The sequence below is a fragment of the Miniopterus natalensis genome, chromosome 1 (assembly GCF_054644295.1).
Source record: "Miniopterus natalensis isolate mMinNat1 chromosome 1, mMinNat1.hap1, whole genome shotgun sequence".
Classification (NCBI taxonomy): Eukaryota; Metazoa; Chordata; class Mammalia; order Chiroptera; family Miniopteridae; genus Miniopterus; species Miniopterus natalensis.
This window is the reverse complement of record NC_142081.1, coordinates 130,583,763-130,716,787: the sequence shown is the minus strand read 5'-3', so window position 1 is coordinate 130,716,787 and position 133,025 is coordinate 130,583,763. Positions and strand designations below refer to the sequence as shown.

General features: G+C 38.6%; 3 protein-coding genes and 1 non-coding gene across 6 annotated transcripts; 3 read left to right on the top strand and 1 right to left on the bottom strand.

Moving 5' to 3' along the window:
• Positions 1–40,018: 40,018 nt before the first annotated feature.
• LOC107542427 (uncharacterized) lies at positions 40,019–51,264 on the top strand. Of its 2 annotated transcripts, none has more exons than XM_087825856.1 (2): positions 40,019–40,116; positions 47,922–51,264. In XM_087825856.1, the coding sequence occupies exon 2, from the start codon at positions 47,944–47,946 to the stop codon at positions 49,006–49,008; it is 1,065 nt and encodes a 354-aa protein (XP_087681982.1). In that variant the 5' UTR covers positions 40,019–40,116; positions 47,922–47,943; the 3' UTR covers positions 49,009–51,264. The 2 variants fall into 2 exon arrangements, with proteins under 2 accessions (XP_087681982.1, XP_087681989.1); XM_087825863.1 differs by lacking the exon at positions 40,019–40,116 and adding an exon at positions 40,614–40,698.
• Positions 51,265–54,112: 2,848 nt separating this feature from the next.
• Positions 54,113–54,243, top strand: LOC148094397 (U11 spliceosomal RNA). Its single transcript, XR_015716536.1, has one exon. It is a non-coding gene; the product is annotated as a U11 spliceosomal RNA (small nuclear RNA).
• Positions 54,244–58,885: 4,642 nt separating this feature from the next.
• LOC107542443 (pre-mRNA-splicing factor 18) lies at positions 58,886–87,703 on the bottom strand. Its single transcript, XM_016219755.2, has 10 exons — positions 87,511–87,703; positions 83,926–84,003; positions 81,207–81,311; positions 78,410–78,523; positions 73,482–73,628; positions 72,012–72,080; positions 70,501–70,641; positions 70,301–70,372; positions 67,707–67,862; positions 58,886–62,228 (listed from the first exon to the last, which is right to left on the bottom strand). Exons 1-10 carry the CDS (start codon positions 87,574–87,576, stop codon positions 62,148–62,150), a joined length of 1,029 nt encoding a protein of 342 aa, XP_016075241.1. The 5' UTR covers positions 87,577–87,703; the 3' UTR covers positions 58,886–62,147.
• RBM17 (RNA binding motif protein 17) lies at positions 87,184–130,939 on the top strand. 2 transcript variants are annotated; one of them, XM_087825850.1, is made up of 12 exons: positions 87,184–87,230; positions 102,151–102,288; positions 106,252–106,368; positions 110,853–111,019; positions 113,684–113,781; positions 116,951–117,007; positions 118,216–118,357; positions 121,441–121,592; positions 122,362–122,435; positions 122,915–123,013; positions 124,056–124,128; positions 124,254–130,939. In XM_087825850.1, the coding sequence occupies exons 2-12, from the start codon at positions 102,166–102,168 to the stop codon at positions 124,355–124,357; spliced, it is 1,206 nt and encodes a 401-aa protein (XP_087681976.1). In that variant the 5' UTR covers positions 87,184–87,230; positions 102,151–102,165; the 3' UTR covers positions 124,358–130,939. The 2 variants fall into 2 exon arrangements, with proteins under 2 accessions (XP_087681976.1, XP_016075240.1); XM_016219754.2 differs by lacking the exon at positions 87,184–87,230 and adding an exon at positions 94,384–94,500.
• The last annotated feature ends 2,086 nt before the right edge of the window (positions 130,940–133,025 follow it).

The window sequence follows — 133,025 nt, the reverse complement described above, 5'->3', positions numbered from 1 at the left end:
TGGTAGGGGGTGGGGGGAGAAGATGGAGGCCAAATAGGTGGGCACCTTTCTTGTACTTCCTCCCAGGGCCAGACTGGAAATACAACTAAATTGGGGAACATTCACCTGGAATTACCAACTGAGGTCCAGCTGAGGAGGCAACTGATATCAAGGAAGGACAGAAAATACCTGGAGACTAATTAGTAGGAAGGGCAAGAGGGGCTGACCCAGCTCCCGGGGTGGCAGGCTGAGTGAGGAGGGATCCCTGAGCTCTGGGAGGGTTATTCCCCTGAGAGGATGGAGGCCCAGGACCCAGCCTGGCTCCAGGGTCCAGAGCCAGACCAGCGGCCCATGGAGCACCCAGCCCTGAAAGGCTGCAGGGCAGCTGGCCACTGGAGAGTCCGGAGCTGATAGGAGAAAAAGACAGGTTTTTTTTAAACCTAGAGCCCACAGGAGTTTCCTCTGCAGCTACTCACCTGAGGCTTTGGAGGAGGGAGGGGGGTGAGGTCTTGAGGTGCCTAAGGAGAGGCTGGGGTGGGAAGCACTGGGGGGGAAAATGTAGAAAAACAGAAGCCCTGTGTCCAGCATTTGGTTGTACCCCCCCAAACGGAAGCGACCATTTTTCCTGAGACACACTAGCTCCTCCCAGAGGCCACAGTTCAGGAAAAGGAAAGACCCCTGCCCTAGGTGATATAGCCCACCACACACTCAGGAGCCCTGCCTGCCACACCCTGCATCTTGACCTTGGCAGAGGAGACAGCAGCAGAGGCCAAGCCCAGGGCCTTGAACAGTCCCAGGAAGCCTCAGTCACTGGCGTGGGGATGGGGCGGTCCATCCCACTACCCCGGGAACCTGACTGGTGCTTCCTTTGCAAGGGAGAGTGATAGAAACTCCCGCTATCCAGCTGATCCCACTGGACTGCATTACGAGGATCTCTGTCTGCTGAGGGCAGAGTAATATTCTGGGACACTGTCAGAGGAATATCTCTGGGACAAGAAAACACACCCACAACTTTCCCTGAAATCTGAACAGCACCTCCCTCTATGGGAGACCCAAAGGTCTGTACTCTCCGTTCTACCTAACGCCCTTTCAGAAACAGACTTTTGAGTGATTAAGATTGACAGCTGGCTGGTAGGCGAAGGTGAGTGGAGGCAGACTTCAGGGAACCTGAGGAAGTTTGCTGACCCAGCCTGGGTCCCAGTGCTGCTAACAAACTAGTCTTAGAGTGCAGCTGGGCCAAGGCTTAGCCAAGTCCAGTGGACATAGGAACAAACTGGGGATCACTTGGAGCTCCAAGCAGGTTGCTGAAAGCCAAAGGAGGATAGGTTCTCACAGTGCTTAGCATCTAAGTACTTCCTGGGAAGCCCAGAGTTGGCAGACAGAACAGTCAGCTGCAGTCATCAGAAGAGCAGGATCCAAAGGGAGCTCCCAGGAGGCACCAAACTCTGCTGAGATGAATGACACTTCATTTTTAAAAATTTTTCTCTTTTTCTTTCCTTTTTTCTTTATTTTTTTTTATTTAATATATCTTTATTGATTTCAGAGAGAGGAAAGGAGAGAGATAGAAACATCAATGATGAGAGAGTCATTGATCAAGCCCACAACCCGGGCATGTGCCCTGACCGGGAATCGAACCCCGATCGCCTGGCTCCCAGGTTGACGCTCAACCGCTGAGCCACACCCAGCCGGGCCTTTTTTTATCTTCTTTATCTATCTGCTTTACTGATTTGTAATTATTTTAATCTCTATTGCTTCTTTCATATTTTGAATTTTTCTCTTTCCTTTTCCTACTCAATTTTTTTTCCTATTTTTTTTTTTTTCTCCTGCTTTCTCATCTTTTGTCCTTTCCTTATTTTGGGTCTATCTGCTCTCTCCTCTATTTTCCTTTCTATTTTTTTTTCTTCCTCTTTTATACCATTTTCCTTCCCCTATTTTTTATTCTTATTTTCTTTATTTCATCTCTGCCCCTTCATATTCCTTTTTCTTCCCCTTTTTTTCCTCCTCATATTTTCTTTCTTTTCTCCTATCATTCTGGCTCTCTTTTCTCTTTCTTAATTCTCTCTTCTTTTGTGGTTGCTGTTGTTGTCGTTGTGGGGGTCTTGTGTATGTTTTTGTTTTGTTTCTTTTGTTTCTTGATTTTTGCTGTATCAGCACCTCCACAATAGTTGCACGACATGATCGGGGTTGCACGACATGATTGGGGGTGAGCCTCACAGTCAGCCAGCCTAAGAGGAGATTCCATCCACAAATGGGACAACAACATGCAAGACCCAATTGCAATAGGAAAACCAAAATAACTCAAACAAGGGGCATTCCTAGAGCACCCAGCTTGGAAGATCTAAGAGACGGCACCACTGGGTCCCATAAAACATCTACTACATAAGACCAGCCCAAGAAGACTGGGAGGCATAGCAATTTGATCTAATACACAGAAACATACAAAAGGACAGCAAAAATGGGGATACAGAGAAACAATCCCCAAATGAAAGAAAAGGAGGAATCACCAGAAAAGGAACTAAGTGAAATGGAGATAAGCAATTTGTCAGATAAAGAGTTCAAAGTAATGGTTACAAGGATGCTCAGACAACTTAGTGAGAACTAAAAGCAACTTAATGAGAACTATACCAGCATAAAAAAAAGGTAGAATCATGAATAAAAATCAAGTGGAATTGAAGAATGACATAGCTGAAATTTAAAAATTCCTTGAAAGGAATAAACAGGAATCAATCATAAAAATGTCCATACTACCCATAGCAATCTATAGATTCAATGCAATCCCTATTAAATTACCAACAGCATATTTCACAGATCTAGAACAAATACTTCCAAAATTTATATGGAACTGAAAATGACCCCAAATAGCTGCAGAACCTTGAGAAAGAAAAACAAAGTTGGAAGGATCACAATACCAGATATCAAGTTACACTACACAGTCACTGTAATCAAAAGAGTGTGGTACTGGCACAAAAACAGGCATGTAGATCAATGGAAGAGAACAGAGAACCCAGAAATTGACCCAAGCCATTATGCTCAATTAAAATTTGACAAACAAGTTAAGAGCATACATAATGGAGTAAAGACAGTCTCTTCAATAAATGGTGTTGGGAAAATTAGACAGATACATGCAAAAAACTGAAACTAAACCAACTTAGACCATGCACAAGATTAAACTCAAAATCAATAAAAGACTTAAACATAAGTCATGGAACTATCAAAACCCTAGAAGAAGACATAGGCAGCAAAATATCAGACATCTCATGGAGCAGAATTTTCACTGATACTTTGCCTAGGGCAAGAGAAACAAAGGGAAAAATAAACAAATGGGACTACATCAAAATTAAAAGCTACTGCACAGTGAAAGAAACGAGCATCAAAATGAAAAGAGAACCCAATGTATGGGAGAACATATTTGCCAATGATACATCTGATAAGGGACTAATTTCCAAAATATATAAAGTACACATACAACTCAACAAAAGGAAGACAAACAATTCAATCAATTAAAAAGTGGGCAGAAGACTTGACTAAACACTTCTCCAAAGAGGACATACAAATGGCTAAGAGACATACAAAATGTTCAACGTTGCTAATCATCAGAGAGATGCAAATTGAAACCACAATGGGGTATCACCTCACATATGCCAGAATGGCTATCATCAATAAATCAACAAACAAAAAGTGCTGGCAAGGATGTGGAGAAAAGGGAACCATAGTATACTGTTGGTGGTAGAAATGCAGACTGGTCCAGCCACTATGGAAAACTGTATGGAGTTTGCTCAAAAAATTAAAAATTGAACTGCCATTTGACCCAGTGATTCCACTTCTAGAAATATATCCTAAGAAGTCAGAAACACCAATCAGAAAGAATATATGCCCCCTATGTTCATAGCAGTGTTATTTACAATAGCTAAGATCTGGAAACAGCCCAAAGTGCCCATCAGTAGATGAATAGATTAAAAAACTGTGGTACATTTACACAATGGAATACTATGCAGCTGTAAAAAAGAAGGATCCCTTACCCTTTGAGATAGCATGGTGGGACCTGGAGAGTATTATGCTAAATGAAATAAGCCAGTCAGAGAAAGACAAGTATCACATGATCTCACTCATATGTGGAAACTAATGAACAAAATAAGCTGACAAAAAAGATCCAGAGACATTGAAGCATGCAGTAGACTGACACATTTCAGAGGGAAGGGTGGGGGAGCAGAAAGAGATTAGCCAATGAACTTATATGCATACATGCATAGCCCACGGAGAGACAATAGTGTGGGGAAGGCCTAAGGAGGTGGTGGGAGTGGGGTGGAGGGGGTCAATGGGAGAGGGGAGAAAGGGGGACACCTGTAATACTTTCAACAATAAAGATAAATTTTTTTAAATCACGCTAAAAATAAATAAATAAATAAATAAATAAATAAATAAATAAATAAATAAATAAATCTAGTGGGCCTTAAGACTGATCACCAATAGTTAGGTATTTGAAGAAGAAGCAGCAGACTGACCCATACTCAGAATACATTAATAATTTCCCAAGATTTATAATTGGTACTAACCACAGTCATTTTATCAGGATATCCTGGATTCCCGAATGTGAGTTGTTGTTTTATAATTATCCCCAGATTAATCTTTTTCTTAAAGGATAACACTAAAAGTGGCCTTTGGTTTTAAACTTTGGACTTTTTTGCAAAATTAAATCTTGTTCCTTGTTTAATTATCAGAGAGCTATCTCCTCATTTTCATGAAATGGTTGACTGTTTTGCTATCTGGAAATTTATGTCCATTAGCAATCATCTTGTTATAGTAAAATAAAAATTTTAAAACATTAGATAGAAAGCAAAGATATTGACAAAAGAAAGACCATTTGGGCAAGCCAAGCAGATCATGGCCCCAGTTTGTGTTTCTTCTACCCCTGACCTCTCAGAAAGACAGCTACCTCTGAAGAGAGGGATCCTGCAATGTAGTGAGAGTGGTTTCCAGGCTAAGCACAAGAGTTTGTAGAGAAAAATAGTAAACTGATCTCTTTCTCAGAGTGGGATACTTACCAAAATGTGAGAAGATTATCTTTTAAGATTCTATAGCAGGCTTAACCTCATTGCTAGAAACCTTTTCAATGGTATGGAGCATGAAGTAATCCCTGTTATTAAGCTGGAGATTTTTGCTAGCTATAGTTATCATCATATAATTCTGAAACAAACTTACAGAAAAATTGGAATTATATTACAAATAACATTCCCCCACAAACCATTTACAAGTGTTGCCAATGTGGTGTTTAATCACTCTTGAATTCTTTAGTGTGTATTTCCTATGAACCAGGACACTCTCCAAAATCACTACAGCCATTAAAATCAAGAAATGCAATTGATGCATTCCTGACATTGAATCCTCAGACCCAGGTTTCTCTAATTGTCTCAATAATGTCCTTTACAGCAAAAGGATCCTGTTCAGAAACACTTGCTGTGTTTAGTTGTCATGTGTCTTTAGTAGGTCCTCTGTCTTTTCTGATTTCATGACCTGACACTTTTGAGGAATACAGGCAAGTTATTTTGTAGGTTATCCCTCAATTTGGATCCCTTATTGTTTCCTCATGAGTAGATTCAGGTTTTGCATTTTTGGCAAGAATAACACAGTGGGGCGCTGTGTCCTTAAGGCACCCTTTTATCCCATTACTGCCGATGTTCACTTTGATCACTTGATTAAAGTGGTGTCTTCCAGGTGCCCCCACTATAAAGTCACTGTTGTCCTCTGTAATGAATATATTTTGATAAGATGTTAAAATCCCATTACACAACAAATTTTCAATTTATTCATTTACTTATATCTATGTGGACTCATGATTTTCTATTTTATTCATTGGGTTATACTCTATTACTGTCATTTATTTCAATGCCTAAATTGTCTCCTGTTTGTCCATTGGAAGTCCATTCAAGCTGGCTTTTGTGTCCTTTTGACATGTTCCCATCATTCTTTGACTACTTCCTTGCTTTGGGGCATAAAAAGATTTTCCAGACTCATCTTGTGCTTTCTCTCTTCAATCCCTGGAATCACTATTTATCCAAAGTTCCCTAATTCCTTTAGAGAAAAATAATCTTTAAAAGCCAAGATATGGACAATTCCAAGATGGCGGAGGATTGAGTGGAAGCTACACTGACACTCTCCCAGGATCAAACTGGAATTACAACTAAAATATAGAAAAACCATCCTGAACAATCAGCTGCAACTGAAGACCAGCTGGAGAGCACCCTCATAACCAAGGATGAAAAGTAGAGACCCCATAGAGACTGGTAGGAAGTGCAGAGACACAAGAGAGCTGGCTGGGCTCCCACAGGCAGCAGCTGAAGGTCCAGATGGATAGTGCAGCTGTGGGGGATTCCCACTAAGAAATCTAGGGTCTAAACCCCAAGCTGGGTTTCCCAGTCCAGAGCTGAGAAAGGTGCCCACATAACATCTGGCTGTGCAAAGCAGCTGGGCTTCTCTCTGCCAGGGAGCGACAGCTGGAACTGCAGGCACCCTCTTAAAGGGCCAACACACAAAGTTTCATGTGCAACCACTCACCTTGGGCTCTGGTGGAGGGAGGGCAGAGTGGACTAGAGCTGTGTCAGGAGAATCCAGGGGTGCTGGCTGGGAAAATAGAAATCAGAAGGCAGCCATCTGGATTCCTGTGCTAAGTCATTCCCCCATACTGCAGAGGATTTCTTTCTTAGGCAGACATTTACCTTCCAAACAGCTTTTGCCTTGGGGGGATGGGAGAGGGAGGAAGCAATTGTCCCACCCTGCTGGAAAACCTCTTGTCCCACCCTGTGCAGTTTCTACTGCCTGAGGCTCATTAAGAGACTGAATAATAGCCTCTGGGTGCTTTGAGTCTCTGCCTCACTTGCTTCTGGACCCAGGGCTTGGAAAAACAGACCTTGGTGTGCATCTCAGTCCTATCCAAACACACCCAGCCCCAGCAGAGGGAACCACAAGCTGTGGAGTGCATAAAACTTCCAACAGGGTACTCAAGGCCATTCACAAACAGCTTCTGACATTGGCCTGCACCAGAGACCATCCAAAAGACTGGGAGTCCTAGCAGATCTACCTAATACATAGAAATAAATCCAAACAGGCAGCCAAAGTGGGGAGACAAAAAAACAAGCCCCAAATGAAAAAACAAAAGAATTCTCCAGAAGAAGAGCTAAATGAAATGGAGATAAGCAATCTATCAGATATAGAGTTCAGAATGCTGATCATAAGGATGCTCAACAGCATGAGAAAAGAAATGGAAACTATGAAGGAAATTAAGAATGACATAACAGAAATTTACAAAAACAAAATATTGGGAGGAATAAACAGCAGATTAGGGGAAGCTGAGGATCAGACCAGCCAATTAGAAGACAGGTAGAAAATAATCAGTCAGGAAACCAAAACGCAAAAACAATTAAAAAACAGGACAGCTTAAGGGAGCTGTGGAACAACATGAAATGTAACAATAACCGCATTATAGGAGTGCCAGAAGATGTAGAAAGTAAGCAAGGGTTAGAGAACCTGTTTGAAGAAATAATGGCAGAAAACTTCCCTAACCTGGTCAAGGAAAAAGTCACACAAGTTTGGGATGCACAGAGAGTCCCAAGCAAAAAGAATACAAAGAGGAGCACACCCAGACACATCGTAATTAAAATGCCAAAAATTCAAGACAAAGAATCTTAAAGACAACAAGAGAAAAGCAATCTGTTACCTACAAAGGAGTTCCATTAATGCTGTCAGCTGATTTCTCATCAGAAATGCTACAGGCCAGAAGGGAATGAATGGCACGAAATATTCAAGGTAATGCAAAACAAGGATCTGAAACCAAGACTACTCTATCCAGCAAGGCGATCATTCAAGATAGATGGTGAAATAAAGTAAAGAGCTTCCCAGACAAAAAAAAAAAGGCTAAAGGACTTTATTACCACCAAACCAGCATTGCAAGAAATGTTAAAGAGATTGTGATAAGAAGGTGAAATAGAGAGAATGAATAGGCACAAAGAAATAAAATGGCAATAGATAAGTACCTATCAATAGTAACCTTAAATATAAATGGATTAAACGCTCCAATCAAAGGACTTAGGGTAGCTGAATGAATAAGAAAACAAGATCTAAATATATGTTGTCTACAAGAGTCCCACAGAACAAAAGACTTGTACAGGCTGAAAAAACATAAAACTTCTGGAAGACTTCAAAGGAGAGATCGACAGCAATACAGTCATAGTAGGGGAACTTTAACACCCCACTGACTTTACTAGATAGATCCTCCAGACAAAAAAATCAACAAGGAAACAGTGACTCTAAATGACACACTAGATTAGATGGATTTAATTGACAGTTACAGAACATTTCACCACAAAGCTGCAGAATATGCATTCACAAGTGCACATGGGACATTCTCAAAGATAGACCACATGCTAGGACACAAAACAAGTCTCTACAAGTACAAGAAGATTGAAATCATATCAAGCATATTCTTGGACATTTACATCATGGAATACTATGCAGCTATAAAAAAGAAAGATACCCTACCCTTTGAGACAGCATGGTGGGACCTGGAGAGTATTATGCTAAGTGAAATAAGCCAGTCAGAGAAAGACAAGTATCACATGATCTTACTCATGTGTGGAATCTAATGAACAAAATAAACCGATGAACAAAATAGATCCAGAGACACAGAAGCATGGAACAGACTGACGAATCTCAGAGGGAAGGCAGGGGTGGGTAGTGGCGAGGGTGGGTGGGGAGAGATTAACCTAAGAACCTATATGCATATATGCACAACCCATGGACACAGACAATAGCGTGGTGGAGGCCTGGGGGGGGGGGTAGGGGGAGGGGATCAGTGGGGGAAGAAGGAAGACATTTGTAATACTTTCAACAATAAAGATAAATTTTAAAAATGAATATAAGCCAAGATATGCTCATTGCTACTGGGGTGGCACTACTCCTAGGCTCTTCCCATGTACAGACCTAGGGATTATATGCATGTACACACACACTCACCTTTATATCTATATTTATGTCTATATCCATCTATACATATTGAAAACCATGAGTTTGCACTAATACATCCCAACATCCCAGTTCCAATCTAATACCACAGGGTTGAATTCTAGTTTTGTCCTTTCTTGTATTTTTAACTCCCTTCCCTGACTGTGGGAAATTTGGCTTCCATTATCTCTAGTCTACTTACTTTTTAATCAGTTCTCATGTATGTAATCAGTCTCTCATCTCTACCACCGCCCCCTTCCCCACCTGGGTACCCTTTTCTCCCTGGGCAGGTTGTGAACCCCTGCCAACACCCAGACTCTGAGAGAATGGCCTCCTCACCCTGATCGGGCTCTGACATCCCTTCCCTGGCTACCTCCCGTGTTCTCATGGACATCCTTCTGACACTGTTTGGGTGCTGCAAGCTTATGCTGGGCCATTCCTCTTAAGGATGACCTCCTCCACTGGCTTGGTTCTGACACCCCTTGCCATCAGCTCCATGTGTGAACCTCCTCCCCACCCCACTTGGGCTCAGATAGCCCTTGAGTATCTGCCTGTCTTTTTGGAACTCCTCTCACCCTGATCAGGTTCAGATTTCCCCCATTGGCCTGCTCCCTGTGGGGATCCTTGCTTCACTCTGCTTGGACACTAACTCCCCATTCTAGTCAGGCTCCCCATGGAGAACACCCTTTTCACCTCCTTGGACTGTGACACTTCCCACTCTGGGCTACTATGTCACCTCCCACTGCACACCACAGTTGCCTTTCTTGCTTTGCTCCACCTGAAAGCTTTAGGACCGAATTGTTCAGAAAGGGAAGAAGAGGGAAGCTTGTGGCCACTATTCTAGAGTAAGGCAGTAAAAGGAAAATAAGGCCAAAATGTGAAATCCAGACAACCTTAGAGAGCAAGGTCATACGTGATGAGGAAGCAGACAAAACCATAATGACCTCCAAGCTTTTAATGTGCTTCATATTTTTTTTTAAAACTCTAGAGCATCTTAGGAATTAATATTTCTTATTAGAAAGTAATAATTATCTAAAGTTTACTAATATCTTCAGTTTTACATAGTTTCTTTTTTCTTTATAAAGTTAAAGTAAAAATAAGTTTAATGATATTTATTTATAAATATTTTGAAGATCAAAGAAATATTTACCAGGACCCATAGGTATACTTGGATTAAAGTAGACAGCAAAAATTAATCTCACTGATTAATTCCTTACTATATAAAATAATCAGAGGAGTTAGCGACAGGGAGGGCCAAGGGCTTGGGCCTAGTTGTGCAGAGGAAGTGGTCAGTCTAGGGCCTTTGGGGCTGGATGAGGGCAATGGCAGAGTTAGATGAGGCTGCAGAGGTGGGGTACAAGGAGAAGGAAGTTTAAGGAGGAGACTAGATCTTGGGGAAACTATCCTGGGGAAAGCTGCATTGAAAGGACCTGCAGTAACCAAGGAGGTGGGCGACGACACCCCAAGCTGTCACTGCTGCCTATTGGAGAAGGGGAACTTGATCTTGTAAGGGTGCCACTCCTACATGGGCTCAAAGAGCCCCCAGTGCCCTGGTTTGTGTGGAAACAGTAAGGCAGAGAGAGGAGGAGGTGGAGGAGACTGAGGGTCTCGCCAGCCCAGCTGGAGACCAGGGGGAATTGGGCAGTTGATACCCTGAAAATGATCTGGAAGGAAGGCAGTGGGCGCAGGGCCGCAGGTGGGCTGGAGGGCAGACCTTGAACTTATCAATACCAGCAGCCCCCATTTCTCCAGACAAAGGGTTGTAAACTTGCCTGGGGATGAGGCCTGGCCTTATGGAAACTGAACTTAGCTTCACCGGGCTGATGTTTCTGGCCCAGGTTGGTATGTAATTTTGGCTCAGTCTGGGAAGGGGTCCAGGCCAGGCCCAGTCTGGTGGAAGCCAGGTCTGGGTGTGAGGCCAGACTGGTTAGTGGTGAGGGTGGTCTAAGTAGTGATTCAGGAGGTAAGGTGCCATCCTTTGCGGTTACTGGTGTGGCACCTAATGTGTCCAACAGGCGGGGCTGCTGAGGCACATGTTTATGTCTGGACAAAATCTACCCGCTCTTTATTTTCCAAGTAGCAGTGCTCCCCTTTGGACTTTTCCTCTAGGTTTAGTGTTAATCTCTCCTGTGAACGCACTCTGACCCTCCTCCTCCCTTTAACTCTCTCGAGGTTATCCACTCAAAACATTGCTTCTGGTAATCTGGGAAGCCTGGGAAAGTTGCTGAAGTCTCCGTTAGAGTGGGTATTGTTGGTAATCGTGAAGGAAGAAAGGCTCCCCTGCTGAGACTCTGGGTTGGAGTTGCTTGCCGGAGAGGGTGGAGAGGGTGGGGATTGAATGTGCACTCTTGGGTGGGCCCACAGCAGTGGTACCAGCTGAAAGTTACAAAAGTGCCTCATGGACCATGGTTTGTTACTATAGTGCTCATCGTGGTGGTCAGATGGCACCAGGAAAAATGGAGCACCTGGCCAGTGTGAGTGAGAGCAGTGCAAGTGGGGGAGACCCTGAAGGAGAGAGCCCACCTAAATTAATGCCTGCAGATTGAATTTCCAGAGCCTTAGGTGGAGGTTCTCCAATGCCATGTGTCCAGGCCTTGCTCAGGAAGCCCTGTATTCAGGAAGCCAACATTTAATGTTCTCAGATGACCTTCTAAGGGGGCAATCTTAAAGTACAAATCAGGTGCATCTGAGCGACCAGCAGATGTGTTTATTTGAATTTTGATCTTGGAGCACCAACCTCCACGCACATGAATGCAAGCAGGCACCCCTCCTTTTTGGGTGATTTTCAGATGCTGCATCTTTTATATGGAGACTCCTGTCATGCTAGTTCTCTGCTACGAACCTTGCTTCCAGAAGATTCTTAAGCTGTAGAGCATTTTAACATTGATGCCGCACCACAGAGTGATATGATGGCTTTTAGATGGAGCTTGCAGATGGAGCTCAGTGACCCTCTCACCTACCCACCTACCTACCTGCCTGCCTCTGCATTAGTCCGGGAATTGTTAGTGTGATGATATAACTGTGGGGAAATGTTCAAGTTTGAACTGTCTTAGGCTAGTGTTTAAATGAAACAATTAGGTGGGTGGGAGTTGTACTGCAGTCTGGGAAGGTACAAGTTGGTCATGCCCAAATTCTGTTAGAAATGGCAGATCTTGTTTGGGCACTTTGGTTGCGTTGCAGATTACTAAGAGAAGGTAATGGTCAGGATACTGATAGTGATCTTTGATTCATCTTTGTGTTTTTAACTTGAATTTTACTTGATTAGATTCCAAAGCAACCTTGGCATTCAAATGGGAGGACCCTGGGATGAGGGTTGTAGGAGGGGGCAGGACAGCTTGACACTGGTACTGGGAGGGGTGGGGTGAAGAAAGGGAGAGGGGTGATTAGTTATATTGCAGAGGGTGAGATGGTAGGAAATGTGAATGGAAGGGAATTCTCTGGAGAAAATATCAGTGGGCAGAGCCCTGGAGAATTTAATACAGCTTGTGGGCAGAAAAAATACTAGATAATATTAGTAACTTTTTTTTTTAATTTATTGTTGAAAGTATTACAAATGAAAAACAATGATTTCTGAAGGAATTTTGTATGTTACTTCGTGCCTTATAAACACATCTTTTCTTTTTGATCAGTATTAACAACAACAAAAGTTTTTGCTTAATCTTTTCATAGTCATTGTAACAAAGAACCTTTTGTGGTCACTGTAAAATTACTGCAATATTTGGTAGCAAACAACCCATGTCTCCAGGTTAGAGTTTAAAATCCATCATATCTTTCATTTGAAAGTTTGTGCTTTTTAAATGATCCAGTACTAGGAGGAAACTGTCAGCCAACATCAGTTTGGGGAGTAAGAGCAAAATGGTGTGGGGCCTTTGCAAGATGTGGTCTAATTGTAAAAATTTAGGGAAGGATCTGTAAACCCTTTATGGCATCACTTGTTTGAGATGCATCTATTCAACTGGTTAAGTAATACCAGTGGCTTTTTGTTATCATGTCCCTCTGACTCTTAAATTTCACTTTAAATTTTTTAAGTGGAGAGGGGTTTCTGTAATACTCTCAGCAATAAAGATATATATATATATATATCTATACACACATATATATACATATATGTATATATATCTATCTATATTGGCATGCTGGATGATGGTCTTAACCAGTAACTTGGCCATGACACAATTACTGTCCTTGGAATTAAAAGACTGTTATGCATGTATGGGGAAATAAGTTGGGTAAGAACTAGTACTCTTGCCTCATGTACATGACTAATCATTTGTCTTCCCCATTACAGCACACATAAAGGTTTGAGTTCTAAAATAAAATTTAAAAAATCAAAATTTGGAGAGAAACAAAATGGCGGCATAGGTAACAGCTGCACCCGCCGCCTCCCGCGAACACATCAAAATTACAACTAAAATACAGAACCACCGTCACTCTGAGCCTCCTGAGATCTGGCTGAACAGAAGCCCCACAACCAGGGAGCTGAAGAAGCACCAAAACGGGTAGGAGGGGCGCAGACGCGGGCGGATCAGGGCTGAATAGGGGCTGAATTGGAGACGTGCCGCAGGCCCACACCCGGTGCCACGGTTGAAACCCGGGAGGGAATCTCGGTGGTGGGGGTTTCCTGGAGGAGGGAGGGGTCCCAGCCCCACAGCAGGCCCCCAGCCCAGGGCTCCAGGCCGGAAAGAGACGTCCCCACAACTCCGGGCTGTGAAACCAGCGGGGACTGTCCCTGAGGGTCACGGAGGCTGCGGGAGCCCCAGCAGCTCCTCTAAAGGGCCCGGCACGGACTCACTCGGACGCTCCCTCTGAGCCCAGCACCGGGCAGCAGCCTGAAAGGACCCGGGACACTCGGGGAGGAACTAACCTGCCTGAGATCCGGGCGAGAGGTGGAGGGGCGGCTTCCTCCCAGGCAGAAGGGCTGGCAGAGGCCATGGCTCCTTTGGTGAGTCCTCCCCGCACACAGCCAGCAGGCAGGCGCCATATTTGAATCGCCAGCACCTGACTCACACCTTTGGCCCCGCCCCGTGATTCCCGGAGGCCCCGCCCCTCCCCACCTGCAGGATCATCCAGGCCATTTCCAGGGGCTTTTCTGTGCAAGTTTCTGTGAAGCTCTCTAGCCTCATTCTTAGGACTTTCCTAAAATCTCTCAAACAAGCAGCAGCACGCCCCATACAGTTTGATAAGCGGCCCCAGGCCTGGCACTAGTGGCAGCCTGCATTGGTTCATAGCTTGGCCTCTCCTGGGCACCTCCAAGCCCAGCACAAGTAGCAGCCAACTACGGTTTGCTGTGTAGCTCATGCTGGGTGGCCCTGGGCAAGGCACTGGCACAGGCTGACTTTGCACCTCCCGGGAGGCGCCAGAGACAGTGCACCCGGTGGTCAGACTCGACCACGCTGGATTACAGCCCTACCACTCCATGAGTGACACACTCAAGGGGCACACTTGGTGAACCAAAGCTCCACTGAAGTAAATCCTGCTCCATAAGGGTGTCTCCAGCACAGCAGCTCTTTGGCTGTAGTTGCAGCTGGTCCTCACAGCTGATGGGTCTGGAGGTCAGTTCCTCCAAGGGGCTCCAACAGCAACCAAGGCTCAACTACAACAGGACAGTGCACACAGCACACAGAGAGGAGCACCTAGAAGGCCCAGCTCAGGTGACTGGGGAGGCTGAGCCACTGGACCCTACAGGACACCTACTACATAAAGCCACTCTACAAATTCCAGGAGGCATAGAAGCTCTGCCTAATACACAGAAACAAACACCTGGAAGCAGCCAAAATGTGGAGGCAAAGAAACTTGTCACAAAGGAAAGAACAGAAGAAATCTCTAGAAGAGGAACTCAATGAAATAGATCCAAGGAAGCTAACAGATAGAGAGTTCAGAGTTAAGGATGTTTAAGCAGACTATTAGGGAAATAACTGAGAAAATCGATAACATAATAAAGTACCAATTTGAAATGAAGGCTATAGGAACTGAAATGAAGAATAATTTGCAGGGAATCAACAGCAGAGTAGAGAACTCTGAGAAATCAGCAATTTGGAACATGAGAAAACAAAAAACACCCAACCAGAAAAGCAAAAAGAAAAATGAATCCAGAAATATGAAAATAGTATAAGGAGCCTCTGGGACAACTTCAAGAGGCCCAACATTTGTATTATTGGGGTGCCAGATGAGGCAGAAAGAGATCAAGGAATTGAAAACCTGTTTGAAAAAATAATGACAGAAAACTTCCCCTACGGGGGAAAGAAATCGACTTTCAAGTCCAGGAAGCACAGAGGGTCCCAAACAAGAAGAACCCAAAGAGGCCCACAGCAAGACACATCATCATTAAAATGCCAAAGGTTAAAGACAAAGAGAGAATCTTAAAAGCAGCAAGAGAAAATCAATTAGTTACCTAGAAGGGAGCACCCATACGACTGTCAGCTGATTTCTCAACAGAAACTTTGCAGGCCAAAAGGGAGTGGCAAGAAATATTCAAAGTGATGAAAAACATGGAACTACAACCAAGGTTGCTCTACCCAGCAAAGCTATCACTTAGAATTGAAAGTCAAATAAAGAGCTTCACAGATAAGAAAAAGCTAAAGGAGTTCAGCACCACCAGACCAGCACTACAGGAAAAGTTGAAGGGTCTTCTTTAAGAAGAAGCTAATGAACAAAAGAATCTGATGAACTAAATAGATCCAGAGACATTGACGCATGCAACAGACAATCATAGTTCAGAGGAAAGAGGGAAGTGGGGTGGAGGGTGGGAAGAGATTAACCAAAGAAGTTATATGCATATATGCATAACCCATGGACACAGTCAATAATGGGGTGAAGGCCTGGGAAGGGGATGGGAGAGAAGTGGAGGGGATCAATTTGGGGGGGGGGGAATGGGATACCTGTAATACTCTCAACAATAAAGATAAATTTTTTTTAAAAAATCAAAATTTGAATCATGATTTTTTGTTTCTTTACAACACAACTTTCCTCAACCCTTCCTCACAGTAATTAGAAGAGCCAAATCCATTTTATTTTATTAGTAGCAAAGTAACAAAATATTTAAAACATAGATTAAATATTTTACATTTTTATTACTTAAAATGATACATAAATCATTAAAATGAAAATAGTGATTTGAGAGCCTTTTAAATCAAATAACTGATTTTTATGAGTTGTGTTGCTAAGTTAGAGCCCCCATATCAGAGACCATATTTGACAATTTTTACATCCTATCCTGCACTAATATGTTGGGGGAAAGGGACAGAAATTGCTCACTGTTCCGAAAAATTGCCAGTTGATTTATCTTAGGAAACTCACTTTTCCATTTTTAAGAAATTTCATGTTAGAGTTTTTCATTTTTACATTGAAATGTTATGACTTGTCGCTTATTTAAGTCAGTCCCAGTTGGAGAACCATGTAAAAGTCTTTTAGTCATAGAGCCAAGTCAACATGATTGTGTGATATAAATGTTGGGTATTCATTAAACTAATGTCACAAACACATGACGAAATTAAAACTCAGGTTATGTGACAAAGTCCAGAGAGCAATAAATCAACAATGTGACAGTCAGCATGATGGAGACTGCCAGCTGTTCACCAAAACATTCTTTCCTTCTTCTTGGGCAACTGAATAGAATACATTCCTCAGCCTCCCCTAGCCAAGTGTGGTTATGTAATGAAGTTCTTGCCAATAAACATCAGTAGCAGTGATGTTTAGCACTTCTGCCTCTTTTGTTTAACTGTAAACCCGGGCACTTCTTCTTTCCTGCTGGCTGGAATACTGCGACCAGCTGGAAGCTGGGTGTTGAAAATGGCTGTACTGTGCTCCACCTGGGCTCCTAAGTGCCTGAAGCACAGCCACCTATGACCAGGAACACATACCTCAAGTTGCTATGTAATAAAGCAGTAAACTTTTTTTGTACTTTCAACTAAATTATTGTTAGGTCATTTGTTACAGCAGCTTAGCTTACCCTAACTAATATAACTGGTCTCAATGGACAGATCACACACCTCGTGTTCCTGTATAAGTGATTTCCCATGGGATGGCAGGCTTGTTTAGGAATGGTTTGACAATTCTCAAATCACTTAATAGTATAATAGTTTTAATGTGACTCATCATAAATGGAAAAAACATAGCATTTTGTGAACTTCTAATAAAAAAATGTTTTCAAAATATGGGGACTCTGCCATTTTGCTTTAAACAATAAATCTGACTAAATGATTAAATTGTTTGACATGTTGTAGTTATTAGTAGCAAAGTAATAAAATATTTATTTGTAAGTTTCACATAAACATTACCTTGATATTTGAACCAACATATTGCCTGGAGCTCAAGTAACTAAACAACCGTTAAGGCCACTAGTAAAGCAGCAGAACAAATATCTTCAAGTATTTAACTGATTGCAATTATAAAATATTTAAATTCATATTATTGAAAAAAATTTAAAATACCATATCACAAAGCCCCCACAGTTTTTCTGAAAAAATAAGAGGACCAACTCTTGGTGCTAAGATGGACTAATGTAAAACAAATAACCCAGGTGACTTTTACTGTTTACACTGAACTGAACTTTCAGTCTTAGTGCTCAGTCATTGATGACCTTGAGCTTTCTAGGTGGTATCTCACTGCACTATGCAGAGACAAGATGGAGAGAGAAGAGAAGAAAGTAGACCCGTTTTTTCATGAATTGTGTATAATGTTAGAGGCTGTATATATCAAAGCTGGTGTCCTGAATGAATTTACAATTGAGATGGAAAGACACTTGAGGATCACTTCCACCAGGAGGCCTTTTCTAATCCTTTATACTCATTTTACCTTAGAGCGTGCCACGCTGCATTGTAATCCACTGTTTACACACCTTTTCTTCCTCTAGTCTGGTGGTTAATCTTTTAGCAGGTTAAGAACCCTCTTGAGAATCTGGTGGAATCTATGGTTTCTTCCCTTGGAAAAAAATGTCCATCAGCACCCTAGCTGGTTTGGCTCAGTGATTAGGGCATTGGTCCGTGGAATGAAGGGTCCTGGGTTCAACTCCAGCCAAAGGCAGGTACCTTGGTTGTAGGCTTGATTCCTGGCCCCTGTTGGGGAGTCTGCAGGAGGCAACCAATGGATGTGTCTCTCTTATGTTGATGTTTCTCTCTCTCTGTCTCTTTCTCTCTCTCTCTCTCTCTCAAAAAACAATCCTCAAGTGAAGATTAAAAAAAAAAAAAAAATCCATCAGCATATACTCAGTAAGTTGGCAGACTGTTTCAGAAAAGTCATGGGCACTTTGAACTTCAAGGGTCTGAAAATCACAGATTAAAGATCTCCATGCTAAACTGTGGGCCTCTAGAAGATGGACCTTATACCCAATTTGTCTTTGAACTCATGTCACCTAACATAATGGGTAACACATGTGGGTGTCCAACTGCTATTTGTTAAGGCATATCTGCATAAAAATATCACTAACATATAGTAAAGCAATTTCAGACAAATTCTTTGTTAGCACATGTCAAAGTTTTTTTCAAGCTGACTGCAAGGTGGTACTTTCCAGTAAGTCCAGTTCATAGGTTTCTTTCCTGATTGATATATATATGTTTCTGAGGAAGTAAAGGTAGTTAGATAACATTGATAGATTAGATTCAAGAAAGGAACATTTGGCTAAGGTAACTAAGTTCCTCACAGGACAGATGGTCAAATGTGCAAGTTGAATCTAAGTTTATCAGGAAATTGCTCAGCTCTATTTTCAGAAATACTTGGTAATTCCTAGAATAAACTGTTCTTCACATCAGACAACAAATTTCTGACCCAGGCTGCCTTATCTTTGGCTTGAGACAATTTTCTAACAGTATAAATTGACAAACACTTATGTTCATTATAAAAAGAGCAATAGAAATTCAGGAAGGGAAAATTTACTGGGCTGATATGATCAGGAAAAGGCCTTGAAGGATGGGTTTGTCCTTGATAGGTAGGTATTGAGGTGCAAGGCATGATCTGTGGTTCACCAGAAGTGGAGTTGCGTAGACAGGTGGTAGAAGCTAAGGGTAGAAATAAACATTAGTCGGACTTAGAGTGGGGTGGAACTTGAAGGACAGAATAAGATGTTTGGACTTTAGCTACTGAAGATGTCTAAATAGGGGCATGACCTAGTCCGAGTGACATCATAATTAGCCTGCGCTGGTGCAGTGTGCAGGAGAGAGTAAAGGTACAGGGGAGATTGGATACATACAGATGCTAAAATACTCTCCAGGCATGAAATAAGAATCTGAATGAGGTGATGTAAATTGAAATGGCTAGGAGGAATGATGTCAGAATATCTTGCAAAGGAAAAATGCAGTCTTTAATACCTGCTATATAGAGTATTGAATTTGTGAGCTTTGGCAGAGGTGGAATTCACTGATTAGAGTTTCATCTTTTCCTTTCCTTGAACACTCCCCTGTGAAGTTGTAAGCAAGCACCAAATTAAGAGAACAGCAGGAGACATGGAAGAAGACAACAGAGGGTTAAATCCAGATGCATGAGACTGAGGTGAGGTGAGTGGCAGAAAAGTGGTACTATTAATGGATAGGAGTGAGCCATTCACTTTTGGTTGTTCTCTCATTCCCACTCTTTCGGATGGTCCTTGAAGACACAAACTTTGTTTTTGGCATTTATCATCCAGACTATCTTAAGCCTTGGTTTCCCAATCTCTCCCCACAATCCACTAATGAATAGTGTCACAGATTCTCCTATGAAAGGAAAATTAAATGGATTATGATGATTGAGTGCAGAAAGAAAAAGTAAGAAGAAAGGCTGGCACAAGGAAAAATGAGATAAGAAAAAAGTGAACACAGTGAGAGATGGGGAGTCCCACTTGATGATGGGCTACCACCATAGCTTGCTAACTCCTGATCATTGAGGATGGAGTCATGCTGGAGACTAAATGTTGCTAAGATGAGCTCTCTATTGAATCCACTTATTACTTATTAAAACACTATTTCTCCAAGGCTTGGTTGGTAGGGTGGGCACGAGTTTGCACACTAGAGATGCCAGGAGCAAGAAAAATTATAAATGGTGGACAGACAATGGAGAAGTAGAGTTGAAAGAGAGTGCCAGAGCCCGGCTGGGCGTGGCTCAGCGGTTGAGCTTCGACCTAGGATCCAGGCTATCGGGGTTCGATTCCTGGCCAGGGCACATGCCCGGGTTGTGGGCTAGCCAATCAATGACTCTCTCATCATTGATGTTTCTATCTCTCTCCCTCTCTGAAATCAATAAAGATATATTAAAAAAGAAAAAAAAAAAGAGAGTGCCAGAGAAGAGATTAGGATAGAGCAGAAAATTAAGGGGAACTTGGAGAAATAATAGAGACCTTAAAAGAGATTTTTAAAAATCATTGGCAGATAATAGTTTGCAATTTGCTTTGCAATGTTAAAACTTTTCTCTAACATTCCACAAAAATCTTAAATAAATTTCCCATTTTTTTGTTTATCACTTCTGGAGTTGAATTAGCTTTGAGGATGAGTTAAAATGCTGATTTCAGCTTTTTCTGTGAGATAGGGTTAAGAGGGAGGTCTATTTAGCTCAGAAATCACGTGGCTTCTCTCTTTTCTTTCCTGTTGATGTCCTCTTTACCATTTCATTGTTTGCTAGCACCTTTACCAGGGAAGCCTAAGGAAGGCAAAGGAAACTCAGACAAAAGAATTTCACTGCCATCAAGTAATACATCAACAGACGTTGATTGAACACCTACAATTATGCTAGGATATAGGGGAGATCTAAGAAATTAAGCTCTGGGGTTGCTCACAATGTACTCAAAGAGGAGACGAGTTGGGCCCTTGACAAGGGAAATGACTGATGGGTTCTGCAGGGATCCTTTAAACACTCAGTCCTGCCCTGCCTTACCCAGCGGCACCACATAAAAGCAGTCTTGCTCTCTCATCTCACACCCTCTCTAGCAGAGTGATGGGCTGAGCTGTGGTTTCAGAGTCACAATCCAAAAAGAAAAGAATTCTGCTTTCTTGGATAGTGGCAGCATAATGACCACAGGTGGTGAAAAGAGCTTATTGTTGACATAATTGATGTTCTCGTTCAGTTTAGTAAGAGGACACCACAGGCCTTTCTGATCTTTATCTTTTAGATATGGACTTGAAATCTCCATTTCAGGTCACACAATTCACTTTTTTTATAGTTCTTGCACTCTTGGTTGCATCCTTTAGTATAATTCAATGAGCATGGATTTAGGGTCCAGGAACAAGACACTCCACTCAGGGTCTGGGAGATGTAAAGACAAATAAAAATAGGGTTCCTGCTCTCAAAGAGTTCACAATCTAATTATGGGGGTTGGAGAGAAGAAAAGCCCCCAACTACCTGCAAACCATCTGTCAAATTGATAATACTCCCAATAGCAAATCAACCAAAGAAAAGAAGCTGGTACATGGAGGTCTTCAGTACATGTTTGTTGAATGGATGGTGGAGGGATGAACAGTACCTGCCATGACTGATAACTTCCATCACTGAGAGATGTGTAATACTACTTCAGATTTGGTACAGTTGGTGATATGCAAACAGTCTTATTTCTCTCAAACTGGTGTTGAGAGAATGCTGCTGCTAATTCTACGAAATCTACAGGTGCATCCTGTTATTGTTACAGTGAGTTGAATTTCTACAGTTTGTAATTTCCACCAGATTTTACTAAATGGGGCACAGAGGTTACTGTTGAAAACCAAAATCCACTATGAATCAAACAACTCTCCCCCACTCACATGTCAGGTTCCCAAGGAGCTATTTGACCGTTGTGAATTGCTCTGCCTATAAAATACTGGAAGAGAATGGTTGGTTTATATGAATCAAAAACAGAGTCCTCCGTCTGTGATAACTGAAAATTGACTTTGCTATCATTTTGTAGCTTGTGATGACCATTCTTGTTGGACCTCACAGATTGTCTAAAAGTCAGATTCCTTTTCCCCTTTCCATTTGAGGGCAGGACGTGTTTGCTGGATGAATATTAGCAAAAGCTCCCTGCCTCTTCCATCGTGATTCTAGTTTATGTATGGATAATAATACATTTTGTCTTTCAAGCCAGCACTGATTAATATTTACCACTGGCTTCCTGGAGCAGGTTCTAGAGCTCCAGCTAAGCTCAGTGGTCTGTAGGTATTAGGATAAGACCTGCAGGCATGCCTGAGTCATTTTTTGTCTAGGCGGCTACCTAGCTTCCCAAGGAGCTTTCCAATATATCTCTTCACACCTCCATCATTCTTACCCATTGCTTCCAGCTTAATCTTCCTGAAGAACACTGTTATTTTTTCCCTTCCCATATCCAAAACCTATAGTCTTAAGAATGTCCATAGTGTTTGTGAAATTAAGCCCAGATTCCTTAGCCTGGCATTCAAGATCCTTCATAACCTACCCTAGAATTCTCTTCAACAAGATTTCTCCACTACTCTCCTTCATGCTGTCTTTGCTACAGAAAAGCAACAGCAACAAAAAATCAACTGCTCACTAATCCCCCAACATGACCTCCTCTTCTCTTGGTTGTCTGTCTAAATCTAACTCACTCTTTAAGATCCAGCCCAAATGCCATCTTCTAAAGGAAACCTCTCTTTATCCCTACACTGGGAAGTGCCCTCTCTCCTCTGTGTCTCAGTAATATCAATAATAATCACTGGCATTGATTAAACACATGCTACATTGCAGGCACTGTGCTAAGCATTTCATATTATCTATCTCATTGACTTCTCACAGGAATTGAATGAGATCACAATTTCCATTTTATAAATGAAGACATTGATTCTCATTGTGGTTGTGAAATGCCTACACTCATACAGTTACTTAGGGTTGGTATCATGTCTAGATCCCCAGGTATTATGTCTAGACGTACCTCTTAAATAATGCTATTATTGCATCACTCTGCATTTTCAAATTTATAACTGTGTTATCGATTTCTGGAGACATGGCTGATCATTCCAACATGTATTTAGAGGCAGGAAATGCCTCTAAGTCACCTTTTTATTTAGATGTTCAGTAAGTATCTGTTGAATGAATGATTGCATGGAGAACTCTTTTGAAGCTCTGGTTTGGGAAGACCAGATTAATATGGTATCAGCCTCAACTGGTTTTTCATCAGGCTTTTACTTCATGGAATTGGGTTTGAGGGAAAATATTCAGATGCCATATATCTGAGCCCACAATTAGGCAATGTGTTACACAGGGTTAACTGTACTCATATCTTTAGTTTCAGTAGTCAGGATGGTCAGTATCCTCAAAATGAATACAGAGAATTGGTTGCAATTAGCCAGCTGATGTAAGTTCCTTTCTTTTAGGAGAAAAGTATGTTGTTCTCTTTGGCTCTGGACTGACTCTTCTTAAGAGCAGATGGGCTGGGTAGCCTTGTCTTCTGAGTGTGTGGGCCTAAGGAAGGTAAGGATAGAGGAAGATAACATTTTGCTTATTTAGGTTTTGAGTAACTTTGCCCATCCATAAAAACTGACAGCTTTTCCCACAATTTTTTTCCAGCAACTTCTGCTTTCAGGGGTTGAACAAACAAAATAAAAATTAAAAACAGAAATGAAATAGAGAACATTGTGGTAATTTCATAATAGGTCAACTTTTTTTTTTATATGGCATCTGGAGGATTAAAATGGAACAAAGGAGCCTGGCTGAAGAACCTAGAAGTGACATAAGCAAGTGGTTAAATTCATGGAATCCATTTATCTGCTTCATCAGTCATGGTAAGATGGGGTACTAACAATACCTTGAATTGGTGAAATGTACTTTTTCTGAGAATTTCAGAACTTTCTGTATAAGTTACCTCCTTCTTTTCCTCCCCAAACTACTGTGAAATATTCTATTTCTTATTTGATAAATGAAGGGATTGAGATCTGTTGAGATTAGGTTAATTTTATCCATGGTGAAGACAAGACTAATTCTCCTTTTCTCACCTGTCTGCCTTTTTTTTTTAAACCCGTATCTCTCATATTATTACCCATATTTCCCCATGTTGGTGACTTGTTTGTCTATTTTATAAAAGAAGATAATTATTCATTTTCTACTGAGCTCATTTTTTGGTGCTCTGTTACTGCTATTACTTATTGAGTACCTACTATGTGCCAGGCACATTGCATGGGCATTAAGTGAGAATAAAACAGACAAAATTCTCGTCATTGTTATGATGTTTAAGTTCTGATGTGGCAGACAGACAATAAGCAAATAAACAAATGAATACACAGTACGATGTTTCGTGGTGATAAGTATTATAAAGAAAAATAATGCAGGTAAATAAAGCATGCCCGGGATGGAGTGGAAATGATGCTTTTATTGGTGAAGATGTCAAGAAAGCCCCTTTGAGAAGGTGATACTTGGCCAGAGACCTCAGTGAAATGAGGGAACAAGACATGTAGCTGTCAGGGGGAAGAGCTTCCCTGTGGTGTGAATGAGCTTGACGTCCTAGGGCCAGCAAGCAGGCTGGTGTGAGTAGGTGAGGAAGAGACAGAAGTGAGAGGTGCAGAGGAGTAAAGCAATCAGGTTATTGCATTTGTCCAAGTGAGATGATGGTGGTTTGGTCTGAGTCGATAGCAGTGGAGATGATGAGAAATGCCCACTTTGGGCATCTATTTTAAAAGTAAAGCCCACAGAATTTGCTTGATTGGTTGGATGAAGGATGTAAGAAAAATAGAAGAACCAAAGATGACTGAGCTCTTTGACTTGAGTCCTCAGTGAGAAATGTTGCCCTTAACCAAGATAGTGAAGGTGAATAGAAAGTGGTTTAGGGATATGAGGGAGAGTGGAATCAAGAGTTCTTGTTTTGGCCATGGGTGATTGGCATCTAAGTGGATATTGTGTAGGTGTTGTGTAAACAACTAATTTGAGGAGTCATGCTCTAAAGAGGAGCAGAGAATATAAGGCAGTATCTGGAGGAGCTGTGGGCCTAGTGAGTTTTTTTTTTAATAGACTTTATTTTTTAGAGTGGTTTTAAATTCACAGGAAACTTGATTGGTACCTACAGACATTTCCCATATACCCATCACCCCCTCATCCACTATCAACATCTACCACCAGAGTGGTACATTTGTGACAATTTATAAACCTGCACTGACACATCATCATCACCCATAGTTGACATTAGGGCTCACTCTTAGTGGTGTATATTATATGGGTTAGAGTACCATACAGAGTAGTGTCACTGCCCTAAAAATCCTTTGTGCTCCGCCTACTCATCCCTTCCTCGAATCCCTAGCAATTATTGAAGTGTTTTTTTGTTTGTTTGTTTTTAATATGATTTTATTGATTTCTGAGAGAGGAAGGGAGAGGGAGAGATAGAAACATCAATGATGAGAATCATTGATTGGCTGCCTCCTGCATGCTCCCTACTGTGGAGATCGAGCCCGCCACTCGGGCATCAAACCTCGATTGAAAATCAAACCTTGATTTCCTGGATCATAGGTCAACAATCAACCTCTGAGCCACACCAGGCAGGCAATTAGTGAGGTTTTTTTTTAAAAAATAATTTTGTTTGTTTTTTTAAGAAGGAAGCTATGGTATAATGTCATGCTAATGAAAATGCTGGAGATAGATAATTATTATTATCGAAAACACAAAGTTTTGAATATGAGAAAGGCCAGAGGATTTGGTGCATAGATGCAAGAACCAGCCTGAGATACCAGCATAGATAGTCCTTCTACTGTAACTGGTGGAAGATAGTGAATAATGGGTCAGAGGTAGGTCTGTTGGTGAATGTGATGGTGGGAAGTGAGATGAATCTCTTCTCATTGCTTAATTTTCTCAGTGAAATTAGAAGCAAAGTCATCACCTGAGAGACAGGGGGAAGACAGAGTATTAGAAGAGAGGCCTCATTCATATATTAAGTCACTGTTATATGCCAGTCACCTTTTTTGGACCTAAGGAAACAGCAGTGAATAAAATCATGCCCCTACTGTCATGGAATTTACATTCCAGTAGATTGGATAAGTTGTGAGAGATGAAAGTGACTATTAGGTAGTGTTGTTGCAGTAATGAATGACTCCAAAGTTTCATGGCTTACAACACAAAAAGTTTCACCCATGCTGCATGTCAGCTGAAGGTGATCTACAACTCTGCCATGAGGGTATATTAAAACTCAGCTTGGTCTTGGTCTTCATTCTCAGATGTCAGCTTTCATTTCAAACATTTTTAAAGCATGAAAACTTCCTTCTTTTAAAAAAAGTTATATTAAATTTGGAAACCAATAGTTAAATCAGCAAAAGCAGAATTACTTTAGTTGAAGTACGGGTGGTGCTTTCTAAACATGCCACTCTCCATGAATCTCCACAAGTTCACCAACCCAGAAGCTCTCTGAACCTCATCGTTTTGGGGTTTTATGGAGGCTTTATTACATAGGCTTCACTGATTGAATCATTGGCCATTGGCAATTGAACTCAATCTCCAGCTCTTTCCCCAAGGTCAGGGGGTTGGACTGAAAGTCCCAATCCTCAGATCAAACGGTTGGTTCCCCTGGTTACTAGTCTCCATCCTTGGGTGCTTTCCAAAAGTCATTTCATTAACATAACAAAAGACACCTATATCAGTCTCATCTCTGAGGAAATTCCAAGGGGTTTAGGAGCTCTGTGCCAGAACCACTGTCAAAGGCCAAATATATATTTATTATAAATTACAACATCATACTCTTTTTATGTTACAACAGGTTCAGAACTCAGAGGGGAGAGAGATAAAATTAATTAGCACCCTGAAATCCCAACATTGTGGGTGTAATAGAAAAGATTTAAGTATTAAAGAAGGTTTCTTTCAACCCTAAGATCATATGACTCTACAATGACTGCTCAATTCCATTCCCTTCTCTCACTCAAGAATGCATAGAGGCATGCAGGAGAGTCACTCTATAGCCTTTAACAGGAGGATGGTCAGAATCAGGCTTGAAGAAGATGTTTCAGATTTTTTTTTCTTTACTGGAATGAAGTTCAGACAAACAAAATGTTTCTTCTTAGAGCAGGGGAAACAAACCACCATAGAAAAGGGAAACAAATGGATGAAAACAAATTTAATCCTATTTTCTCTTTTGTAATAGAAAGAAACTATGTTTTTGCTTAAGGAAGAAGTCTTGCATAAAGGAAATGAAGGCAAGGAAGGAAGGAGGGATACCTGTGAGAAAACAAAAAATTCACTAGCACTTCTTGTTCTGTTTCTTTGAAGGTCACTCTTATAGATATTTTGAAAAAGACATCTTCTTTAACGCTTGTGGTCCTTTCACATGGTGAGGTAGATACAGTTGGTATTGTTTAGTCACAGCTGCCACCTTACCGTGACATGTAGTGAATGGTAGGAGGTGAGAAAAACAGAAGAAAGGTTTTTATTTTCTCCGAGGTCATCTTTATCATTTTCCTAACCATACATATATGTGTATTACACACTTTTCATCTTGATTCTCATGCTCCCTGTTAGGAAACAATCCTCTGGCTTAAAAATGTGTATTTTGGAATATGAAAGTGGACTGTGGGCAATCATTATTTGGAGTTACTAGACTAGAAAAAGAACTTTAAGTAGGATCATAAATAAATCATTAAATAAATCAATAATCCATCACTGAGTTTGTAATTAAATATATAAGAAATGATAGAGTTACTGTCATAATTAGTTAGCTAATATTAATACTAGGAAAAAAGCAAAGAGGAGACCGGACATTGTAAACATAGTCATCTGGGCAGCTGCATCAGGAAGCTGCAATTTTACACTCCCCAACAACCACCACCCATTCCCTGTAAATCACTGGGAGGGAGAGGGATGGGCACATGCATAGTGAAGTTGGGGTGATGTAGGGAAGATGCTTGCCTGTCAATCTAACCTAAAAAAAAAAAAAATGGGCTAGAGGGATGAAGCCACTGCAAATGTGAAAAATCTTAGAAGGTTAAAATCCCCAGACAAAGAATTCTTGCTCTCTTGTTCCCCTTGCTTCCCTCCTGCTTTTTTGCACTAGCTTGCTCTGTGACCCATGGTAGCCTGCCATGTGGCCCTAGGAGCCACATGGCCCCATGTGCAATGGACTGCAGCTGGGAACACAAGCTAACTTAGCCAGATGCTGGACTACATTGGACCTTAATATGGAGCAGAAACTGTGGGCAGTGGCTTTAATTCTAACTTTGCTAAAGACAAAATGGGACTTTTTCCATGGCAGAATGGAAGGAAATGGGACCATGAAGGGGAACTCCCTTAATGCTACCTCATCTATAAAGCTTTCCATGATACCTCTTCCTCCTCCCAAGGGTGCCTCAGAAAATTCTTGTTCCTGTGGCACCCCAAGAGCTCCACCTCCACAAATAACAGGTGGGGACACAGAGAGCACCCCACTGATAACAACAGGAGATAATTTCCTGAAATCTTTATTACAAAAGACATTTTTATAAAGGATACTAAATAGTATAGATGTGGCCAGTACACAAAACCCTAGAGCCTAGAAATAAATTACTTTCTGAAACAAAAATTAACAGGAGAATGTAAGCTCCCATAGAAGTCAAACAGAAATTATTGCCATGAATGTCTGGGACCACATGTCCAACGAAGATATTGTGTGTGTAAGAAGTAGGGAGAGCTAGAATATGAATGTAAGTTTTAAAAACTTAAATATGATCATTTTTAGTTGCCTGTTGAAAGAATGTACCAACAGAAGGAAGATATGACTAGAGAGTTTTTGAAAGGGAGCCCAAAGAGCAAGACTTTGTTGTCCAAGGAGAGAGTGCTCTACTCATCCAATGGGAGTGCTTCCTTTATGGAGGGGGATGACACAGGCAATACTGTAAGAATAAGCTTGAGATAACTTGTCATTGCTTGGCCTTACCTTATCTTCCTAGGTTCCAAAGTTTCTGTTCTAGACTCTCCTCTCGTTACCAGTCCCTTAAAAAGAAAAATCAAAAGTAGAGCCTTAAAGTAAAAGGGATATTAAGGTCATCAAGTCCATGACTTGAAATGGTGGTGTCCTGACACATTGGTGGGTCTTTACCTGTAGCGAGGACTGTGGCAAGTAATCAGTTACAAAGATAGCAGAATTCCCCAGCTTCATAAGACTACAGTTATCCTTAGAACTTCATTCCAACTGACCTGCGTATAGCTATTCTTTTGAGAGAAAAGTGAGTGAAACAGCAGCTGGTACCCATTCCTGGAAGTCTGCTTGGGGTATATTTTGGTGCGTTTCATGTGTGTCATGATATAGCCATTCAGTGACCCATATGATGCATTTGGGGTTCCTCTACCCCATTGTCCCCTTTGTGTACCTTATACCCATTTGCAAATTTCCTCTCTGTATTCAGCCCAGAGCTGAGTCATCTACACAGTGCAAATAAGTTACTATTGATGATGATAAAATCCTGGAAAGTTGGAATGTGTGCATACTGTCTCAAAATGGTAACAGCACCAGAAGCAATTTAAAGACCTGCTGCCTGCCCACCAGGAGAGCTCAAAGGTGAGAGTCCTCAGCTTTCTTCTATTAGTTCCTAAAATTTACACCTTCACCTTTGAAAATTTTAACATTCGATCAGAAGTCTTCCAACTCTGTGTTGTTTATAAGATACCCACTTTAAATATAAAGACACATACAGATTCAAAGTAAATGGATGAAGGAAAATACACCATTTTAACACTAGTCAAAAGTAAACAGGAGTAACTGTACTAATTTCAAACAGAGCAGACTTCAAAGCAGGAAAAGTTAGCAGGGATGAAGTAGGACATTACATAATAATAAAGAGGTCAATTCTCCAAGAAGACATAACAGTTCTTAATGTGTACTTGCCTAACAACAGCATCAAACTACGTAATGCAAAAACTGATAGAACTGCAAGGAAAAATAGATGAATCCACTGTCATAGTTGGAGATAACACACCTCTCTCAGAAATAGACAGATTCAGCAGGCAGAAAATCAGTAAGGAGGTAGCTGAACTTAACACCTTCAATCAACTGTGTATAATGGATTCGTAGACTGTTTCATTCAACAACAGCAGAATACACATTTTTCTCAAGCTCACATGAAACATTCACCAAAATAGACCACATTCTGGGCCATAAAACACCCCTTAACAAATGTGAAAGAATAGAAATTGTACAATGCCTGCCCTCAGACAACAATGGAATTATATTAGAAATCCAGTAATAGAAAGGCAACTGGAAGTTCCCCCGAATATGTGGAGGTTAGTACATGGGTCAAAGATGAAATCTCAAGAGAGATTTAAAAATACTTTTAACTAAATGAAGATGAAAACACAACTTATCAAAATTTGTGGATGCAGAAAAAGCAGTGCTTAAAAATTAATTTGTAGCACTGAAAGAACATATTAGAAAAGAGGAAAGATCTAAAATCAGTCATACAAGTTTCCATCTTAGGGGCCTAGAGAAAAAAAAAGCAGCTTAAGACTAAAGTAAGTAAAAGAAAAGAAATAATAAGAATTAGAGTAGAAATCAGTAAAATTGAAAACCGGAAATCAGTAGAGAAAAATCAATAAAACCATAGATGGTTCTTGGAAAAGGGCAATAAAGTCAATAATCCCAGCCAGACTAAGAAAAAAAAAGGGAAAAGACAAAAAATATTATTATTGGAAATGAAAGAGGGAACATCACTACAGGTCCCATGGACATTAAAAGGATAATAAAGGAATACTATGAACAGCTCTTTGCCCACAAATTTTATAGCCTAGGTAAAATGGACCATTTCCTTGAAAGATACAATCTGCCAAAATTAACATTTACAAGACTAAACATACTCTTATTATACAATATTGAGCTCCTTGGTATTTACCCAAAGGAACTGAAAGGCTATGTCCACACAGAAACCTCTACAGAGATGTTTAGAGCAACTTTATTCATAATTGCCAAAACTTAGAAGCTACCAAGATGTCCTCCAGTAGGTGAATGGATAAATGAACTGTGGTCAATCCAGACAATGGAATAATATTTGGCACTAAAAAGAAATGAGCTACTGAGCCATGAAAAGAAATGGAAGAGCTTTAAATGCATATTACTAAATGAAAGAAGCCAATCATAAAAGGCTATGCACTGTATAATTCTACCTATATGACATTCTAGAAGAAGCAAAACTATAGACAATAAAAAGACAGTGGTTGCCAGAGCTTGGGGGTGGGAAGGAGATGAGTAGGCAGAACACAGAGGATATTTAGGGCACTGAAACTACTCTGTATGATACTGTAATGATGTATATATGTCATTATACATTTGTCCAAACCCATAGACTGCTCCAGAATATTTTTAAGGTTTACCTCCCACTCTTTGCAGCCCAAGTGTCTTATGAAATCTTGCAGCAGGCTAGCCATTTCTTACTCATCTGGCCCAATTAGCAAAATATCAGTGTGATGTTCTGCAGGATGTCTGGACCATCCAGATCTCTTCAAATATTATGATAGAGGGTAGGAGAATTAACATGGCCCTGGGGCAAAACTGTAAATGTAGATTATTGTCTCTTGCAACTAGTTCTGATTGAAATAAAAAAGAATTCATTGACTAAATCATAATGCCACATGGTATGTACCTGAGGCAGTGTTAATCTGCTCTGGCAAACGTACCATATTTGCTATGGTAGCTGCAACTGGGGCTTCTACTTGGCTGATTTTACAGTAGTCTACTGTTCTATTTCAGGATCTAGCTGATGTTTTCTGAGGTCAAACTAGTGAATTTAATGGAATATGATGGGAACCACCACCCTTCACCATTTAGGTCAAGGGTTCACAAACTATTACCCACAGGACAAATTCAATCCACTGCCTATTTTTATACAGCCTGTGAGCTAAAAATGGTTTCTACATTTTAAAATGGTTTAAATCAAAAGAAGAAGAGTATTTTGTGATACATGAAAATTGTATGAAACTCAAATTTCAGTGTCCATATGAAAAGTTTTATTCAGATTCAGAAATGTTATTTACATATTGCCTATAGCTGCATTTGTGCTAACGTAGCAAAGCCAAATAGTTGCCCTAGAGACTGTATGGTCTGCAAAGTCTAAAATATTTACCAACTCCTGCTTTATATCCTTAAGTGTGGTATTAAATTTTGCCATACTCCCCATTCCCTGGGGAATAGTATTTGTTTTTATTTTCTATATTGATTTGGGAAAAGGGATATTCAGAAGCTTTCATTTGACCTTTTCCACTGTAATATCCGTCACCCACAGACCACCCACCCACAGGCCAAAGAACCAAGGTAGGGAGTGTGGCAATTCCCAAGTATATCAATCTCCATTACACACTCAGAAACTGTGAAAATGGCTAGTCTATTTAAACTGGACCTCGGCCAGGACTCCATTTATTATCTGTCCTCTTATATCCCAACTTGAATAAGGGGGCCATATAATCCTTCAGATCTCCAGGTATAAATGTCAACAAGAATCCTCAAAATGTTTCTTTTTTTATTTCTCTTTCCCAAGTACAGTTGCCTGATTAAAGTGCCAAAAGTCCCTTGGGTGAAGGACTGGGGGAATTATTATTACATATACTTGCAGAGTGGTATTTCAGAGTACTTCCTCCTGGGGAACCATCTTCCTCTTCTGTCAATGAATTCTGTGCCTAATAACTGGCTCAGAACTGGAAATTGGGCAAGGGATCATGACTTTTTGTTGGATGTCTTCCATCAGCCTCCTGGTAAACCAGCCTTTATTTCTTTTGACAGTACAAGCTGAGTATTACCCTTGTTGGCTGTCCAGCTAGGCTCACTGATAGCAATGGGGATGATACCTCTGTAAGAGAGGCCAGTGCCAGCTCTTAATCACCAGAAGATGGGGCGGGGGGCAAGAATGAAGGGAGTACAATTATCATAATGAGTAGCAGAGTTGTTGGAACGGCAGCCATGCAGGCCTGACCTGCAGAATTATGGAGATAATTGTTGGAATATGACATCTCTAGGGACAAAATCTCTGACTGAGTTATGCTGCTTCTCAACCCTAGCTAGAAACTAATGGCCAGGGGGAAGCAGAAAGAAGGCTCTGTCTTGTGGAGAAGAGGTCTTTGCATTGTCTTAAAACAAGGGGGAAATGTTGGCGGGACATAGTTTTCAGTGCTGTCTACCCTCCCACTTACTCAGGAGATGAGGGTCCTTTTGTAACCTACTAGGAAATTCCTTTGGATTTGAAACTTGGCTTTCAGTTGCTTGTTAAACACCCACTATTTTTTTTTTTTTTTTGTAAAATACCAATGGAAACTAGCAATAGCCTTCTGTTATGGTCTTAATGTTTGTGTCCCCCAAATACATATGTTGGAATCCTAAACCCCAAGGTGATGGTGCTAAGAAGTTGAGCCTTTGGGAGGTGATTAAGTCATGAGGGTGGAGCCCCCACGAATGGATTAGTGCACTTATATAATGGGATTAGAATCCATGGGGCTCCCTAACCCCTTCATGTGAGAACACAGCTAAAAGACTCTATCTGTGAAGCAGGAAATGGGCTCTCACAAGAGAACCAATATGCTGGCACCTTGATCTTGGGTTTACCAGCCTCCAGAACTATGAGAAATAAATTTCTGTTTGTAAGATACCCAATCTATGGTATTTTGTTATAGTAGCTTGAATGAATTAAGACACTATCCAATCCTATTATCCTTATAATTCCTATTTCTTCGACCTTCTCAATACCTAACATCTCACACCAGCTAGTGCATTCCAATCTACCCAGAAAGTTCTCTAAAATTTTAATTCTGTCCACATCCATTTAGGTTTGTTCTCATTTTCTCAAAGTCTTGCCATCCAGGCCTCATACTGTATTTTCAACTGGGACTATTATCAGATGTGCCACTTCCACTGTGACCTTCACACTAATTTTCTGAGCACAAACACCCCAGGTTTCACCTCTTTTTTTAAAAAATATACCTTATCTTTTCTTAAATCTCTGCTATGAGCTCTTATTTACAGAGGCCATTGCTTCATTACATGTTAAAAATTCATGGCAATGTATTTGGTCCCTGGACTCACCTGTTCCATTACAATATTTTTCTTGGGTAACTTAACTTTCTTTCTTCTTAAAGTATAACTTTGTATTGATCTGTGTTGTGTACATTTTCCATCTTTTTGTGGAAACTTCAGTGAGTCAAGTCCATCCTAAACAAGACATTTGCAGGGGCTTAGATAAGAAATATTCTGGGGTCTTGGTCCAGAGTGGCAGAAATTCTCAGGCACAGAGAGTTAGTGTTGGAATCTGTTGTGGGTTGGTGTGTGTGTGTGTGTGTGTGTGTGTGTGTGTGTGTGTGTGTGTGTGTGTTTAGCCTTTATTTCTCTCCATTGTCAGCTGCAAGGGTACTCACATGCAGTTTCTCTCCTCTGTCCTGCTTCAGTTACAGCTTCCTGCAAAACTGCCTCCCACCCCACCTTCTCTGCTTCTTCTACATTTCATTTCTGCTGGTTCAAACAAGGGAATGTGGCATTGCTCATCAGTGCAAACCTCTTACTCCGGAGAGCTGAGTTCTGGTGTTGGAGATGTTCAACTGCAGAGACCATTATCCTGTGCTGCTTTTCTTTCCCTGCATTTGGCAGCCCCTTCCCCAGAGTCCAGAGTCAGGGATGCATTCTGGATAAAGATGGAGTTGGTCCTTCTGTTTCCTGTACCATCTGTGGCTTTCTGTGGCACCTGAGAAGATGAAGAGCAGAGCCAATCTCCCGCTCCCTTCTAAAACTGGAGGGCTCATTTAGCCTTGGCTTGGATATTCAACGTTCTTAACTTTCTAAACTACAACATTGATCTCGGACAAGCTTCTAGGAAACTGGGCTCAGAAATTCCAAGATGGAACTCAATAAAATCTAAAGACGCATACAAGAATTTTAAGTCTTGCTGCAATGATGTTAGAAATAAAGTGTTATCTCAAATTTACAAATATTTTTCACTTTACAGAGATGGCATTTCACAAGGAACTTGATCTCTGCTCATGTTTGACTAGTGGAATATGGCATAGAGCTTAAGAGAACAGGCTTTGGAATTAGACAGTTCTAGGTTCAGGTAGTTGTAACCTTAGGCAAATAATTTCTCTAAACTGCCATTTCTTCATCTGTAAATGAGAATGAGGATGGCTACCCTATAGGTCTCTTAGGAGGAGTAAGTTAGACAGCATATGTAAATCGCTCAGCCCAGAGCCCTGCAGGTAGAAAGTACTTGATAAATGGCATTGTTCCCCAGAGCAGGAAGGACAGGGGAGTTCCAGTGGGAGTGAGAAAGACTAAACTATAGAGTATCTGAAACCAAAGAGTGCTAGAGATACATCTGGGGGCAACATCACTGTCCTGCTCATTAGTTAAATTGCTTTCTCATCAGGAGGCAGCTTAATATATTAAAAAGCACACTAACTTCAGACAGACAGATAGACCTGGGTTCTCTTCACAGTTTAGCCATGTATTAATTGTGTAATTTCAACAAATTACTTGACCTCTCTATCAATTTTCTGTCCAAAATACACCTGTCTTATTGGGTATTTAGGGATAAAGGGACTGATTTATATTAAAATTCCCAGCACTCAGTTGGCACTAGTTGTCCTCTACCATTGTATGAAAGTTTCACCTCTGTGCTCACCTGTCATCATTACTCTCTGCAATGCTTTTGCCCCACGGAGGGAGGGAGTGTAACTTGAAAGGTTTACTAATCCCTCGAAACCCTCTGATCACAGACAAACTCATTTCCCGATCCTGCCACGTAAGCCACTGATCCTTGGCTTTGATGACCTGATCACACATTGAGGACCACATTAAGGTTGTCACTCAAAGCTGTACTCACGATCAAAGTTCTGAAGTGAGGCTTGCTTCTGCCCACACACTCTAGGGATGGCACCAAACTACACGATGGAAAAGATAACAGACCCCCACGGAGTCATCTCTCTCAGATCAAGGTCTTAATCTCCCTGCTTGAAAAGTGGGACTATCACTGCTAGAAAGTGATAAAAACATTTTATCATTTTATTGACCATTTTAGGTGTGGGCATATGTAAACTTGGCATCCAAAATATATCCACATTAAAGTAAAAAACAGTGCAGAAAAATTACGTTTCTTAAAAATGTAAATTTCTTATCTAGTTTTCAACCAATCAAAACAATTCAAAATTTACAGAAAATCTTGTCAAACAAGCAGAACAGACATCAATTAATAGAGTGAGTCAAAACTTCGTTAAAAATTCAGAAAATTCTACATACATTAAAATAAAATTACTGGGATATAATACAAATAAGCAAAAAATTTAAATGCAGAACTGCTATAATCCCAGCTACCAGGAGAAAGCTATTTTGGCAAATATCCCTAACACACTTTCTCTGCATGTATTGACATATTTTTAAAACAAAAATGAAGTTCTTCCATATAAATTGTCACCCAAAATAATTGAATTTCACTGTCTTTATTATTGACTAGTTTGTTTCTAAATTTTTGCTTTTATAAACTTACAGAGCAGGAATAACTGTAGAGGATGACTTAGAAAGGAAGAAAATGTAGGGGGGAAACCAACAAAATTTCTGAGAAATGGACAAAACTGCTTAGTTATGTAAAAGTGAACAAAAATCATCCTTCATGGTATGTGACAAGTATCACTACACAGAGTCCGTGGGAATAATCATTTTTGATCAAACTGTCATCTTAACTAACATGTTTCCTTCCAGTGCGGACCCACTCACTTATTCTCACTCCTGGTCCTGCTCCAGTCTCTGTCTGTCCTGTGTGCGATGGCATTTCATTATAGCCGCTTCCTGCCAGCCGAAGCACCTCCCTCATCTCCTTTCTTTCTAGAACATCTGCCATGCTAATTTCTAGTTTTTGACTAATTCTACCATCTACTTTCTGCCCTCCTTCCTCCAGGCTGCTCAGCACTGCTGGAGAAAAATCATGCAACTTGTTTCACTAGGTGTCACTAGGTGCGTTTGCTCTCCAGCCTGGGCTGGCCCGCTGTGCCTCTGGTCTTGTCTCTCCTCTGAATCTCCACAATTTGCTTGTCCTTCCTCTAACTGCACGTCCTGCGTTACAGTCCTCCATCTCATTAAGCCTTGGATTCTCAGTTTGTAAACTAAAAGTAATATTAGCTACCTTGGACAGGAGTGGAAGTAAGAAGGATGTTTCTAATATATTAAGAGATGAGAAAGAAAAAGATTTCCTCCTGAGAATTAAACTAGAAAATTCCCAAACAGTGAAGGTGACTGCATCAATGGTGTGTACATCAAAAAGCTGTCAGTCAATGTGTGACTTAATGATTTGGAAATGCACAAAACTCCAAGCAGAAGGAGGGCAGTGGTAGTAAACAGCCTGCAAACTAGAGATATCGAGCAAATTAGAGAAGCTTCGTACACAGCAGATTCCACTTGGAGTGTCCCCAAGGCTTCCTGCCTTCTCAGTGTCAAGGCTTTTGCCCACCCACCAAAACTATCAGAGGCACTTGGTAAATTCATTTTATTTCTTAAATGTTCAGCTTTCCCTCTCACATTTAAAAAAAATATTTCTTTTTATTGATTTAGGGAGAAAAGAAGAGAGGGAGAGAGAAACATCAATGTGAAAGATACATGGATCGGTTGCCTTCAGTACTTGACCAGGGATTGTCCCCATAACCTAGGTATGTGCCCTGACTGGGAATTGACCTTCCGGTGCATGGGTTGTGCTCCAACCAACTGAGCTGCTCCGGCCAGGGCTATTAATCACATTTTAAGTCTTCCTGAAAGCTTAGCCTGAGCACTCCAGTCCTAAGCATGGTGTCTTACAGCCAGAATGTTCCTCTTCACATACAGTGGGGCTAATCCTGGAAGCTCTGGGAATAACATTACTCTAGGACTGAGGATTTCTGTCCTTCAGCTATACTAATATTTTATTTAGGATTTTTAGATTGAGAGTCATAAGTGGGAATGGCCTACAGTTTTCTTTGGGTATCAATATTTGTTGGGTAGCTCAACTGTGCTGGCCCCATACAAGACATTTGAAGCTTTCTTTCTTTTTGTAGGCTCTGAAACAGTACATAAGAATTCATTGGCCTTAAAAGCCTGGTAAAATTCCCCTGTGGAAACATCTGGATTTGGTGCTATTTGGGGAGTAGCTCTTTGCTCTGCCTCCCTATTTCTCCCATGACAGTTGGTCTGTTTAAATGCTATAACTCATTTGAAATCCATTTTGAAAAATTATACTGTCCTAAAAATTATTTATTTCATCCAAATTTTCCAATTTATTTGCTAAAAGTGAACAGTCATATCTTAAGATAATTGAACTTTCCTCTGCATCTGTAATTAACTCTCCTTATTCCATATTTTGTACATTTGTGCTTTCTTCCCTTTCTCTTGTTTAACAGCTCATCTATTTATTGTCAAATTACCAGTTCTTAAATTTATTGTTTTAATTATATTTTTTTCTAGTTTATTTTTAAAAATATGTTTATTGATTTTTTAGAGAGAGAGAGGGAGAATAAAAAACATCTATGCAAGAGTGTAACATCGATTCCACCTCTGCTTGCATTTCCCAACAGGGACAGAGCCTGGAACTTGGGCATGTGCCCCAACTGGGAATTGAAGCAGCAACCCCTCAGTGCACAGGATGATGCACAACCAACTGAGCCAGAGTTGTCATTAATTTCTAGTTTTTAAAAATTATGATCAGTTATTATCCATCTGGTTTTACTTATTGGAATATATTAAGATTTCATCTGTGGCATAAAATATGGCCAATTGTTGTGAGTGTTCCAAGGACAATTGAAAAGATGTAATCTCTGTACAGAGTTTGATATATTAGATCTATCATATTAATTATATTTTTAGTTCTTCTCTATCCTCATTTACCTCTTGTGCCCTTAATCTGGCAAGAACTAAAACAATTATTTCTTTCTATTTATTCTCTTTTTATCTCCCATAATCTTTGTTATGAATAATGAAATTATGCTATTCGGTGCACATATATTCCCATGTCTTCATTGTGAATTGTAACTCTTATGATTACAAAATGCCCTGCTTGATCTCTTGCAATGCTTTCTGCCATGAAATCAATCCTGCCTGTTTTATAGTAAGTTTGCGATCCCTGATTTCTTTATGTTTGCATATTCCTGGTATAGCTTTTCTATTCTTGTATTTTCAAACTTTCAAAATCACTCTATCTTGTATACAACATAGAATTGTATTATGGTTTGTGCTCCAGTCTGAAGCTGTATATTTTAAATGGCTAATTTAACTCATTTCTGTTTATTCATGTAAAATGTTTGATCTTAGTTCTGTCATATTTTGTTATGCTTTCTGATTTGTAATTTTTTAAAATTATTTCACTATGTGATTTTGTTTGATTTGTTGTAGTTTTGTGTATGTGTTTGGATAACTTCAAAGGTTTGTATTTTTATTCTGGGTTACCATAATAATTATGTTACCTGGTGCCCTTAATCATCTATTTCTTTAGAGTGTCTATTCACTCCTTACTATATTTCTTTCTTTTCTTCTTTTCTTAATCGCCAGATTTTAGTTGATTATATTCTTTCTCAGTATGTTCCTTTGCCCTAAGATATAAACTTAAATCTCTATTTGATTTGCCAGCTTGAAATACTTTACCCATGATTATTGATATGAAAATCATATTTACACAAAACCCCATTTTCTCTTTTCCTCCCAACTTTTGTTAAATCGTTTTTTTAAATTGTGAAGCTTTATAATATTTATGTAACCTTAAACTCCATATCTATTGTTTCCTTAGTTGTACAGTTAATTCAATGCTTGTTGCCATTTCTTTTGCATCAGTTTTTCCATTCATCTCACCTATGGTGATTAACGCTCAGCACTGTGCATCCAGATGAATGGAATTGCTTTGAATGAATGAGAATGAAGGACTGGAAGGATTCTCCCCCTCTCTCCTACTAGAACACAGTTGGCTCCCAAAATTGATCTTCACACCCTTGGACCATTTCTCTTCCTCACCATCCAGAGTCACTACAAAGCTGTGAAATTTCACAAACTTGCGCCACCGCGACACCTTTTGGCGGGAGCGTAGGATGCCGGCGGAGGGGCGGTGCAGTGCGGTCCTCCCGCCGGCAAGGGGCGCCGCGGCCAGGAGACTGCGGCGCAGGTGAGTGTGTCTCCCTGCCGCACGCTTACCTGACCCCGCTCTGGCACGCGCCCAGCGGCCTCGGCGAAGGGTCGGCGCCCGCGGGGGTTCGGGCGGCGGCGGGCTTCCGCCGAGCGCGCCCAGCCTTACCTCACGGCGGCGCCTGGACCCTGGTGCGCCGCTGCGGCCCATGGGGACAGTCGGCCTGGCCGGCCGGGTAAGTAGCCCCCCCGGGGGTGTTAACCGGGACCGGTGTCCTGGCGGGGAAGCGGGGCGGGAGCGCCTCCCCGGGGCCGGGGGCCGGGAGCCGGGAGCCGGGGAGGGGGGGCGTTGGACCTGAGACCGCGGCTTTAGGCCGCGTCGCTCTGGGGCGGAGGACCCGGGCCGGTCCCCCGAGCCGCCGGCGCCCGCGGACTACAGGCGGACCCCCGTCCCGCCGACCCCCTGTTTCCCTTTGCTCCCCGCCGCCGCTTTCCTATTTACCTCGGGTTACCGGGGCCTCGAGCTCTGCCTCTGTTCTCCCGATTCTTCCTTTTACCGTCTGGTTCCGTCTGCGTTGGACTCGAGGACGTTTTTCTCTCCCCTCGATTGGTCATGTTTTGTAAAAGTTGCCGGGTCCCTAGACCCCGGTCGCCAGGCCTGTGTCACCTGTGTCACTTTCACCCCTCTGAGGCCAAGGCAGTGGAGAAGAGAGCAGCTGTTTCCTTCCCGGGCCGTGGAACTCCTGAAGTCGATGTCCCTCAAAGACGAGTTGTTTTCCTGGACAGGTGAAGGAAGACGTGGCTCCGGCGTTACCTCGGTCCGTGTCCTTTGAAAGCGATGTTTTAGCTCTGGTGTTCAAACAACAAGCAGGCATTTTCTGAGCGTCACCTCTTGCCCAGACCGTATGTTATGAACAGCAGTTGCAAAATAATTAAGACACTGTTCCTGCTCTCGGAGTTTGGTCTCTAGGGAAACAGTCAAAAAACCCATGCCTGGGTTGATCCGAAGGACTAGGATGGGGTCTGGAAATGCTTCCAAGAGGAAGTGATGCTTATAACTGAGTCTTGGAGGTGTTTTGTTAGATGTGCAAGATGGGGAAAAGGTTAACCTGCAGTTCCCATTGTGTATTCTAGGAACTGCAGGTGAGGCAAAGAGTTTTGAGGTAATACAGTCAGGTCAGATGAAATGGTTCTTTGAGAAGTTGGTAAAGGAGAGCCAACGTTGAAGGTACTGATTGCTAGAACCAGGCAAATGGATAGAAAATATATTCTGTATAAGGGCAAATTTATGCATAGAGGCAGGTAGATGAGGGTTGTATCTCTCAGCAGCAGGTGGAGTTTGTGAAGATGCAACTCAGTTTCCCCATTTTTATGGGATAAAGGCCTCAGACATTTTCCTCTAATAGGATATTCAGGAATAGGGGGGATAAATTCGTAACTTAAACAATGGGTATTTAGCTCCACCGACAAAGGTTTAATTTCCAAAATATATAAAGAACTCATAGCCCTGCTGGTGTGACTCAGGAGTAGAGCATGGACCCATGATCCAGGAGATCCAGGAGATGGTGATTCGGGCACATGCCAGAGTTTTGGGCTCCTTCCCCAGTAGGGGGCATGCAGGAGGAGGCATCCAATCATTGATGTTTCTATCTCTCTCCCTTTCCTTTTCTCTCTCTGAAATCAATAAAGACATATTTAAAAAACAAACAAAACACACATAAAAAAACAACCTAATCAAAAAATAGGCAGAGGACCTGAACAGACCCCTCTCCCAAGAAGACATAGGAACAGTCAATAGATATATGAAAAGATGTTCAGCCTCACTAGCAATTAGGGAAATGCAAATCAAAGCTACAATGAGATACCACCTCATACCTGTTAGAGTGGCTTGCTATCAACAAGACAAGCAATAACAAGTGTCGGAGAAGATGTGGAGAAAAGGGAGCCCTCATTCACCATTGGTGGGAATGTAAACTAGTACAGCCACTATGGAAAGCAGTCTGGCGATTCCTCAAAAAGTTAAGAATAGAGTTACCATACGACCCAGCAATCCCTTTCCTGGGTATCTACCCAAAAAACTCAAAAACGTATTCACAAAGATACATGCCCCTCTATGTTCACTGCAGCATTATTCATGGTGGCCAAGACATGGAGACAACCAAAGTGTCCTTCCATAGAGGACTGGATAAAGAAGATGTGGTACATATATACAATGGAATACTACTCAGCCATAAGAAAGGATGAAGTACTGCCATTTGCAACAACATGGAAGGACCTAGAGAATATTATGCTAAGTGAAATAAGTCAGTCAGAAAAAGCTAAGAACCATATGATTTCACTCATGTGGGATATGAAACTGAAACTCGTGGATACGGACAGCAGTGTGGTGGTTGCCAGACGGAAAGGGGTGGGGGTGAAGAGGGTCTTAATATATGGTGACAGGAGAAGATACGACTTTGGGTGGTGGGCACACAGCAATATACGTATCTTGTAACGTAGAAACCCACACCTGAAACCTGTATATTCATATTGACCATTGTCACCCCAATAAATTTAATTAACAAAAAACTGAGGGTGTTTTATTTTTAGAACTTTATTAAGAAATGTGCTGTGTGCTGTGCAGTTTAGAATAGATTGTGAGATAGACAAAAATATAACCTGGTATAATAGAAATGTTAACAGTGAAGAGCTATTCTGATTGTGGAGCTCTGTGATGGCTAAGGAAAACTTTTATGGAAAATAGGAATTGGGGGAGAATTGTTGCATGCTCCCAAACATAAGTTTATAAAGTGGATTTCTTTTTACCTGGTTTGTTTTAAATTGTCTTCATGGAACAGATGATCCAGGGCTAGTAGTCCTTCAAGTCTTTCATAATAAATTGTGAAGTACGTTCTATGGTACTTTTGTATTATGTATTTTGGAGGGAGAAGAACAATTTATATAATCCTCTTTTAATTTTAAAGTATAAACGTTCATGGTAGAAATTGGAAGGAAGCAAGCTAGGATTTTGCCTATAGCAGGGCAAAAAACTACGTGGTTCTTATTGTGAATAGCTGATAAAATAGTAGATATAAATATGAATTCGACGATGAATGGTAGATTTTACTGCATTTTTTCAGCAAATAATTTGTTTATTCTGTTTATGCTTATGTGCTTAATGCTACTTTATATTTAAAATACTCATATACTTATAGCCTGTCTCAGTTTGGGATATGCTGAAATACATTTTCTTTATTATTAAAGTTATTGGGGTGACATTGGTTAATAAGATCACATATGTTTTAAATGTACATTTCTGTGATACATGATCTGTATATTGTGTGCCCTCCACCCAAAGTCAAATCGTCTTCCATCACCATATATTTGGCCCCATTTACCTTTACTACCTCACCAGCCCCCCTTCCCATACTGTTATCTGTGTCTATGAGTTTCTGTTTTATATCCCATATATGAGTGAAATCATATGGTTTTTAGCTTTTTCTGACTGACTTAGTTCGCTTACCATGATATTCTCAAGGTCCATCCCTCATCTTTCATTATGGCTGAGTAGTATTCCATTATATATATGACCCACATCATCTTTATCCAGTCAGCTGTTTGGGGACACTTCATATGTTTTTTCATGTCCGGGCCACCGTGAATAATGCTGCAGTGAACATAGGGGTGCACATATCTTTGCAAGTAAATGTTTTCAAATTTTTCTTTTTTCTCAGGATGGCTTTGGGTATACCGGGTCTTTTGTGGCTCCATACAAATCTGGTGATTTTTTGTTCTATTTTTAAAAGTCACATTGGTATTTTGATGGAGATTGCATTAAACCTATATAGTGTTTTGGGTAATATGGACATTTTAACTATGTTGGTTCTTCCAACATATTAACACAGAATATGTTTTTATTTCATTGTGTATTTTTCAGTCTCTTTTAATAATGCTTTGTAGTTTTCAATATATAGGTCCTCCCATCCTTTGTTAAGTTTATTCCTAGGTATTTTATTATTTTTTTGTTGCAGTTGCAAAAGGAATTGTTTTTTTCTCTCTTTTTCCCCCCTGAAATTTCATTGTTAGTATATAGGAATACAGTGGATTTTTGTACATTGGCTTTTGTATCCTGCAATTTTACTCTTTTTGTTTATTGTTTCTAATAGTTTTTTTGGAGGAGTCTTTAAGGTTTTCTATATACAGAATCACGTCATCTGCAAAAAGTAACACTTTCACTTCTCCCTTCCCAATTATGGTGTATGATCTTTTTAATGTATTGCTGGATCTAATTTGTTAATATTTTGTTGAGGATTTTTGCATCTCTCTTCGTTAGGGATATTGGCCTGTAATTTTCTTCTTTCTGGTGTCTTTACCTGGTTTTGGAATTAGGATAATGCCTCATAAAAACAGCTTGGAAGCCTGCTTTCCTCTTGAATTTTTTAGAAAAGCTTGAGGAGGATATGTGTTAGCTCTTCTTTGAGTGTTTGGTAAACTTGCCTATGAAGCCATCCAGTCCAGGACTTTTGTTTGCTGGGAGGTTGTTGTTTTTTATTACTGCTTCAATTTTATCAGTTGTTATGGGCCTATCAGGTTTTCTGATTCTTCCTGATTAAGTTCAGAATGATGTTTCTAGGAATTTGTCCATTTCGCCCAGGTTATCCAGTTTGTTGGCATGTAGTTACTCACAGTATTTTCTTTTTACTTGGGGCCTCTCTCTTTGCTTCCTGATGAGTCTGGCTAAAGGTTTATCAATCTGGTTTATCTTTTCAAAGAACCAGCTCTTGGTTTCGTTAATCTCTTGTATTGGTTTTTTAATCTCTTTCATTTATTTCTGCTCTGATCTTCATTATTTCCTTCTTTCTACTTACTGTGGGCCTTTCTTCTGTTTCTAATTCTTTTAATTATAGGGTTAGGTTGTTTATTTGAGCTTTTTCTTGTTTCTTGAGGCAGGCCTGTAATGCAGTAAACTTCCCTCTGGACTGCTTTTGCTATGTCCCATGTATTTGGATTGTTGTGTGTTCCTTTTTATTTGTTTCCAGAAAGTTTTTTATTTCTTCCTTGACCTCATTGTTAACCTGTTCATTGTTTAATAGCATGCTCTTTAGCCTCATGTGTTGGAATATGTTTGAGGTTTTTTTAATAGTAGTTGATTTCTAGTTTCAAGCCATTGTGATCCGAGAAGATGCTTTATGTGATTTCAATCTTCTTGAACTTGTTTAGACTTATTTCGTGTCCTAATATGTGCTCTTTGAGCATGTTCCATGTGCACTTGAGAAGAATGTATATTCTGCATGTTTGGAATGAAATGTTCTGTGAATATCAATTAAATCAATCTGGTCTAGTATATAGTTTAAGATCACTGTTTTCTTGTTGATTATTTTTGACTGGAAGATCTATCCAATGATGTCAGTGGGGTGTTAAAGTCCTCTACTATGACTGTATTGCTGTCAGTGTCTCTCTTAAACTTCTCCAAGAGTTTTTTTTATATATATTCAGGTGCTCCTATATTGGATGCATATATATTTACCAGGGTTATATCTTCTTGTTGGATCAATCCCTTTAGTATTATGTAGTGGCCTTCTTTGTCTCTTATTATGGCCTTTGGTTTGAAGACTATGTTGTCAGATATAAGTATTGCTACCCCAGCTTTTGTTGTTGTTGTTCCTGCACAGAAAATTTTCTCATCCCTTCACTTTCATCCTGTGTGAGTCTTTGGTTCTGAGATGGGTGTCTTGTAGACAGCATATATGAGTCATGTTTTCTTATCCATTCAGTTATCCTATCTCTTTTTTTTTTTTTTTATCCTATGTCTTTTGATTGGAGCATTTAAACTATTTATATTTAAGGTTATTATTGATAGGTACTTATTTATTGCCTATTTTTTATGCCTATGTTCCTCTCTATATATATATTTAGTCCCTTTAACATTTCTTGCGATGCTGGTTTGGTGGTAATAAAGTCCCTTTTTGGTTTGGAAACTTTTTATTTCTCCTTCAATTTTGAAAGATAGCCTTGCTGGATAGAGTAGTCTTGGTTTCAGATCCTTGCTTATCATTACTTTGAATGCTTCATGCCATTCCCCACTGGCCTGTAGTGTTTCTGATGAGAAATTAGCTGACAGCCTTACGGGAGCTTCCTTGTAGGTAACTGACTGTCACTCTCTTCCCGCGACAGTCAGGAAGAGACAAAGATTCTTTCTTTGTCTTTGACGTCTGCCATTTTAATTATGATATGTCTTAGTGTTTGTCTTTTTGTGTTCCTCTTGACTGGGACTTTGCGTTCTGCCCTGAAGCCCAGCTCACCTTGGGTTCCTGCTCCTGACTTAACACCAAGAGCAACTCTGACTTCTGCTTTGAGGTCCAGAGTGTCTGTGACATGGCGGTGCACTCCGATTGCCCCTACACCCAAGTCAGGCCCAGGCCCTGCTGCTTCCACAACTATGGCTGGGACTCTACAAGAATGTGACTCTAGCTTATCACTCCTAGTGGTTCTGTGCACTGCCCTGAAGCCCACCTCACCTCCTGTTCCTGTTCCTGACTTGATACTAAGAGCAGCTCCGACTTCTCTTTTGAGTGTGGGAGCGGTTCTGACGCGGGTGCTACCCCTATATAGCCCCCACATTTGAGTTTGACCTAGGCCCTGCCAGCTTCCACAGCTGTGGTGCTGACTGTGGGTCTTGCTTTGCTTTGGGCTTGGGCTCCGCCTCCGGGGAAACCTTAGAGGGATTCAGGCTCTTTTTTCTGGGAAGAAAGGCCACGTTCTCAAACACCACACCAGATTTGAATGTAGCTGCTGGACCAAGCACTATCTACACATCAGCCTATAGTTTCCTGAAGATATTCTAGGAAGTCTGTTTGAGCTCTTGTTGCTCGTGTCTAGATGCTTGAGCTTCCCTGGGGAGCACATGGTGACTAGTAACGTGGCTAGCCTTAAATTTGTCTATGGTGAGCCTGTCCTCTGAGGAGTTCAGTTAATACAAGAAACACTTTAAATGCGTAGTATATGTGTGCCTGTCCTACACAATCCTCAAGTCATTGGGAGAATTTGGCTTGTTCACAGACGCACACAAACACATAAAAGTGGCACAGATACTACATGTTCCGAGTGGCAGCTTTTACCTTTCTGGGGATCATTCAGTAGCACAGTTCCCAAGTAAGGCTTTTGTGAACCTAACTTAGTTATTATTTTTTATTGAGTTTATTGGAGTGGCATTCGTTAATAAAGTTATATAGGTTTCAGGTTATAATTCTGTAATTAATCATCTATATTGTATTGTGTGCTTACCACCCCAAGTCTCCTTTCACCACCATTTTGTTCCCCTATACCCTCTTCTACCTTCTCCCACCACCCTCTTTCTGGAAATCACCATACTGTTGTCTGTCATTTTTATTAATTATAAACATAGTATGTACATACATTTTTCTTGTAAAAAGTTAGAATGAAAAGTGAAAAAACAACCCTCCAAAACTCAACCCCAAAGCTTCCTTCTATTCCTCCTCTTAAAGGAAGTGTTCAAAAGTGGGTGTTGCCCTAGCCAGGTGGCTCGGTTGGCTGGAGCATAGTCCCATACACCAGAAAGGGTGCAGTTTAGATCCCTGGTCAGGGCATGTACAGGAGGCAACCAGTCAATGTTTCTTTCTCTCTCTCTCCCCCTTTCTCTCTCTCTAAAGTCAATAAACGTATCCTCAGGTGAGGATAAAAAAAAAGTGGGTGTTTATCCTGACAAACCATTTTCTATGGTTTACACTTTACAGGCACATGAGAATATATCCTTTTCATAAATATGGTATTATTTGTGTACGCAAATTACATCATTCACCTAATACATAGGTGCGTATAGACTTATCTTATTCTTTTGAACTGCTCTATAATTTTCCAGTGTATGGATGAAACAGATTAATTAGCTCTAACCTTATTGATGGTTTGTGGGTTGTTTAGTCTTTTGCTGTTATAAACAATGCTAAGTGAATGAATGTCTTTTATTCATAACTACAGGGTGTCCCAAAACAGTGTATATACACTTTAACAGCTGATAGCTCAATTGATGTTTCTCTCTTTTCAGATTTAACCCATTGGAATAAATAATGGCAGCCAGACTAAGCTTTGAACAAAAGAAATTCATCCTAAAATGCTATTGGAAGTTTGAAAACGCAGTTGAAGTACAAAGACAGTTTATGAAGGAATTTCAAACAGGTCCACCTACACGACTTACCATCACTCGAATTAGAGATAAGTTTGAAGCTGATGGAATTAGTATTCAGAATGTCCACAAAAAGAGCTCTGGAAGACCACGGACATCGACAAGCCCCACAAAACAAGAAAGGGTATTGGCAATGTATCACCAAAGTCCAAGAAAATCTGTGCGGCAAGCAAGTCGTGACATAGGAATTTCGAAATCATCTGTCCATCGTATTTTGAAGCGCTGCCATTGGAAAAGTGACATTCCAAGATTAGTCCATGCTATCAGTGAAGATGATCCAGATCGAAGAGTGGAGTATTGCGAATGGTACTTGGAAAGATGTGTAGAAGATGCACACTTTCCAACAAAGATTGTGTGGAGTAATGAGGCTACATTTAAATTAAATGGTTCAATTAACCGCCACAATTGCACCTATGGGAGATCTGACAATCCGCATGCTATGATGGAACATCATGTTAATTTACCAGGAGTTACAGTGTGGTGTGGCTTATCATCAAGAGGATTAATTGGACCATTCTTTGTTGATGGTACTGTGACTGGTCCCATTTACTTGAACTTACTGCGACAGTCTGTTATGCCAAGCATTAGAGAGGTCTTTGAAGATGAAGAGTTTTATTTTCAGCAAGATGGGGCACCCCCACACTACCATCATGATGTAAGATCCTACCTTGATGACATCTTGCCAAACAGGTGGATTGGACGAAGGGGTTTCGTAGAATACCCTCCTCGTTCACCAGACCTCACACCTCTAGACTTTTTTTTATGGGGATACTTAAAAGATAAAGTCTACGCTACAAAACCAGCAACAGTCTCTGAACTGAGAGTAGCCATTGAACAAGAATGCACTCAAATACCAAATGAAATCTTTGTTGATGTTTGTGATTCTATTGCTTTGCGTTATCAGCAGTGCCTGGACCAGAACGGACATCAGTTTGAAAATAGGTGTTGACAAAACAATTAAACAATGTCTATAGATTCTGTTACATTTTGAAAATAATATGTATTTTTTTAATTTTATTTATTTTTAAATATGTTTTTATTGATTTCAGAGAGAGGAAGGGAGAGATAGAAAGAAACATCATTGATGAGAAAGAATCATCAATCAGCTGCCTCATGCACACCCCCTACTGGAGATCAAACCAGGTTCACGGGTCCACACTCAATCACTAAGCAACACTGGCTGGGCTATTTTTATTTTTTTAATTTATCTTTATTGTTGAAAGTATTACAGATGCTCACCTTTTTCCCCCATTGACCCCTACCCCCAACCCCCTAGGCCTTCATCACCTATTGTCTGTGTCCATGAGTTATGCATATGTGCATATAAGTTCTTTGGTTAATCTCGCCCGCCCGCCCCCTCCTCTCCCCCATACTCTTCCCTCTGAGATTCATCAGTCTGTTCCATGCTTCTGTGTCTCTGGATCTATTCTGTTCATCAGGTTATTTTATTCATTAGATTCCACAATGAGTGACATCATGTGATACTGGTCTTTCTCTGACGTTTTTCACTTAGCATGATATTCTCCAGCTCCCTCCACGCTGTCTCAAAGGGTAAGAGATCCCTCTTTTTACAGCTGCATAATATTCCATTGTGTAAATGTACCACATCTTTTTTATCCACGTATCTATTGATGTGCACCTGGTCTGTTTCCAGATATTAGCTATTCTAAATAGTGCTGCTTTGAACATAGAGGTGCATATATTTTTTCTGATTGGTGTTTCAGGATTCTTAGGATATATTCCTAAAAGTTGGATCACTGGGTCAAATGGCAGTTCCATATTTAATTCTTTAAGGAAATTCCATACTGTTTTCCATAGTGGCTGCACCAGTCTGCATTCCCACCAGCAGTGTACTAGGGTACCCTTTTCTCCACGTTCTTGTCAGCACTTGTTGTTTGTTGATTTGTTGATGGTAGCCATTCTGGCAAGTGTGAAGTAATACCTCATTGTCATTTAAATGCATCTCTCTGATGATTAGTGACTTTCAGCATTTTTTTATATGTCTCTTGGCCATCTGTATGTCCTCCTTGGAAAAGTATCTATTTAGGTCCTTTGCCCATTTTTAATTGGATTGTTTGTCTTCCTTTCGTTAAGTTATATGAGTTCTTTATATATTTTGGAAATTAACCCCTTATTAGATGTGTCATTGGCAAATATGTTCTCCCATACACAGGCTCCCTTTTCATTTTGTTGATGGTTTCTTTGCTGTGCAGAAGCTTTTTATTTTGATGTAGTCCCATTTGTTTATTTTCTCCTTTGTTACCCTTGCCCTAGGAGATGTATCGGCAAACATACTGCTATGAAAGATGTCTGAGATTTTGCTGCCTATGGTTTCTTCTAGGATTTGGGTGGTTTCACATCTTACATTTAAGTCTTTTATCCATTTTGAGTTTATTCTAGTATATGGTGTAAGTTGGTGGTCTAGTTTCATTTTTTTGCACGTACTTGTCCAATTTGCCCAATACCATTTATGTTATTATTCGCAGATGACATGGTATTGTACATAGAAAACCCTATAGACTCCACTGAAAAACTACTAGGTTTAATAAATGAATTCGGCAAAGTAGCAGGACACAAAATTAACATACAGAAATTTATGTCCACCAATAATGAAGTCTCAGAGAAACTGAAAAAACAGTCCCATTTAACATTGCAAAAATAAATAATAATATACCTTGGAATAAACTTAACCAAGGAGGTAAAATACTCGTATTCAGAAAATTACAGGACATTGAAAAAACAAATAGAAGAAGATACAAACAAATGGAAGCATATACTGTGTTTATGGATTGGAAGAATTAACATCATCATCATATCCATACTACCGAAAGCAATCTATAGAGTCAATGCAATCCCTATTAAAATACCAACGGCATATTTCACAGATCTAGAAAAAACACTCCAAAAATTTACATGGAACCAAAAAAGACCCTGAATAGCCACAGCAATCTTGAGAAAGAAGACAAAGGAGGGATCACAATACCGGATATCAAATTATATTACAAAGCCATTGTAATCAAAACAGCCTGGTACTGGCACAGGAACAGGTCATTGGAATGGAACAGAGACCCCAGAAATCGACCAAAGCCATTATACTTAGTATTTGACAAAGGAGTTAAGAGCATATAAGGGAATAAAGACAGTCTTTTCAATAAATGGTGTTGGAAAATGAAATGTATTTTAATAAACACTGCCTTTATAATTATTCAAAGTGTGGATACATTTTTTGGGACACCCTGTATATCTGCAAGATAACTTTTAAAGTGGATTTACTGTGCCAAATGATATCCCCTTTTAAATTTTAGAGCTATTGATAATTATCTATAGAAGTTATATCAATTTACATCCTCATAAGCAGTGTATGAGGTTCTGCCACACTCTATTATAGTGTCAGTACAGTGTTTGATGGTAGGAAAAAGCACCTCAATTTTATTTGGATGAAAACATTTTAGAAATAGTACATGTTTATCTTGTTAAGCAGAAGTATGCTCACTGTAATTTAACCTTAATGATTCAGGTTCTTTATTTTAAAATGGTTTTCGTAGGTTATAAAACCTGATGACCATGTTTATTAAAAGTATTCTCAAAATAAGAATAGATTTAGGGTGGGGCCCTGAAGGTTTCTCCTATGAGTAAAACATGTGAACTTTGGTATCTGCCTTAAACTTTTCATTTCCCACTTTCATGCTTTAGCACCTTTCCTTACTCTAGATCAGGGGTGGGGAACCGTTTTTCTGCCAAGGGCCATTTGGATGTTTATAACATCATTCTCAGGCCATACAAAATTACCAAAAAGCTCCTAGATTTATTGAATTTCAAGTCCCGCCTGCAGTTGCCTTAGCAGGCCCAGATGAAATGATTTTGCAGGTTGCATGTTCCCTACCCCTGCTCTAGATTATTAAAATAACCTCCTCGTTTATTATATTTGATAAACTTGCATTAAACATTTATCACATCATAGATGCGAGGGTATAGAGATGTATCCTCAAGGAGCTCATATGCAAGTGGTAAGAGACAGAAGTCAGTAATTAATATAGTATGATATGCATTGGTGTAGACAAGGTGTCATGGGAACCCCACAGGGAACTGGCCCTGGTTTGGTAATCAGGAGAGCGAAGGAATCCAACTCTTTGGTGAAATGACAGATGTTCTCATTTGAGCCAAGTATTGAAGGATGCATAAAAGCCAGCGAGCTAGTGGAAAAAAGAGAGTACTGTATAAGCATTCCAAGCAAATTAAATGCTGGAGGGAACTCAGGTGCCCAAATGTGAAGAGACTTCTATACCATGTGAGAAGTTTGGAAATATTCTTAAGGAGCTAGTGGGAGAAGGGGAGAAGACTGTTCCTGTTGTAGCTGGTCATGTAACTCTGTATTCCAGCCTTCCATTCCATGAGATGGCTTTCTGAAATAGCTATATGAGATAGCTTTCTGAAACAATTTTCCATTAAACCTGAATTTGGACTTAACCTGTATTTCTAGCTGTATCGCTAGATCTCTCCATGCACTGACTGTGACAACTACACCAGAATGCTTGCTGTTTCCTAGACATGCTGCTGCATCAGGACTGCAAGTTCTTCTCCTCACTAGATCTGCCTGCAAGGCTCAAATGCCACCTGCACCAAAGTGCTTTCCTGACCTTTTTCTCCCCTCACCCTTCTAGGTCAGTAATTTTCAACTGATGTGGCATAAAAATTTTTAAAACATGTAATACCTGACTCAAGTCAGGGGCACTGACCTCTTTTCCCTTAATTGTCAGATAAATGACAACAGCCAACACAACAATAGCCGTCTGGTGTGAATGCTGTGTCTTGAACCATAAATATATAGGTCACATAATAGAGTTGCAGCTTATTGGTCATGTCGCATAATAAGGGTGCATCTGGTTGGTTAATTCTTGGTGTCAGAAATCTTTACATACATGTCTAGGCACCTGATTTTTTAAAAAGTCACTGGAGCAAAAAGGGTAGGTAAAGTTTTTGTAAATCAAAAATACCTTTTTTTTTTACAGATTGGCAAAAAATATATTTTTTGAGTGCCAAAGAATTTTAGTAATTAGCTTGTATGTATCATGAGATGAAAACGGTTGGAAAATGCTGCTCTAGGTCAGTATTAATCGTTCCTTTCTTTGTATTCTCTTAGCAGTTTACTTTTGTCTCTAATATTACACCTTTAAGATTATATTATACATTATATTAAGTTGACCATTAAATGTTAATTGAAATAAATGTTTGGCTTACTGGACATTTTTGCTTCCATTCTGTTTTTAGCTATGTTTTAGGTGGTTAAAAGTGTCATAAACTGATCTTTAAATAAGTGAAATATAGCTAATAACAAAACAATGTATTTTTGAGACATCTTATATTGGTTTTCAGCTTATATTTAAAATATCCAGCCCAGCCGGGCGTGGCTCAGCGATTGAGCATCGACCTAGGATCCAGGCGATCTGGGTTCAATTCCCAGTCAGGGCACATGTCGGGGGTTGTGGACTCAATCCCCAATTGGGGGCATGCAGGAGGCAACCGATCAATGACTCATCATTGATGGTTCTGTCTCTCTCCCTCTCCTTTCCTCTCTCTGAAATCAATAAAGATATATTAAAAATAAAAATATCCGTGTTTTGCTATGTTGACCATTTAAGCTTGAGAAACTGAAGTGACAGTATCTAGTGTACTTTAGTTGTTTAAAGTTCATGATATATAAAAACTTTATTGCTCTTGACCAAAAAAGAAGATACCATAAGAATTGTTTACTGAGAAGTTGAGAAATGGCTGCTGGTGGCAAACACTCATTGCCCACCCAATATCCATTCTCCCTTAGTTTTTTACTAATAACAATATAACATTTGGGGGGGGGGGGGAATACTGTGCTTAGTTAAAAAACAAACCAACAAAGTCCATTTCCTGAGTTGTAAGCAAAAGCTTGCTGGGGATTTCTGGGCAGGTTTTTCTGTCTGAGATTCCTGGAGTTGTAGCAGCCATGATGTGACCACGAGTCGACATTTGTTAAGTGCTTAGAACAGCACCTGGCGCATAGTGTTTGTTAAATAAATGTGCAAAATGTCTTCTGTCATGAGTGGCACGCATAGGGCACCTTGATTGCTCTACAAACAGAATCAACATCAGATTTTGAATGCATATTCTTTTGGTATTGGGGCAGCTGGTGGTGGTTGGTACTAGCATGTGTAAAAAAAAAAAAAATGTGCATAGTGTTGAGATTATGCTCCAAAACTTACTAATGTGTAGTGATCTTTTTTTGTCCTTTATGTATCTTTATTGCCCTTCTGAGAAAGAAAATCATGTACACCAACCTGCTTGAATGCATTTTTCATGGTTTATATTTGAATAATGTTTAGAATAATGTTTCCATTATGCACTCTAGCTTAACAATTTATTGTGAGTGCACACTCTTTTCAGGGTGAAGCAGTCTCCTCTGTCAGGCATTTTGGTAGTTCCAACCTGCCCTTGCCAACTCATTTTCCACTCTGCCATCAATTCTAGGCCTTTGAACCATTGTTTATTCAGTGCCTTTATTAGAAATACTTAATGGTGATGGTTTCATCTCTTGGTATATAAGCCCTCCTGGGATGTGTATTTTTATCTGTGCATTTATTTAGTTAATGCCCAGCGTATGCTTGTTGAATAAAAGAATCTTCAGTTTTTGAAATGCAATGAATATATCTATTATCAAAACAGATTTGTTCAAGTAATCTCTGCAGTAAAGGAAATTCAAAACCCACTCCACCATCTGTGATGTATCAGAATTGTGCTCCTTCTCTCAATGCTCTATGACGTGTCCATACATTTCATTGGGAACGGGTCTGGATCATAGTTCTCCTCACTGTAGGTACAGCCCCCACTGCATGGTGACATGCAGAGCACCATCTGATGACACATTTGGTGATTTTCTGGATGACACATTTTTTACTCTCATCTGAGGATATGTTTTTATTGATTTTTACAGAAAGGGAGAGAAACACTGATGTGAAAGAAACATTGATCAGTTGCTTCCCATACATGCCCTGACTGGGATCAAACCTTTAACTTACATATGTGTTTTGACTGGAAATTGAACCCGTAACCTTTTTGGTGTACAGGACGATGCTCCAACCGAGCCACACCAGCCAGGGCTGGATGACTCATTCTTAAAGGATGGTGCTAAAAAAATCTTGGTTTACTTTAAATTATCTTCCATATTCTTTGCTCACTGTTTGTTGCTTCTGCTTTTCCTGATTATACTTAAGTGTTTATCACATAAATATAACGGGGGGAAAGTCAATCAAGAGGAAAAAAAATACTGTGTGATATGACCACCAAAATTTTACATTTCTATAATAATGAAGTCTAATTTAGGTCATTTTTCACTTTAAACAGGTTTATTTTCTCCACATGAAGCAAAAGTGTAAACACTTCCTTATAAACTTATACTGTATGCCTGTGGTGTAATAAGACCACACGGAATCCGTATTTGTTGTAAGTTGCCTAATAGATAACAGTATCAGTGGCAAAGCCATAATTATCTATGGAGAGCTACATTTTGGATTGCACCTACTGTCACAGATACATGTTGTGCAAGTCACCTTGTTATTGTCTTGATGGAGGAGAGTGGGTATTTTAAAACCAGTGATGTGAATCAAGTTTATGTATTGTCTAGCAGAGTAATTGGAGATACTCAGACATCATCTCTGAGACACTGAGTCAATATCCTGTGTTGCTTTCTTAGGGTTTTTAGAGGTGGCATGGAGGGTAGCTGGAAACTGTTAGGACAGGGATACTAGGTTCCATTTGACAATGATTTAGAGTAGCCCTTTGCATGTATCTCTACTTAATACCCTGTAACATATATTCTTACAGTTACTTTTTTAAAGTGCTATGTATTAAGCTGTGAACTTCTTGAGGGCAAGGACCACAATTGATCAGTTTGAAAAAAAAGTTAATTCTGAACAATGCAGTAGTTGATGAGCCTCTGGTATTTGTTTCTCTATGACTTATCATCAGTGATGAATGCACATATGGGTAAGAGATAATTGTTCTATTTAATCAGTTACCTAAATAATGTTTGTTTTTTACATTTTTTTTAAATATATCTTTATTGATTTCAGAGAGAGGAAAGGAGAGGGAGGGAGGGAGGAAGGCAGAGAGAGAGAGAGAGAGAGAGAAAGAAAGAAAGAGAAACATCAATGATGAGCCCGGCCGGGTGTGGCTCAGCGGTTGAGCGTTGACCTAGGATCCAGGCAATTGGGGTTCAATTCCCGGTCAGGGCACATGCCCGGGTTGCGGGCTCAATCAATGACTCTCTCATCATTGATGTCTCTATCTCTCTCTCCCCCTCTCTTTTCCTCTCTCTGAAATCAATAAAGATATATTTTAAAAAAACAAAACAAAACAAAACGCATGGCTATGACTAGAAAGATGTATGAAGGGATTTCTGGGGTGCTAATAACATCTTGCCCGACTTGGGTGCTAGTTACTGGAAGATACTTTGAAAAACTTACCATGATGTAGTTGTCTTTTGATTTATGCATTTTTCTGTATGTATATTTTGATTAAAAATTTACATGAGAAGAAATGTAACCTACCCCTACCTAAGTCTTGGAAAATAATCCTCAAGAGATACTTCATGCAATATACTAGATCCTTGTATCTCCTTCTGCCTCAACCCTATCTCGTATTTTAAATGACCTCCAATTTACTTTAGAATACCTTGTTTAATCATGCTTTACACAATTTACAGTCAGCCTACGGTAATCACCTATCCTATTTTCTTACAGATTGCTTCTATGCTACTTATTTTGGTTCTTCCTCTTTCCCTCTATGGACAGGTCTCCTCATTTGAAACCTAAGAATTATTGCTTCAAAAGTATTTAGCACTTGAAGTACTCAAGGTTTATAATCTGCTAAATTTCACACTAACCTTGAGAGCTAAGTGTTATCTCTATATCTCTGTATTACAAAAAAATTTTAAATGAGTCCTTTTACCCGGAATTCATCCACCAGGTCATTTCCTTCCTTGACTCTGATAATTTCCTTTAATCAGTAATTTTCAAATTGCTGGTCACATCACATTAATGGGTTGCAAACCAATTTAGGGAGTCAACATAGAAGGTAGTAGAACTAGGCGGGGTGGTTTCAGTGAAAGGGGAGTGTGAAGTTGAAATGCGTACCATTATTGGGCCTAGTTGGCTTGAGGTGAAGGAGGCTACAGTTTTTTTAATGTTTTGGATGAGGGCACAGATTACTATAAATAGTGTGGTGATTGCTCATAAGCAAAATATTGTTTGAATTAATTTTCTGTTAGTGGGTAGAATCAAATTAGTAGAAAAATGCTTGCTATGACTACTGTGCTTGAGTGGAGTATCTCGTGCTGAGATGAGTGTAGGGCCTTCCATGGCAGATAGTAGTCATGGCAGCTAGGAGTAATTCAGTTAGCAGGAAATTGGTGTTGTCAGAGTTGAGTAAAATGATCTGTTGTAATTCTCATGTGTTAGAGTTAATTAAGAATCATGCTATTGATATAACTCTGACATCTTCAATACAGTTATAGAAGACTGCTTGCAGGGTGGCAGTATTAGCGTCTACTCAGCCTTATCATGAGCTGATTAACAGGAATGACATAATTCCTACTCCTTCTCAGCCAGTAAGTAATTGAAAAAGATTGTTGGTGGTAACTAGAATTAGTATTGTGATGAGATATTAAAATGTACTTAAAGAATCCACTGCTATTGGGACCTGGGTGCATATATCGAGAATTCCATAATTGACCATGTGGCAAATAGTGCTACCGGTATGAATATCATTAAGTAGTCTAGTTTGAAGCTGAGTGATAGTTTCATAGTTTGAACTGTTACTCACTGTCACTATGTCAATAATGTTACTATTTCTTGCCCTGGCGAAGTAGCTCAGGGCATCATCCTGATATGCAAAGGTTGTGAGTTCCATTCCCCGTCAGGGCACATAAAAGAATAAACCAATGAATGCATAAATAAATGGAACAACAAATTGATGTTTCTCTCTCTCAAATCAGTAAATCAGAAAAATTATTTTTTGGCTGGAGTAGATAAACATTATAGTAGGGATTAGGCTGGTGATAAAGGCATATAAAATTATAGTTTTTATATAGTTTGGGTATAGAATATATTTCTGAACATTAGAGACAGTTATTATGACTGGTATAATTAGCATCTAAGTAATGAAATTATTGAGGCAAACAGATTTACTACTTTTATTTGGAGTTGCACCAATTTTCTGGTTTCTAAGACCAATGGATAACCTCCATCCTCCAAGTCTGAAAAAGCCACATTAGGTGTAGGAGCATGAGTTAGCAGTTCTTGCATACTTTTTCAATAATTAAGAATTTTAGATTCTATTATTAGATTTACAATTTAATGTTTTGTTTATACTTACAATACAATGTCAACAAAATGATCTTGGGGTTAATGGTTAATAGTAGGGGTATTAGGTGCATTATGATGATGGTTTTTCTTGTATAAAGGATGGTTTAATATGTTAATATATGTGTGGCTGCCTTGTTGGGTTATAATTAGCATGTAAAGGGAACATAAAGCAGTAATGACAATGTTAACTCCTAAAAGAATGATGGATGGGTGGTATAGAGAATGTTGATATAACTACAAACAATTCTCCAATCAAGTTGATCGTAGGAGGTAGAGCTAGGCTGGTGAAACTTGCTAATGGTCATAATATGAGTGGGAGAACTGTCTGTAGGCTGTAAGCTAAAATTATACTTCAGCTATAGTCTTTTCCAATTTATAGTCTTTTCCAGTTTACTTTCAGGATAAATGATTACTTTCTATCAAATAAAAAGACAGTTGTATTTCTAAAATATTTACTGAGGTCAAATACCAGGGCAATCTAAAGTGCTAAAGTACAAATCACCAGAAAGAATTTAACTTTAAGTGTACTATCAATCTTAGTTCCTGTTCCTCCAAATTTGAGAGTTCAGAGCCCACAACAAACCCTAAGGTCTCATTAATGACAGCTGCCTTCCTCGCTCTGGCCTCTCAGGACCTCCCCCTTCTTCCTACAACAACTAGATGGTTCTCTGTCTTTCTCTGTCAGTTATTTTTGGCCTCAACTTTATTTTCCCCAAAGACTGAAATCACAGCCATGACTTCCAGATTGCCGCAGACTCTGTCCTGCAATGCTGAAAAATACTGCTCAGTCTTTACAGTTGGCAAGAATACTCCTCCTTCCTAGGAAATGTAGTATTGACTTCTGAGGGAAAACCAGTGTTTTACTAAATTTGAATTAAGAAGACACAACTCCTGCCCGGCCGGTGTGGCTCAGCGGCTGAGCATCGACCCAGGATCCAGGAGATCGAGGTTCGATTCCCAGTCAGGGCATATGCCCGGGTTGGGGCTCAATCCCCAGCGGGGAGCGTGCAGGAGGCAGCCAATCAATGACTCTCTTATCACTGATGTTTCTATCGCTCTCCCTCTCCCTTCCTCTCTCTGAAATCAATAAAGATATATTTAAAAAAAAAAAAAAAAAAAGACAACTCCTTTGGATACGAGTCTGAGGAGGTGGGGAAGAAGGGAAGAATATAGCTATTTCAGGATTGTGATTAAAAGATATGCCGTCATTGTTTTAGAAAAAGCTAAAAACAGTATGTAGTGTCTGCTAAAGTACAATTTTCATGATTCAGAGAATGCAAGAGGTCTTTTTTAATCTACCCATATGATATTTGGAGTCATCTGAAATCTTTAGATTCAGGGAAATGGAAAACTTTTCTGTGAAAGATCTACAAGTTTGAATCTGCCTCCCTCTACCCAAGCCCAAAGTGGTTAACATTCACAGCACATAAAATATGTTACAATTATTTTTTAAACTATCTATCCATACCTGATAAATTTTAGAAGGTACTGCTATCACATAATATGGTTTCTTTTTTATGTGGCATATTAACTAACAGCAAGTGGGAAGGCAAAATGAAATTAACTGACTGCCATCCTGTGGCCTAGTGAAAAAAGAAGAAGCAATGTGGGGAGTACTCAGTCAACAACATTTATAAACAAGTCCTAAACAATACTACATAGCAAAAATCCAGATCAGCAGTTTTCAATCTTTTTCATCTCATGGCACACATAAATTACTAAAATTCTGCGGCACACACAAAAATGTACTTTTTGCTGATCTGACAAAAGAGTAGGTATGAATTTGATTCATTCACACCAGACGGCTACCGTTGTGTTGACTGCTGTCACTTTTTAATTTGACAATCTAAGGGAAAAAAAATCAGTGCCCTAAATAGTCAGGTATCGCATGTTTTAAAAATTCTTGCGGCACACCAGTGTGCCACAGCACACCAGTTGAAAAATCACTGGTCTAGATTGTTGTCTTATTTTAGGGAAGTTTAAGGAACAGTTTCCAGGATGGGAAGTGGGGTGGGTTGGGGGACGAGAAACCTGATTCAAACTAGCGCAGTAGGCCTCAGCCACCGTCCACGCAAATAACCAGCAGAAACAATCAGGCACAGGCATGGACCACAAGTGGCCAAAACCAGCTTTCAAGCCTTCCCCAGAGGGGCCAGAATAAGTGACTGTGAAGCTACATCCACCTACCTACTCAGCTGACTCTAGCTCTGACATCCTCTATCCTTGTAAACTCAGAGCTGGCTGAAAGTGGAAGCACCCTAGAGCCTGCATATAGTAAATGCACAAAAAATGTTTCTACTAGTACCGTAGCTGCTAACACCACCACTGTTGTTACATTATGTGAGCACACACTGCCCTTGACCATGGGGCTCATGGCAGCTACTTTGGCTTCACTCTAACAACAACAATAAGGCCATGACAACTAATGTTGACTGAGCTCTTATTTGCCAGGCAGTGTTCTAGCATTTTTTTTTACTTAAACACAACAATGATGCCAGGAGGTATGGACTATTACTATTATTTGCTGGTAAGGAAACTGAGACTCAGAATGATTAAGTTACTCCCTCACAGTCATGCAGTCAGTAGGTAGAGAGCTAAAATTTGAAGCTAGAAGTTCTGACTTCCTGCAGTACCCCACTCTTACCACTATCTGGTACCGCCTCTCCACCTGGTCAGCTAACGTTCTACTTACCCACTTTCCTGTGTTAACTGAATCCTCTCACCTCCCAAGTCACAGTGATTCATCACAAATATCTAGATATGACACTGTACAAGATTCAGAAGTCCTCATTTGTGGAAATCAGACCCAGGACCTACTGTCTAGGGCAGTAAAGAGAATCATGGCACCTTTCTCTTCTGCTTGGAGGCATGGAGCTGGGAATTGCAGTCCACCACAGGTCTCATGAGGATGAAACCTGCAGGCAGTCCTATTTTAGGAAGAAACAGCAACATCAAAATGTTCCCATTCTTGGCTGGCTTGACAATCCATCTCCCCACCTTCACCTGGATGCACTGGGGCTACTTAATTTGAACTTCTGTTGGTATAATATACCATCTTTGTTTTTCAAACTTCTATTTCCTGTTAATTCTATGTCCCAAGAGATGACGAATATGAAATTTACAATCCTTAGAAGATAAAAACAAGCTTTGAAATGGAAAAGAATAACATTTGAGTAAACAGTAATAACATTTACATTCAAGTTCTATTGCAAGATGGCGAAAGTTTAGAAACATTTAAGGACTATGAAGTTTCATTTAAATGGTTCCATGTTTTTGTTGAAATATATAAAATATTTTCTAAAAATAGGACATAAAAGACAATGTGAAAATCATATTTTACAGAAACAATTAAGACCATCCTCAAATGTTCCTTTTTAATCATCTAACTGCAACTTTCACTTCTAAAGGGAAAGAGTCATTTTAAACCTCTTTCTGTAACCGCTGTTTACACATTTAAATTATGAGGAAAAGTCTTTTAGAACTTAGCTTTTCGACTATTTAAAATAAAAGACACAGAAATCAGTTGGCAGTCAGATGTGATATGAGACCCAAGACAGTTCGTAAAACCAAGAGTTAGGTAGAACCCAGAGTCTAGAAACTCCATTTTTCTTCTTCCCTCATTCCTGTTGGTAATTCCAGAAGTCCGTACCATGCTCCCTTAAGTTTCTTATTGTTATCTATACATTGTACACAGATCTCACAGTGCATTATACTCTACACATTTTGACGGATCTGTAGGAAAGTGCTTCTGGCAAATGGTCATTAATCTCTTCAATCCCTAAGAAAATAAGAAAAATAAAGGTTGGTTATGATACAGTTAAACTTTTCTTAATTGCCCTCCTCTGTACTCACTTCTGTTTACCAATGTCCCCATTAAAATATGGCAGTCACCAGCCCTGGCCAGTGTGGCTCAGTTGGTTGAATGTCATCCCATCATCTCATGCACCAAAAGGTCACCAGTTTGATCCTGGGTCAAGGTATATACCCAGGTTGCAGGTCTGATCCCCAGTCAGGGTGTGTACAGGGGGCAAATGATTGATGTTTCTCTCAAACATTGATGTTTCTTACTTTCTCACTCTCCCTTCCTCTCTAAAATCAATTTTTAAAAATATTTTTTAAAAAAATACAGAAAATCAATCAAAATAATTATTTAATAAATAAATAAAATATGGCAGTCCCCAGCAATACCACTCAGATGTATATTTACAGAAACGTTTATTCATGTATACCCAGAAATATTTACATGATGGTTATGGCAGAATTGTTCACATAACAACAACAATAGCAAAAGAACTGGAAATAACCCAAATGTCCATTGTAAGAGAACATATGAAAAAGTAAGCTCACAAATGGAACATTTTATAGCAGTCAAAATGAATTACCTAGAACAGGAGTGGGGAATGTCCGGCCTGTGGCCATATATAGCCCACGAAATCATTTGGTCTGACCCTGCCAAGGTAACAGCAGGTGGGACTCGAAATTCAATAAATCTTGGAGCTTTTTTCATAGCTAATTTTTAAGTTGATAATTTTGTATGGCCTGCAAATGATGTTAAAAATATCCAAATGGCCCTTCTCCACTAGGTTCAAGTAGAGAATTTAAGCCCCACTGCCTAGCATAAAGCACCCACTGTATATAATGAGACAGCTCCTCTCCTGTGTATCTAAGGGGTGCTACATATGTGCCACCCTTGAGAAACATATTAGGCATATAAACTATCTTCTGTGTCCTATGGTCCAGATGGGGAATTCTGGTTGAGACCACTGACAGACATGAATCTTAGAAACAATGTTGAGCCCGGCCAAGCGTGGCTCAGCGGTTGAGCGTCGATCTGGGATCCAGGCGATCAGGGTTCGATTCCCGGTCAGGGCACATGCCCAGGTTGCGGACTCGATCAATGACTCTTTCATCATTGATGTTTCTATCTCTCTCTCCCTCTCCTTTCCTCTCTCTGAAATCAATATATATTTAATAAAAAAAAGAAAAGAAAAAAAAGAAACAATGTTGAATGTAAACAGCAAAGGGCAAAGGCTGCATACAGTATAATAGCATTTTAATACTAAAAAGCTCATCTACTGATGGGCACTTAAGATCTGGAAACAGCCCAAGTGCCCATCAGTAGATGAGTGGATAAAAAAACTGTGGAACATATATACCATGGAATATTATGCAGCTGTAAAGAAGGATCTCGTACCCTTTGGGACAGTATGGATGGACCTGGAGAATATGAGGCTAAGTGAAATAAGCCAGGCAGAGAAAAACAAACATCACATGATCTTGCTTATATGTGGAATCTAAAGAACTTAATAAACTGATGAACAGATTAAATTCAATGACATGGAAGCATAGAACAGACTGACGAATGTCAGAGGGATGGAGGAGGGTGGGTGGGCAGAGGGGGAGAGATTAAGCAAATAATGTATATGCATATATGCACAACCCAAGGACGCAGACATGGTGGGGAGAGGAACTGGGGAGGGAGATGGGGCGAGGTGGAATGGGTCATTGGGGAGAAAAAGGGACATCTGTAATATTTTAAACAAAAATAAACAACAAAAATAAATAAAACTAAAAAACAAATAAAAATAACATTGCTTAGAAATACACACATAACATGGCAGAATTATTTTTGAAAAAGGAAATGACAAATATAAATTCAAGATAATGGTTACTTCTGGGGTAGAGAAGGAAAATACAGATCCATGATCTTCAAAACGCTCTAGTTCTTAAATCAGGATTAAGGCATTTATTTATTTTCTAATCCCCACCCAAGGACATGCTTAGAGAGAGGAAGGGGGTGGGGGGAGCATTGATGTAAGAGAGAAACATCAACTGGTTGCCTTCTGTACGCACTCCAACCAGGGTTCAAACCCACAACTCAGGTATGTGCCCTGAATGGTAATGGAACTGGCAACCTTTCAGTGAACAAGACGCTCAACCAACTGAGCCACTCCAGCAGGGCAAGGCCTTTAGATGTCTGTTTTGTTTACTTCATAACTTATATGTTACGTGTGTTCTTTCGTATGCACGAAATAGTATAATAAAAACATTTTAATAATGTAAAAGCTGAGTACAACATTCCATATGTGACCTGGCCAATCTTGCAGAATTCAGTATCATGCTACTGCACCGCCTTTGTTATGTAACTTTTTGTTACCATGACCTTCCGTTTAGACAATTACAACACACACCACAAATTCCCACGACTTCACAAATTTCAAGTGTTTTCTATCACTTCTGCAGTTAGGCCAGTTCTTATCTAATCTATAACTTTATAGTGGTAATTTTACCTGATGACAAGAGCTATCACTCTTAAAATTCATTCAGTCTCTTGCAACTCATCCTTCAGTCTGTAATCTTTTAAAACCCTTAGTTGGCATTTCATTTTCAGTTATTCCTCTTAGATTTCTCATCCACCAGTTCTAAGTCATTATCCAAATTCACAAACAGGCCAGAGACAAGGGCAGAAACCTGTTATATGCTGCTCTAGATAGCTCTAAAACAGTTCTGGGAAGAGTTCTGCAGCCAGCAAGGAATCCTATTAACTGTTTTATCTACCAGCTTTCAAAGGTCCTTGTTTTAAGGAGAGACTCTGTTAAATGTCTTACTAAAATCTATGTATCTACAGCAATACTGATTAGTCATTAAAAATAACAACTACCAAGAACAGAAGCACTTAATTTTAATTACTTCTAATAGCATTTCTGACACAAATTATTTTAAGGTTTCTCAGTTTGGGTTCACAAAAATTAAAATCACCCAATTCCTATCACAATAACAAGAATAATGAAATTCTATCAGAGATCAAAGGTTGACTATGTTCAGGCCTATATTAGATACGAATATGAAAGTGCATATATAGCACCCTGCCTGGTACTTAACTAGTATTACCCCCAAATTCACTTTCTTTCCTCAAAATAATACAATGAAATATCATCTGCTTTAAAAGAAGAGAGAACTTCATGACCTAGTAGGAAAACAGTATGTGGCTATAACTGCACAACCCAGCAACAGAAGAGCATATCTGGATGTCTGAGGAGGAAGGGTAAAAAACCACCTTGTAATGGTTATATCAGGTACCTGATACATCATCAAGCATTTAGAACTCTTAATTACTCTGTAATTATTTAAGTATTCAAACAACTCTTAAGCTCAAAATAAAAATAAAACAAATCATAACAAAATTCCTGCAAAATCTCTTTGGTCCCATAGTAAGGAGACAACACAAATATAAATTATTTCTATGCATTGTCCTATAGAGTATTCATTCAGTCAGCAAATATTCATTGAGCACCCACCATAAGTGCAGTACATTATAGACTATGGGGGTATAACATGAACTATGTTCTTGATTTGTGGAACCACCACTAAAATATTGTGTCTAATAATGTAACATAAGCTATCATTAGACTTTCCAGTGGCCATATCATATTACTAATTTTATTAAACTTACAGTCCACTAAATTCCCTAGTTTTTCCTCTTATACACTGCTCAGATGTATGCTCAAGCAACTAGGTTATTAGATCCAAATTTATTTATGGCAATCTGTCCTTTTTTTCAGTCTGTCAAGAATTTCTACAATGACAGTTTCTTTTCTACCTTACCTCACACCCTATTCCTTCTAGTTTCTTCCTGTCTCTAAATCTGATAAATATACCTCTCTGTCAGTCATTAAAATGTTGAACAGAACAGTACTGAGGTAAGAACTAATGGTGTACGTTACTAGCATGCTCCAAAGTAGACCTGGATTAATTATTCAGTTCTCCATTGCTTCCCTCACTAAACAAGCTGAGTCACCTCATTCTATTGTCATGTCTACAACTGTCTATAAAAATATTATTAGGTTTAGGTCAAACATCTTCCCAAAGTTCAGGTATAGTATGTTCACCAACTTTCCCTAATCATGTTCAGGACAAAAAAGACCTTTTCTTAAATGAAAAGGTAACAGCTAAAAAGGATGAACAAGTGAGGGGGAAAGGTCACTATGTAGCTTCCAATATAAACCAGAAAGCTTTAAAAATAAATATGAATTAGGTAGGGAGCATCTGAGATCTTGCTCCCCCCAGCATATGTCATCAATTTGGCTCAAATAAACTCATAAAAATAAGTGAATAAATACATACATACATACCAGGTATACTTTTACAAAACCAGTTTATGGGGAGGTACCGTTACTTTAAAAATAAATGCTCTTTAATTAAGAAAATTTATCTAATTCTATGAATTCTTATACACACTATAGCTTTGACCAGGGTTATAGCTGACCACACAAAGCAAATTTAATCACTGGAATTGTTTTTGATTGTTAAAGCCAAACAACATTTTTTCCTAACTAAAAGCTTCTTGCCTTCAATATAGTCACTGGAGACTACTTAAAAAAATAACAACATCCTAAAATTTTCATAAGTATATTAAACTCTATAAATTCTACAGTTTATATCAGAGAATCAGGTTGAAATCCTTTTTTAAAATGCTAATATATGTGAATAAGGCATAATACAAATGAACATTTACCACTTGGAACTGAAATACAAACAAAAAGATAATCCATGAATATGATAGTAATTCTCTGGCACAAAATATGAATGCACTTTATGCATTTTAAGTGAATTTTAAATTTTAAGTAAACTTTCAGAATATCATCTTCAAGCTTTAAAATTAACATCCAGCAAAAGTCATTATACAGATACAACTTGGGGTTCTTGACAATTTGGCAAAAGCTTAGAGCTTCTTTTTCCCACTATGAAGAAAAACTGAACTAGTAACAGTGCACACAAACTCATGTGAGGTATATACAACTAAGAAAATAAACTATAAATACTTTACAGCCATCTGTGTAGAGAAGTGTTGTTATACGTGACTTAAAAATTATGTTCATTAAAGCCAAATTTTTACTACTCATACCCTTTATCCTAGTAGATGTTAAATATACCTTAAAAGTAACAAAACAAGATTTACTGCAAATACTCTAAGTTTGCTGCTCTTCACTAAACTCCCAAAGCAAACTACAATAGTCTTATTTCAGTGCTAAGGTAACTAAAGCATAACCCTCCACCCTGCCTTGCACCATACCTGAAACCTAAAAATTTTTATTTTATTCAGTGAAGATGTCTTAAACACAAGTATTTATATGAACTGGACTTATATCTGATCATGCTATGTCCTATTTGCTATAACTCTTTTGGTCTCAAAATACACAGTTTTGGAATTGGAGATTAACATCAAGAGAAATGTCTTTCCCTCCAAATTGCTTACCTGAATATATTTCCGCTGTGTTTCATCATTTAAAACATGTGCAACATGCTTGGAGAAAATCTTTTCCCTACCCGTTCTGGCATGGATACCAACCATAGTGACACCAATGGGCCAAGGGGCATTTCCAATGGCCATCTGAAGATAAGCATCATTAGCCTAGTATGAAACATTAAGGAGAGATAAGAAAAGTAGAAATATTGTGTTGGTCCAAATTTTTATTTCAAGTATTTCACAACTCTTTATGAGGTAATTTTCATCCATCTCTTAAGCATGTTGAAAATATTACCATTCTCCTTACTTAAACAAAAGAAATTAAAATATGGAATGACTGACTGCCCTGCCCAGAACCACAAACGTCCATGGTAAAACAGAAACCAAAGCTAACCTTATGAGTGAAAACACAAACATTCCTCTGTAGCCTTTGTGCATGAAAATTAATGCATTTCAATCTGGAATTACCAGGTAGATAATTTGATGTACTGAAAGAAACTCTAGTGTGGATCTCCTTTCCACCTAGTCTCCTCCACAGGTGGACATACAGAAGACAGTTTTCCATAATCCATCTGGAAACTATGTCCATATTACATAGGGCCCAGGGCAGATATGTAAACAGATTAAATAAAGGCCCTGGAGTCAAACTGCTAAAGGATGAGGTCGGTTCACTTCGGGCCCCCAACCCTCCCACCTGTCAAGAACCTTAAAATAAAAGTTACAAAATGTAAAGACATAAACCCATGAAGACAAACAACTCTTTCTAAACTAAACCTGGTGACTTGTGAGGAAGGAAAAGAAGTAGTAGAACAAAATAGAAAGCGAGGAAATTCTAAACGGCCCTGAGGGGCTCACAGATGCTTATATAGCCAGGCCTCAAAGAGATTTTAATTTAAAAACATCAAACACTTAAGTGTTTGACATGCGGAGTAGATTTTTTAAAACTCAGGTACTACAAATAGATTAACTGAAAGATCATTTCTACCCTATGATAAATGTGAATTTGTTCTACTCAATTTTTTTAAAGCTTAATTTTAAAAGGGCATATACACATTTTTATCAGTTACCCACATATGTTAATTTTAACCTTGGATATTAACTGATAAAATTTCCAATATTTAGTTTCCCTAAATTTCCAAAGGAAACTGTCCAAATAGGTTATTTCGTGGTTCTTTCTGTAGTTTACACAAAATAAACTCTCACCTGATTCTCATTTATGAAAACGTAACAACAGGAAAGGCAAGTGATCTGAATTCTTTGTGCAGTGATGGTGACCTATTCATCCATTCCAATGCTGTCCTTAGTAAGCAGTATGCAACTAACAGAAACTATCCAATAAAGTTTATAGCCGTGAAAAAATTTTTCTTGATGAAACTAACTGGCTCTCATATAGAAGGAATAAAAACAATACTTTAGCCTCATTAGCATGAGGCTCTGATCAAGGAGACCACCAGTCACCCAAGAATGCCAGCAGTCCCTTCTGAGCACAGATACTCAGAGCACAGAAATATCATTCCCACTTTTCTGTCAGAACCTGTCTACTGTTCTGGAACTGTCCAGGAACTGCTGCTGAAATTCTCTACTGCTGCTCTCTCAGGAGGCACAGCCACCAGAAGCCCCCTCTTCACCCTCAGCTCATGGCCCACTAAGCAATGTCCCATTTCCAATCTCCACTACTGGGGCACTAGGCCCTTCTCTTCTTGTTCCCCTCCACCAACTGACAGCCTTCCATTCTCCCCTTTCTAAACTCTACCCCAGCAGCACATGGCCACCAGTGCTTTCCCCATGCCACCTTGTGCCAGAGCCCATTCAGCAGGAAAGACACTGGAGCAAGGGGGAAATCTTCCCTTACAAGGGTTCTGCTACTGCTGCAGTCCTGAAATAGGAGACATGAAGGCTAGGAGCCTGACTTGGAACATTTCTCATAGAAACAACTATAAAGGGTGGTCAAATTCCATTGTATCACTAGTACAACAGTTCAGCTATATTACAAATTAAGTAGGTATTTATAACTACGTAACATTGTTTCTATGGGAAAATTTGTTCCAAGCTGTAACCAACCATCTACAAATTCTGAAATTCTATCCCAGTCATGAAATGCACCTTGCCCATATCCAATACATGATCTGAAGAATCTTTACACCTACCTTAAAAAGAACTAAAACAGCCCAGCCAGCGTGGCTCAGCGGTTGAGCATTGACCTATGATCCAGGAGATCCTGGTTTAATTCCTGGTCAGGGCACATGCCCAGGTTGTGGGCTCGATTCCCGGTAGGGGGGGCGTGCAGGAGGCAGCCAGTCAATGACTCTCTCATCATTGATGTTTCTCTCTCTCCCTCCCTTCCTCTCTGAAATCAATAAAAATATATATATATTTTTAAATGACTAAAACATACAGTGTGGTCTGAAAGTTTAACAGTGAATGCCCCACAATAAAGCTGACAATACATAAGAAAATAAAAGTTTTATTTTTTAACTACTAATTCATTTTACATTTATTCTTAAGTCTCCTATGTAAAACTCTCCCACACTAAATGAACATATTATGTACCCAACCTAGACAGACAAATAACCATACTTCCAATGCATAGCATGGTAATGTACCTTCACATATTCTCTCTGCAACATGAATTTAATAATATCTGTTATGGATTCTTTAATATCAGCAGGAAGATTCTGGAAAAGAAAAAAAAAGCATAACTAATTTTAGAAGCTACTGTGTAGTTATAGACTGCATTTATTCCAATTTTATATATTCTATTTTTAAAAATCAGTTAATAAAAGCATTTTTTGAGACACCTCACCCTTTTCCGCAGCTTTCTGAAAAGGGGTCTAAGATAGGACTCGGTCTGTTTCTGAGTGGCACTGTTCAGTTTACCCTGCACACTGCGCTTCACATAATCTTCTCTGGCATTCAATTCTTTAGCCCAAACACCAAGAAGGAACTGTTGAAAGAATGGGTAAAATTAGACTACAATGCCACCCAGTGGTTGAACAAGTTTAAAGTTCCCTAAAACACAAAACAATAACCATCATCCTTAGAGTAAATTTCTCAACTGATTATAATATCATCCACTAATATTTAATGAATGAACTATACCTGCTTATTCTCTCATATGTTTTGAAGTAATACCTACTCCACATATATTCCTAGCTCAAAGACAATCCATTTTCCCCCAAAAGAATTACCAAATTACATGAATAGCTATTTGATAGGAATAAACTTTTACTAGTATTTCTATTACATAAGATTCACCCCACCTAGATTATCAGCCATAATACTATATGTGCTGTGATATGTAATGAACCCCCCAAGTATGTTACAGTATCTGAACTTTCTACTTCTGCAGTAGAGACAACAATTCAATTAAAAATTCCCACTAAAATGCCTAACTAAAAGATCAGGAAAGAAAAAAAGAAACAGAAATAAAAGAAGCTATGACCCACACCCTCCCCTACCCCAGAAAACTACCACAGTGCCCCTTGGATTTAGCTGTATAAGGAGCACCCTTCTAGAGGCAGATAAACTGTGAAGGCTGAGGAGAACATACTCCCCTAGTGGCAATCTCTGTACAATCCTATATAAGGAAAGGCTGTCACACTAAGAGAAAATTCTAGTTCATAATTAGTCCCTATGCCCTACCTAGTTCCATATCATTTCCTCAACAGATTCAGAATCTTGATAACTCATATGTTGTATTTAAACTATAAATGCGAGTAAAAGCATATCTTGCATTTAAATCTCATGGCCTGAACACAATTTATGAATAAATGCTGAAATGAATCTGGGATTTGCACATACGCTACCTAAACTACTAAAGACAGAAATGCTGAGAAGATGGAATGAGCATATTATAGGATGAATAAGCAGCTATCTGTAGAAGTGAGAAAATGAAGTCTCTAAAAGGTTACTGATGTGTTTGCTTTTATCACTGCCAATGTCTTCCTACCTCCTTCCTTTCCTGTCAACGCCTCTCATAAAAACTTCTAGAACGCTCCCCTCACTGCACTCCTTCCTAGAGTGCTTTGAAAAAATGCAGAACTCTCCAAATTTCTTGTTCATTCCACTGCTGTAATTCTTTTCCTTGTGTTTATGTTAATAAGTCAGCTTTCTTAAAAAGTGGCAAGAGGAACAGAAATAGACACTGTCTTCGGTCAACCTCTATACCCAAGTGCAAAGCAATAACATAAACAGTGTTCATGCCAGAAATGTTTATTGAGCGTTCCCTTCCCAGCCTAACTCTTGACAATCCAAAAATATAAAATCTTCTTAACCAACCAAAATGTCCTCCTTTCTTAGCCTAAAAGTACATACCTTAAGGAATTTGGTAATGATGTCCATGTCTTTATGATCATCACCTTTTCCTAAAGATTCTCCCAATGCCTGAAGAAAAATAATGCTCCTGCTCATTAGTAAAGAGCAACAACAGAATATATATGTTATCAACACCAGTCTAAACATGGCTCTTTATTACACAGACTGTCCAATTTCTATTTAAAAACCTAATAGAATTTCTGAATAAATTTTTTTAAAAACATCAATTTGCCATTTAAATTTTGAAAGCATGTTGTCTTATGAATCAAAAGACAGAAGAAGGGGTAAGGGGAGTGACTGCTAATGCATATGAGATTTCTTTTCAGGGGAATAAAATTGTTTTAAAATTAGATTATGATGATAACTATACCACACCATGAATGTACTAAAAACCATTCAATTGTACACTTTAAATTGGTAAATTGTATGGTATGCAAATTTCTCAATAAAGTTGTTAAAGGAAAAAAACCCCGCAAAACCACAAAGAACTGGTTGCTCACATCAGTTATTCCAATAAAATTTAGAGTCCACAGATAGGTGTTGTGGTGGGGGGGAGGATGCAATTAAAAGGACATCCTCCTCAACTATGATATCAACATGTGCGAGAGCAAGGAATGAGAGGGAAAAAACTAACGCTTTACAATTTATTAAGTATTAAGAGCTTTAAACTAAGCCATATTATTTGCTCAAGCTAGATATTTGGATAATACAACATTGCTCTTTAATTGAGATTGCATATATCACTCCACATTCAACACACTGCCATAATTATAAAGCAAAAGATTGCCCAGTGTTGACAGGGGTTGGGGATGTGAGACACACCCTGCTGGTGGGGTACAGACTAGTATAACCATCTGGAGAGCAGTACTTAGACTAGTTAAATATATATAAACCCCACAATCCCACTTCTGAGTCCATAGGGGAGAGGTACAAGATTATTCATCACAAAGCTGTTTGTGGCAACAGGGAGCTGGGAGCAATCTAGTTGTCCATCATTATGGGGGAACAAAAGTAAAAGGCAGGGAATGTCACAGGATATAAACTATTTCTTAGCAGTTAAAAACAAAGATTTAGATAAGGCATCAAGGATGGATATTAAAAAACACAGTTCAAAGTATGAAAAGAAAAAGTAAAAAGCAGAAAGACAAATTTCTTAGTATGATACCATTTATGGAAATAAAAAACATGTGCTCACAAAACGCTACTAGTTTTAGAAGACCAATAACAAATAAAACAATACACATCAAACATATCAGAATGACTACTTTTAAAAGGCAGGAAACAGGGGAATATGAGTAGAGAATGAGAAAAAAGGGACTGAATGAATCAAAGCATGAAATGAAAGAAGGACCTTTCTAATGACCAAAGATGATAGTGTGCTCTGAACTGAGCAATCTGATGAACTCAACCATTTGCTGCAGGGAATGAAAGGTGTGATAGGAGATGAGGTAAAGTGGGTGTAGAGATTACCTCTAACTCTTCAATTGTGGTGTTTTCTTCATGAACTTTCAAATCATTCTGTGTGTCTTCCTCTCCAGGTTCTTGACCACCCACAAGTTCATTGAGGTACTGCTGATCAATCTTATCCAAAGCTGCTTTCAGATCATTCCTCAACCCCTGAGAAAGGTGAAAAATTACACCTAGTATGAAATTTCACTGATCTTTCACTTGGCTTTTCACTACTTAACAGTATAATTCATCTCGACTACCAGTCAAGATGGCAGAGTAGGTAAACCCTGTACTTGCCTCCTCTCATGACCACATCAAAATTACAACTTAAATGGTAGAACAATAATCATTGAGAACCACATGAAGACTACTCTGAACTCTGAAAACATTCAGAAAAGTCAACAGTATAAAACTAGTGTCTCCTCTATATCCTAGGTTATCACTGTATTTCTAACACCAGCAACATCCACATTTTATTCACATCCAGTTTGTGACTCATAAAAATGAAAGCCTTAAGCTCTGGTTGGTGTGGCTCTGTGTTTAGAGCATCAGCCCACGCACCAAACAGTCTCAGGTTCAATTCCCGGTTAGGGACACATACCTGGGTTGCAGGTTTGATCCCTGGCCCCAGTCTGGCTGCATGTGGGGGGCAACCAATTGATGTGTCTCTCTCACGTTGATATTTCTCTCTTTCTCTCTCTCCCTTCTTACCTCCCTCCCTTTCACTCTCCAATATCCTCGGGTAAGGGTTAACAAAAAGAAAAAAGAAAGCCTTAAGCTGGACCCTTATTTTACACCATATACAAAAATTAACTCAAAAGCAATCAAAGACCTAAATGTAAGAGCTAAAACTGTAAATCTCTTAAAAGAAATATAGGAAGAAAGCTTCATGACTCTGGATTTGGGAATGATTTCCTGTATACACCACCACAAGCATGAGCAACAACTACAGCAAAAAGAGATAAACTGAATGTCATCAGAATTAAACACTTTTATGCATCAAAGATGCTGTCAATAGAGTGAAAAGATAACCCAAGAAAAGAGAAAAAATACTTGCAGATCATGTATCTGATAAGGACTGATATCCAGAACACATAGAATACTTAGAACTTAACAACAAAAATCAACCAACATGATTAAAAATGGGCAAAGGATTTGTTTTTTTTGTTTTGTTTTTAATTTTAATTTTGTTTAAATATTACAGATGTCCCTTTTTCTCCCCAATGACCCGTTTCACCCCGTCCCTTTCCCCTCCCCAGTCCCTCTCCCCACCATTGTCCGTGTCCTTGGGTTGTGCATATATGCATATAAATTCTTTGGTTACTCTCTCCCCCTCCACCCACCCACCCGCCCTCCTCCATCAAAAATGGGCAAAGGATTTGAATAGAAGACATGCAAAAGGCCAATCAGCAAATGAAAAGATGCATATTAGCAAGTAGAAACATGAAATCAAAACTACAATGAAATATCACTTCACATACATTAGGATGGCTATTATCTACAAAAAACAACAACAAAAAGAACCCAGAAAATAACAAGTGATGGCTAGGATATAAATAAATGGAACACTGTGCACTGCTGGAAATGTAAAATGGTGGAGCTACTGAGGAAAACTATTGGCAATACCTCAAAAAGTTAAACATACCCACATCAAGACACATTATAATTAAACTGTCAAAAGATAAAGACAAGGAGAGATTCTTAAAAGGAGCAAGAGAAAAACAACTTGCTACATACAACAAAACACGCATAAGACAATCAGCAGATTTTTCAGCAGGAATTTTGCAGGCCAGAAGAGTGGCACAATATAGTCAAAGTACTGAAAGAAAAAACTTCCAACCAAGAACACTCTACCTGGAAAAATTATAATTCAGAATTGAAGGAAAGATAAAGAGTTTTCCAAACAAGTAAAAGCTAAAGGAGTTCATCACCACTAACCTGGCCTTACAAGAAATGCTAAAGGGATTTTTTTACACTGAAAAGGAAGGGTGCTAATTAATAAGAAAACAATATGAAAGTATAAATCTCACTGGTAAAGGTACATACAGAGTGAAGGTAGTGAATTAATCACGTATAAAGCTAGTATGAAGGTTAAGACAAAAACAGTAAAAATAATAACTACAATAATTAGTTAAAGGATGCACAAGATAAAAAGATGTAAAATGTGACATCAAAAACATAAAATGTGAGTTGGGTAAAGTAAAAATGTAGAGCTTTAGAATATGTTCAAACTTAAGTTCTTATCAACTTTTTAAAAGACTTTTCCAGTCCAAGCCAGGTGGCTCAGTTGGTTGGAGCACTGACATATACACCAAAAAGGCTGAGCACTGACATATACACCAAAAAGGCTGCCGGTTCAATTCCTGGTCAGGGCACATATGGGGGGCAACCAATCAAAGTTTCTCACATCGATGTTTCTCTCTCTCTCTAAAATCAATAAGCATGTCCTTGGGTGAGGATAAAAAGACTGTTCCAGTTATAAAATAATTCATGAAGATGTAATGTTCAGCATGGTTACTACAGTTAATAATACTGCATTGCATATTTGAAAGTTGCTAAGAGAGTAACTCTTAAAAATTCTATCACAAGAAAAAAATTTTGTAACTGTGTATGGTATTGGATGTTAACCAGACTTTCTGTGGTGATTATTTTGCAATATCCACAAATATCGAATCATTATGTTGTACACATGAAACTAATATGTTGTGTGTCAATTATACCTGAATTTTTTAAAATGTACAAATAAGAAATTCTGTATTTGACACAGACTTGAACAAGATTAGAATCTAGTGTAATAAATTAATATTAAAAGCCAGAAGATTTTTAAAGTAATAAAACATTAGTAAAAAAATTAAGTGAGATAAAAACTTAATAGTTCACAGCAGAATTTTATTCTATCTTTTAAAAAGGAAAGTGACTCTGAATATAGAAGAGAAATAAATGTTGGTGAAAAGAGGCATTATAAAAACCACTAACTCTTTCCAAGAATTCAGATTAAGAAAGTGTTAGAAAGGACTAAGAATAAAGAAAAACAAATAGCTTTTAACATTAATAATATAAATGAAGAAAATTTTTAAAAAGTCATTTATGCTTTGGGAAAATAAGTGTCAAACACAGAATCACCAAATGATCTAGCAATTCCACTTCTGGATATACACACACAAGAAGTAAAAGGAGAAACTAAAACAGAAGTATTTGTACATGTATCTTCATAGCAGCTTTATTAACAATAGCCAAAAGGTAGAAACACCCCAAACATCCGTCGAGGATGAATGGATAACCAAATTGGGGCTCATACATACAATGGAATATATTTCAGCCTTTTAAAAAAAAGAAATTCTGACACATGCTACAACATGGATGAACCTTCAAGGTTTTATGCTAAGTTAGAAGACTGGTCCAGTGGTGCCTTCAGATGACGTTAGCCATTCGACTGCAATCACATGCAAGATCCTGAGCCAAAAACTGCCCAGCTTAGCCCAATCAAACCACAGAACCATGAGAGATAGTAAGTCATTCTAAGCTACTAGGTTTCAGAATGGTTTGTTACAGTCAGAGATTACCAAAAAAGGTTTTATAATAATAAATTGTTTTAAGCTACTAAGTTTTGGGTGGCATAGCCATAGATAACCATACCTGTTTCTAAGTAATTGGTAGAGCAAGTAGATAAGTTAATAAAGCCTCAGAATGTCTGAACAACACTACTGTAACTGACATTTATTTATCCAAAGCATAAAACATACTCTTTTCAAGAGCCCATGGAATGTTCACCAAAACAGACCATATGCTAAGCCATAAAACAGTATCAGAGCTCTAAATGTCAGAGCTTTTAGAAGAAAATCCAGAAGAATATTTCTTTAAGACCTTGGGACAGGCAAAGGTTTCTTAAGCAAACCACCAAAAGCCATAACCATAAAACCAAAAGCTGATAAAGTAGACTTCATCAAAATTTAAAACTCTCCTCCCCTTCAAAAGACACCAATAAGAGAACAGGTAAGCCACAGACTAGGAGAAAATAGTCACAAAACTTACATCTGTATCTCACAAAGGACTTATATCCAGAATATATAACTCCTACAACTCAAAAATAAAAAGACAAACAACCCAATTAAAACATGAACAAAAACTTTAACACACACCACAAGAGAAAGATACATCCAGTAAGTCCATGAAAAGATGCTCATAATCTTTAGTTATCAGGGAAATGTGAAAACCACCACAATGAGATACTATTACACAGAAAAACTGTTAAAATTTAAAAGACTAACAAAAATGCTGATGGCATTTGAAAATATTTGGCATTTCTTAAAAAGTTAAGCATACATTTAGTCTTACCATTCTGCAATTCCACTTCTCAGTATTATCCAAGAGACATAAAACATAGGTTCAAAAAAGACTTGTATAAGAATGTCCAGAACACTTTCATTCGTAACAGCCCAAAGTTGAAAACATACTATGGTATATTCATATGACTGAATACCATCAGCAATGAAAAGAAACTACTGATAACCGCAGTAACAGAGATGAATCTAAAAAATACTATGCCAATCAAAAGAAACGAGACACTAACACTTCATCCATAAGAAATAGAATAAGCAAAATTAACCTATGGCAATAGAATTTTGCCCAGGAAAGGAGAAAGAGGAATATGGAAACTGGCCAAGAAGGAGCAGTGGAGAACTTCCTTGGGTGATGAAAATGTTCTAGGTCTTCATAAGGTTGGTTACCAACTTGTATGTATTTGTCAAAATGCACTGAACTGTATGCTTAAGCTATGTGCTTTTTTAAAAATTAAAAAAAACCACACACCTTACATTCACCAGCAGTAACCTGGCAACTTTTTCCGCTTTTTCCTTTAATAATGCAATTGGTCAAACTCCATAAAACTCCACACTATTCTAGTTTATGTGGTACAGCGGTATTCTTCTAGCTTTATTCTGACTTCTCACCTTGTTAACTTCTGGTGTCAGGATCTCTATTTTTCTTAAACGTTGAAAAGCATCATAATCAGTTTCTCCAAATAGTCGGATTGGTTCTCCTCTTTCTCTCAATCTTCTGATAACCTATTTAAAAAAAACAGCCAAAAGATAGTAGTAATTCCTTATGTTATTAGTAATAGTAATTCCAATTTTAAGTGACCAAACATTTATTTTGAAATGTCAATGCAAAAGTTTTGTTTGTTTTTTCTTTAATTTTCCATGAACAAATATAATGAGTCATTGTCACACCTTAAATAGCCCTAACAGTTTAGGTCCTTGGGCCGTTTCAGTAAAGTAACAGAAGAAGAATACATAAGAAAAACATTAAGATGGGAGCAAGTGATAATATTCATATAGAGAAGGAAAATAAAGTTTGAAGTCAGCTGATAACTCAGTGACCACACCCAAGGTCAGCATTGCAATACTACATTTAAACCAAACACTTGTCCCTGGGGCAAATGCAGGGCTTTTCAGAGGCCGATAATAATATTCTATTTCTTGACTTAGATGATGGTTATACAGGTGTTTGTTTTATAATTATCCATTACATTGAACATGTTTTATACGTTATATATACACTATAGTTCATAAAAGAAACAAAATTATAATTAATAAAGCTTGATCCAAATAAAATAAAAAAACACACACAATAACTTTACTTAGGAGTACACCTAGAAACCAATGGTAGGCCTCCCAATAGATTAAATGAAGCTTGGTATTAAAAAGACATTTAAGCCCTAGCCGGTTTTCTCAGTGGTTAGTGCATCAGCCTGCAGACTGAAGGGTCTCAGGTTCAAATCCAGCCAACGGCACACACCTCGGTTGCAGACTTGATCCTGTGTGTGTGAGGCAACCAATCAATGTGTCTCTGACATCGATGTCTGTGTGTCTCTCTCTACCCCCCTTCCACTCTCTCTGAAAAGCAATAGAAAAAATATCCTCGGGTGACAATTAAAAAAAAAAGAAAGAAAGAAACTTAAGAGGTCATCTATTGCTTTCTCTAATCAATGAAGAATTGACCTCGCCCGGCCGGGTGTGGCTCAGCGGTTGAACATCAACCTAGGATCCAGGTGATTGGGGTTAGATTCCCGGTCAGGGCACATGCCCGGGTAGTGGGCTCGATCCCCAGTTGAGGGTGTGCAGGAGGTGGCTGATCAGTGACTCTCTCATCACTGATGTTTCTCTCTCTCTCCCTCTCCTTTCCTCTCTCTGAAATCAATAAAGATATATTTTTAAAAAAGGAAAAAAAAAAGAATTGACCTCACAAACACCTTTGTCAGGTCCCTGTCCAACAACTGTCAGGAATCGCATCTCTTCATGAAACAGCTCACCCCATTTTTATTTTGCTTCTCAAAATAAACTAAAATCTACCTCCCTTAAACTTCTACCCATGTATCTTAGCTCTACTTTATGAAACCACAGAGAATACACAATTTCCTTTCAAAATTAGAGCTGTGGTCAATAAATTCTCTAAAAAGCCTCTAATATTCCTCTCTTCAGGCTAAGTATTCAAAATACCTTCCTCTAATTTTCACAAGACAGCTTCCAGAGTCAGCCATCCTTTCCTCCAGAGTCAGCCATCCCTTCCTCTGAAAGTTTCCTTTTGTTCAAAGTTCATTTTTGTTTTGTACCTTCTGAATAGTTTGAATTCTTTGTATCACATAAATATCTTTAAAAAATATTTTTAAAGGAAATAGTAGTTGGTATTGACCATAGCATGAGCAAACACTACAGGTGAGAATATAACCTGGTGTAACTGATAAAGCGCCCTCTGGTAATATGTATCAAAAGTCTTGGAAATGTACATAGACTTTAATATTTAGTACATACATTCCAGATCATCATGCTTAAAATTTTCCAAAGGAAATAATCATACATCATTATGCACGCATTCATGTCTATAGAAGGGTATTCCTCTTAGTATGATTTGTAATAGGGAAATGCTGAAGCAATCTAAATGACCATTAAGAAAAAATTGGTTTTAAAAATATCATGGGAAATTATAGTCATAAAAAATTACATAATTTAAAACAATTCAGACAATTTAAGTATAATTATTTAGAATATATACATTTAAAACAATGTGTTTAGTTTTTAAAGTTTAGAACAGATACTTTTTTTTGAAAAATTTTATTTTTCAATTACAGTTTACATTCAATATTATTATGTATTAGTTTCAGGTATACATCGTAGTGGTTAGACAATCATATACTTTATAAGTGTTTCTCCAGATATTTCCATTACCTACCTGGTATCATACATAATTATTACAGTATTATTGACTATATTCCCTATTCTGTACTTTAAATCCCTAGAACAGATACTTTTAAAAGTTTAACATAATAATATCAAAAAAGCAGAGATAATTTAGAACTTCATGAAGAAAACTGGCTAACAGCACAAGTAACTGAGTTCAGTAAGTTATCTTATATGGGAAATAATGACATAAAACTATTGGATAGAACTAGAGATAACTGCAAATGCTGTGCAGAGTTTTCTTTTTTTGACAAAACACTATATAACCTTACCTCTTTTTTTTTTTCTTTTTTTAAATATGTCTTTACTGGGAGAGAAAGGGAAAAGGAGAGATAGAAACATCAATGATGAGAGAATCATTGATTGGCTGCCTCCTGCACGCCCCTCACTGGGGATCGAGCCCACAACACAGGCATGTGCCCTGACCGGGAATCGAACGGTGATCTCCTGTATCAAAGGTCAATGTTCAACAGCTAAGCCACACCTGCCAGGCGGATGTATATAAACTTACCTCTTGCCTAGAAAGAGTCATAGGTAATTTTTCCTCTGCTAGTTCAAGTTCTAATACTGGATTCGATGAAGTTAATGGTTTCTGGTCCTCCTCTTTTGGCTGTATCTATATTAATAGGAAAAAAAAATGAAATTCAGCTCCTAAAATAGAGTTAATATTTATCATTCTATTAGATGAGCTGTTCACGAAAGTTAAACATGTTTTAATTATTAAAGGTCTTCTAAATGTTTCCTTCAAGGAAAGAGTTCATAATAAATGTCTAGCTTTTAAGAGCTTATCAAATTTGTCCATTTCAGGGACAGCACAAATAGAAAGCATGCACATCAGAGACACTTGCTACAGAAAAGTGACATTAAGTATAATGATGTCCAAAATTAAAACCTTAAAAGAGCTGAAACTTAGACTCACTTTCTCCCTTGACTCTAAGGAATTTTACTTTTTTCTCAAAAAACAATCAACTTCTCCTTTTTGAGAAAATCATCTTACAGGGTTGTCTGATCCTTGCCCTGGGTTTTAAATGAAGGCCAAAGAAAATAACTGCTAACAGAAACCTGTGGAGCCTCAATATCCAGCTTTTTCCTAGTCTACTTTTTGAAAGGTATTATTCCAAGTGCACAGAAATCACTGTTGGACATGTAGAAAATTTCCAATGCTAAACAGAACTTGTCCACAAAACTGAGCTACAAACCTTATGAGAAAATAATGAAAACCAGCACCTCTCTACTCATACCACACAAAAAAAAGAGTGAACATTCTTGTTGATATGAACCTGAAGGGAAAAAATCTCTTCATATATTTTCTTGAGTCTGCTGCCCAAGTCACAGTTTGGGAAAATTGAGTTCAGCAATTTATAAGCCCCACTGTGTGGTCTGTATAAAGATACTGAAATTTGGTTTCCCAACTGATCATAAGACAAATCTAAAATGCCAAAAAGAATTAAGATTAACAAAACATAAAAGAAGATCAACATTAAGGAAAAATTCAGATTCAACTAAGAAAGGCTATAAGGTTAAAATTATGTAACTTATGATTCTATACTTTTTGGTTAACGGTTAAGTTTATCAGTATTAATAATGTAACAGAAAATTGAAATAAAAAACTAAACTTCCATATTTTCACAGACCAAATCAGCATCAAGCCTTTAAAAATGGGAACTAGTTTCTACAAAGAAATAAAAGTAATACATGCTGTATTTTCATTACTACCAAGAAAGAAATATTAAAAATGTTTTAGAAAGAACAATCTGTGCTTTCCTTTTAAGCATAAAAACAGGTCATTTCTCCAAAAATCTTAGAATGAAAAGTAGTTTTAATTCTGGAATGGCAGCTGAACTCAATGTTATGAGCAATACCTTTACAGTAATTATTTTGCTTCAGTGCTTTCCTCTCTATAAGCAAGGAGGTACTATCCTATCACCAAAGCAACCTAAGCAAAGCAAAACTGCTGCCATTGTTTTAAATTATTTTCCTACCTTATCAAAAATTGAAAGGCTGAAATTTAGGGATCTGAGAAAGCAACAAGTCAGCAAACTAAACCCAGGGTAAGCAATTCTTATTCCAAATCAGGTTGGAGTTAGACAATGTTAGGGCAAGCAAAAGATGAGAATTCTTCTTTTTGAATATTCTATAGTAACGTACACATTATTTAAATTAGAAGCAAATGAAATCAATATATTCATGGGAAATATCAAAATAGCAATATAAACTTTTATATTTTAGAAACCTATCAGAAATATAACTACATTTTTAAAACCTGTCCTCTCCCAACACTACAAAATAAACCCAAATGCATATACATACCGTTTGTATTATTCATGCTTCCTCTAGAAATGCTATGCCAGATCATTTCCAGAACTTTCAACAGGACATGCACGAGAGTATTATTTTATATTGGTGTTTCACAAGCAAAAAGTTGATTTCAAATTAATGATTTAGCAAAACTCAAAGAGCCTCTGAAATTTGGTTTAAAAATTATTAAACATACTTCACTCATAACCTTTAACTCCTCCCAATAAAAAACCCAATACGTTATTCAACTAGGTAATTTCAAAGATAATTTCAGTCATGCTTCTAAAATGTAGTCTTCCAGACAACTCATTTGTTTCTAACAAACATTTCAATATGACATTTTCTATCCAATAGACTGAACAGTGTTTGAAATGTGGTTCCTTATTACACAAAAGCATATAAATGTTATACGGCACTATACGTTAGGCAGAGGTACTTAGAGCCTCTAATAATTAAAGGAATTATTAACAATGTAAATATAAAAACAATGGCTTAAAATATTCAGGAGAAAGCAGGGAAAATATCACTGCCAATACCACTGTTATTGAATAAAATGTTTTTAGCCCTTTAAAAATAGACTTTTATTGGGAGAGGTGGGGAGAGGAGTGGTGGGGAGATGAAAATGAGGCAGCATCAGGTTCAGAACTTAATTAAAAAAAAAAAAAATCAAGCTTTGATCTCAAGCCACTTCATGCTGTCCACAGAAGGCCAAACCATTCCAAGCCAAAAGTCATGCATGTATTTTCCTGAATTCAAGATAAAAAAGAAAAATAAAAACAAAAATTCATACCTCTCCAGATGGCTTCTCATTTATAGGCTAATGTATAACATTGATAAATTGAACAGAGATCAATAATTTTGTCACTTTAACAACAGCTGTATAAATTTAAACTCAGAAATAGACAATTCAACATAAAAGCAGTAATTCATACCTTGTAGCCACATCTTTCATAATATGCTTCCTCTTCTTTTTTTGCAAGTTCACTACGCTTGAAATATTTTTTATTTTCCTATTGAAGAAAGAAATAAGTTAATAATACCATCATTGCGTAAAAATACATGTCCCCTAATCAACAAACTGAAAACACTCTTCAGTTTTTCAAGAAATTGGTACAGGTTTTTTTGGTTCCATAGAGATTATATTGATTTCCTGAACATGCCATCTGTCCTCAACCTCTAGTCTAAATTTGAAGTATAAAGTGATTATAATAGTACCTCAATACCATCTCCACTCAGGTATTTAGCACCTCATAGTCCAAAGCTCACTCACTCAGGCAATGACCGTCAATGGATGCTAAGACCATTATAGTAAAAGTTGATGGTGAACAACGGAAAGACCAGGCTGCCAACACTTGAATCCACCGATCAAGTTTGGCATCAAGAAAACATTATGCACCATCAATACAGCATTCTTGCCATAAAGGTAAATATGAATCTAATCAAACATTTAGGTCTAACTTCCAGTTTACCGGAAATGTAGGAAATAAAGGAATAACTAAATAACACCATAGGGAAACAAACACTGGAAAGTTTTACAAACTAGCCCCCGTTTCTCCAACAAGTCAACGGATGGCATCAAAAGGGGGTGAAGCTGGGGTAATAAAAATGTTCTCAATAAAAAGAAACCAAGAATCATAATAAACAAATGCAATAACTGCAGTTTGTGTGGATCTGATTCAAACCAACCAACTGTAAAAACATATACATGCATATATAATTCAATACAAGATATTTTAAATATTTTTTTTATTGATTTCAGAGAAAGGAAGGGAGAGGGAGAGATAGAAACATCAAGGATGAGAAAGAGTCATTGACTGGCTGCCTCCTGCAAGCTCCCTACTGGGATAAAGCCCACAAATGGCCATGTGCCTTGATGGGGAATCGAACTGTGACCTCCTGGTTAAAAGCTTAAAACTCAACCACTGCGCTAAACTGGCCAGGCTCAATACAAGATATTTGAATGTGAAAGGAGTATTTGATGATATTAAGGATCTAATTTTAATTTTGTTGGGTGTCATTTGGTTTATATAAGAACATTCTTTTTTTTTCTAAGTGATTTTAGAGAAAGGAAGAGAGACAACAAGGGTCATCCATCTACTGCTTTCTGCATGTGCCCTGACTGGGAATCGAGCCCACAACCTGGGCATGTGCCCGGACCAGGCATAGAACCCACCACCCTTTGGTGCACAGGACAATGCTCCAACCAACCAAGCCACACCAACCAGGGCTATACAAAAACATTCTTATTTTCTAGAGTTAAAAATCTTTAAAGGGGAGGGGTAGATGGGCTCATCAGACAATTATGTTTTTGTATATGTTTAAAACTTTCATAATAAAGTTTTTTAAAGTTCATTAACTCCATAAACATCTACCACACATCAAGCACAGCTTTACAGATGTAACAATGAAGAAGATATTACCTGGGGTAAGGAACTGATGCTATCACCTGAATATCAAAACTACCCTGAGAAAGGTGGGAGCATATAATATTAATCCCACAGTAGAGGTGAGAAACCTGAGCATTAATTAGATGGTTAGGTGACATTCCCAGAATTAGTAAGCCTCATGAGTAACAAAGGCAGGATTAGAACTTTGGTCCTTAAATCCTTTGTATTGTCCAGGATTCCACGCTACAGTTCTTCACTCCCAAAATATCCCGAGGATATTTTTCCCACTGATTTTTAGAGAGGAAAGGAAGGAGAGGGAAAGGGGAGCGGGAAAGGGGAAGGAGAGAGAGAGACAGGGGTGGGAGAGAGGAACATCAATGTGAGAGAAACACATAGATTGGTTGCCTCCCACACATGCCCAAACTGGGCAGGGGATTGAACCTACAACCCAGGTATGTGCCCTTGACCAGGAATCAAACCCACAACCCTTCAGTTCTTATAGCAGTCTATCTTAAGTTGATGGTCGCTTAAGTTGAAACGTATTCTAAAGTCACTGCAATTTTTACTCCATGTTTATGTTTTTGTCCTTTTTTTTACTTTGTGTGTCTTTTAATTTATTCTTGTAATTATTCATGATCTGACTTTTGTCTTTTAACTTCTGTACTAGCTTTATAGTTGGTTGATCCACTGCTTTTACTACGTGTTTGCCTTTGATAGTGATCATTTTTTTCTTTCTTATACTTTACTATTCATAGTTTTTCTTTTTTTCCTTTTTCTACTTAAAGTAGTCCCTTTAACATTTCTTGTAGTACTGGTTTAGTTGTGATGAACTTCTTTAGCTTTTTCATCTCTGGGAAACTCCTGATCTCTTCTTCAACTCTAAAAGATAGTCTTGCTGGGTAGAGTAATTTTTTAAAAAAATATATTGATTGATTTCAGAGAGAGGAAGGGAGAGGGAGAGAGACAGAAACATCAATGATGAGTGTCATTATCAGGTGACTCCTGCACACCCCTGCTGGGGATGGAGCCTGTAACCCGGGCACATGCCCTGACCAACAGTCAAACCTCGGACCTCCGACCTCCTGGATCATAGGTCCATGCTCAACAGCTGAGCCACAGTGACTGGGCAGGGTAGAGTAATCTTGGTTGTAGGTCTTCCTTTTCATGACTTCGAATATTTTGTGCCAATCCCTTCTGGTCTGCAAAGTTTCTGTTTAGAAATCGGCTGAGTCTTATCAGAGCTCCTTTGTGGGTAAGTGCTTTTCTCTTGCTGCTTTTAAGATTCTCTCTTTGTTTTTAACTTTTTGCATTTTAATTATTATGTGTCTTGGTGTGGGCCTCTTTGGGTTCATCTTGTTTGGGACTCTCTGTGCTTCCTGGACTCATATGTCTATTTCCTTAGCCAGCTTTAACTTCTAATACAGTAAATATCGATAAACACATAAGCAAAAGTCCTTTGAGATCCTCAATAATTTGGAAGAGTGTAAAGGGGTCCTCAAACCAAAAGCTTTGAGAACCAATGTTCTAAGTTTCTGTTATGCAATAAAGTAATAAGAGATCAACTTAAGGAAGTTCCTAAATCATGTAATTCTTTCCCCACTGTTTCTCCAACAGTTTTAGCCTTCCTTTCGGTGAAGAGATGACCAACAGACTTTTCTGTGTGTATTGGGGGGGGGGGGGGGGGGATGTAATAGATAACCGGTTTTACTAGTAGGAAGGAATCAAAGACTTCAAAAAACTAATCTGAGTCTGCCTTTCCTCTATGTTTCAGCTGGGCACAAACCCTTAGTAAAACCACAGACGTGAACAACCAGAAGAACTGGGGCAGAATTCCGAAGAATACCGACAGAGTGCGTATACGGCGCCGTTAGCGAAACTGCGAGGGAATAGGGGGCAATGAGGGTAATTTTTGCCAAAATCCTGGGTTTTCCGCAACACCCCCACTTCCTCCCTAAGGCTCCCGAGTAAGGTGTCAAGGGAAGAACCAGGAGGGGCCGCTCCAGGGTAGTGGGTGAGGCTCTGGCTAACCCCACGCCCGCCCGGAATCCTCTCAGTACGAGTCCTCTGACTCCAGGGCTCCCTCTCGCCGCCCCCAACACACCCCGCGCCCACGACCCCAAGGCTCCTCACCACCAACAGGTTCCTGTCCTCCACCAGCTGCCGCTTCCGGAGGATCTCCGACTTCAGAATGTCCATGTTGTTGCCCGGGTTTAAGCTCGAGCTCCCCTCTCCGGCCGCTCCGGCCAAGCCTCACCCCGCCGGGCGCGGAAGGCGCACAAACACTGCAAACCCAAACACTATAGCACAACACTGACGGGGACAGCTTCCGGCGGAAGCTGAGGTGAGCGACAGGAGGAAAGAGAGCCCCCAGGGCGCCTGTTGTTGACGACGCCGCTGTGGATGAGCGGCCCCTGGCGGCGCCCTCCGGCAGCGCGCCTGTAGCTTTCACTAGTGCACATACAAGTGAACAGTCTTTTGAATTGTGTGAAGGTCCACCTGCTTCATCTTTAATGATATTATTACACCTGCTCGTACCTTGCTAGTTCAGGTCCAAAAACCTCCTACCAGAACACCTCAATTATGTTAAATAAAGCTAGATCCTACTTATACCAGAGGTTCACATTAGAGTTTCTGAAGTTACCTTCTTAACAAAATTAATGTACTAAAGACAGAAAAACCTGAACATTACCAGCTCATTAATATAAAGTAAAAGGGCAGTGTTCATTGCTAGCTTGTTAAATTCCCTGTAAAGTTAAGCTGCTACATCTATTTAAGTATTTTTCAGAAGTAAATTTGTCTTTCTCACTCTAATTACCTCACAGAAATACTGTAAAAATCATGAGATGACAGGTGTGAAAGCAATTTCTGAACTACGAAGTGCAGCCCTCACTTAAAGTCTGATCCTTAGCCTCTGCTGTGGCTCACATCACCCCTTCCACCTGCAGTCTTCTCCAACAGCCCCCCTCTATCCAAATCTTTCCCTAGTTCAAGGTCTAGCCTCTCAGGAGCTCTCTGCCAGACCCTCAACTGGATCCTTCCCTTCCAACTCTGCTTTTGCCTCTTGCCCTTGTCTTTTTTGTCTCCATATAAGCAATTTTCAACCTTTTTCATCTCATAGCACACATAAACTAATGACTAAAATTCTGCGGCACACCAAGAAATATATCATATTTTTTGCCAATCTCACCAAAAAAATAAGGTGTAATTTTTGATTCATTCACACCAGACAGCTATTGTTGTGTTGGCTGTTGTCATTTTTTTAATTTGACAATCTAAGGGAAAAGAGGTCAGTGCCCCTGACTAAATAGTCAAGCATTGCATGTTTTAAAAATTCTTGTGGCACATCAGTTGAAAATCACTGCTCCATACTCCTACACTATGCTTAGCATTTTTCTTATCTGGTTTCCAAATCAGCATCAGATTTGAAAGGCCCTAGAGGAACTTCTGTAGACAACCTATGACAGCAGTGAGAAGTGATAGTTGAGAACGGAGGAAAAGACTATAAAAAACCAAACTCAGGAACATAAAATTCTGCATATACGTGGTGTTCCAAAAAAAGTGTATACACACTTTAACAGCTGATAGCTCAATTTTGAAAATGAAATGTATTTTAATAAACACTGCCTTTATAATTATACATTATACAATGTGTGTATACATTTTTGGGATACTCTCTACATATATATATACATATATATACATACAATTTCACTGACTGAAGCAAATAAGGGTTGATAGGAACCAATAATGATTAATCTTAAATGCTAGGCTAAGAAAAAAAATTAGACTGAAAATCTTAAAATATAATGAAGTAATTATTAGAATTTTCTGTAAATGTAAATAAACTTCCTTTTGACTTATTGAGAAAAGTCTCATAAGTAAATTTTATAAGTTGTAATATGTGAGAATACTATGTCCTCATTCTAATTACAAATTTGTACAATAATAAATATTCTTAATGATGCACTTTAGCTATCAAAAGCAGATAAAAATTTTAAGTATATATTATTTTTAAGGAAATGGGATTAATACATTTTAAAAATAATACCATCCAAACTACATGCTTAAACATGTGACTGATGACCTAATATGAATAATTCATTACTCAAGAATTATGAACAGCTACTTTGTTGTATTGAGTAACATGATATTATTATAAATATACTGTTCTAGACATCTGTTTAAAATTCCAAGGAAAAAAATGATGTATCTAATCATAACATTAGGTGGTGATCATTGGTTTCAGAAATTAAATTATGAAAATATTTCTGACATACATATTTATTTAACTAAGAAAACATTTAGTGCTGCTTACATTTCAGAATGAAAGAACTAAAAAATTTGCAAGGCTATACAGTACCATTTCTACCTATTTGGGCTGCTCACCCCCACTCCATCTTTTTCCTTCAAATGCTATAATCCAATAATTCTCAAATTTGTTGGTCTCATGCCCTTTACACTCTTAAAAATTACTGAGTATCCTAAAGAGCTTTCCCTAATGTGGGTCATAAGCAAATAATGATCAATGTTTTCCTTGTTAGAAATGAAGACTGAGAAAATTTAAAAGATGGATGGATTCATTTTAAAATAAAAATAATACACCCATACTTGTTAGTACAAATATTTTTGATAAAAAATAACTATTTTCCAAAACAAAACAAAAAATAAGAATTACTTTGTTTTAAATTTTTTTAATCCCCTAGTGTCTAGGTTATTAGTATATAGCTGGATTCTCGTATTTGTTTATAGGTTCAATCTGTTGAAATATAACATATCAGCCCTGGCTGGTGTGGCTCAGTTGGTTGGGCTTCCCTCCAGTGCACCAAAACATTGTGGGCTGAATCTGAAGTAGAGGGCATGCAGGAGGCAGCCAATCTATGTTTCTCTCTCATCAATGTTTCTATTTCTCTCACCCTCTCCCTTCCTCTCTCTGAAATGAATTTTTAAAAAAATTGATAAAAATTCTGCAAAAAAATACAAATAAGCAAAACTATAAATGCAGAACTGCTATAATCCCACCTGCCAGGAGAAAACCATATTGGCAGGTATCCTTTACATACTTTCTCTGCATATATTTGCATGATTTTAAAGCAAAAATGGGATTCCTTCCCATAAATTGTCCATTACTCAATTGAATTTCACTGTCTTTACTTTTTTTTTAATCCTCACCTGAGGATATTTTTTCCATTGCTTTTCAGAGAGAGTGGAAGGCAGAGAGGAGGGGAGGAGAGAGAGAAAAACATCAATGTGAAGGAGACACATCCATTGGTTGCCTCCTGCATGTGACCTGAGCCTCCAACCAACACGTACGTGTTGAACCCAGGACCCTTCAGTCCGTGGGCCAATGCTCTAACCACTGAGCAAAACAGCTAGGTCATCACTGTCTTTATTATTGACTATTTAGTTCATTTCTAATTTTTTGCTGTTATAAACATTACAGAGCAGGGTTAACTGTAGAGGATGACTTAGAAAGGAAGGAAATGTGGAGGGGGGGACAAAAGCAAAAAAATTCTGAAAAATGGACAAAACTGCTTAGAGTTATATAAAAGTGAACAAAAATCATCCTTTATGGCATGTGAAAAGTATCACTACACAGAGTCCGTGGGAATAATCATTTTTGATCAAACTGTCATCTTAACTAACATGTTTCCTTCCAGTGCGGACCCACTCACTTATTCTCACTCCTGGTCCTGCTCCAGTCTCTGTCTGTCCTGTGTGCGATGGCATTTCATTATAGCCGCTTCCTGCCAGCCGAAGCACCTCCCTCATCTCCTTTCTTTCTAGAACATCTGCCATGCTAATTTCTAGTTTTTGACTAATTCTACCATCTACTTTCTGCCCTCCTTCCTCCAGGCTGCTCAGCACTGCTGGAGAAAAATCATGCAACTTGTTTCACTAGGTGTCACTAGGTGCGTTTGCTCTCCAGCCTGGGCTGGCCCGCTGTGCCTCTGGTCTTGTCTCTCCTCTGAATCTCCACAATTTGCTTGTCCTTCCTCTAACTGCACGTCCTGCGTTACAGTCCTCCATCTCATTAAGCCTTGGATTCTCAGTTTGTAAACTAAAAGTAATATTAGCTACCTTGGACAGGAGTGGAAGTAAGAAGGATGTTTCTAATATATTAAGAGATGAGAAAGAAAAAGATTTCCTCCTGAGAATTAAACTAGAAAATTCCCAAACAGTGAAGGTGACTGCATCTATGGTGTGTACATCAAAAAGCTGTCAGTCAATGTGTGACTTAATGATTTGGAAATGCACAAAACTCCAAGCAGAAGGAGGGCAGTAGTAGTAAACAGCCTGCGCACTGGAGACATCGAGCAAATTAGAGAAGCTTCGTACACAGCAGATTCCACTTGGAGTGTCCCCAAGGCTTCCTGCCTTCTCAGTGTCAAGGCTTTTGCCCACCCACCTGTGCTTTAATCAGGGGGTGGGAGACCCAGTCCAGACATTTTCTGTCTTTGCTGTCTAAGCCCAAAACCAGAAACTATCAAAGACACTCAGTAAACTCATTTTATTTCTTAAATGTTCAATGAACATATCGTATTCCAAAAATGACTTTCCCTATCCTTTTTGGTTGATGATATTTTAAGCATTCCTTGAAAGCTTAGCCTGAGCACTCTAGTCCTAAGCATGTTGTCTTACCGCCAGAATGTTCCCCTTCTCATGAGGTGAGGCTGGTCCTGGAAGCTCTGGGAATAACATTAATCTAGGAATGAGGATTTCTGTCCTAATGCTGTACTAATATTTTATTTAGGATTTTTAGATTTAGAGTCATAAGTGGGAATGGCCTACAGTTTTCTTTGGGTATCTATATTTGTTGGGTATCACAACTGTGCTGGCTCCATACAAGACATTTGAATATTTCCTTCTTTTTCTAGGGTCTGAAACAGTACCTCAGAATTCATTGGCCCTAACGGCCTGGTAAAATTCCCCTGTGGGAACATCTGGACCTGGTGCTATTTTGGAGAGTAGCTCTTTGCTCTTCTTCCCCATTTCTACCATGGCAGTTGGTCTGTTAAAATGTTATATCTCGTTTAAAGTCCATTTTAAGAAATTATACTGTCCTGTAGTTATTTATTTTATCCAGATTTTCCAACGTATTTGCTAAAACTGAACAAAGTCATTTCTTAAGCTAATTGTACTTTCCTCTGCATCTGGAGTTAATTTTCCTTATTCCATATTTTGTATATTTTTGCTTTCTCCCCTTTTTTTTGTTCAGTTAAGAGTTCACCTATTTATTGCCTACGAATCAGTTCTTAGATTTATTGTTTTAATTCTATATTTTTCTGTTTTACACATCTTCGTTTTAGGATTTTATCTTTATTAATTACATCCTTTTGCTTTTCAAAGGTTTATTTTGTTGTATTTCTAACTTCTTACATGAGTGCTTAATTAATTTAGTTTATTATTATAACTTTTTAATTAATTAGTACTATTTTAGTAAAATTCCTTGGGTTCTGATATGTCATTTTCATACTTGTCTAGGTATTGTCTATTTGGTTTTTTGTTCTCCTTTTTGATCCAAATGTTATCTGAACATTAAAAAATTTCCAAGTAGTAGGAATATTTTATTTTCTGTTTTGTCACTAATTTCTAGTTTTTAAAAATTCTACTTATTGGAATATATTAAGATATTATCTGTAGCCTAAAATATGGCCAGTAGTTGTGAATGTTCCAAGGATACTTGAATAGGTGTAATCTCTGTGTCAGGGTACAGACTATTTATTTTCTTTATATATCCTATAATCTTTGTTATGAATAATGAAATTGTTATTCAGTGCATAGATATTCCTATATCTTCATTGTGAATTGTAACTCTTATGATTATAAAATGCTCTTCTTGGTCTCATTCAGTGCTTTCTGCCATGAAATCAACCCTGTGTAAGGTTGTGATTGCGAGCCCTGATTTCTTTATGTTTGCATATTCCTGAGATAGCTTTTCTATTCTTGTATTTCCAAACTTTCAAAATCACTCTATCTTGTATACAACATAGCGTTGTGTTATGATTTGTGCTCCAATCTGAAGCTGTATATTTTAAATAGGCAAATTTAGCTCATTTATGTTTATTCATGTAAGATGTTTGATCTTAGTTCTGTCATATTGTTAGGCTTTCTGTTTTGTAATTTTTTTCACTTATTTCACTATGTGATTTTGTTTGATTTGTTGTAGTTTTATGTCTGTGTTTTGATCATTTGAAAGGTTTGTATTTTTGTTGTGGGTTACAAATAATAATTATAAATTACCTGGTGCCCTTAATCATCTATTTCTTTAAAGTGTCTATTCACTCCTTACTATATTTCTTTATTTTCTTTTTTCTCAATTGCCATATTTTAGTTGATTATATTCTTTCTCAGTATGTTCCGTTGTCTTAAAGATATAAACTAAAATCTCTATTTGATTTACCAGCTTGAAATATTTTACCCACGATTATAGATATGAAAATCATATTTACACAAAATCCCATTTTCTCTTTTCCTCCCAACTTTTGTTAAATCGTTTTTAAATTGTGAGGCTTTATGTTATTTATGTAACCTTAAGCTCCGTATCGTTTCCTTAGTCGTATAGTTAATTCAATGTTTGTTGCCATTTCTTTTGCATCAGTTTTTCCATTCACCTCACCTAATGGTGATTAATGTTCAACAACATGCATCCAGATGAATGGAATTGCTTTGAATGAATGAGAATGAAGGACTGGAAGGATTCTCCCCCTCTCTCCTACTAGAACACAGTTGGCTCCCAAGGACTATCTTTGCGTCCTTGCACCATTTCTCTTCCTCGCCATCCAGAGTCACTGCAAAGCTGTGAAATTTCACAAACTTGCGCCACCGCGACACCTCTTGGCGGAAGCGTAGGATGCCGACGGAGGGGCGGTGCAGTGCGGTCCTCCCGCCGGCAAGGGGCGCCGTGGCCAGGAGACTGCGGCGTAGGTGAGTCTCTCCCTGCCGCACGCTTACCTGACCCCGCTCTGGCACGCGCCCTGCGGATTCGGCGTAGGGGTTGGCGCCGGCTGCGGTTCCGGCCGTCACGGGCTTAGGCCGAGTGCGCCCAGCCTTGCCTCACGGCGGCGCCTGGGCCTTGGTGCACCGCCGCGGCCCATGGGGAGAGTCGGCCTGGCCGGCCGGGTAAGTAGCACCCCCGGGGGAGGCACTGAGATGGGTGGCCCGGCGGGGAGGGGGGCGGGAGCGCCTCTCCGGGGGAGGGTTGGATGTGAGACCACGGGTTTAGGCCGCGTCGCTCTGGGGCGGAGGACCCGGGCCGGTCCCCCGAGCCGCCGGCGCCCGCGGACTCCAGGCGGACCCCCGTCCCGCCGACCCTCTGTTTCCCTTTGCTCCCCGCCGCCGCTTTCCTATTTACCTCGGGTTACCGGGGCCTCGAGCTCTGCCTCTGTTCTCCCGATTCTTCCTTTTACCGTCTGGTTCCGTCTGCGTTGGACTCGAGGACGTTTTTCTCTCCCCTCGATTGGTCATGTTTTGTAAAAGTTGCCGGGTCCCTAGACCCCGGTCGCCAGGCCTGTGTCACCTGTGTCACTTTCACCCCTCTGAGGCCAAGGCAGTGGAGAAGAGAGCAGCTGTTTCCTTCCCGGGCCGTGGAACTCCTGAAGTCGATGTCCCTCAAAGACGAGTTGTTTTCCTGGACAGGTGAAGGAAGACGTGGCTCCGGCGTTACCTCGGTCCTTGTCCTTTGAAAGTGATGTTTTAGCTCTGGTGTTCAAACAACAAGCAGGCATTTTCTGAGCGTCACCTCTTGCCCAGACCGTCTGTTATGAACGGCAGTTGCAAAATAATTAAGACACTGTTCCTGCTCTCGGAGTTTGGTCTCTAGGGAAACAGTCAAAAAACCCATGCCTGGGTTGATCCGAAGGACTAGGATGGGGTCTGGAAATGCTTCCAAGAGGAAGTGATGCTTATAACTGAGTCTTGGAGGTGTTTTATTAGATGTGCAAGATGCGAAAAGGTTCCCTGCAGAGGAAAGGAGTGTAAAGGTAGCTTCTGCTACCAGAAGCACCATAGTGCATTCTGGGAGAACTGCAAGTAATGCAGAGAGGGAGCTTTGAGGAGAGGTAGTCGGGTCAGATCAAAAGGTTCTTTGAGAAGTCAGTAAAGGAGAGCCAGCTTTGAAGGTACTGATTGCTAGAACCAGGAGAATTGGTGGAAAATATATTCTAGATACGGGCAAATTGATGTGTAGATGCAGATAGATGTGGGCTGTATCTCCCAGTAACAGCTGGAGTTTTTAAAGAGGCAACTCAGTTTCCACATTTTTATGGGATAAAGGTCGCAGACATTTTGACTATAATAAAGATATTCAGGGGATATGGGGCAATAAAGTAGTAACTTAAACCGAGGGTGTTCTATTTTTAGAATTTTATTAAGAAATGTGCTGCAAGCTGTACAGTGTAGAATAGATTGTGAGACAGACAAAAATATAACCTGGTGTAATAGAAATGTTAACAGTGAAGAGCTATTCTGATTGTGGAGCTCTGTGATGACTAAGGATAGTCTTTATGGAAAATGAGAATTGGGGGAGAATTGTGCATTCTCAAATGTAACTTTATAAAGTGGATTTCTTTTTAAAAAATTTTTGTTTATTGATTTTTAGAAACAGAAAGGGGGAGAGAGACAGACATCGATTTGTTGTTCCACCTGTTTATGCATTCATTGGTTGATTCTTGTATGGTGCCCTGACTGAGGATTCAACCTGAAACCCTGACATATCAGAAGGATGTTCTAACCAACTGAGGTACCCGGCCAGGACAAGTAGATTTCTTTTTACCTGTTTGTTTTTTGTTTTTTGTTTAAATATGTTTTTTTATTTTAGAGAGAGAGGAAGGGAGAGGGAGAGAAACATTGATCTGTTGCCTCAGGTATCCACCCCATCCCAGGACTGAACCGCAACTTGGGCATGTGTCCTGACTGGGAATCAAACTGGTGACCGGGATGACACTCTACCAACTAAGCCACACTGGCAGGGCTACCTGGTTTGTTTTAAATTATCTTTCTGGAACAGATGATCCAGGGCTGGTAATCTCTCTAGTCTTTCATAATAGTAAATTGTGAAGGATGTTTTGTTATATACTTAAATTGCAGGTGACTCCCATGGACTTTGTCTGGAATACCCTCCAGCCTGCGTTATTTTGGTAATTATCAAATCTATGAGAATTGATGAAAATTGTAAACTGTGACAAAGGCGTCAGAAGTGGAGGTATAGGGAAATTGTAAAAAGTCTTTAAAAAGTCATCATGAATCTTATCTGTGAGGCAGATGCTTTGTGTTACCTATATTCTTTTGTTGACATGGGTGTGCATTGCCCCTCATAGTTTTCCTTGTGTTCCTTTCTGTAGATGTATACTTCCCATATTCTTTAGGCTTCATTTTTTGTTCGTGGTACATGAATACCTGTTTAGTGATAAGAAGGTCTCTTACCAAGCTTGCTTCTTGAGGTGCTCAGAACTCAGACCTTGACTTATTATTAGTTGTGTGGTTGTAGTATTTTTTGTCCCATAAATTATAGTATACTGTTTAAAATTTACCATACTTACATCAGATCCCACTTACCATAAGTTAATATCCTGAGAAGTCAGATCTGCAGATCTTATTGTTTCATGATAATATGGTTTAAGTGGTTTAAAATGCATTAACATTTTCCATCCACTTGCAGATACAATTAGAAAATATTTATAAAGTGCTTACAATTTTCCAAGCATGGTGCTAAGCTAGAGATACAAGAATGAAGTCAAGAACAGCCGTTACATGAGGCATAACATGTAAAAGTTGCCCTGAGCCAGTTGTGTTCAGGGGAAACAAATTGGAGATAGTTTTATGTGTGAGTAGTAGTCACGAAAGGCTTGAAAGATGAGTGGGATACTTCTGAGAAAACTTCTTCCATGTTCTTTTTCTGCCAGTGGGGCATGTTTAAAAAATATACTTTGCCAGCCTAGGTAGAATCTTGAAAAGTTATTGTTCTGCTAGCAGAACCATGTTTACTGTGTTTCTTCTTAAATGGAGCATATATGAAAGATGTGTTGATCAAAAGGTGGAGATAACAATAAAAAAGAAGTAAATAGCAGTTATATTAAGTTGTAAAAGTCAGCTATTTGTATTTGCATTTGATCCTGGCTGCTTAAGGTATATCCAAATGTTAGAAAGTGCTGCTTTTTATTTTCTGGCACAAGACATCATGAAATAAATGTGTTTGTTGTATCATCTAAGTAACACCTTGACATGAATTAAGTTCAGGTGCTGGCTGTTTGTCAATGCATTTGTTACATTCAGTGGTAGCAGTGGGGAGAATGAACGAATCAACTATGATATTTTTATAAGTGCTTACAACACCTAAAATAAAAAATACACACACCTTTTAAGGAATAGATGCAATAAAGCTATGTAAATAAAATTATATAAAAGGAGGAAAACAAGGAATTAATGAGAATGGAATTCAGAGCCAGGAAAATCACTTGAATGGGATAGGTTCTTGTTCAGATCTTGTCTCTTGTTTTGGGTGGTGAAATCACTGGAGCTTGTAGCATTATAGTAAGTAATTAAAAACAGGCCATGTGTGCATGGATGGATGATGAATGTGTTGTTGCTGTGATTAATGCAGTCCTGTGGAGTTGAAGTTCAGTAAAAATAAGAAAGCTCTTTTGCATTTACTGTGATGCTGAGATCTGATTTATAAGCACTTTGTTGCAGAAACTAGCAGATGATGCTAAGATGACATCAGTTTCTAATATTTAAAGTGTGTTTTTGAAGGTTTTGAGAATAGAAGCAAGGAATTTTAAATTAACATAAGACTTGCTGCATAATGATTTCTGAAGCTTGCAGATCAAGGCAAATCACATGGAAATGTCAACAAACCATCTTCAATTTAGAAATAGACTCAGAGGAAGTATAGTCTCATGAAACCTCATTAATTCAGCCTTGAAATCCTTTTTCAATATTGGATTTTTAGCCCGGCCGGGTGTGGCTCAGCGATTGAGCATCGACCTAGGATCCAGGCGATAGGGGTTTGATTCCTGGTCAGGGCACATGCCTGGGTTGCAGGCTCGATCAGTGACTCTCTCATCATTGATGTGTCTCTCTCTCTCCCTCTCCTTTCCCCTCTCTGAAATCAATAAAGATATATTTAAAACAAAACAAAACATATATATATATATCTTTATCAATAAAGATATATTTAAAACAAAACAAAACATATATATCTTTATCAATAAAGATATATTTAAAACAAAGCATATATATATATCTTTATCAATAAAGATATATTTAAAACAAAACATATATATATATATCTTTATTGATCTCAGAGAGAGGAAAAGAGAGGGAGAGAGAGAGAAACATCAATGATGAGAGAGTCATTGATCGAACCTGCAACCCAGGCATGTGCCCTGACCGGGAATCGAACCCCGATCGCCTGGATCCTAGGTCGATGCTCAACCGCTGAGCCACACCCAGCTGGGCAATAAAGATATATTTTTAAAAATAATAATAAAATAAAATAAATTGTAGTAAAATATATATAACATAAAATTTGCCATTGTCACCATGTTTAAGTGCACTGTACCATGGCATTAAGTACATTCACATTGTGCAACCATTACCACCATCCATCTCCAGACCCTTTGGCCTACTCTTTCTAGTGGAAGCTGTGGGCATATGTGATTTCACTCCTGATTCATGTGGCTAAGTAGACTTTATTTGAATATTAATATTTCAACAAATATTTATTTTTTATTTTATTTTTTATTTACTTTTAAATTTTATTTTTGTTTAAAATATTACAGGTGTCCCTTTTTCTCCCCAATGACCCATTCCACCCCGTCCCATCCCTCTCCCCAGTCCCTCTCCCCACCGTTGCCCTTGTCCTTGGGTTGTGCATATATGCATATAAATTCTTTGATTATTCTCAACAAATATTTATTAAATGCCTACTCTGTGCCAGAAATTGGAGATGCAAAAATGAATAAGCTAATCTTCCCCTTTATAGTTTAGTGGGCATTTGATTAACCTATTTCTGTTTGTAAATACCTCATCTGATGAAGTTTTCAAGTTTTTTATGAAGAGGTATTGGAAGAAATAGAGTGAAGTTTGGGTTGCAAACCAGTTTTGATCATTTATCTTTATGTTTATAATTTCCCAGAAAGCTTTGTTTAGATTTGTTTCCCAGAATGTTCTATTCTTCCTTTGCCTTTATAAGAATAAAGAAAGACAGAACAAATGAACCTGTAGTTTTTACTAGGTTTTGGTTTGGTGACCAATTGGATGAAGAGGGCTCAAAAATTAAACTAGGGTAGATGAAAGATGCGTGGTCATTTCTCAAGTATGTTTTTATGAGAACCACGGTGTTAAGCAGGACCTTCAGCGTTGTTGTTCTTGCTGATGCTCTGTTTGAGTTTTTCAGATTAAGTTTAAGGATATCTTATCTAAATTTTAATTTTAATTTAGATAAAGATGACTAGTTTTGAATGCCACGTAGGCTAGGGGGAAGTAGACTCTAGGAGGATTTCCTCTAAAGCTTTGAAGACAAGGTTGTATTTCAGCCATACTTAATTAAGAAATGTCTTTCATTATTTTTTCTTCATTTAGTTTTAGTGACTCAAGTTTAACGTGACAAGGCATTGCCAAGTTCCTGAATAAACTGTTTACTGTGTCTGGCACTGAAGACAGTGGGAATTTCCCTGTTGGATGTGCTCTCTAGGAAATTGTTGGTGCTGCTATCAGCTAAGCTGGGAGTTGTCACAGAAGCTTTAATGTCGGCATCCTTGGAATTTTAGGTGATTCATTGGAGCAGTCACCAGTATCCTGGGCCCTGCTTTTATTCACCCTGCTTCTGTGCTACCTTGGGGGCCTTTCATTAAGAAATCAAAACAGAGCCCCGCCAGAGTAGCTCAGCGGTTGAGCATCGACCTTTGATCCAGGAGATGGAGGTTTGATTCCTGGTCAAGGCACATGCCAGGGTTGTGGGCCTGATCCTCAGTAGGGGGTGTGCAGGAGGCAGCTGATCAGTGACTCACTCATCATTGATGTTTCTCTCTCCCTCTCCCTTCCTCTCTCTGAAATCAATAAAGATATATTTTTTAAAAAAGAAACCGAAACAGAGCTTTTAGGTAATCTGAGGATTTGTATTATCAAGAAGCAGCAACAATGTAGTGGGGCGCTGAATTCCAGGCAGAGAGAACTACAGTGCTCAAAACCAGAACAGCTATTCTGAGGGAGTAAAGTTGGTATCTACTCCATCACCCCCTCAAAGTGGAACCAAGGTTAGCTAAGGTGTTGGGGCAGCAGGGTATAGAATACCGGATATAGAAGGGTAGAGAAGTAAGCATACAACAGAGAGAAATTTTTGCCCTGAGTCAGATATAACCCTGGGAGTAGATTTCCTTCTTGTTAATGTCTTCCTGAAACACAGACACAGGCTGAACAGGCTTTGTATATAACACAGTTTCTATGGCAAAATGCTGTCTGGGCCTGAGAACTGGCAAGACTTTTGGATGCGTTCAGAAATGGGAAGCTACTTGTGCTAAGCATTTATTTGCAATTTAGGGGTTTCAATCAAAAAATTATTTTTCCATCTGAGAAAGACTGATGTCTTATTTTGAGAAGTGGGTCATGTTGTGGGTTTCAGAATGTTGAGGTTTTTATAAAAGGTGGCAGTAGGGATTTACTAGCAAGGGCTGTGGTGTTCACCTGACTGGGTTTGAAATGACCTGGGGCAGATTTATCTCTGGAAGTCCCACCCAGTTTCCCATCTGTAATCTGGTGCTAGGCTTCTGCAGCAAATACTGCATTTACCTCCACTCTGGCCAGATAGTTTAATAAGTGTTAACTATTGTCTTTGTTTTTGTTGTTATTTTGTTTTCCTCTATTCTGCAGGGATATTGTATATTCATCATTCACATATAGCGTCATATCTTTTTGTAACCAATGTCATGAGGAAATCAGGATATTTAAGATCTAACCCTCTACACTCCCCTCAACAAGTAGTAATAAAATACATCACTTGATTAACCTATTTCTGTGAGATCATTTCTGTTTTGTTTTTTAATCTCTTAGGCATATGTTTAAATTTTTTCTCTATAAAAGGGTAGTTAATTGTGCTGAATGAATCTGGTGTTTTTGTAAGGTTTCAACTTTTTGCTGTTGAGACCAAATAGAATTTTTTAAATTGGATGTATGTAATTAATAATGTTATGAATCTAGAACTTTTCATCTTTAGCTCATTATATGATGTAGAACATACCTATTTTACCAGTGAATTCCTTGACCACATGATCTTATTAATTCTAAAAGTTTATTTTTAAAATAATACATGCATATTAGAAGACACTGACTGGTGATACCAGATGTCTTGGCTTCTGTCACTGAAGGTTCCTAGACTAGGGGATCTCTTTAAATACATTTTACCTCTAAAATTCCTTGAAAATGACTTATTTTTAACACAAAACAATTTTGTTTGTTACTCCTCACCCAAGGATGTGTTTTCCATTGATTTTTAGAGAGAGTAGAAGGAAGGGAGGGAGGGCAGGGGGAGAGAGAGAGAAATATCCATGTGAGAGAGACACATCGATTGGCTGCCTCCCAAACGTACCCCGACTGGTGCTGGGGATGGAACCTGCAACCCAGGTATGTGCCCTTGATTGGGAATCGAACCCATGACCCTTTGGTGGGCAGGTTGGCACTAACCACTTAGCCACACCAGCCAGGGCAACACAAAAAAGATTTTAAATCTTTACTGTATTTTGCATTTTTTAATTCCCACCCCTCCTTGTCTTTTAGCATTAAACTGAAAAGATGTCCCTATATGATGATCTGGGAGTGGAGACTAGTGACTCGAAAACGGAAGGCTGGTCCAAAAACTTCAAACTTCTGCAGTCTCAGCTTCAGGTGAAAAAGGCAGCTCTCACTCAAGCAAAGGTAAGATAAGCCCACAGTAGAAGTAGAAGTCAACAGAGCAGGTTCCTCCTTAGATTAAGAGTAAGATGGTTCTAACTTGCTCTCCTGCCATTTTATTGATTATATAGGATTAAACATTTATGGTGAGAAAGGCTCAGATTGGCTGTGAATGTGTCAGGTGTATGTAATCTGGGGGTCATGGTTTTTGTTCCTGTTGTATACATGTTGAACATTGACTGCGTCCTTGAAATTACTCAACATGTAAAACATTAAAAACATAGGTGCCCACTGGATATTTGATACTAAAATGTTACTGTCAAATACTTTTAGGAACGAGAATGGTATTGTGGTTTGCTTAATGTTTTAAGGGCCCTTATGTTTTAAAGCATTCATCTCCGTTGGAGGTTACATCTTCCCAAATGGGGCAAATATTGGTCCTGAGGGGGTTAAAAAAAAAACTTGCTCTTTTTATGTATAAAGCACAGATATACATAAAGTACGTAAACAGTTACATAGTGTATCTGTGGTATTAAAATTTTATGGGTGGGGGAAAATGTATTAAGAGTCCTTAAGGAGGGAAGCTATAATGAAAAAAGTTGAGAAAAAATGCTTTAGAGATACATTTTGAAATCTTTACTGATAAATGGTGTAATTTCTGAGATTTACTTGAAAATAATCCAATCTGGGGCAGAGGAGATAACAATGTACGTGAAACAGAATTAGCCATGAGTTGATAGTTGTTTAAGCTGGGTAACAGAGACTTAAGAATTCTTTAATCGTTCTCTTTAATTTTATGTTTGAAACTTTCTATAATACATTTATAAAGTTAGGATTATTTTTCTTTACTATATCAATACTATATATTGAAGCACTTACTCTTGATTACTCAGTAACCTAGGTTACTTTTTTTCATTGCTTTTTTTCAAAGGGGGAAGGGGAAGGAGAGAGAGAAACATCGATGTGAGAGAGACAACATGGATTGGTTGCCGCCCGCATGTGCCCCGACCAGGGCTGGGAGAATCTTCAACCCAGGTACATGCCCTTGACTGGGAATTGAACCTGGAACCCTTAGGTCCGCAGGCCAATGCTCTAACCACTGAGCCAAACCAGCCTGGGCAACAATGTCTTAAAATTTAAATTTGTTTAGTCAATTCATTGATTAGAGTTTTTGTCTTTTTCACTACATTCATCACTAAAAGGTTTAAATTTTTTTATGCCATTATTTCCTTTAAAAGAGACAGAATTTTGTTTTGTTTTTTAAAACAAGTTTTCATCCTACATGAAAAGAAAATTATTAAAATACTACTTTTTAAAAATTGATTTAATTTTTTAAATCTTTGTAAGTTTCATGTAATTTTTGATTTGCACATAAGGTGTATAAATAAGGTTTATATTTCAATGCCAGTACTATTTCATATATTTTATTTTGGAAGGCCTAATCTTTTCTTTTGTAAAATGACTGGCTCCAAGGAGCCATTCTCATCTTAATAACATAAACTCAGTTAGACGTGTGGGCAGTCTTAGTTCAATGGAAGATAACAAAACAGAAAATAAAAAAGCAGAAGTCAAAATATTCTAGAGATACACAAGTTAAAAACTACTTGGGAAGCCCAGCTGGGCATGGCTCAGTGGTTGAGCATCGACCTAGGATCCAGGAGATCATGGTTCGATTCCCAGTCAGGGCACATGCCTGGGTTGTGGGCTCAATCCCTGGTCAGGGTCGTGCAGGAGGCGGCTGATCAATGACAACTCTCATCATTGATGTTTTTCTCTCTCTCTCTCCCTCTTTCCCTCCCTCCCTTCCCCTCTCCCCTCCTCTCTCTGAAATCAATAAAGATATATTAAGAAAACAGAAACAAAAATCTATTTGGGATAATTTTTTATTACCAGTTTAAAAATTGTCAGCTTTATGAATTACTTGCAGCCAATCTTTTAAAATCCTAGATAATTTGTTTCTTCCTGCCTAGTACTTCAGAATCACTATCTCTTTCCAGCTAGCGCATAATTATAAATATAGGTTAAAAATTAACTTGAATAAAATAAAATTGAGAAAATAGATTCTTCAAAAAAAGAAATATATTGAAAACTCACAATTTATGGATCACATGCTGATTTTCTATACCATTATTTTACTCACATGAAAAGTAGAGAGTTGGATGCTGATAACGAAGTAATTGTGTTTTTATGTGAAATCTAGACTCTTAGACTTCTGCTGTAACTGCTTCAGTCTGTTTATACATTAACTTCAGGAAGTCTCTTGAGATTTCAAATAGACCTTTTTAATCGGTCAAAATAAAAGTTTGCTTATGAAATCATTTCTGCTAACTTTCTAACATCTTTTGAGATTGCTATGTGAAGTTAATGTGTTTTTCTTGAAGGGAAGTGAAGATACATTTCGTTGATTCTCTTAGGATATTTAATTTACTAATTAATTACTCAGTATCAGGTTGGCATAACCAGATCGGTCAAGGAATTTAATAGAGAAAATGTTGCCTACAAATTGAAACTAGTTTGTAGTAGTTTTATTTCTATCTCCATTTAAAAATATATATTGAATAGAAAAATTTATGATTCTGATCATTTCCCCCCTCCATTGTCCTTTAAACTTCGGTATTCACCCTGTGAATTGTAATTTAATGATTGGATTAAATTTATTTGCTTAAAATTATAAGTCATGTTACATTCAAGAGAGATGGTGGCTTATTTTGAATCTTTTGTAGTGATAACTGAAAATCTATAACACTTTAAATTGCAAAGGGAGGGAGCACTTAAACCTTTATAACTGAAAGATTAAGTAGACACCACTATATCCATCTGATCATGATTAGCATTACTAACAGATAATCTGACCTTATGTGCCTGCTGGGGTGATGTAGCATGAAGCACTCCATCTCACCTATAATGTATTCTTGCCAAAAAGCACTGCTCTAATCTAATCAAGATTTAACTCAAGTTTTCAGGAATTGTAGGGCATAGAGGAATAAGTGAAACTACACCATGAGGAACTTATCACGCAGACCTTAGATTGTACAGCATTTTACAAGACAGTGTCAGAGGGAAAAAGAGGAGACAAAAATGTTGCTGCTGCTGCTGCTGCTGCTGATGACTACGGTGACTACAATGATGACAGCAAGTGGGGAGGATTTTCCTAAATCAGGAGACAAATGCATTATGGAATTTTGGTGGGATCCTGGTTCAAAATAAAATTAACTATTTAGAAGACATTTGCGGGACAGTTTGGAAAATCTGAATATGAATTGGGTAGGAAATGATACAGGGAATTATTGATTTTGTTAGGTGTGGTAATAGTGTGGTTATGTACAAGAATGTTCATAATTTTAGGAGATTAAGGATAGTGTCTTGGTGTCTTCAAATTTCTTTCAAATGGTTCAGCATAAAATATAGGTGTAGGGTAAAACAAATATGGTAAAATGTTAACAGTGGTTGATAGTATATGAATGATCATGTTATCTGTATAAGAAATTTTTTTCTGTAGGTTCATAATAAAAAAGGTAGGGCAGGATTTTATATTCTACTGGGAGGGGAAAAACTAATCCACAAGTGTCTTTTGCCCAGGATATAAAAAAAATACCCATTTCTTGTGAAAGATCCGACTAGTCAAAGTGTAATGTGTTGTTACAGATTTGCCCTCCTGGTCAAAGGAGAATCCATTGTAGAGCTGATTTCACATGCAAATTTAAATAAAACTGACCAAATTTACTATAAGTCTTTTACAGTGGAGGCAATTTGTGTTGTTAAAAACAAACAAACAAACAAACAAACAAACAAAAACAACTAATGAAACTAGTATGTGATTATAGTAATAATTGAATTAAAAGGCTATTTTAAAATTATGGCTTTCTTGAATCCCAAAGGTTTGTTACAGAGACTCCCCGCCCCCCCCCCAAAAAAAGCTTTGTTACAAATAGTATGAATTTTAACTTGACGTTTCATTAAACTCTTCTTGTTTTTCAATGAGTTTAGAGCCAGAGAACAAAACAAAGTACAGTTCTTGCCCCGGTAATTGACCTAAAGCGAGGTGGCTCTTCAGACGATCGGCAGATTGTGGACACCCCACCTCATGTAGCAGCTGGCCTAAAGGTAAGCCCCACCTCTGACCTTGACAGGCTTTTCTGCTGTCTGTATGTCTGATTTTATGCATATGCCACTCTGAACACAGTCTACTCGGTAGGCCTTTGCAGTCTAGTCAGTGTCATTTTCAACATAATTTTTACTTCTGTTTTATCAAGTTTAAAACATTTAGCTACTTAAAATAGTTCATTATAGAAAAATTAGAAATCAGAGGTATGCAAAAAAAATAAATGACTTCAATTCTTTCCAGAAGTTAAAAACCGTATTTTGGAATATCTTCCCATTCTATGCTTCTTCTGCCTACTGTTCTCTAACTTGCTTATCTCACTTAATATATTATGACTGTCAAAAAGTATAGGACTATATGCTCATACAGGTTTCACTGTATTCTCTTGTGTGGAATACAGTGTAGTGTAGTTTAATTAATTTTCTTTTTCTTTTTTAAAAAATATTTTTATTGATTTCAGAGAGAGGAAGGGAGAGGGGAAGAGAGAGAGAGAGAGAGAGAGAGAAACATCAATGATGAGAGAGTCATTGATTGACTGCTTCCTGCACGCACCCCGCTTTGGATCGAGCCTGCAACCGGGCATGTGCCCTGACCCGGAATGGAACTGCTATCTCCTGGATCCTAGGTCAATGCTCAATCGCTGAGCCATGCTGGCCAGGCTAGTTAATTTTCCTCAATGCTAGATATATAGTCCCCTCCCCCCAGTTTTTGCTATCATAAAGAGTATTAGTGTTCATTGTTTTGTTGTGGATCAAAATAAAGAAAAGGGTTAAAAATAAAGACAATTCTACCATCCTACCCTTTATTATCCCAGCGATCTTGCATAAGCTTAAAAACTTAGAACCAGACATGGACAGCTGTAGAAATGCGTTAGTGAGGATGAGAAAGATCTGGAAAAGGATAATTCCAAATCACAGTTAAAACTATATAAAATGAGGGGCAAATGAATTAAACATAAACTATAGTTAAAATTACACCCACTCTTTAGGTATACATTTATTCTGTAGATGGCATGCAAATAACACAACTGTGGTAGGTTAAACACCATACATACAAGTTGCTTGATGAGAAATGGCCCAAAGCTTAATGGTAGAATATGCTATTATTGCTGTTTCTTAGCAAGGTACTCTTCTTTTCTCCACTCCCCCCTGCCCCCAACTATTAGAAAGGGCCAGTCAAGCTGAGACACAGCTCCAGCTGCATGCCCCCTTCCTTCCTTTTTTTTTTTTTTGTCAATTGTCCCCTGAGGATATTTTTCCCCTTTGCTTTTCCGAGAGAGTAGAAGGGAGGGGAGAGAGAGAAACATCAATGTGGGAGAGACACATCGACTGGTTACCCTGACTGGAGGGTGGGGAGCGAACCCCCAACGGAAATACATGCCCTTGACCCAGAATTGAACCTGTGACCCTTAGGTGCACAGGCCGACACTAACCACTGAGCAGCACTGACCAAGGCAACCTCCTCCCTTCTTTATTAGTTTCTCATCACAGTTTTTTGTGTGTGTGTGTGTTTTTAAAAAATATATCTATTGATTTCAGAGAGAGGAAGAGAGAGGAGAGGAGAGAGATAGAAACATCAGTGATGAGAGAGTCGTCATTGATCAGCTGCCTCCTGCACACCCCTGACCGGGGACTAAGCCCACAACCCGGGCATGTACCCTGACCAGGAATCGAATCGCAGTCTCCTGGATCCTAGGTAGATACTCAGCAGCTGAGCCACGCCTAGCCGGGCTCATCCTCACAGTTTTGACTGCTCTGGTTTGGAATTCACTTGCTCCCCCACCTTGCTTTTATTCTCAGGTGGGAAACAACTGAAGCTCTTGGTAGGATTTCTTGGCTGGAAGAACTGGTACTACTGCGGGCTAATAGTCTGTGTAGAGGGAGAGGCACCCCACAGTGGAGGTGTTTTGTGGGGGATTCTTAGTCATTTAACATTTTTCCCCACAAACTCACCACCTAAGGTTTTCTCCCTACATCTACTCAAAAGCTGGTTCATAATCTTCTGTTATTGTGTATTGATTCTAGAACCTATAATATTGTTCCCCATCCCCACCCCCCAAGTTTAGTCAATAAGTATTTTTTTCTTGTTATGTAGGTTTCATAATCAGTTTTTTTTTTTTACTTTTTTTTTTAGAGTTGTATTTTTAAAATTTATTGATTGATTTTGGGGGGAGGTAGAAACATCGATGTTGTTCCACTTATTTATTCATTCACTGGTTGATTTTTGTATGTGCCCTAACTGGGGACTGAACCTGCAACCTTGGTATATCGGGACAACACTCTAACCAACTGAGCTACCTGGCCAGGGCTCATAATCAATTTTTAATTGTAAAGTATTCCCATCAGGTGAATGTATTGTAATTTATACAAGTGCTTCCTAACTGTAGAACCATCTAGACCTGCTTTTATGTTGTCATCATAAATAACACTGTAGTGCACATCTCCATAGAGAGTGCTCTATGCATGTAAAATTATTTTCTTAGGATAGATTTCCTGAGGTGGCATTAAGAGATCATTTTCATTGCCAATTTGTTTTAGTGCTGACTTGTTTTCAGCAGAGTATTTCAGCATAAAGCATCACCTACATTATGAGAGTATTTTAGTTTAACCCACCCTCCCCAACATTGGGGAATTAGCATTTTAATTTTTTAAAAATCAACAAACTTCTTTATTCTCTATAGCATTTAGAGAAGGATGGCTCATTGTTAAACCTCACAGGGTTTATACAGTAAAAGTTGTTTGATTTCAAATTTTGAAATGACAGTTTCATATTTACAATTTGTTCTCTCAGAAACTTTTTGATAATAGTATTTCATAAATTGAGTGGCTGATTATTAGTTTCTCTCCTGTCTTAATAATAACTGAAAGGAAATCTTGTTCATGTGCCTTTGCCTTTTAAAAATGTCTTTTATATGAATACAGATTTATTAACTACCTTATGGGGACACTATGTTTAATAGATTTGTGTAAATTTTCCAGTGGTAGGGCCTTGGAGGTAATTACAGTTATTTTTCTAACTTCTTTTATTCATTGAATTATACTGTTCCTGATTTTTAGTTATAAGGAAATGATGAAGTGTTTGTTTTACAATGCAGAATGTCAAACAGAGTGGTGTAATGTTTTAAAATGTCAAACTGAACAGGAATTGTTGGTTTAAATTCATTGATAGTGAATATAAGCCCTTCTGGTCATACCAGTTTTGTGTTCAAAACAATACACATTTTGCAACCTTCCTGCCTTTGATAGTATCGTGCAGTGTGCCTCCTGAAAGAAATCAGAGTGGGCACTCAAGAGTACTAGTCTTAAGCTGTGCTTGTTTAAGATGTCGGTGGAGACCAGTTAAAGCCTCTTATTTTTACAGATAATAAGGAAGAGTTATTCTAAGAAATCATGGAGGAAGGAAAGTATGGAGGTTTAGGAACTTAGACTGTGCGTTAGATCGGGGCTTCCCAGAACCATGTAGAGATCAAGACCACCAAATTAGGGTAAAGCCCCATTTCTCATCATGTATCTTCTAGTTGGCTGTACTCTGTCTGCTTTTTGTCTTTCTGATTTCTTTGTTAAGACTAGATCTTTTCTTTCAAAGAGTACGCCCCAGTTTCTAAATGTTTAGAAGAGAAAGGCAAAACGTTAATCACCTGAACCTGATCTTAGTGGACCTTAAAATAATTAATGACGATGTGAAGGGAATTACATTCACCTGTGCCAGACTCAGCACATGAACTGCAGCCTACCTGGGACAGAGTGTATTCCAGAGCATTTCAAAAAGCCCAAGAGACCCTGGTTTGTGTGGTTCAGTGGTTAGAGCATTGGCTCGTGCACCAAAGGGTCTCGGGTTTGATCCCCAGTCAAGAGCATGTTACCTGGGCTGCAAGTTCAGTCGAGGTGTGTGGGGATGGCAACCAATCAATGTCTCTCTCTCTCATCGATGTTTCTCTCCTCCTCTCTCCCCACTCCCCCCTCCCTCCCTTCCACTCTCTCTAAAAATCAATGGAAAAAATATCTTCAGGTGAGGACTAAAAATAAAAAGCCTAAGAGGATGCCTTTTGCTTTTTTAAGTCTTGAATCATGTTTCTCCATGTAATCAAAATTCAAAGTTATTCTGTTAGTGACCATAAGAATGTGTTATTTGTGGGTGGTTTGGTTTATATAAAAACAGAAGTATTTGTTTACTATATAAATAAATTTATTGCTTAAAAGTTTCAGTGGTGGCAGTTTGTTTAATAATTTCAGGAAAATGCCATAGGGTATTTATGGAATTAATACTGAACTAAATGCTTTGTCATGACTTTGCTACTATCTGGTGAGGTGTGTGGCTATGTGAAGCCACTAAACACCCTTAGGCATTTGTTCCCTCATCTATAAAACAAAGGAGGCAGGTAGATGGTCATCAAGTGTGCTTACAACCCTTATATTCTTTTACCTGAATTCTATAAATAAAATTTTAAGATATGAGGATGATACCTTGGCATTTTTATCTTCCTCAGGATCCTGTACCCAGTGGATTTTCTGCAGGAGAAGTTTTGATCCCCTTAGCTGATGAATATGATCCTATGTTTCCTAATGATTATGAGAAAGTAGTGAAGCGCCAAAGAGAAGAACGACAGAGACAGCGGGAGCTGGAAAGACAAAAAGAAATAGAAGAGAGAGAAAAGTAAGGCTTTGTTTGGATTCGGGGATATTTTATGTTTGAAATATTTATTAGAATGTTAATGAATGAACTTCAATGCTGTCGTAAGGCTAAAGTTAGTTTTCATGGTTGATCTGAGCAATCATCAGAAGGAATCAAATTGTTTTTAAAAATTTGTAGTTGTTACATCCCAGCATTAAAACACACACACTCTAGCCTGCCCTTCATGGCTCAGCGGTTGAGCATTGACCTGGGATCCAGGAGATCGAGGTTTGATTCCCGGTCAGGGCAAATGCCCGGGTTGTAGGCTTGATCCCAGTACAGAGCGTGCAGGAGGTAGCCGATCAATGACTCATCATTGATATTTCTATCTCTCTCCCTTCCTCTCTCTGAAATCAATAAAGATATATTTATTTAAAAAACAAAAAAACCCCACACACTCTAGAGCAAATTTCATGTATAGATGCAGAAAACTTAAGAGTATTTATTTTGGGTGAGTTGTTAGAAAAGTACCTTAAAATCCTGTTATTAAACCATAGTTTCTTTTCCTTTGCTATGGCTCTTCTTTTTTTTTTTACTATATCTTTATTGATTTCACAGAGAGGAAAGGAGAGGGAGAGAGAGAAACATTAATGATGAGAGAGTCATTGATCGGCTGCAGCCCGCAACCTGGGCATGTGCCCTGACCGGGAATCGAACCCTGATCACATGGATCCTAGGTCAGTGCTTAACCACTGAGCCACACCCGGCCGGGCATGCTATGGCTCTTCTATAATCATAACTATTTGGAATACTTAAATTGGCCCTGGCTGGTGTGGCTCAGTTTGCTGAGTGTCCTCCCATGTACTGAAAGGTCACTGGTTCAGTTCCCGGTCAGGGCACATGCCCCTGTTTGGGGTTCGGTCCCTGGTCGAGGTATGTACAGGAGGCAGCGGGTTGATATTTCTCTCTCACATTGATGTTTCTCTCTCTCCCTCTCTCTCTTCCTCTCTCTCTCAAAAAAAATAAATAAATAACTGTACAACTGGGAGCCAGACTAAATAGTAATCTTCTACGAAGTTTAAAGCATTACAACTTGGTTTGAGATTCGAGGACAGGTTGTTAAAAATTTGTATGTTGAAATCTAAGATTAGTTCACCTGATGTTCACGGTGGACAGAGCCTTAATCCGAGATGGACATACTGGAAGCTTCTCTTGTGGCTCAGTCATGACCTGTGGGACTTGCTGAGCTTCTATGTGGTTTAGGTGACCTCTTTCTTAGGTCCCTTCCCACTGGAAAGCTGTGTAATTTTTTCTGTAATTGACTTGTGCAGAGGTCTTAGATCTCAGGCCCATTCCTAAGTTCTCTGGCAGATGTTTCCGATTTAAATGTTTCTCTATTAAAACTGCTAGATAAAATGCAGGGTAAAACCCAATTAAAACTCAGATAAATTTTTTTTGAAGTATAATTATATCCCAAATATCGCATGGGAAATATTTATATAAAAAAATTACTTGTTTGCTCGCTTTGGCAGCAGACGTACTTTAAAAAATTACTTGTTTATCTGAAATTCAGATAAAATTGGGCATCCTATGTTTTTATTTGCTAAATCTGGCAACCCTGCCCTCTATACCACTCTTCAATGTAGCTAATAAAATGTATAGCATTCCTGGCAAAAAAAAAATTTAATAAAAATAATTTAAAAAATAAACTGACACATCAATATGAAAAAAATTTGCAAACTAAAATAAAAACCCAAAACTTAAATTGTTCTATTTTTAACTATTTTTTGAGCCAGATGAAAATTTTAAAAACATGCATCTTTTATTTATCATTTTAAAAAGTATGGGCAACAAGGATTTGTTTGTATTTTTTCTTTTCAAAATATTGAATATTAATTGTTAATGGTTTGGAGCATTATCCTGTACACTGAAAGGTGTGGGTTCAATTCCTGGTCAGGACACATACAGGAAGCAACTGATTGATGTTTCTCTTTCTTTCCCTTTTTCTTTCTCCCTCCCTCCTCCCCTCCCTCCCCTTCGCTCTAAAAATCAATGAACATGTCTTCGGGTGAGGATAAAAAAAAGTTTATAAAACATTAATATAGTATTTCTTATTTCATGTAGTGAAGGCATGTTCTAGAGCAGCAATTTTCAACCCTTTTTATCTCATGACACACAAACAAATTACTCAAGTTCTGTGGCACACCAAAAAAATACATTTTTTGCCGATCTGACCAAAAACAATAAGGTATAATTTTTATGTTGGCTGTTGTCATTTTTTATTTGACAGTCTAAGGGAAAAGAGGTCAGTGCCCCAGACTAAATAATCAGGTATTGCATACCTCCTCAGCACACCAGTTTGAAAATTGCTATTCTAGAGAATCAGAATTGTTCACCTATTACCTATGTTGATATGCTTTAAAATGGGAAGAGGTAAATACCAAGTAAACTTTTTTCTTGCTACTTATACTCATATACTTATTAAATGTGTTCAGTTTATCTTCTGGTTTTTCTCACTTCTTATACTTGAGCTCCTTTAGTCTTCAATCAGTTGTTTTCTCACACACCCCTGCTCCCATTAATAGGTTAGTGTGAAAGGGAGGATTTGGGTATTTTCTAGCCAAGAGAAAGTCAAGGTTATGTCCTTGAGTTCACACCTCTAAATTGGCTCGTCTGTGATGAACATGGGTTCTTTTATTATCACAGGAGGCGTAAAGACAGACACGAAGCCAGTGGGTTTTCAAGGCGACCAGATCCAGATTCTGATGAAGATGAAGATTATGAGCGAGAGAGGAGAAAAAGAAGTAAGGCATGGACCTAAATATTATGTTTCCAACATGGTGCAATTCCACTATTTGCTTTTCATATTCAATTTGATAAATAGTTCAGTTGACATTGATTAAGGTAATTTTCTCTCTGGAATCTCAGCAATCCACATTTGCATATAGCCCTAATTTATATTGCATTTTTACTTATATTCTCCTTTAAGCTTTCCACCCATTTTTTATTATTTATTAAGTGGATACTTTGAGCATACCTTAAAATATATATACACTTCTTTACTTGTAGCATGGTCACACTTACCTATTCTCTGTGTCCAGCTTCATTTCAGTGAAGCACTGAATGGAGGAGAGTCAAGGCAGTTATTTCTAGAACATTTGCCACTAACATGCATAAATTTGAGGATATCACTTAGCTTCCCTGGACGTTGGTTTCTTTCAGCGTTATCTGGAGAGCAGGAAGACAAGAATTTGAACTAGTTTACATAGCCCTTTGTAGCTCTAAAATTTTATAAGCAGAATTGTACTTGTGTTAAGAGCTAAATCCTTAGTGATCACTAGACAGTTAAGCAGTATTTGTTCTTGAGAGAATGGAATGCTTCTTATTTTAGCTTTGTCATGTTTTGATTGCTGGGATTTCCTTGATTTAATTGACCAGTTTGGTTGCTAGATTGAGATTTAAGTGAGAAATTTAAATCTACTTGTCTACTAGATCCCAGGCTCTGTTCTAAGCACTTCCATAGATTATTTCCTTTATGCCACGTGACAACTCAGAGTGGGCTCTGTGTTTATCCCCATTTAAAAATATGTATATTTTTATTGATTTCAGTAGAGGGAGGGAGGAGAGATAAAAACATCAATGATGAGAATCATTGATTGGCTGCCTCTTGCACGCCCCCTACTGGGGATTGAGCCTACAACCTGGCCATGTTCCATGACGGTGACCTCCTGGTTCATGGGTCTATACTCAACCACTGAGCCCACCAGCTGGGCTGATTATCTTCATTTTAAGGGTGGGAAATCTGAGGTACAGAGGGAAGAAGCACTTTATATGATACAGGTCCACTGTTCATCTTATCCAAGATCTTCATCTACCGGAAAAACTCATTATAATGTAGTCATCTTTAACATAAGACCTAAGAATTCTGTTACGAAGCCAGAGTATAATCTTTCAATGCAGATATGAATTAAATGTGTTTATAGAATTCTTAATACATAACACAAGAGAAAACCAAGCTCATGGATACAGAGAATAGATTGGTGGTTGCCAGGGGTGGGAAGTAGGAGAAATGGGTGCAGGGGGTCAAAAGGTACAAGCTTCCAGTTATAAAATAAATAAGCCATGGGGGTTGTAATGGATAGCATGGTGACTATAGTTAACAATATTGCATTGTATATTTCAAAGTTTTAAGGGAGTAGACCTTAAAAGTCCTCATTGCAAGAAAAAAATTTGCAACTGTATGGTGAGAGATATTAACTAGACTTATTTTGGTAATGATTCTGCAACATACAAATACTGAATCATTATCTTATGCACCTGAAACTATTATTATATATCAATTATACCTCAACAACAAAAAAAGAATAGTACATGCTGAATATTGTCAGGCACTACATTGTTTTTCTAATGGGAGTAAAGTTAACATTTAAGTATGCTCTGTGTGTCAGGTATTATGTTAAAACATTTCATATCTGTTATTAATCAAGAAATGTTTGGTTTTTATTAACTTTTTTAGAATCCAGTATATCGGTTGAATCATTTGTTGGTCTCATCTTTTCAGCTTACAGATCTGCTGCCCTTTTTTTAAGGAGGTATGCCTTCTCTGTGAAGGCCATTTATTTTCTTAAACATTAGCAGAAGCTATACATTGAATAGTAGGAAAGTAATGGCATTATGTCCATTATGTATACTGCTGTTAACAGATGATGTTTATATTTTAACCTAATGATTAGTAGATAATTTTTAGTAATCACCCTGAATTTTTTATACTGAACTTATTAGAGCTAATCTCAGAATCAGTCAATAATCACTTAGGTCTTAGTGACAAGATTGAAAAATGGTAATAAGAAGTATTTAAAAATAAATATAAGAAAGTTTTATTTGTATTTCTCCTTAAGTATTTTGTCTAGTCCAGGCCTGTTAATCATGGTTTGTGTGTGCTGGCTTTGGAGGAATTTCTTTTGTGAAACATTTCACACTGGTACAGCACTGGTTTTGTAATCAGTTTTTTTGTTTGTTTACATCTTATTTTTTGGGCTGTTGTTGGTGATTAAATTATATTAAATATGTTAGGGCTTACACCTAATGAAAAATTCCTTATATTCTCCTTTCATGTCAGATAGCAAATGGAGTTATTTTGGTTTGTTTGTGTCCACCATTCTCTGCCCTGGAAACATGAGCAGGAATGGTGACAACACAAAACAGATTCTACAGAAACCAGAAATACCCATGTTTCCAAATAGGTGTTAGTTCCAGGGGTTTGCACCCAGAAAGGAATGTGCTATATTGTGGGGGAAAGCTTGGAATCACTAGGAGCTGTGTTTTATTCTATCTCTGCCCACTAATTCTCCTCTGATCATTTTCTCCTCTGAAAGGAAAATGGACACAGCAATATTTACTTAAAAGGTTTATTAAGTCTAAATGAGATAATGTACATGAAAGAAACTGGTGACTAACATGCTGTCAGTTATGTTACTGTTTTTTGAGTCACTGCTAATTCTCTGGGTTATGTTCTTTTGTCTTAAAATTCATTTATTAACTATATTCTGGGCTCTTGAATAGCTGCTATGAAAAACAAATCGTGTTTGTCTGGCTTTTCCCAGTTTTCTAGATTTTTAATTCTAGATTCAGATATTGAATTCTTTAGTTGTTAGCTGGAGGGATGAAGTAGCAGGTCTCCCTCCCTCCCTTTCTCCTTCCTTCCTTCCCTCCCTCCCTCCCTCCCTCCTTCCTTCCCTCCCTCCCTCCCTCCCTCCCTCCCCCCTTCCTCCCTCCCTCCCTCCCTCCCTCCCCTCCTTCCTTCCTTCCTTCCTTCCTTCCTTCCTTCCTTCCTTCCTTCCTTCCTTCCTTCGTTCCTTCGTTCCTTCGTTCCTTCGTTCCTTCCGTGTGATATCACATATGTGGCATATATCACAGTCCTTGAGAGTCTGGCATCTGAAACGTTCCTTTAATCAGTGGAATTTGTTTTTGCAGGTATGGGCGGAGCTGCCATCGCACCACCTACTTCTCTTGTAGAAAAAGACAAAGAGTGTATGTATCTGTTTCTACCCCTCTTTTATTTTGATATAAATCTTTAACCCAGCCATGGGTAGTCTTAACTTCTATCAGCCAGGTTTCCTGAGGGTAAAGGGAAATTGTCCAAAAGCCTGTCCTTTGACCTGAACCCAGAGTGGGACCTTGAGGCTGCTGCTCTTTTCCATCCCTTATACTTTTGAAGTTTTAATGCCAGGCTCTGAGACTTGGATTTTTTATACAGTGAGACTCTTTTTTGTTCTTGTTTTTTTAATTCATTTTGTCTTCTCCAACATTTCATATTTATAGTTAGGTTAAAACAAATAATAGCTTCTCAGTTTACACTTTGTGTACTCAGTGGTTTAGAGGCTATTAAATTCATAACTTTCCACAAGGTGGCAGTGCCTTCTGATTAGATTTTTCTGCCATTAGTTTTGATTTCACTTCACAGGTTGTATGCCTTCACTTACATTGCCAGAGCACACCCACCCTCTGTTTCTCCTGCCAGTGATCTGTTCTAGAATTTGGAGGCTGGCATTGAACTTTGATAGATGATTCTAGGTCATTTTCCTATCCTCTGTGTTGGACCATTCCTAAACTATCCCAAGAAAATATAATCATCCCTAGTGCTTTGTAATACCTGTTGCACTATTTATGTTATCTTTTTAAAGAAGAAATTTAAAAAGTATTGTTAAATACCTTTTGTGTGAAAACACTTGGCAAACAATAAACCCAGTTGAAACCAGTCTGGATTTTTTTTAAGCTTCCTTGTTGAAAATCACTGCTGCAGCTAGGTTTGAAAATCACTGCTCTGGTATATGGTCCATAACCTGAAAGACCTTTATTCTGTGCTAGGCTAATGAAGTAGTAAGAATTCAAAGATAGGTATACAAGATGCTATGGGAATCAAGAGAGAGTTCTATTAGATCTATCTGGAACATAAAATTGACATTTAGAGCACTTTTAAAGGATAACATTTCAGTAGTATATAAAAAGGACATTTGAGATAATCAACAGCTGGAACAAAGCTAGAATCAGTAAAATAGTGCTGTACCTTTATGATTTTAAAAAGTAATGTAGAGCCTGTAAAATGGATTTTGTTTTTTTCTCTCCTTAAAGTAAACTAAAAATGTTCGTTAAATTAGTTCAAGATAACTGATTTATATAAATGCAGTTCGAAAATTTTTTGTAGCATTTTGGTAAACTTACTTATTTTTGTCCAACAGTACCCCGAGAATTTCCTTATGAAGAGGATTCAAGACCTCGCTCACAGTCCTCTAAAGCTGCCATTCCTCCCCCTGTGTATGAGGAACAAGACAGACCCAGATCTCCAACGGGCCCTGGCAACTCCTTCCTCGCCAACATGGGGTAATGATTCCAAGTGCTGTCATCTGGGCAGGTGTAAGAAGGACAAGACTCAGCTGAGACTCAGTGTAAAACATTGGCAGCCCTTTCACTAGATGCAGCTTGTTTGAAATTGAGGGCATTCTCTGGTTGTAGGGAGATGCTTGATGTGTTTCGTCACACAATGTCATTCTTGAGAATCTGCTTGAGTCACATGGAGGGAATTGCAGCACAATGCTGGTATATTTTGTATAAAACAAAGCCTTCTAATGTAAGTTTGGGATGATTTCATTGCTGAACATTATATTCTCTAGGTAGTAACAGTTTCTGGTTATTATTTACATTTATTTTCATAACACTTGCAAGTAAAATAGGTCATTTGAATTACAGCTGACTTATACTATGTCCAAAAGGGTGAATGACGTCATTATTTTTTTATAAAATGAGCCATTTGCTTTAAAGTCATGGTTCTATACCTTTGTTCTAAAAACTTAGTCACTCAAACTATAATTAGGATGTTTGCCTGCGGGTAAAAATCAGTTTTAAGGTTGACTTTCAGGTGTGGCTTGTGGAATTTTTTTTTAAAATCCCCATTGGATTTGTCATGCATTTTGATTAAAAGAGTGTTTTATGTTGTTTACTTTAAAGTTTCTTTCATGCAGTGAGGGGCTATCAAATGAAGCAGCATTACACTAAGGCTTTTGTTCTATGTCCTTTAGGAGGACACTGCCTATGATAGAAATGCTGTGACCATAGTAATCACACCAACCTGCCCTCACCTATGTGCATATGCTTTGATTCTTGGAGCCCTCTAGAGGTCACTAGTCAAGAGTTGGAGTAGATGGCTGGGGTTCCCGCACTGTGAGAGGATTTTGAGTTTCTGACCTTGGTATCCTCCTACACCTGTTTTGTTCTCTATGGTAGCTACTAGCCACAGGTGGCTATTAATTTAAAATGAATACAACTTAAAATGTAGTTCCTCAATCATACTAGTCTTGTCTCAAGTGCTCAATAACCACGTAGCTTAATAGGTACCCTATTGGGCAGCGTGGAGAGAGAACATCCCCATCATTGCAAAAAGTGTATTGGGCTACCCTAGAGTGTATGCTGGAGGGTGGACAGACATGAAACTGTTGTTTTCTTTTTTCTCCTAATGATAAAAATGGACTTCTTGCTGAATCCCCTTTTAAATAGGAATTCAGTTTTTAACGTACACCTAAGAAAAATGCGGTGTGGTGCAGTTTAGCAGTTTTCAGTCTTTTCTTTTTAGCCCTAGGACAGATTCAAATGAAATTTTTAAGGAAATCACATCAACATGAAGTAATATAGGTACAATTCTAGTTGAAACAGGGTTTTGTGATTCAAGCCTTAAGTAGCAGTGGCCACTGGGGGACACCCTTGAGATCCGTGAGGCACCTTCAAGTGCAGTTTGAAAGTTATGGTATTAGAGAAAGAGCAGTGGACCAATTATCAGTTGTGGGTTCCAATTCGATCATTAACACCTATAGAAATAATTTCCGAATATTGTGTCTTGTTTTTGTTTCTAATCAGCTTTAAGGTAGTCAGCTAATCTGAGCCTCAGTTTCTTTATTTTTCCATCGATTAAATAGATAATACCTAGGAGCTCTTTATAAATTCTGCCATTGGAAACTCTACTGTATTATTTAGAAAAATGCAGCCACTTCCATTATGAAACTTTATACTTTTTTGGACAGGTACCTTTTTCCCTCCTGGCTTTAAAGAATTTTTATTTCTCCATTACAGTTGACATATAATATTATATTAATTTAGGTGTACACCCCAGTGATTAGACATTATATGTTACTAAGTGATAACCCCGATAAATCTAGTACCCGTCTGACACCATACATAGTTATTACAATATTATTGACTGTATTTCTTATGCTGTACTTTACATCCCCATTATTATTCTGTAACTACCAATTTGTACTTCTTAATCCCTTCACCTTTTCACCCGTCCCCCCCAAACTTCCTCCCATCTGGCAAAATGTTTTCTATATCTGTGAGTCTGTTCTGCTCGTTTATTTTGTTCTTTAGATTCCACATGTAAGAGAAATCATATGGCATTTGTCTTCCTCTGTCTGACTTATTTTACTCAGTACAATACCCTGTAGGTCCATCCATGTTTTAGATGGCAAGATTTCATCATTTAAGTAATCATTGATAGATATGTATTTATTGCCATTTTATTATTCATATATATATATTTTTTCCCTTCTCCTTCTTAAAGAAGACCCTTTAATATTTCTTGTAATACTGGTTTGGTGATGATGAACTCATTTAGCTTTTCTTGTCCGGGAAGGTCTTTATCTGTCCTTCGATTCTAAGTGATAGCTTTGCTGGGTAGAGTAATCTTGGTTGTAGATCCTTGCTTTCATCACTTTGAATATTTCTTGCCAATCCCTTCTGACCTGCAAAGTTTGTGTTGAGAAATCAGCTGACAGTCTTATGGGAGCTTCCTTGTAGATAACTTTCTCCTTTTCTCTCGCTGCTTTTAAGATTCTCTCTTTGTCTTTAACCTTTGGCATTTTAAATATGATGTATCTTGGTGCGGACCTCTTTGGGTTCACTTTGTTTGGAATTCTCTCTGCTTTAGTCAATAATATTGTAATAACTATTTGTGGTGCCAGGTGGGTACTGGAAATTTCTGGGGGACCACTTTGTAAAGTTCATGATTGTCTAACCAATGTTCTGTACACCTGAAACTAAAACAAAAGAATATTAATTATAAACAGTAATTAAAAAAAAAAAAAGATACATAGCAATGCAAATACTAGAACACACAAGAACCCTAATGTTTTCTAACAAGGGGTACTTGGGAAATTTTGTTAGGGAAACTAATATTTCCCTTACCTTAAAGATAATCTCAGGATGTTCAGAGTTTCAGCATTTTTTATATTTCTTTCATCCTGAACATCCCTATAACCTCATCTAAAGGCCCATTGTTAATTATATGTGACCTCATGAAATCCCTTGTAGAATTTCTGTTCTCCTTTTCAGGAGGAGAATGTAATGATACAAAATCCAATTTGTGCTATAGCTGATGACTTCAAGTGTAAAGGACCTTCCTCTTTTCTTCTTCCCAGTGGCACAGTAGCACATAAAATCATGCAGAAGTATGGCTTTCGGGAAGGCCAGGGCCTTGGGAAGCACGAACAAGGGCTGAGCACAGCGTTGTCAGTGGAGAAGACGAGCAAGCGAGGAGGCAAGATCATTGTGGGTGAAGTCACAGAGAAAGGTGAGTCTTCCCCAGAAGCAGGGGGAAATGCAGTCCAGAGGCAGAGGACTGGCCCTCTTGAATAGAATACGAGAATTCCTGATTGTGATGCATTCCAGTTCTGTGTTATGGTTCATCATCTTTATTTGTTCAGGACAAATGTAGAGATACGAAAGCCCATAGGAGAAAAGACAATGACTTGGGCAGAAAATGAACAGTACTCAAGAAAATAAAATCGTGCCTACTTCTACCGGGCAAAGAATCTTGTTAAATTGATAAAACATAGTTATGTTTTTATAACATGAAAGACAGAGCCATATACCATATATCAGTGATTATATCTGCTATATCCCCATCCTATAAGGGTTCTTCTTGGTAGATGACGCCTAGTTGGTGTTTTATTTTTGTTCTCTCAATACACAGCTTTAGTAAGCAGCCAGTCAGCCTAGAGTCACCCTGATTTGTGGGAGTACCTGCAATGAACTGCTTATATTATATTGGGCTAGTGACCAAGCCAAGACTCTTACCTATAAGGGTTGCTCTGTCAACCCCTTAGGAAGTGAACTAAGTGAAAATTGTAGGTAACCAGGGAAGCTAAAAACTTCCAGAAGTTATGGTAAAAACCTACACCAAAGCAAAGCAAATGCAGATAGGGCTACATTTTTGCTCAGCTGGAGATGCTTAGAGAGGACTCTAGGACACAAGAGGGTTGCTGTTGAAATCAAATTATTCATTATAACCTGGACTCAGTGCTCTAACATGGTCCGTCTGATGATTTGTTTTTCTACAGATGCAGCTAAGAAGTCGGATTCAAATCCATTAACTGAAATACTTAAGTGTCCTACTAAAGTGGTCCTACTAAGGGTAAGAAGCAGAAGGAAAAAACCTGTTTGTCCACCTTGATTTATGTCACTCCACCCTAACTTATCCCTGTTCCACATCACTGATACCATAATGGGTAAAGAAAACTGAAAATAATACTTTCGCAAATGATACTTTTGGATAGACTCCACATAAGACTGATAGAATCCTTTTTTACTAATGTTTCTTTGCTAAATATACTATTTAAGACTACAGTGATTACTTTAAAATATTTGAAGTTGTTAGAAGTTTAGCTTAGTTTATGCATTTTCATGCTTGCAAAATTGCTCTTGTAAGTCTATGAAACTTAGTATATATTTTTATTTTGTTTTTTTAAGAAATAACAATTTTGGGGGACTACAGAGATGAAAATTTTCACTGTGTTATTTGGGATAGAGAACATTTGCTATCATAAAGTTATTTATACATCTTATTTATGTATTAATAAATTATACTTGAATTTATTTTATTTTTGTTTACAGAACATGGTTGGTGCAGGAGAGGTAGATGAAGACTTGGAAGTTGAAACCAAGGAAGAGTGTGAAAAATATGGCAAAGTTGGAAAATGTGTGATATTTGAAGTAAGAGGGTTTTCTTTTGATATTTATACCCTGTTGTGATTGAGAGGTTACAAAACATTATCTACAAATAGACGTGTGCTGTGCTTAAATAACACATTGCCTTACTACAGAAGGTGACAGGTGTTGGTGATGCTTCTCTTACTTAGTTGTAAAAATTTTAAACATAAAGACAAGAAGGACTTCAAATTTTATTTGGAGAAGAAATAAAATTCATTTTATGACTGAGGTTTAGTTTGGTGATTAAAGACTTTGATTATGGTACGCTCAGTGGTTTAGTTACTTGGACATGCCTTTGGTTTCATTCATTTGGCAAGTATATATTTAGTGCTTCTCATATATCCAATACTGTATTGAGAGCATTGAGGATGTTCTGTGCTCTCAGTGATATGTGCAGTTGAAACAACAAAACAAACATATAAAAATAGAGAATGTTTTGTTGCTAGATTCAGTAATATTGACTATAAGTACTGGAGCTGGAAAAGGATTAGGTAAAGAAGGCTTTGTGACAATATCAGATTCGAGCTGAGCTTTGAAATGAATGGGTAGGATTTGGATAGGCGGAAAAGGTACTCAGATTAGGGTCACAGCTTCTGGGAGACTGACAAGGCTCCTGTAAACAGGAGACATGTTTACATAGATGGAATGGGGCCATATGCAGGGCGTAGAGCGCATGACAAAGGAATTTAACCTAGTATAAGAGGCAATTAGAATATAAATCTTTTTATCTTAAATTTCTGCTCTTGTTGCCATTTGTTGACCACATAATTATTTGTTTACATGTCAGTTGGCATAGGACCTCCACAAGGTCAGACTGCTCTACTTAGCTATGTATTCCCAGCACTTAACATTGTACCTGTCCTAAACAGGTCTTCAACAAATTTTTGATGACTAATTATGCTTATTTCCTTCGTATTTTATTGCTGGTTCGTATATGATACTAATTGGCATACTTACTCTGGCAGAAATTATTAAAGGAAGAAAACTACATTTAGGGATATCTCAAATGGTAACTTTACCTATTATACTTTTATTTCTTTTCCAGATTCCTGGTGCCCCTGATGATGAAGCAGTACGAATATTTTTAGAATTTGAGAGGGTTGAATCAGCAATTAAAGGTAAGTTATACAACTAAATATAAAGAATAAAAAAGTTGAATTTGTGATCTTGTTATAATTAAAACATGTTCTTGAACTGTCTTATAGGAACCTGTATTAACTGACTTTTTTTGTTTGCCTTTTAGCTGTCGTTGATCTGAATGGGAGGTATTTTGGTGGACGGGTGGTAAAAGCATGTTTCTACAATTTGGATAAATTCAGGGTGTTGGATTTGGCAGAACAAGTTTGATTTTAAGAACTAGAGCATGAGCTGCAAACTGAACAGAAGAAAAAGGCGACAGCCAGCCTGCATGGCTGTTGGATACAGAGACTCTTGGAAGGACTGCTAAGATATATGTTGATTAATCCTTTTTTTATTTTGTGGTTTTTTAATATAGTATAAAAATCCTTTAAAAAAAATCTGTGTGCCTCTGGTTGTTTCTCTTTCTTATTACCACTTCTGAAGTAATTAACGTTTTTTGCTAGGATTTTATGATAATTCTCAAGTGCTTCAGTGATACAGCATTTCTTGCACTAAAATCTAGAAAGTTTTGGGATATGGGGTTGTATTAAGTTATCCTTTGTGTTTCTTTCATTTTTTTTCTCTTTTTGATTCATTTTACTAAAACTTGCAAGTTACTGTAGCTTCATAAGTTCTGTAATAAAGTATCATCTTGGCAGTCTGCCAAAGGTGATAATGTTTGCTTTCTCTAACAGAGAAATTTTTCTTATTGACTCCGGTCATAGAAAAAAGTCTTTAAGGCCTAAACTAAGGTTGAAGAATTGTGAACCTACCGTGACCTGTTTGGATGAGTCATTTCAATTAAACTAAGTCAGACTACAGGGTTTGTGATGGATTTAGGGTATAGAAATCATCAACCTAGCATTTGATTTTAGAGATTGAGGCATAGTCTTTAGGGTAGATCAGAAATTACAAGTTAATTCAAAACCTCATGGGTACATTGTAAATGTGTACCCATGTTTTGGAAATGGTAGTTCCACGGGGTCGCAATTCTACTGGCAAAATTTGCAGTAGTGTTAGTTCTTATATGTAATTTTAAAATTTATAAAATTCAGCCACATCAGCTACTTAAACTGTACTGCCAATTAATATAATCCAGAATTATGAAATATTGTCCCATTGAAGTGCAGTGGTATGTGTGGCTTAAAAATTTAACAGGACCGTGAAAAAGAACAAAAATACTCAGTACTGGTGTTCATTGCCAGAGCAGGAAGTGTTTCCAGAACACATTTGTGCCCATGTTCTGGTCCTTGCTTGCCCAAATATTGCTGAAGGACATATACCTATGTTGCCTCTCTAGGTTATTATGACATGAAAGCATGTTGTCACCCTTTGGGGGAAAAAAGCACTTAACACTTCTTTGCATCCATGGACTTGGTTTGAAGACCTAAGGAATATTCTGACCCTTTTTTAAAAAGGATTTTCTCATGTTTTTATTTAACAGAAATAATAACATTTTCCCTTTTGTGGCATTACTTTACTAAATAAAATCTAATTGAAACTTGGTTTTTGTGATAAAAGTGCACATTATAAATTTGAGTTAAAGATTATAACATAAAATTACATAATTGAATATTTTGTAAGATGTAAGAATCAACAGCAGCCCTGAAACTTGAAAAGATCTATGTATGGACTTAATGAATAGGTCTACCTATGGACTTACTGAATGATAATGCCATGTTTGGCTTACAAGTACCTAAATGTGCTTATGCTGAGTATTTATTACAATAGCTTAGTTTAATTTGTATGAACTCTACTGTTCTTAGAGTATAAGTTCCAAACTGCCTTTGATGTCTCATTATTATTATTATTTGCTGCATAGTAACATCATTGTCCATTTGCATTTAGGTAGCTTTCCCCAACGTTCTCATGATCAACAACCAGAGAAATGCAAGTAACTAATTTTTAGTAGCATGGATACAACTTGGTGAATATCTTACTCCCCAATCTTTAATTATTACTTTTTAATTTATCACTGACTGCATTAATTATTTAGTGCATTATTTGCGATGAATTTCTGGTATTGCAATAATTTCTAAATCTCCTGCAAAATAGTGCCTGAGAAGTTTTAAATTAATTTTCAATATTAGCTAACTAAAATTCAAATTTAACTTCAATATAAAAATTCCAATACAAATTTTAAAAATTAAAGAAAGGTTCAGTGTAATAGACATTTGTCCCTCTTGTCCCATCTGTGATCTTATGTAAGCCCTTCCTGTGTTTGGGGAGTCTCCTGCATTCTTACCTCCTTAAGGTAGAGACTAGAAACTTGTTTTTCCATCCTGTCTCACAACTAAGGCAGGCACCCTGTCCTAGGCTCTTTATATCTGATGTGCTACCCCAAGGCTTCAGATTGGAGCAGAGTTTATACAGGAGCTATTCTCATACTGACCAGGGTAGGCACAGTGTTTTCTAGTCTTTGGGCAGTGATAGCAGAGGATTTGTTATCCCATAGTGGCATGTATTGTGGTAGGACCACTTGTGTGGCAGGGTGGTCTTTGGAGCAGTTCTAGATATGATTTGGGAGTTTTCTTGCTTTATATAAAATCTCCAAATGTGACTGGGGCCTGTGTGGAGATTCTCTGCTATCTAGTTTGTTTGTTGGGGGGGGTGGGGGGGAGGTAAATTCCTTTTCAGTTTAAACAAGCCAGAGTGAGTTCTCTCATTTGCAACTAAGAACAACTAACTGACTGCAAGTTGATCCTGGAATTGCAAGTAACAAATCCTAAAAGATGGAAAGGTAGGACAGGAAACCCACTCCTAGGGTTAGTTGGTGAAATTAATTATTAGTTAGCAAAACATCTTGCCAGACTGTTACTGGACTTCAGGGTACAAAGTGGACTGGTGTCAAGGGAAATAATAGGGGAACTGCAGAGTGTTGATGTGAGTTTGGTCACTTAGGCAGCTGTGTTTGTGCCAGACTGCATGGGTTCAAACCCTGGCTCTGCTTGCTTGCTGTGTGACCAGGTGGCTCACTTGAAAAGAGAAATTCTAATCATTCCTACTTAGGATTATTAGGAAGGTTAAACAACTCATACATGGAAAACAGTATCACAGAAGTATTGAAACTGAGCCATTGCAAGCAAAAGAGCAATTAAGCCAGACTAAAGGAAGCTGGTTTGAAAGCAGAGGTAAGAAAACTGCCTTGCTAAGAAAAGCTTTCTCTGCTTACAACCTGTATAGTTTGAGTGGATTGAGAATTGCAAGGCTTAGAGTCCTGCTGACTTGAGAAACCTACCATAATTGAAACAACCAAGAGGCCCAGCAGCAGCCTTAGCAGGAGTTGAGATTAGAGATTGTGGTCTTATAAAAATGGAATTAAAGACATTGCTTTCCCACTTCAAATGAAGGCTTTGAATTGACAATAGCCAGTAAGGTAGGAAGAAGGGACTAGACAGAGCCCCAGATACCAGCTGCTACAAGATAAAATGCTTAGCTTAAAGATCATTTAGGTAAGATCTTTGCATTGACTTGAGCATGGAATGTGCAGGTATCTTAATTCTTTTCTGCCTTTGTATGTTAGTTCCTTTGTTAAGGGCAGATAGCTGTAGGTCTGTACTATGTAGGGCCACATGTGGACCTGATAAAAAAAACTGCATTTCACCCAGAGATTTTGGACTGGAATCAATGACTGGAAGAGACTTGAAGTCATCTTCCTTAGGTTGGGGGTGAGTGCCCTTAAAAGTTTATGTATGGGAAGAACAATGAATATTTTGGGGGGAACCAGAGAGGTCAACTGTGGCAGACAACACATATCCCAAACTCCTTTCTATCTTATGCCTCTGTTTTAAAGGCTGGAAATAGTCTCATGTGGAGCTAGGAGCAGCCATGTGCTGTTTCTGGCCAATGAGGTATAAATGGCAATGTAGTTTACATTTAGGTAGTTTTACAATGCTTTTTACTTTCCTAGTTAAGCCATGACAGCCATTTAGTGAACTTCAGGTGATTAGCTAACATGCCAAGGATGGTGGGAGGAAAGGCCTGGTCACATCAGTGAGGTGCTGCATTGTGCTAGACATAACTCTTATGGGTGGAGAAACAGCTATTGTCTGGTAGTTTCTTTGGCTTAAAGGCAAATTTACCTCTTGCTGATACAGTCTGTTTGCTTCCCAAAGTGTGTGCAATCAGAAGGGTCAGGGTGGGAGGGGGATTTGCAGATAATTAAAAATCACCTATTAGTATAAAACCTTGCAGACTATATTTTCTAATAGTTTGCTTTTCCGATAAGTAGTCCCTACCTAAACTAAAAGAGAATTCAGTTTTTCATTTGGAATCAACAAGCATTTCTTTGTCAACTGCTATATGTATTGCTTTTAGTACGGGGAATGAAAAAAATGAATAAGGTAGTAATCCTTGCTTTCAGAGATTATAGTTTATTTCAGAGAGACAGACACAAGAAGGCAACCCAGTACAAGGTAAAACATGCTGAAACAAGACATGGCACTTGACTGAGCTCTTTGGGGTAAATGACAGTTTTTATCTCTAGTTCCAGCATCTGGTAAACAATAAATTGGCAGTAAATTTGCTGATACGTAGAAAATACTGAGAGCTCATAGATTACTGAGCAGATTTGTTAGGAGTGGTAAAATCTGAGGTGGCAATAAACTGATTTGTGCTAGGTCTTGAAGGAATAGTACGGATTGCAGGCTGGAAAGGCAAGAGGAGGGTTTCCCAGGTGGAAGTCTCAAGGAAAGGACAAAGGATTAATGGCACCACTCCTGTCCATCATTGCCACCTTGAGACCTTCGAACATTGGGCTACATCTGATCTGATCCCCTTTCTCTATTACTCGTATTTTTTTAAAATAAACTTTTTATTTTAGATATAAAGAATTATTGTGACAATAGTACAGTTCCCTTACACTGAGTTTCCCCTATTACTAATATCTTACATTAGTATGGTACATCTGTCACAACCAGTATTGGCATATTATATATTTTATAGAATATATATATTATTATATATTAGACACTTTATTCAGATTTCCTTAGTTTCTACCTAGAGTTCTTTTTCTGTTTTAGGATCCCATTCAGGATACTACATTCCATTTATTTAGCCTTATTTTCTTAGACTCCTCTTGGCTATGACAGTTTCTTAGACTTTCCTTGTTTTTGATAACCTTGACAGTTTTGAGCATTGGTCAAGTATTTTGTAAAATGTCCCGCAATTGGGATTTTTTTGCATGTTTTTCTCATGGTTAGACTGGAGTAATTTTTTTTTGTAGAGGAGACCACAGGAGAAATGCCATTCTCATCACATCAAGGGTATACACTATGAACATGACTTATCACTATGGATGTTTACATTGACCAACAGACTGAAGTAGTATTTGTTGGATTCTCTACTATGAGGTTATTCTTTTTTTCTCCCTTTATATGCTCTACTCTTTGGAAGAAAGTCACTATGTACAGATTACATTTAAGGAATGGGTGGTGTGTTTCACCTCCTTAAGGTGGAGTAGCTATGTATATTGTTTGGAATTCTGCATAGAAGATTTATATATTTTTCCCCGGTTTGTTTTATTCAATCATTTATTTATATCAGCATGAATTTACGAATATTTATCTTCTAACCCCAGGTTATAATCCAATATTACTTTATTTTGTGGCTCAAATTATTCCAGCTTTGGCTATTCGAGCTTTTTCAGTTGGCAACTGGATCCCTTTGGCCTTGACATCCCCCTTGCTGTGTAGTGTTTGGTTATTGTTTGTTGTTAGCACTTCCTTACTACCTGGCACTGCAAGATGCCTTAGTCTCATCTTGTCTATTTCCTGCCCCAGTCATAGAATCAGCCGTTCTCCAAGGCTGGAGAATGGCATTAGGAACCAAGGTCTGGGCATTAGGTGTGCTTATTACTGTTGGACTGTTCTTGCTTCTAGACCATCTCAGCTAATAGAGCAAGGAAATATATATGTGTGTAGAATAACCTGTGTATATGTAACCATCTGTATCCATATTAAGGTAAACATGTGTTCACACTGTTGTTTCCAACTCTGATCCCCTACTACATGAAACATCTTGCCTCCTCCCCTTGCTTATCTGTAACCCCCCACTCAAACAGTGAGAAAACCCAACTCCCACCTTCTGCCGTCCGTTTACTTAATTGTTCAATTCCAATGCATACATATATACAAAGCACTTTCAGAGTCATTAATCCATATCCTAGTGGGAAGCAACTTTATCAACCTGAATATGGTGCTTATGTACAGTTTATCATGCCTTTATAGTCTACCAGACTTTACTCATTTCCAAAGCTACTTAGTTAACACTTTATTCCCCGACCCCACCCTTCAGTAAGGTATGTGTTCGTAATACATTTAGAATTATTTGTCACGTTCTGTATTTCAACTTGGGATCCCCCAACCTCCTAAATGAGTTTTTAAAATCGTATATACATTAAGGTTTACTCTTTGAGCTGTAAAGTTTTATGGGGTTTGACTAATACTTCAATGTCTTGTATTCACCGTTGCTGTATCATACGAGTGGTTTCACTGCCCTAGAAAACATCACCTGTGCCGTACCTATTCAAGTCTTCCCCTCATGCCTGACAACTACTTCTCTGTTTACTCTCTTTATAGTTTTGCCTTTTCTAGAATGTCATAATTGGAATCATAATTTGCAGCCTTTTGAGTCTGGCTTCCTTCACTTAGCATTGTGCTTTTTAGAGTCACCCATATCTTTTTGTGGCTCAGTAGCTTGTTTTCTATCAGTGACTACTACTCTGTTTTCTGGATTTGCCACATTCCCCTATTGAAGGACAACTTGGTCACTTCCAGTTTGGGGCAATTTTGAATAAAGCAGCTATAAACATTTGTGTGCATGTTTTTTGTGGACATCAGTTTGTACATTAGTTGGGTAAATATCTAGGAGTGTGATTGCTGGATTGTATGGTAAGACTTCAGTTTTGCCTCTCCCATATTTTCAAACTCTCCCTGTGCTGGCTACTTTTCTGAAGCATATAAACATTCTCAAATTTCTTCTTTAGGGGAAAAAGTCAAACTCTAGAATTTTTAGCTTGGTCTCCTTCGCCCCAGTGCCCCTACTTCTTTTCACACCTAGGCTTCTCAAAGAATCGCCTCCACTTACTGCCACCTCGTTTTGGTCACCCCTTCCATCCATCCCACACTTAAGGAATGGGGATTGTAATGGAATACGAGTTAGACCTCTACGTCCACCAGGCCTCCTCAGTTGCTGTTAAAGATCATTTTGACCTCCCTAGCCAGTTTGGCTCAGAGGTTAGAGAGTCAGCCCGAGGACTGGAGAGTCTCGGGTTAGATTCTGGCCTAAGGGCAAGTACCGCAGTTGCAGGCTCTATCCCCGGGGACTGGGGGCTGGGTGTGGGAGGCAACCAATCGATGTGTCTCTTTCACATTGATGTTTCTCTCCACTCTCTAGGAAAAGCAATAGAAAAAATACCCTTGGGTGAGGGTTAAAAAAAAAAGATCATCGTGTCCCACATCTAACGGGATTTATTCCATTCTCTTCACCTTTTATGGCATTTGACACTTAACCACTCCTTTCCTGAGGCCTGTGACCACTTAGCTCACCTTTCACCCCCTTCCCAGGTGAGTTTACCTAGTCTCTTGGCCTTCAGTTTGTGCTGTGACTAACACAAATCTTTATCTCAGCCTCATTATAAAGCTTCAGAAATGTATGCCTATTAGATGTTCCCCTCCCACCTCAAACACATCCCAAACTGCACTTGTTACCGTCATTAGCTAGTTATTGAATAGAGCAAGGGAAGTCAGAAATTGTTGGGAATGGTCAGTTGGGAAGCAGAGGCCTGTTTGCTTTACCAGGAAGCTACAGCTTCACACCCCCAAGAAATTGCAGCATTATCCTTCCAAGGAGATTAAATCTCTTCCCGTTGTCCTTCCTACTGGATTGTGGGGGGAGGGGGAAGCAGGGGAAGATAAGGACGTGTGCCATAAAGTCAAAATGCCGCGGGAGGAGTTTTTGACCCTACAGGCCTGTCAGTCTAACCTGGGAAAAGGGATCATTGGACCCATCTCTCCCTCTTTCTCTCCGGCCTGCTCTCACCCCATTGTGTTCACGAGTTCTCTCTTGCACCCTGCTGGTGGGAGCCTGGGTATAGCAGCAAAGCAATGGATTGCAGCCGGGAACGCGAGTTAAGCTCCCCAAATGCTGGAGTTAGTCCCACTGAGCTTTAACATGGCACAGAATTTCTGGACATTGACTTTATTTCTGGCCCTGATCTTCCATGATGGGGCAGGCGAAGATGGGGCATCGGAGGGGCATGCTTTTAATTTCGCATCACAAATAAATATTACCACCAGGTCCTATCCTCCCTTGTGGGTTCCTGGAAATGCTTTTTCTTGTAAAACCGCAAGAACCCACATCAACCAGCAACACACTCACTCTTCCCCTTTCAAACTTCCTGCTAAATTATTCTAATTTGGAAACAATCACTTTAACTGGGAAACCTAGGAATCATCCTAGATTCCTCTCCCTTATAACCCAACATAATCTGAATTGAGACCTGTTCATTCTATTTTTTTCTTTCGTATTAATGAAGAGCTCCCTAATCTCAGACCCTCATCCTCTCTTGCCTAGAATAGATTGTGGCCTCCAGCTAGTCTCTCTGCTCTAATTGAGCACTCCTCTAATCGGGCAATGGAATGCCTCAGCTGTTCAAGTTACTCCCATCGAAAAGAATCTTTCGGTGGTTCTTCATAGCCAAGTCTAGACTTCTCATAAGCTAGGAGGCTGGAGAGTTGTCCTGTTCCCTTGTGCTTACTCTTACCCCACCTCACCGTCACCCTATGTTCCAGCAGGTAGAAACGTTCCCAGGTTAGACTGGCAGGTGTTTTTTTTCTTGTGTTCTTCGCTCTGCCTGAAGAATTAGCCCTTTTTCCCCATTCCAACAATCAGTTGC

What these genes read in the sequence shown, in the direction of transcription:
- LOC107542427 (XM_087825856.1), top strand. Translation starts at nt 47,944, where the DNA reads ATGGCAGCCAGACTAAGCTTTGAACAAAAGAAATTCATCCTAAAATGC.
- LOC107542443 (XM_016219755.2), bottom strand. Translation starts at nt 87,576, where the DNA reads ATGGACATTCTGAAGTCGGAGATCCTCCGGAAGCGGCAGCTGGTGGAG. An exon ending in TGACTCTTTCTAGGCAAGAG is followed by an intron (nt 78,524 to 81,206) that starts GTAAGTTTATAT and finishes TTTTTTAAATAG; the next exon opens with GTTATCAGAAGATTGAGAGA. An exon ending in CACAGCGGAAATATATTCAG is followed by an intron (nt 62,229 to 67,706) that starts GTAAGCAATTTG and finishes TTATTTTCTTAG; the next exon opens with GGATTGAAGAGATTAATGAC.
- RBM17 (XM_087825850.1), top strand. Translation starts at nt 102,166, where the DNA reads ATGTCCCTATATGATGATCTGGGAGTGGAGACTAGTGACTCGAAAACG. An exon ending in TCCTTCCTCGCCAACATGGG is followed by an intron (nt 118,358 to 121,440) that starts GTAATGATTCCA and finishes TCTTCTTCCCAG; the next exon opens with TGGCACAGTAGCACATAAAA. An exon ending in GAAAATGTGTGATATTTGAA is followed by an intron (nt 123,014 to 124,055) that starts GTAAGAGGGTTT and finishes TTTCTTTTCCAG; the next exon opens with ATTCCTGGTGCCCCTGATGA.